General features: G+C 28.8%; 7 protein-coding genes across 10 annotated transcripts; 2 read left to right on the plus strand and 5 right to left on the minus strand.

Annotated features, from left to right (window-relative positions):
* Positions 1–14,932: 14,932 nt before the first annotated feature.
* LOC135930927 (metacaspase-2-like) lies at positions 14,933–18,997 on the plus strand. Its single transcript, XM_065467730.1, has 4 exons — positions 14,933–15,468; positions 15,568–16,999; positions 17,696–17,933; positions 18,360–18,997. The coding sequence occupies exons 1-4, from the start codon at positions 14,933–14,935 to the stop codon at positions 18,995–18,997; spliced, it is 2,844 nt and encodes a 947-aa protein (XP_065323802.1).
* A 1,714-nt stretch (positions 18,998–20,711) lies between these two features.
* Positions 20,712–56,927, minus strand: LOC135922853 (vacuolar protein sorting-associated protein 54-like). 4 transcript variants are annotated; one of them, XM_065457345.1, is made up of 21 exons: positions 56,689–56,927; positions 56,583–56,643; positions 56,234–56,394; positions 54,258–54,400; positions 42,942–43,041; positions 42,063–42,205; positions 41,099–41,507; positions 39,355–39,555; positions 38,477–38,619; positions 37,666–37,777; positions 34,936–35,666; positions 34,634–34,719; positions 33,436–33,474; positions 32,654–32,711; positions 31,183–31,288; positions 29,812–29,899; positions 28,561–28,685; positions 27,568–27,648; positions 21,704–21,811; positions 21,128–21,330; positions 20,712–20,921 (listed from the first exon to the last, which is right to left on the minus strand). In XM_065457345.1, the coding sequence occupies exons 1-20, from the start codon at positions 56,863–56,865 to the stop codon at positions 21,130–21,132; spliced, it is 3,273 nt and encodes a 1,090-aa protein (XP_065313417.1). In that variant the 5' UTR covers positions 56,866–56,927; the 3' UTR covers positions 20,712–20,921; positions 21,128–21,129. The 4 variants fall into 4 exon arrangements, 3 of the variants coding, with proteins under 3 accessions (XP_065313417.1, XP_065313418.1, XP_065313419.1); XM_065457346.1 differs by lacking the exon at positions 56,583–56,643 and having other exon boundaries at positions 20,715–20,921; positions 56,689–56,808; XR_010571053.1 differs by lacking the exons at positions 20,712–20,921; positions 21,128–21,330; positions 28,561–28,685.
* A 21,345-nt stretch (positions 56,928–78,272) lies between these two features.
* On the minus strand, positions 78,273–82,399 carry LOC135931983 (mediator of RNA polymerase II transcription subunit 7-B-like). Its single transcript, XM_065469302.1, has 2 exons — positions 81,919–82,399; positions 78,273–78,577 (listed from the first exon to the last, which is right to left on the minus strand). The coding sequence occupies exons 1-2, from the start codon at positions 82,393–82,395 to the stop codon at positions 78,329–78,331; spliced, it is 726 nt and encodes a 241-aa protein (XP_065325374.1). The 5' UTR covers positions 82,396–82,399; the 3' UTR covers positions 78,273–78,328.
* Positions 82,400–83,208: 809 nt separating this feature from the next.
* Positions 83,209–84,614, plus strand: LOC135932001 (uncharacterized). Its single transcript, XM_065469329.1, has 2 exons — positions 83,209–83,649; positions 84,075–84,614. Exons 1-2 carry the CDS (start codon positions 83,262–83,264, stop codon positions 84,479–84,481), a joined length of 795 nt encoding a protein of 264 aa, XP_065325401.1. The 5' UTR covers positions 83,209–83,261; the 3' UTR covers positions 84,482–84,614.
* Positions 84,615–89,448: 4,834 nt separating this feature from the next.
* Positions 89,449–90,493, minus strand: LOC135930928 (uncharacterized). Its single transcript, XM_065467731.1, has 3 exons — positions 89,999–90,493; positions 89,789–89,946; positions 89,449–89,470 (listed from the first exon to the last, which is right to left on the minus strand). The coding sequence occupies exons 1-3, from the start codon at positions 90,491–90,493 to the stop codon at positions 89,449–89,451; spliced, it is 675 nt and encodes a 224-aa protein (XP_065323803.1).
* Positions 90,494–95,749: 5,256 nt separating this feature from the next.
* Positions 95,750–113,133, minus strand: LOC135931042 (protein sly1 homolog). Its single transcript, XM_065467903.1, has 19 exons — positions 113,105–113,133; positions 112,990–113,057; positions 112,860–112,948; positions 112,728–112,818; positions 112,560–112,682; positions 112,384–112,510; positions 108,224–108,313; positions 107,698–107,875; positions 107,489–107,591; positions 106,824–106,957; positions 104,164–104,370; positions 102,526–102,670; positions 101,653–101,754; positions 101,020–101,144; positions 100,555–100,750; positions 99,612–99,805; positions 98,484–98,589; positions 97,939–98,007; positions 95,750–95,910 (listed from the first exon to the last, which is right to left on the minus strand). Exons 1-19 carry the CDS (start codon positions 113,130–113,132, stop codon positions 95,872–95,874), a joined length of 2,214 nt encoding a protein of 737 aa, XP_065323975.1. The 5' UTR covers position 113,133; the 3' UTR covers positions 95,750–95,871.
* Positions 113,134–116,722: 3,589 nt separating this feature from the next.
* LOC135930929 (uncharacterized) lies at positions 116,723–118,855 on the minus strand. Its single transcript, XM_065467732.1, has 3 exons — positions 118,751–118,855; positions 117,589–118,650; positions 116,723–117,544 (listed from the first exon to the last, which is right to left on the minus strand). Exons 1-3 carry the CDS (start codon positions 118,853–118,855, stop codon positions 116,723–116,725), a joined length of 1,989 nt encoding a protein of 662 aa, XP_065323804.1.
* Positions 118,856–144,179: the final 25,324 nt, after the last annotated feature.

Genomic DNA, 144,179 nt, shown 5'->3' on the forward strand with positions numbered 1-144,179 from the left:
ATTACTTATCATAATCTCCACAAGGGTTTATCAATCACAATATCAGGCAGGTGCTTTCTAATTTCACTCATAGGTAAATTTAAATTATCATATCTTTTCGATATCATCATATTTATACAAGCAGGAGAGGTACCTCATTAGTACTTGACTCCTCATTCCCACATTTTTTTAGTACTTGAATTTTTAAGTTCTATTAAAATCAAAGTTCAAACTAATTTTTTATATCATCAGATAAATCTAAAGACTCGGCAGATGTTGCCATAAATAATTACATCCACTGTAAAATTTGGATTATCACTCACTTCAGTATTTTTATACTACCTAACATCAGTCAACTATAAAGCAGCATAGCGATGTTTATAACCAAAAATATTCTAATTAATCTTCAAGTTGAGACTCATTATTTGAATTTTTTAGGCTTAAAGCTTGATTAGGCCACAATAGAGATGGTCAAAGTCACGTGATTTAACAACACTAACTCACTTTATGTATAAAATATTTTCTTCTTAATTTATTTTAACTAATTGTTGAATTGAAAAAAAAAAGGAAAATAATCTGAGTTTGTATTTTGAACTTAAAACAAATGGTGCAACATGGACCATAGGATTTTCTTATTCTGTGTTAAAAAAATTATTATAAAAAAAAATTTATTCTGTGACAAGGTTCACATCGTAAAAGAAATCTAGGACAGGGTTCCTAATAAATTATTCTAGTTTAGTATTTACAAATAAAAAAAAATTTTTTTTAAACACAATAATAATTAAAAATTTTGGTAAGAATTTTTGTGATAAAATTTTGTTCTAAGTACATAATATATTCTTAACCCTTTAACGTCTCATGATTTGTTTTGACATCATATAATATAATTATATATTTCAAATTTATAAAAGCCTATAGATTTAATTTAACATCATATGATATAAATATAATAAAAATACTTTCGTATTTTATTAAAATTATTACCGCATAATGTTTTATTTTTAAATTTCATCCAATCATATTTTCATGATTTTATTTTTACCATTTTATTGAATTTTATAATTTTATAACGACAATATAACGAATTCTGTGGATAATATTTAATAATTCTAAAATTTTTATTCATTATTAAAGGTAAGAGTATAATATTATAAAAAATTATTTTATTAAAAATGAATATGCTCTTTTTATATCATTTTATCTTTTTATTATGCCTTGAAGATATTCTATTATAATTTGATATTTTGAAAATTAAATTATAAGATAAAAAAAAACATATATATTCATTTTTTAGCATGATACCTATATGATAATCCGAATAGCGATGATATTTATAATTAATTCAATTATCCACTTTTAATATATATTAATTGATTATTTAACATTTTATATAAGAATAATATTATCGATAATATTCTTTTAATATTTTGATGAGATATATCCGTTAGATGGCGCTATATGTTTTTATGATGTAAAATAAAAAAATTGTTGGTATATTTTTAATTCAATGGAATCTAAAACTCCAGCTAGAAGTTATCCGCACATAGAACCGAATGCATTACCGATAGCTTTATTCGCGAAAAGAGTTCCATCGCCGTGTGGAACCATAGATGCTGAGTTGAACAGACTTTTTTAATGGAAACATATTAAGCAAAGTTGTTAAAGGATTAGATATAAAAATGTAGTATCTGTATCTAGATAGATTTTTGATTAAATAATCTGAATCTAGATATTATTTTAGACGTTGTATCTGTATCTAGATCCATTTAAAAAGTATCTTTTAACAACTCTGATATTAAGTAAAGATAAATTTTAAATTCTATGCTGCAAATTAAAGTAGCGCTTAAGACTATTAATAAAAATTAATATAGATATATATTTTTATCTATTTTCAATTTTATCACATATAAAAAAAATACATTAACATTTTTCGATTTTTTAAAAATTAATCAATAATAATAATTAATCATAATGATTTTTGGATACAATTATATCAATAAAAAAATATATAATTATAAATTGATAAAATAATATCCTAGTTGGCTTTTTGTTAAATAAAAAAATTGTTTGCCATCATTTTTATTCTAAAATCCTAACTAGAATTTATCAGCATAGCATTACCGATAGCTTTACTAGCAAAAAGAATTCCAATTCGCTACATCGAACCTTTCAAGCTGAATTGGACAGACTTTTAAAAGGAGGCGTTATCGAAGGATTCAGCGACACCTTCAATCACTTGGGTAACGCCAAAGGTTAATATTCTAAAGAAATAGTGTATCTTCTCGGATATCTTCGTTAAACAATCAACAAATATTTAGCGATAGCTAACGATTTACCATCAACTTTCGTCGACCTGACAAATAGAATCATGAGTGGTAAAATATTTTCAACGGTAGATTTAAGAGATGCATTTTTACAATTCGAAGTTAGTCCAGAATGTAGGGACCTTTTAGTAATTTCGACTCTTGTAGGTTATTACCGATACATAAAGAATCCCTTTTGGGTTGACTAGCGCTCCGATAATATTTTATTACAACTCTTTATGCAAAACCTATTAAAGAAATTCCTATGGTTAGTGTGTTATATTAGGGCGAGAATAACTCTGATGATGCAGTTAATCTAGATGTATTAAGAAGATTTGATAAGGCTGGACTGACAACGACGACTGATAAAATAATGGAAACAAAAATATTATAAAGATATGAACGTTGAGTCTCGTGAATTTGAAGAGAAGCAAGAGGTTTGGGTAGAAAATTGAGGCCTGGGGGGTGGCGTGAAGGGAGAGTGGTTCATTGAAGTATACGATATTTTATAGAGAAGTCTCAGGGCTGTAAAATAATAAGCATGCCGACCAACTGAGATGCTCGTACAAGCTAAGTAACAATAATTGAAGTGAGCGGTGGCCATTCTGTGTTTGGAACTTTTACGAAAGAAACATATAATAATTTCATAAATTTAATATATATTTTTTACTAATATTTATTCTATGTTTTACTAGATGAATAAAAAAATTTTTTTTTAGAGCAAGTAATTTATGGTTATACTGTTTTGATTTTTGCCTAATGAAAATCTCTAAGATTTATTTAAACTAATCAAGTTAAAATGAATATTTTTTTTATTTATATATTCAAAAACTTTATTTTCAAATACCTACATATATCTAGGAAATATAATTAATCAGAAATTAAAAATAGATATTAGGCAAAACCCAAACAGAACAGTACTTTTTCAAGGGCATAAATCATATTTTTTTATATTATTAGTTCATTATTTAAACATTTTATATAAATAAAATTAATAAAATAATATCCGCTAGTTGGCGTTATATATCATTATTCCATTTAACAATTTATTTATTGGAAATTTTACACATATCAGAATTAAAAAGAGGGGATTCACTTCCTCTCTCATTAAATCCGTCATTTCTATTTGGCCAATTTTATTTCGGATGTTATCCGCAATCATTTTTCGTTTGGCATTATTTAATATGAAATCACTATTTATTGTAAAAAATATTCCGATAATTGTTACGAGGGCCAAGTTTGGTAATCCAATCCCAAATCCATAATAGTTTCAACATTTTTTTTTCTACTAACCATAAATCAAGAACATATGTTCTATCACTGAGAACCAACTCACAATCTTGTTTTAACCCCACTCACAATTTTAGATCCATCAAAATTGTCTGACTCAAATAGATTCTTTTTCAAGTGCAACCTCAGGCCAGACATTATTGAAATACCTGGCCCAGTATCAAATAACATCTAAATATTTTGTCTATCAATTTTTTACATTAACGCGAGGGCATGATATCTGCCAATCATCCCTTTCAAGTCATTAGAATTTTGTGCATTCTAATCAGCTGAATTATATTTATTGTATTTGAATTAATTTCAATTTCAATATAATTAATATTCATGCCTAAACGTGTCCCTTAATTTAATGGCCTTCGAATATCAATAATTTATTTTTTAATATAATTTCCTCGTGGATATATTTCACCTTTCATATTTATTCAGATTATATTTCAATTTAAAATTTTTTTATTTCATCAAAATGACCATAAAAATTTCCAACAGAAATTCATTTTTTATCGAGTTAAAATTCGATTCACAATTTATCATTGCCTTTTTAAATATATTCAAAGTTTTTAACAACTCTATATATACTAAAACTATTGCTATCATAAATATATTAATTTTTCAATTTTAATATGACTTTTCTCGCGAAATAGTCATCGCAATCCACTCATAGATTGAGCACAATTCATAACAATAATACGACCCATTTCTTCACATTTGAAGTATATTCGAGCACTATCCATATTATACGTATCTTTTTTTACTTAGATTTAAAAACAATAGGATTTTTTTTATGTTACGAACCAACGGATTTATCAATACTTGGTGGTCTCTGGGGAAAACCATATTTAAAATTTATTTCCTTCACTATACAATTTCTTTTTACATGACCTGAGAAGCCACATTCTATGATAAATCGTATCATTTTTATCATTTATTTTTGCATTCACATTTTCATTAATTTTTGGATCACGCGAAAAACAATTTTTTTCCACTACGACCTTTTAGGCCACAAAATATTGCAATCTTCACTAAAATTTAATTAATTTTATTTCTAAGCAAGGTTTCTTTAAACTTTCTTTAATTTCCCTGATCTCACATAGAATCAAATACTCGTTTTCACTTTGCTCAATATTATTACTATAACTATTACTTTTCATAATCTCCACAAGGTTTATCAATCTCTAAGATATTTGCTTTCTAATTTTACTCACAAGTGAATTTAAATTATCATTTATATAATATCATCATATTTTTACAAACAAGAGAGGTACCTAATTAGTACTTGACTTTGCATTGCCAATTGGAATTATTTATTTTATTTTAGCACTTGATTTTTTAGGTTCTATTAAAATCGTTCAAACTAATTTTTTATATCTTCAGATAAATCTAAAGACTCAGCCGATGCTGCCATTATAAATTACATCTACTGTAAAATTTGGATTATCACTCACTTTAGTATTTTTATACTTCCTAACTTTAGTCAACTATAAAGCAGCGTGTCATGTTTATAACCAAAAATATTTGAATCAATCTTCAAGTTGAGACTCATTATTTGAATTTTTTAGGCTTAAAGCTTGACTAGGCCACAATAGAGATGGTCAAAGTCAGGTAATTTAACAACACTAACTCACTTTATTTATAAAATATTTTCTTCTTAATTTATTTTAACTAATTGTTGAATTGAAATAAAAAAGGAAAATAATCTGAGTTTGTATTTTGAACTTAAAACAAATGGTGCAACATGGACCATAGGATTTTCTTATTTCTGGGGTTAAAAAAAAAATTATTATAAAAAAAATTTATTCTGTGACAAGGATCACATCGCAGAAAAATTCTAGGATAGGGTTCCTATTAAATTATTCTTGTTTAGGATTTACAGGTTAATAAAAAAAAATTTTTTTTAAACACAACGCAATGTAATTTATTTTTATAATAATAATTAAAAATTTTGTTGTAATTACATATATATTCTTATATAAATTTGATATACTGAAAATTAAATTATAAGACAAAAAAAACCCCCATTAATTTTTTGATACTTATATGATAATCCGAATAGCCATAAAATTTATAATTAATTCATTTATCCATTTTTTTATATATTAATTGATGATTTAACATACCACATTTTCTCACCAATTTCACCGGAAAATTTTTCGATACAGGCAATTTTTCCCTCTCCAAATTTGAGTCTTTTATATATTTCATAACATTTTATATGATTATTCACCATCCTCGATTTCCTGAAAATTATCTTATTTTCTATTTCCAAATTAAAATTTTCATCATCAATTTTCCAAAATAATATAAACTTTCAGATCAACACCAAAATATGATCAATTTCCAAATCAATATTTTTTTTCAATTTCTGGATTTTTCGAAATCTTATCAACTTCCAAATCAACTGAAATATTATTAATTTTCCAAATCAATATTATTTTTTTAATTTTAATTTCAATATCAGATATTATACTTATGTCAATTTTATTATCCAATAATATCAAGTTTCTCCTGACCCATTTTATCAACTCATAATTTCTTCATTTTTCCGAAATTTCCTCAGAATTATTTAATACATTTATAATTTCACCACCTTTTTTCAAAAATTCATTTTCTCCTTTATCACAAATTTCTTGATTGTTATTTATTACCATATTCTCCTAAAATTTCATTTTTCATCAATTTATTTCCCAAGTTTTTAACGTCTACCTCTTTTACAGATTTTTTTTAATATCTCAATATTTTTATTATCATTTTTCCCTTGAAATATATTCAACAAAATATTTTTTTAATCCGAATTTTGATATCCAATTCCATCCCAAAACTGTATCAATTTCTTCTTTCAATATCCCAAAGATCCAAATTTATTTCATTATTTATTAATACAGGTAAATTTACTTTTCCTAATACCATAATTTCTGAACCATTCAATTGTTTCACTCATTTTATCTATAATTATGTGTATATTCGGTCATAATTTGTAAAATTTATCATGCCCCATTACAGATATTGTTGCCCCCTTGTATACAATAACATTAAAATTTCTTCATTTCCTACATTCACTTTTATTCTTGGACATTGATCAAAATTTTTATTATTATTCCAACTTTAAAATCGGTAAATTACTAATATGTTATATTCTTTCGTGTTACATTTTCTAGCATATTTTTTATAAATCTCTTAGATGTTATATCCATTTCCTTCATTTTTTCTTTCTATTTCATTATGATCATCTACCTTATTTTTATATATATTTCAATTGATCCCAAAGTCATATAAAAATTGTAAAATTCATATATTTATAATAGCAAATTTTTTAGTATATATTCAGAGTGTTGTTAAAAATTCGTCAGATATATTAAATAAAAAAAAGGAAAATGATAATTGTAAATCGAATTTTAATTCGAATATAATAGAGTTTCAGTGTTGGTAATTTTTATGGTCATTTTGATGAAATAAAAATTTTAAATTGAATTATAATCTGAAAAAAAAGAAGATTATTGTAATAAGAAAGGTGAGGAGACCTGATTTCTTTAAGATGTTAACCGTTGGCGTAGCCCAAGTAATTGAGGTTGTTGTTGGATCCACCTTTTCGATAACGCCTTCTTCTATTAGTCTGTCCAACTCAACTTCAACGGTTCGACACAGCGAAATAAAACTCTTTTCGCTAGTAAAGCTATCGGTAATGCGTTCGGTTGTATGCGGATAACTTCTAGTTAGAGTTCTAGATTCATTACATTATACAACTATATATAGCGCCATCTAACGGATATTATATCATCAAAATTTAAAATTATATTATGAATATCGCAATTTACGTTTCTTCTCTTTCCAATACCACTTATCAAAATTATCAAATTTTACAATTTTTCTTTTTACACATTATTTTTTTTAAAATTTACCTCACAATTTATTCAAATTTTTGTTTATTTATAAAAAATTTTATTAAAAATTTTATTATAACAATCTTTATAATTCTAAAAAAAAAAAATACGCTAACCCAATTATTGTTAACAAAATTGTTAGATAATATAATACATTAAATTTCAATAAGGAAAAATATTTTACCTTTGATTATGAATTTTTCCTATTCCTCCGTGATTGTATATTTTATAAGTACACTGCGTCCACTCTTCCCAGATATCTTCTCTGTTGGTTGAATAAAAAAATAAACGGCACCAACCGTTAGAAAAGGAATAGAATTTGTAGTGTTATTAAATCAGCTTCTTTTGAGCCGATTTTTAAAAACGGCTAGCTCAATAATTTAGCCAGATTAGTATTGCCTAAGCCTCAAGATTTCCACAATATATGTCTGCGTCTTTGTTCCTTCTATGAGCAAAATTTTCAGGCTTGTGTAATATTTGTTTGGATGAAGTATTGAGTTAGCCTTTTTTTAAAAATAATCTCAAAACGAGCCGTTTAACAACACTAAGAATTTGGTTCTATCAAGGAAGGATACGGTTGATTTAAAGAATAAATATAACAATTTATTTGATGAAAAATTGTTATAACCAAAAATTCGAATCAATCTTCAAGTTAGAGGCTTATTAGAGATGGCCAAAAGTTAGGTAATTTAACAAAACGAACTCACTTTATTTATAAAATATTTTCTTCTTAATTTTCTTTAACTAATTGTTAAAGAAAATAATCTGTGGGGTTAAAAAAAATTATTATAAAGAAAATTTAAACTGTTACAAGGTTACCATCGTAGAAAAATTCTAGGACAGGATTCCTAATAAATTATTCTAGTTTAGAATTTACAGGTTAATAAAAAAAAATTTTTTTATACACAACGCAATGTAATTAATTTTTAAAATAATTAAAAATTTTGGTAAGAATTTTTGTAATAAAATTTTGTTATAAGTACATATATAATCTTATATACATTTGATATGCTGAAAATTAAATTAGAAATAAAACATATATATTTTTAGCATGATACTTATATGATAATCCGAATAGCGATAAAATTTATAATTAATTCAATTTATCCATTTTTTTATATATTTTGATTATTTAACATTTTTTATATAAACAATATTATTAATAACCATTTTAAATTTTAACGAGATAATATCCGTTAGATGGCGCTACATATTTTAATATATGTAAAATAAAAAAATTGTTGGTAAATTTTTATTCAATGAAATCTAAACTCCGACTAGAAGTTATCCGCATACAACCGAACTCATTACCGATAGCTTTACTAGCAAAAAGAGTTTCATTTCTCTCTGTCGAACCGTTGTAGCTGAGTTGGATGGACTTTTAGAAGGCGTTATCGAAATTGTGGATGCAAACAACAACATCAATCACTTGGGCTACGCCAACGGTTAATATCTTAAGGAAATATTATGTCCTTGCGAATATGCGGAGATCTTCGTTTAACAATCAACAAATATTTAGATAATGATTCGGGTGGTAAAATATTTTCTACTATAGATTTAAGAGATACATTTTTACAATTCGAAGTTAGTCCAGAATGTAAGGATCTTTTAGTAATTTCGACTCATGTAGGTTATTACCGATACCTAAAGAATCCCTTTTGGGGTGATTAGCGCTCCGATAATATATCATTACAACTCTTTATGCAGAACCTATTAAAGGAAATTCCTATGGTCATTGTATTATTTTAGGGCGAGAATAACTCTGATGATGCAGTTAATCTAGATGTATTAAGAAGATTTGATAAGGCTTGACTGACAACGACGACTGATAAAATAATGGAAACAAAAATATTATAAAGATAGGAACGTTGAGCCTCGTTAATTTGAAGAGAAGCAAAAGGTTTGGATAGAAAAACGAGGCCTGCGAGATGGCTTGAAAGGAGAATGGTTCAATGTAAAAGTATTCGATATTTTATGGAGAAGTCTCAGGGCATTGTAAAAAAAAACAAGCATGCTGACCAACTGAGATGCTCATGTACAAGATAAGTAAATTTTAAGTGAGCGGTGGCCATTTTATTTTTTGTCGTTCGACGCAGCAAAATGGAATTCTTTTTGATAGTAAAGGTATCGGTAACTTCTAGTTGTTATTTTCGATTCCATCGCATAAAAATAATGACGACAATTTATTATTTTACATATATAAAAATATATAATGACAACTAACGGATATTATTTAATTAATTTATAATTATATTATGATTTAGTTCTTTTTTTAGTCATTCTTTTAAATAATTATTTTATTTAGTCATTTATGGTTAATAACTATTAATATATTTTTTTTTAAAAATCCCCTCTTTAATAAATAATTATTCTTATTTTGAGTAATTGCGATGTAATATTGGTTTAAATCATTGTGGATAAAAACTATGACGACTTTAATCATATCTTATTTAGCATTTAAGAATTTATTTTTTACAGAAAAAAACAACAATTACACAATTTACTTTAATTTTTTTTTTGTTTCCAATTATGATATAATAAATTTGATAAATAACATTAGAAGAAGTAAAAAAAATATTTTTATGGATGAAATAAAAATTTTATTTAATCAATCACAAATTATTATATATTTACAAACATAATTTCTTTTTATTATTTAATATATGACATGTTTATCAATATTTAAAATTCAATATGTATTTAAAATTAAAATAAAATCTTACTCTGTTTACCCTCTTTTAAGTATATACTGATCGGATTTGTTTATAAAATATAATAAATATACATTTAAAATAAAAGTAAAAGAAATATATAATTTATTTATTTATTAAATTTAAATTATTTATTTTTAAAATGGATAGATAAAAAAAATGTCATTAAAACTCGGGTAAAATTTTTAATATTATATTTTATAATTTTTTTTTTGTTCAAAAAAATATAAATTAATTTTGTGGGATCCAATATTTGTTTGAGCATCCTGGAGCTCTGTTTCATCCAGAAAAAATGCCGGCAATTAAATATTACTTTACAGTAGGAGAAGGTTCTAAGTAGTAAATCCCACTCAGGATTTGTATATTATTCACAATTCAGTTCTGATAAAAGCCTTAAAATTCCTAAAAAATGTATGTAAAATTTTAGCTAAATTTTTGCCCCTATCTCCCTCACTCCTAATTATCTACTATTCCTCTAGTCGACTCATGTATATAACTCGTATTGACTTAAGTTGGTAGTCCTAAGTAAAATATATACAGAACAAATGTTTTATTAATTTAATAACTAATTTGAAATACTCGTCCGCTACTCGACTCAAGTATATAATTCGTCGACTTAAGTTGGAAGTCCAAAGTATAAAAATGTAAATAACACGACAAATATCTTAATTAATAATAATTAATTTGAAATATTAGTCCTCTAGTATACTCAAGTTGACGACTCAAATTCATAAAAATATTCGTCGCGGACTTAAGTATATAGACTTGAGTTCACGGACCGAATACATAACTTAAGTCAATCTGAGTCGAATTTTTCGACCCGAAACTTGACTCGGTAGATTAACAACACTAGTGCCATGTTTTTTTTTATTGATATAATTGTATCGAAAAATTATTATGATTAATTATTATTATTGATTATTATAATATTTTTGAAAAATCGAAAATGTTAATGTATTTTATTTTTATCTGTGATAAAATTGAAAATAGATAAAAAAATATATATATATTAATTTTTTATTAATAAAATTAAAAATCATGGAAATAACTTTTCGAAACAATCATAAACGCTACGTTAATTTGCAGCATAGAATTTAAGAGTTAACATCTTTACTTGATATGTTTACAGTAATTTAAAAAGTCTGTTTAATTCAGCTTCGACTTTTCGACGCAGCGAAATAGAACTCTTTTTTCTAGTAAAGCTTCGGTAACGCATTGGGTTCTATGTGCGGATAACTTCAAGTTGGAGTTTAAAATTTCATTGAATAAAAATAATGCTAACAATTTTTTTTTATTATTTTACATTTTTAAAAATATATAGCGCCACCCAACGGATATTATCTCATCAAAGTTTATAATTATATTAACAGTAATTTTTATTTGGATAAAATGTTAATAATATTTTTAATTAGGTTATATGTAAAAATTAAATAAGATAATATACGTAATAAAGATATAATAGATACATTAAAAAAAAAAAATTACTATATAAAAAAATATCCGGATTATTATATAAGTATCAATCTAAAAATATATCACGACCAAAACCTCCAAACGAAATAAGTATAATGGCAAAATATACTGATGATAAGGAACTGAATAAATAAATAAATAGCGATGATATTGTGATAAGCGCTAAAAAAACAATTTTTATAATTATTATTGATTTTCTTAAAATATTAATTTTCTTGTATATTTTTTTGTGTTAAAAGAAATAAAAAATTACCGAATTGGAAGTAAGCGAAAAATAAATAAATTGAAAATAAGAAGAAGAAAAAGGTTTTTTTTTTAAAATATTTGTGTAACCTGTAAATCCTAAACTAGAATGATTTATTAGGAACCCTGTCCTAGATTTTATTCTACGATGTGAACCTTGTGACAGAATAAATTTTCTTTATAATAATTTTTTTTTTACCCCAGAATAAGAAAATTCTATGTTGCACCATTTGTTTGGGTTCAAAATTCAAGCTCAGATTATTTTCTTTTTCTTCAATTCAACAATTCAACATTTAGTTAAGATAGATTAAGAAAATAATATTTTATAAATAAAGCGAGTTAGTGTTCTTAAATTACCTTACTTTGACCATCTCTATTGTGGTCTAGTCAAGCTTTAAGCCTAAAAAATTCAAATAATAAGTCTCAACTCGAAGATTGTGATTCAAATATTTTTTATAAACATGGCTACGCTGCTTTATAGTTGACTAAAGTTAGGTAGTATAAAAATACTGAAGTGAGTGATAATCCAAATTTTAATGGCAACATCTGCTAAGTCTTTAGATTTATCATACAAAAAATTAGTTTGAACTTTAATTTTAATAGAACTTAAAAATTCTAATACTAAAAAAACATTTCCAAGTGGGAATGAGGAGTCAAGTACTAACGAGGTACCTCCTGTTTGTAAAAATATGATGATATCGAAAAGATATATATGATAATTTAAATTCACCTGTGAGTGAAATTAGAAAGCAAATATCTGAGATTATGATTTGATTAACCTTGTGGAGGTTGTGAAAAGTAATAGTAATAGTGTTACTAATAATGTTAAGCAAAGTGAAAACGATTGATTCTATGTGAGATCAGAAAGTTTAAAGAAACTTTGCTTAGAAATAAAAATAATAGTTTTAGTGAAGATATCAATTTTTGTGGCCTAAGAGGTCATAGTGAAAATTTTTTTTTTTTAGCGTGATCAAAAAATTAATGAAAATGTGAACACAAAAATATATGATAAAAATGATAAGATTTATCATAGAATGTGGCTTCTCAGGTTATGTAAAAAGAAATTGCATGGCCAAAGAAGTAAATTTTAAAGATAGTTTCCCAATGAGACCACCAGTATTGATAAATCTGGTGGTTCATAACATTATTTTCAAATCTAAGTGAAAAAGTTATGTATAATATGGATAGTACTCGAATTTACTTCAAATGTGAAGAAATGTGTCATATAACTACTAATCGTGCTCAATTTATGAGTGGATTGCGATGACTATATGATTCGCGAGAAAAGTCATATAAAAATTGAAAAATTCATATATTTATAATACCAAAATTTTTAGTATACATGTATATAGTGTTGTTAAAAATTCCTGGGATATATTTAATAAAAAAAGACAATGATAAATTGTTAATCAAATTAACTGGTCATTTTGATGAAATAAAAATTTTTTAATTTAATTATAATTTGAATAAAAGAGATCATTGTAATAAGATAGGTGAGAAATATCCATGGGGAATTTATAATAAAAAAAGAATTATTGATATTCGGATGCATTAAATTCAGGGACGCGTTTAGGTATGAATATTAATTATATTGAAAGTGAAAAATTCAAAATATAATAAATATAATTTCAGCTGATTAGAATGCATAAAATTGTAATGACTTGAAAGAGAGGATTGACAGTGTTCATGCTATCGTATTAATGTAAAAATTGATAGACAAAATATCGAGATGTTATTTGATACTGGGGCAAGTATTTCAGTAATGCCTGGCCTGAGGTTGCATTTGAAAAAGAATCTATGTGAGTGAGACAATTTTGAAGGATCTAAAATTGTGATTGGGATTACAACAAGATCGGGAGTTGGTTATCAGTGGAACATATGTTCTTGATTTATGGTTAGTAGAAAAAAAAATGTTGAAACTATTATGGGTTTGAGATTGGATTATCAAACTTAGTCCTCGTAACAATTATCGGAATATTTTTTACAATAAATAGTGATTTCATATTAAATAATGCCAAACGAAAAATGATTGCGGATAACATCCGAAATAAAATTGGCCAAATAGAAATGACGGATTTAATGAGAGAGGAAGTGAATCCCCTCTTTTTAATTCTGATATGTGTGAAATTTCCAATAAATAAATTGTTAAATGGGATAATAATATATAACGCCAACTAGCGGATATTATCTCATCAATTTTATTTTTATAAAATGTTACAATACTATATAAAAAAATGTGATTTATACCCTCGAAATTGAATTTTTTAGGCTAAAAGCTTAGGCAACAATAGAGATGTTGCGTTATTCCTTTATCTTATTTTTTGTTTTTTGCATTTGAACTTTTATTATTTTTGTTATAATCTAATTTTATTTTATAAACGGCGTAACCTTACTTTTTTATATATTATTTTACTTTTTTGTATTTCGTTTTATATTCTAATTTATATGTTAGAAAATGTATAAATACCTTAACAAAAGAAAAAGAAATTAGTTAATAAAAATATATTTTTTATTTAATAAAGTTAATAAAACTTATTTATTATTCACCGGCACATATTCATGTTATTCTACATGGTGCCTCCAGTTTTGGCAAAAGAAACTCGCCTTATGGAAAATTTTTTTAAAAATAAAATTTTTTTTCCTTTGTAAATATGGTTAATAAAAAAAATTATAAAATGGTACAAACAATTCTATATAAGATGGATAAAAAAAGGGTAAGTCATTTCAAAATTATTTTCATCAATTATGTTCGCCTTCAAACTACTTAATGTACCCCATCAAATCTCCATATACGATATTTTGTTTGAGTTAACCTATAATTCCGATGTCAACTTTTATAGGATAGACGGTACGGAGGACGTGTTGTTTGAATTTATGAACTTAAGAGATATGATTAATTGTTTCGAATTGTTAAATGGGAAACATTACATTTATGGTGACAATGATTTCATTGAATTAATCTGTATATTTACCAAAACATGAATAGCTATACCAAAAATTTGAATTGATAAAATAATAAATGTTATAATTGCTTATTTATGTGTCTTATTAATTAAATATGGAAATTAAACAAGAATTTACACATAAGATCCCTAAGTTAGTGGGTCCTCTTACTGAAATTTATTTAGACAGAATATTAAATTACTTTTCGACCAGTACATTATCGGACTCTATTAAAATTAATACTTTGCTTAATAATATATCAGACAAAGTTTTTGACGACATTAAGGCAATTTGTTCTGATACCGATATTTTAGATCTTAAAATTGTGATTAAAAAGTTAACCTATCTTTTACCAGCGCTAAATTTAAATACTTTAATTAATAAATTTAATCTTCTTCAACAAAACTCATCAGAGAGTTTTATGCTGTGGTACATTAGAGTATCGAAACTTCATAAGAAATGTAATTTTTTGGACGATAGTAGATTAAAAGAGAAATTACGGACATCTACTTTAAACGATAAAATTAAATACAAATTCTCCAAAAATTTGGACCTTACATTGAATCAGATGGTGGAATTAGGGGTGAAACTGGACTCTAGTAATATTAAGTCTGAGGATAATGATATAAGTTATATAAATAATGACAAAAAGTCCGATAAAGATAAAAATTTTTGCAGTAGAAATGATAATAATTTTAGAAATAATTATGATAATAGATATAGAAATGGGAATTACAATAATAATTTTAGATACAATTATGGTAATAATAATTCGCGATACCACGATAATTATAACAATTATAACTATAACAATTATCGCTATAATAATAATAATCAATCGAATTTTGGTAGAAATAATACATGGTATGATTATAATCAAAGAAAACAAATCCAATACGGTGACGGAAATCGTAACAATTACCAATCTTATTACAACAACTCAGATAATTATAGAGGTAATGATAAGTATCAGAGAAAGCAAATACAATATAACAACAACTCAAATAATTATAGAGGTAATGATAATATTCAGAGAAAGCAAATACAATATAATAACAACTCAAATAATTATAGAAGTGGCGACGAAAATAGAAAGCAAATACAATACAATAATGATTACAACATGAATATTGAAGAAATTATTGAAGAGAAAGTTGATTCTACAAAGAACAAAGATGATAATGATTTTAATGTCAACAATTTATCTGGTGACGTGATTAATGACAAAGATAACGCATTTATGACTACTGTAAAAGTGAACGATGTTGTTACTTGTATGCAAGTGGACACTGGATCCAAATACACTATCATACCTCATGGTCTGGCTAAAAAACTTGGTATTAGAGATCTTAAGAAATCCGAGCTACAACTCACTGCTTATGACGGGAATTTAATCAAAATCATAGGAATTACTCAAGTTAAAGTGACTTATGATGGTATGTCCAAATATTTACAAGCGGTAGTGGTTGAATCAAGTAAAAATGCTTTGTTGGGACGTATGTGGATCAATGCTTTCAAAAATATTTTAAATAAATTTATAGCAAATATTGACACTAATTACGAAGATGAAATAAAAAAATTGATTAAAGAGTGTGAATCGAAATTGACTAATGGGCCAATTAACAAAGCAAGTGTCAAGTTACATTTAAAAAATGATGCCCAACCTAAAATTATACCGCCTAGACGTATACCTTATTCAAAAATTGATCTTGTTAGTAAAGAACTCAAGAAATGGATACATGATAAAATAATTGAGCCGGTGAATGATGTCCGATGGGCAAGTCCTGTTACCGCTGTCTATAAAGAAGATGGGAGCATTAGGCTTTGCGCTGATTTTAAGGATACTGTAAACCCAGCTCTAGAAGACTTTAGATACCCTCTACCACGAATTAATGATCTAATTGCTAAACTTTCGGAAGGAAAGAAATTTACGAAGATTGACTTTAAAAATGCTTTCTTACAGATTCCAATTGATAAAAGTTGCAGAAATATTTTAACCATATCTACGCATAAGGGATATTACAAATTTACTAGACTTCCTTTTGGGCTTAAGACCTCATCTGCAATTTTTCAACAGATTATGGATCAAATCTTCGGGGACATGGATGACGTTATATTTTATATTGATGATTTACTTATAACTGGAAAAAACGATGAAGCCCACCTAAACAACATAAAAAAAGTGTTTGATAGAATATCATCGTTTGGGCTAATACCTAACTTTAATAAAAGTGTGTTCTTTAAAAACAAAGTGAGGTTCCTGGGTCATGATATTGACGCTAAGGGGATTCATGCTAATCACGACAAAATTGAAGCAATAATTAATATGCCAGAACCAAAATCAGCTGCTGAATTATCAACATTTCTGGGTATGGCTGGCTACTATAGAAAATTTTTGAACAATTTTGCGGAAATTGCCGATCCTCTTTATAAGATTGTCAATAAAGAAAAATGGGCTTGGAATCTAGAACACTCTAAAAGTTTTAATGATCTAAAGAAGTTAATTAGTCTTCCACCTGCTTTGACATATTTTAACCCTGAATTACCTATTGGGATAGCCACTGACGCATCAAAATGTGGTTTAGGAGCTGTTCTATTTCATATTGAAAAAGATGGTAAAGAAAAACCTATAGCTTTCGCGTCGAGAACTTTATTAAAATCTGAAATGAATTATACCAATATTGAGCGTGAAGCTCTCGCTATAATGTTCGCCATAAAGAGATTTCAGGAATATTTAATCGGCACAAAATTTACAATTATTACTGACCATAAGCCTCTAGTTCACATCTTCACCAAGGGTCTTAAGGATAATAGCACCATGTCATTAAGACTCCAGAAGTGGAATATTACATTAGGAGGATATGATTTTTATATAAAGTATAAAGCCGGTAAATATAATGTTGTTCCTGATTGCCTTTCAAGATTACCACAAGAATGTCGTGATGAAACTATTGAAAATGTAACTATTATAAATGAATATGAGGACTTACCTATTAACTTTGATCAAATCCGTGATGAAACTTTGAAAGATACGGAATTAAAACAAGTCATAAATGATATTAATAACAACAGACCTATAATGAATAATATTTATAAAAACATTGAATTGGAATTAAGTATAATTAAAGATTGTCTTTACAAAAGCAATAAAATTATAATTCCGTCTTCTATGAGAAAAACTATACTACAGTCATTACATGAAGGTCACTTGGGAGCAGGAAAAATCAAATCCTTAGCCAAAGATTACATGTGGTGGCCTGGCATAAATAATGATATTGTTATGGAAGTGAAAAGTTGTGACGATTGTAATATATATCACGATAATCCTATAAAGATACAAAAACCATGGGTTTCGGCAACTAAACCGTTTGAAAGGATACATATAGATTATGCGGGTCCGTTTTTCACAAAAAATTGGTTGATAATAGTCGATGCCTACAGCAAATTTCCAATTATTATTCCTGTTAAAAATATTACGACTAATGTTACTTTAAAAGAAATCTTTAAAACTATTTCGCTATACGGAATACCTGAAACTATAGTTACTGATAACGGTACTAACTTTACGAGTAATGATTTTGAAAAATTTTGCAACAATTTTGGTATTAAACATGTGCTTACATCTGCTTATCACCAGCAATCCAATGGCCAGGTTGAACGCATGGTTAGAACGTTCAAAACACATATGAAAAGGAATATTAAAATAGACCCAGATATCGCACTTAGCAAATTTTTACTTAATTACAGAAATACGCGTAATGATACTACAGGAGTTACACCATCACAGAGAATGTTTAATCGAGATATTAGAATTAAATGGGACTTATTAAAACCGATGGAGGAAAAGAAGAATAAAATAAACGTTACTTTACCACGAAATAGAACTTTTAACGTAGGAGATTTTGTTTGGTATAAAATACAAGGTAATGATAAATGGTGCAAAGGTATAATCACACATAAGGAAAGTGATATGATGTTCCAAATTAAGACTGAGAAAGGTATTTTGAGGAGACATTTAGATCAAATAAGAATTAGAAACTGTTTTAACACAATTATTAACTATGACTCTAAGGATTCTTTTAAGGAGGGAAGTATGGACAAAAATATAAAAATTACTGATAATAACGATATAACACCTATCTCTAGACCTGTGCGAATAAAAAAAAACCTGTTTATTTAAAAGACTATGTAACTTAAAATATAAAATAAATGTTAAATTGCATAAACTAAATTAAATATTAAAACGCTTATATTAAAACGCTAAAAATATAACAATCTTATTGATTTATCATTCTTCATTTATTCTTATGACGAACTATTATTTCTTATTGGCAACTTATTTATTATAATAACAATTTTGGAAAAATGATAATAACAATTGAGTACTATCAAACAAGCTATGATTAATGGAGACAATTTACGATATGGATATCAAGCTTGCGATTTAAACAAACCACCGTGCAAAATCGATTTATACAAACCAACGATTGGACAAGCCAACGTTATGATGATTTGTGATACAACTTGATTACCAAAATTATAAACCACTTGAACAACAAACTCTCTATGACTTCTCCGATGAAATTATCAGAAGAGGGAGAATGTTGCGTTATTCCTTTATCTTATTTTTTGTTTTTTGCATTTGAACTTTTATTATTTTTGTTATAATCTAATTTTATTTTATAAACGGCGTAACCTTACTTTTTTATATATTATTTTACTTTTTTGTATTTCGTTTTATATTCTAATTTATATGTTAGAAAATGTATAAATACCTTAACAAAAGAAAAAGAAATTAGTTAATAAAAATATATTTTTTATTTAATAAAGTTAATAAAACTTATTTATTATTCACCGGCACATATTCATGTTATTCTACAAGAGATGGCCAGGTAATTTAACAAAACTAACTCACTTTAAATAAAATGATAATATACAATGTTTAATCTAAAAAATTATTTTATTATTATGTTATTGATTTTTTATCTCAGTCAGCCAGAATTGAGCTAATAAGTCATTTATGCAATAGTAAGAGTAACACTATAGATAGCTGTTAAAAATAGAATTATTCTAACGTATAATTTAAATTAGGTAACATATATATTGATAAAAATGCTTGGCTATCAAAGTATTGGCTAATATCTAATTTTCAAGGATAATATTAGACACCTTCACTAATAACTTGTTTCATAAAATTTTAAATATAGTCATTATTGTAACTATTACTTTTAATATTGATGAGTATCCATTTTGAATTTTTAGATAATTATTTCCGTTATCCAAATAAAATAATTATAAAACGAATATTTATAAACGAGCGCTTTCGTAATTTTATTTATTTATTTACATAAAAATAAATATATGACGTATTTTTGCGTGCTTGTTAATTTATGAAAAACATGGAAAAAATAGTGCACGCTTACCGTGCATTAATTAGCCTAAATGTATTAGTATAAATATTTTAATTAAATAAATTCACAATTCTCAGAATCTACTTTATATTCTTTAACCTCCAGGTCACGCGTAATAATTACTCCCTTGTTTTAGCCTTCTTATAATTATTTCGAAACTTCAACATTTCTTCAAAAATTTTATTTTGAATTTAAATGATAAAATTCACATATACCCATTTTCTGTGATTTAAACAAATATACACCAATTTTTAACAGTTTTTTTTATTATAAAAATTTATATTGTGTAACGAATAAAACCATAATACTTAATCAGAATAAAAAATAGAACACGTTTTATTTTGTTGTATCTTATTATTATCATAAATTAAAAATTGTATTTTTAAAATAAAATTAATTTGACTAAATATATAAGAAATTTGCCGGCTTAAATCTGTTCGTAACTTAATAAAATTAAAAAAATGACTCCTTTTTTTTTATTAATTATAATAAAAATCGTTAAACTTTTTATAATTGACAAGATATGGGCAATATGGAATGTTATTTTCGACATATAGCAATTTATATATATTTAATAAATAATATTTTTTCGTCATAAATAACTATATATTATGAATTTTTGTCGCGGTTGTCGTTTATTTTCGAAATGGACAGACTAATATTTACGCTAACAAATTCGCTTGTCTTCCAATACTGTATTAATAAAAAAAAAATTAAGTTAGGAAATTGAAGCTTGAAAACGATTTAAACTGAACGAGACCGGGGCAACCATTAGCCCCCCCCCCCCGATACGTGTTTTTTAAATTTCGTGATTAGGTATTACTATTTTTTGTTTTGTTTTGTTTTAAAAAAAAAAATTCCCACGCAAAGAAGATAAACGTCGGTAAAAAAGAAATAACTGTCAATTCAACGAATCCCAAATCATATCGTAACTTTGCGCGTTATCAGCCGAGACGCCGAATTTTCTAAAGTTATTTTGATAATATAAGAGTTCGGATATAACGACCCCAGCCCGGGGACCCCCATCGTTTACGATGTTGAGGGAACTTATCTTGTATTTGATCAATCGCTTGAGTGACGTGTCAATCTTGATCATGATGATCTTATAAAGTTAATAGGGTTTATAATAAAAAAAATGTTAGGATTTAAAAAAGTAAAATAAATGAAGAAAAAAAATTAAATAAATATACGATCTTTAATGCTTTTGACCAAACCCCTTATATAAAAACTTGGAAGATTAACGATAAATCTTTTGGCAATTCGAACACCACGATTTTTTAAATTTGTTTTATGATTATCAGAGTTGTTAAAAGATACTTTTGAATTGGATCTAGATACAGATACATCGTCTAAAATAATATCTAGATACATAGATTTTAATCAAAAATCTATCTAGATACAGATACAGATATCACATTTTTATATCTAGATACTTTAACAACTCTGATGATTATATATATATATACATATTATACTTTTAAAGAATCGGACGGAACGATGGTATTGATGGTGGAGTAAAAAATTTCCAATTGTTTTATTATGCTAATGAAAACGGAAGACGGTGTCGGAGCTTTGACTTCCCACTTTGTGTGAGAGAGAGAGAATAATATTAAAATCGATATGTATAAATATGGTGAAAATCCGCGATAAATCACCACGGAGTTACAGACAGGACTCCCTCAAATTTTTTTCTTCTAGCGGCTGAGATACGGGTTCTCTAAAGGGGTCGAAAAACCTGGGCATTATGGGCTAATGTTCTCCCAATTTAATTTTTTCGATATAATTAAGCTTAGAAGTTAGTTTTGTTAAAAATTTGACGATTTTTTTTAAAAATAACTCAATATTTTATCCATAAAAATATTATGCGAGCCTAAAGATTTTGCGGCACATTTGCGAAATCTCGCGCTTAGGCAATATTCTCCTGGCTATAATGATGAGTTAGCCGTTTAAAATAACAACACTACTTAGAAGCGTCATTTAAATTTTTTTTAAAATATATAGTAGGACCTTTTAATTAAAAAAATGTTAAAGATTATTTAAAACAAAAAGAATCTAAATGTCAAAAAACCGGAGGATGCTGTCATCGTGTCTAAAACGCTGCGCATGTCTTGTTCAATTTATAATCTAAACTAAAAAAAAATGATTTTAATTTCTTAAAATCAAAATATATCGAAAATATTTTTTTTATATTTTTGATGGCGCTAGTAATGAAATATAAAAATTACAAAAATAATTTTTCATAATCTTTCTCCCAATCACTCGAGGTTGACATCGAATATAAAGGAGATCATACCTTGTGCCAGACAAATTTAAATAAAAATTAATTTTAAATTTATTGTCCTCTTTTCAATTATAAGATCTAAAAAATTTGCCTAGTGTAGTTAAATTTAGTGTTGTTAAACGGCTCGTTTTGAGCCGATTTTTAATAACGGCTAACTCAATACTTCATCTAGAATAATATTACCCCTGAAGATTTTGTTTGTAGATGGAACAAAAGTTTGGCCATCTATTAGAAAAATCTCGAGGCAGGCAATTATTTTTCCGGCTAAAATGTCGAGTTAGCGGTTTTTAAAAAATCAGCTCAAAACGAGCCGTTTAACGACACTAGTTAAATTATCTAACCTTGACCATGTGACCTAGTCAAACTTTTAGCCTGAAAAATTTTTTGGTTAAAAAGATGGCTACTAGGTAATTTAACAATACTAAATATGCCGATATATTCTATTATGTTGGTGTTCTGGATTACGTCGCCCATAGCCACCAGCTGACGATTAAGATTTTTTTTAAAAAAAAAATTTTCCTCTGGCCGTACCCAATAAAAGTGGAGACTGTTTTCGTAAAAAACATTTAATCGAATTTGATCGCTCGTAAATTTAAAATATTAAAGCTGAACCTTTCCAAAATGAACAAACCACTCCATCAGGACAAATTTAAAACGTAGCTAATAAAAAAATTAGCGTTTAGGATGTTGTTCAATCACAACGGAGATCGAGAAAACTTATCGATAAACAATTGTGATAGGCATATCACAGATGCGCCATTTATAATATTTTGTTCCGTTTTAAATGGCGATTTCCAGGGGGTAGCCATTTTCCCCATACTGATATTTTCTTCTCTATTTGACGATCATGAGCATCGTTCATTTTTCTCATATCCGCCGCTGTCAACCTTTATCCACGTCAATCTTAGACCTTCTTCGAAATCTTGATTTTTATCAAAGGTGCATCTCTGATATGCTTATCACAATGGTGTTTTTTGATAAATTTTCTAATAACGGTGTGATTGTAACATCCTAACGTTATTAATTTTATCAGATAAAATTTGATTTGCCGCTAATAGGGGTGGTTGTTCTTTTTCGATAAATGCAGCTTTCATATTTTATTATCTATTTTTTAAAAAATGGAAATAGATTGAAAATTGATTTAAATTTTAAATGAAAAAAATATCTTTCGAAACCTGAAACGTATTTCAGACATGTAAAAGTATCGTGCATTTATACTAATAACAAAGAAGAGAAGAGAGGAGAAGATCTCTTCTCTTCTCCCAGAATAATACATTTGAAAGAGTCGTTGAATGCAAATCAGCTGGACACGCCATTTTGGTAACTCATATACTAATTATTCTCATGTTAAAAAACTACTATTAAATTGAGAACTTGCTTCCTTAATTATCTCGATGATAGGGCAATTCTTTAATAAAGTTTGCGTCTGATATAGTTTAAAATTTTTAATAATGATTATGGGGTAATTAAAATGGCGTCCCCAGCTGTTTTTCATTGATGTACACTTTATGACCGCATCGTCATTCTAGGTATTATTGTCATATGTCAATTGGTTTATAACCACTCCTCATGGAAAATAAAATTTTAAAGTCTAATATTTCATAATCGCGAAAATTATTTAATTAAACACGCAAATTGTTTATAAAAATTAATATTTTTTGTTCTTCAAAAATAAAAAATAAATATATTATAATGCAAAATTGATTTGTATTTTTGTAGCTAATCAAATAAATCAATCATATTTCCCTAGTCTTATTAAAACGCCGCGAGTCGCAACCGCGACCCAAAGTTCGGGTCGTTTTATTCGATTCCGACTTTGGGGTCGTTTTTTGGACATCGACCCGAGTTCAAGCCGAAAAACGACCTCGGCTAAAAATACGGGTCGTTTTTATCGACTCAGACTTGAAGTTTGGGTCAACTCTGTTCGAGCCGACTCGACTAAGCCGATTAACAACACTAATAGCCCCCTAGCCTCACGATACTTTTTTTTCTCATCTTAAATAACTAACATTTTTTATTAAAACATAAAATATTTGATAGGCTAGGCTATATTGATTTATATTTATGACTAAAATGAATAATTTTTCAATGTGAGGATTAAAATGTCCTATATCCTAAACCTGTGCCTCGGGCCAACTTAAAAATTTTGCGTATTTATTAAACTATTCCTTATAAGATTAATCGTAAAAAGAAAAAAAAGCCGATGTGATTTTATGATCATTTCCGGTTTTCTATTTTCGGTTTTTGACATTTAGATTTTATTTTTAAAAAACAATCTTTAACATTATATAACTTTAAAGGTATTACCATTTTGGCTATGTAGAAAAAAAATATTTAAATGACGCCTCTTAGCTTAATTATATCCAAAATTAAGGGAAGAGCGTTGAGCGTTAGAGGGCCCGTATCTCAACAGCTGTTTAGAAATTAAGAGAAGTGGGGCTAAAGTTTTATTTTTTTTTGTTCTTAGATATAATATGAATTCGCCATTATATACGCGTCTTATTGGAATATGGAATCCATTGTGATTAGCAACCTCTCGGAAAATCAATCACTCGAAAGGGGAATTTTGAGATTTATTTTTTAAAAAAAAACATTTTTATTTAAACCGGAAATGTATTCCAAAAAGTATAGACAGAGCACCCACACTGCGAGTAAAATTTCGGATAATTTAATACCAAAAAATCCCCCCCCCCCCAATTTAAATTGAATAATAAAAACTGAGAGATTTAATAATCCCGATTGATTTCCATAATCCCAAAATAAGACATATATAAATACAGTGATGAAAGCGTAGTTGGTTTTTTTACTACTCAAGACTTTGTCTCTTGTTTTGAGTAAAAATGCACAGGGTACTGAGTCTTCGTTAGATTTAAAGAAGAAAAGAAAAGTTGTTCTCATTTCATCTGGCAACCGTTGCTGGAGCTAGTATTATTAAACGGCTCTGAGCCATTTTTAAAAATGGCTGACTCAATACTGCACCCAGAATAATATTACCTTAGCCTCGAGATTTGGATAAATTTATGTCTAGAACCTTTGTTCCTTCTATGGGCAAAATCTTGAGGGTTGTTATAATATTTTTCTGGTTGAAATATTGAGTTAGCCGTTAAAAAATCGGCTCAAAACCAGCCGTTTAACAACACTAGCTTAATCTGAAGTTAGGATAAAAAAGCGTTAGATTACTTTTTCTTCTACTTAACTCTTTTTTTTTGTTATGGTTGCTAGCAGGTGTAGAATATTTACTAGGGATGTACCGATATTTTTTATCGGATCGTATCGGGCCGATATTTCACCTATTATAAAATATCGGTTATCGGCCAATATTAAAAAAGTTACCGATCCGATCCGATATAAAATGGCGCGTCCTTAACAAAAATAAAATGTTATAAATTTTTTAAAAAACTTATATCGAAAATCATTTATTTTTATAAATAAAATTGAAATCCATATTTTTTTAATAATAATAATAATAATTAATTAATAAACATTCTGCCATATTGTTATTTTTTTGCCCATTCTGTTTATAAAAGTGTGCAATAATCTCTTTAGAATCTTTTTTAGTGAAGCTGGTGATATTGACAGTTACCATCGCCGCAGGCTGATTTCTGATAAATTGGAAATTTTGATAATTCTAAAAAGAAATCTTCGATATATTAATGTTAAATATTATTTTAAATATTTATTTAAATTTCATAATATATTTGTTTATTACTTATTATGTATATAGATTAATGTTGTTACTTATTATATAAAAGTGATTTATAATAAAAATATTTTATAAACTTTTAGGCAATAGAATTGAATATAAACTATAACTGATCATTATAATATATTTAAATGACATAAGTTATGGTATAATTAAATTATAGATGTTATACTAATAAAAAGTATATTACAAGTTAAAACCATTGGTATCTTTACAGAATACAAAATTATATATGATATCGGATCGGTTATCGGCCGATATCAATTTAGTATCTGGAATATCGGATCGGCCTCCAAAAAGTGGTAGGTACACCCCTAATATTTACCCTAAAAATATCAGCCAATTTCAGCCATAGACATTTTAAGTATTTTTTTTTAAAATTTATATGAAATATCCATATGAAAAATTAATATAAATTAGAAGTAGTTCAGTTCTAAAGTTCAAGGCAAAGTTGTTTGATATTTACAGTTTTGGATACTCTACACATGCTAGAATACATTTCTGGTTAAATCGGATTTTTAAATTTTTTTTAAATGGCCCCTCGATAAAAGATTTAAAATTGAGAGATTCCGAATCCCCATCAGTGTTGTTAAATTATCTAACTTTGACCATCTCGATTGTGACTTAGTATAAAGCTTTTTAGCCTAAAAAATCCAATCAAGCCTCTAAGTCGAGTCTCGACTTGAAGATTGATTGGATTTTTTTTGGTTAAAAACATGGCTAAGCTGTTTTGTAGTTGACTAAGGAAGGGAGTTTAACGATACTAATCCCCATACTACACACACGCATATATATATCAGCATTATTATATAAATTAAATGTTTATTTTTACTGTTCTGCGGCTATATACGTTATTATAGCATAATTATTTTTTTCTTTGTTATATAATAAGCAAACGAAAAGTTATAATACGTTATTATTATTCGCTTCGTTTTAACTTATAATTTAATTTAACCAAAAAATAAAAACAACTATTTCTTAATTCTGAGCTAAAATCCTTCACAAAAATTACAAATTTTTTTTTTTAAAAAATTTGAAATATATTTCAATTTTATGAACTTTCAAAAAGAAAATAAAATACGTTAAAATATTTTGTTTTATTAAAGTTAAATTCTAATGTTGTATAAAAATCAGAGATTTGCAGAGGTACAAAGTTTTTTTCGGCCCTGTCCGGGTATAGTTGAAAAATTAAAATATGACCCGGCACGCGTATCCGGGCCGGGCCTGCAGGTCTACGCTAAAAATAATATTAATAATAACAAAAAATGGCAATGGAAGCAACGCTCCCCCCCCCCTCTTGGCTTCTGATGGATGCTTCGACACTGATATATATATATTATAAATATTATTTGTACCTCGGAAATGTATTTCGATAAATTGTGTTCCATTATTTCCGCTATTTTGCTGACAGTTTCATCGACATGCATTGAATAATCCTAAAAAAAATAGAGATATGGCCAGTGTTCGTTAAAGGCGGCGATTAACCTTTGGCGCGATCGCGATTTAACAGCTGATTGATTTTTTTAAATCTGTTTTATGAGATCAATTATTCTTTATTAAAATCATTATTCCTTAGATTATTATTTAAATTTGAATTATTAACAAATAAAAATTGATCTCATAAACAGATTTTAAAAATCAATCAGCTGTTAAATCGCGATCGCAATCGCGCCACTATGAATTCAAGGTAACCCAATAATTTAGGCCAAAAAAAAATATTACGCAAGGCCTTGAGATTTTGCTCGTAGATGGCTGAAAAGCTTGGACATCTGTTAACCAAAAATTTCTAGAGCATGCGCAATATTAATTTGGCTAAAATTTAAAATCGACTAGATAGAGGAGCCGTTAAACAAAGCTAGATTTGACGTCACTTACCCTTTGCCCCTTTTATATATTCCAATCAGCTAAAAAAAACATGGTTTCTTAAAATGCACGTGACTTTAATTCCGAATGTTCATATTATTGGCGCCCGAAACCCGGCCCGGGGGTTTGTCGAAAAGTCACCTGATGAATCAGTGAACATTCAATTTAAAAAAAACATAAAACTTGGGGTAAAAAATTAACCTTTTTTAAACATCCAGGTAGGTCTGGAAAATGAAAAAATTTTTTAATATGGGAGGATGACGATTCATTCATTAAATCGCATTTTGACGCATCATTGAATACAAATCAGCTGGCGACACGCCATTTTGTTTTTACATATATGGAACTTAGGTATATGTTTATACGGGAAAACAAAATCGTCTGCCACTATCTAATTTGCATTGATATGAATGAATGAAATTTCCAGTCTACGTATTATCAAATATCACCTCTAAAGATTTTATATTATCGTAAAAATTATTTACTTTATATATGACGTCAAAATTTTTCGACAAATTTTTATGATTCGAAAAAAGCGTGTCTCGTGACCAACGATCAGCCATATTGTACACGAATCGAATTACGAATCTTAAATTTGCGAGTGAAAGTGCTAATAAAAAAAATGGAGGGATTCATTATCTAATAAATAAAACCTATATTTTTTCTTCTTTTCTTTCTTTCTTTTCTTCATTCTTTCTTTCCTATCTTATTTTAAAAGATGGAATATGAATATATGAAGGACTACGGTTTAAAATAATACTAAAAATAATGATGTTTATAGTTATCGAGAACTAACGCCGCGTTTATATTAAGCGCGATTCGCTCGAGCGATGCCAAATTTAATCGCTAGCGAAATATCAGCTGATCCATCGCGGCGATGATACATTTTGAAATGTACCTAAGCAGCTGTCGCGATTTCGTAATTTCGCTCTCAGTATCTACAAATCATACCTATTACTGGCTTGGTTCGGTAAATTACGCAGCGGAAAAATTTGCGTCGCTTAAGAATTACGTTTATTATAAATGCAGCCTAGAGCCTCATTTACAGTAAACGTGCTATGTCCAAACGTTGAGGTAAATTAACGCTATCGAAATCGCAGCTGATTCTTTGTAGCATTAATTATTGAAAAGATTACGTTCGCAACATATGTTTTCCAAATTTTATCGTAGCGTTATCATTATAAAGCTCTTATTTTTATAAATTATACTTATTTATTGACTAGATTTTGTGTTAAATAACGCAACGCTTGAAACATAACGCGTTTACTATGAACGCAGCGCAAGGTTATGTAAATTTCGGATCTCCAAAGAAAAAATATATTTATAACAAAAGGTTATAAAAAGCTATGAAAATTTATATAAAAACAAATTAAAAAACATTGTTTTTTTTTAAAAAAATAAAATTTATTTTAGGTGTATAAGTGTTAGTCCATTGAGCCGATTTTTAAAAACGGTTAACTCAATATTTTATCCAGAAAAATATTACTCAAGACTGAAGATTTTGCTCGTAGACAGGAACAAAGGTCTAGATATATAATTACCGAATTCTCAAGAAGACTTAGGCAATATTTTTTTCTGGGTAAAATATTGGGTTTAACAACAGTACTTTTAACCCATCACTACAATGACGGTAATTATTCCCATTAGAGTCTATATATAAAGTTACGTCTGTCGCAAGATCACAAGATCTAATTTCTATTCGTACTATTTATTATTATAATGTTATTGTTAAATACCTAGATGTTTTATAGTTATCGATTTCAAACCAGCTGATTTGATGGCCCCAGCGCCGAGTAGCAATTGATAGTTCTTAGAATTGTGTAACTTTATAGCAAAAAATATATATTAAAAAATAAAGAAATCGATAAAATGGAACATTCGAATCGTAAATCGCTAAATGCCCGCTAACGCTATTTGTTGATACTGGGTCCCGGTTCAACTTATTTTTTTGAGACTTTAGGCTAAAATATCTTTATGAACTCAGGGAACCCTATTTTTGGTTCGGTTTAATGTTTTTGATATTTTTTGGGCTTATATTTTGTTTTTTTTCGTGTTTTTTTTTGAGTTGTTTAGTTAATAAGCTTAACCAGGTGGGGGCAGAGCCTAATTACTGGTAACTTTTATCTTAAAATTTAACAAATGTCGAAACCAATGGAAAAAATAGAAAAAGAAATGAAAGTTGCAACATCATTCCACTTCGAATATTTACTTAATAAGGCTATTGTTCCTAAACCGGGTTTAAAAAAATTTACAAAAATTTTAAAAAAAAGTTTGAGAAGTTTTTTTAAATTTTAAAATTTAAGTTTAGGACAATCTTTTTTTATTTTTATATTAAAAATAGCCTATTTCTTCTTTCTTTTCTTTTCTTTTCGTTTAAAGTTTCAAAAGTTTACGAATTAATCATAATTTTTTATATTTAGGACAGAACCTAAAATTCAAAAATCCTATTTAAATAGCGCGCTTTTAATAATCGATAAAATATAAATATTCCTTCCGCAAGTTGTCGCGATTATGATTACGATTATTGGGTATCCAACATGATGAATCTTTTTTAAACAACCTAGAACTTATGATTTTGCGCGATACTATAAGCACCGTATCCGTTGTCGGGAAATTTAAAATTGTTTGGTTGGGCATTTCGAAAACTACGGAACAAATAGAGACCGGTTTAAGGACAACTCATTAAACCCGGGGTAAAATAGATGTGGGACAGGTTCGGACCCTTATTTTAAAATCGGTTTCGAATAAGTTCCAATTATCAAAATTCCCATTAAATGAAATTTAAATTTCTTGAACCTTGGTTCGGGTTCACATCCCTGGTTGGTAGGATTGGTTTGACAGGAAATTTAGGGGATGGAATTGGATTTAATCTTATTGGATTTATATTGACAAATGTCGAAACCAATTTTATTTTTAAAAAACTCTTTTTATTCAAAAAAAATCCTATTTAAATAAGCATACAATGAATAGCGTTTTCAGTGATAGATTAAATATAATAATTCCTTCCGCGAGTTGTCGCTATAATTAATAACGATTATTGAGAATCCAAAATAAATAAAAAAATCAAGGCAAATGATAATCAATTTTTGTAAAATTTTTTTAAAAACCTTTAATAGATGAAATATGGCGGAGGCGATAAATCTGGAAGCGAACGGAAAACGCTCAGCCAAACAGTTATACAAGAGCACGTACTTTAATAGGGCGAACGTTGAGCTAAAAAAAAATTTTTGTACAAAAAAGTTTTTTTTTTTTTAAATTTGAGGAGACATAATGTCGATCCCCAAAAATTTATTAATGGGCGAGTAGGAGGGGGGGGTGATGGGGCAGAAAATGCACTTTAGCAGTGCGAACAAAATGAGCGTTACAAACGCCGCGTTGCGCTCGCCAATAATGCCATTTCAAATGGCCTCGTGCAAAATTGGCAAAAATTACCGTTTGGCGTTAGCAACCATTTTGAAAAAAAAAACGCAAAACAGGTTTGCTTTTTCGTTACTTAATTTTATTTTTCGCGTTTATAAAAATGTAATTTAAATAACTTTACTTATAATCCTAAAAAAAAGGAATATTTAGAAAATTAAAGAAATAAGAAAGCAGACGATAAAATGTAATTTTTAAAGACACTAAATCCTGAAGAAGGAATATTTCGAAAATCAAAGAAATAAGAACGCAGACGATAAATATAATTTTCAAAGACAATAAATCCTGAAAAAGGAATATTTCGAAAATTAAAGAAATAAGAACGCAGACGATAAAATGTAATTTGACAATAAATCCTGAAAAAGGAATATTTCGAAAATCAAAGAAATAAGAACGCAGACGATAAAATGTAATTTTCAAAGACACTAAATCCTGAAGAAGGAATATTTCGAAAATCAAAGAAATAAGAACGCAGACGATAAATATAATTTTCAAAGACAATAAATCCTGAAAAAGGAATATTTCGAAAATCAAAGAAATAAGAACGCAGACGATAAAATGTAATTTTCAAAGACACTAAATCCTGAAAAAGGAATATTTCGAAAATTAAAGAAATAAGAAGGCAGACGATAAATATAATTTTCAAAGACAATAAATCCTGAAAAAGGAATATTTCGAAAATTAAAGAAATAAGAAGGCAGACGATAAATATAATTTTCAAAGACAACCTCAATTTAAACAAGGGACGGGTTACGTTTTTTTTTTTAAATTTAAAAAATTACGGTAAGAAGTAAATGTCCAATTTGTGGGAACTATGAATAAATCACTTCTTTTATTTTTTTGAGTTTATATATATATCCTTATTTTATAAAAAATAACAAATGGAATCTCTAAAATGGCGGCAAAACCGCTAACGCGTGCCTAGGCCCAGCTAGAAAATAATTTAGGCGCGCCTAAAATACACATACTTTAGCGGAAATGTGTTATTTTTCAAACCGGAAATGTTATTCCAAAATAACCTACCCTTATGAATTTTCAGACAAATTTTTTTGCTATTGAACTTTAGATGTTTAAATCTAAAACAATGGCGCTTAAAAAATTATTTAAAGTTTAAAAAAATTACACATTGGCGCTAAATAAAATATATATTAAAATTTTTACCAGCATAAGATATAAGATTCGTTTTTTATGAGCAAATTGTTGATAAGTTTATCACGACCTAAAAAAAAAAATTAAATAAGATTGATAGATTTATTTTTGACTTTAAACTGTCATAACTAAGAGTGACATCTCGAATTTCTAGGGAAAAAAAACGAGGGGAGGGTGAACAAATACAGAGTCTAGGATCACTGTGGGGTAGTGGTTGTTAAAGGGCTCGATTAGGGCCAATTTTAAATTAACATAATCAAGATTTCATTAATAGATTTCCAGACCTATCTGTCATCTATTAGCAGAATCTTTTAGAGATGCTCGCGTAATATTTTTTTTAGGCTAAAATATTGGGCTAGCCATTTTTAAAGAATCGATCCGTTTTAACAACACTATCCCTGGAAAATAAATTATAAGAAGGGATGAGAGAGGGGTAAACCCTACCCCCCCCCTTCCGCCTTCTTTACACGATAATTTCCATAGATTAAAATAAATGCTTTATTTTCGGATTTAAGCCTCGCGATGCACAGCGTCTCCGCCTCATTTCCCCGCTTACCATAAAATGAAACGAGGCCAGGTCTTTCAAATTAAATAAAATTATATTAAAAAAAAAGAGTCGTGTCCTAAATATCGAAAATCTAATCGGTAAACATTAGAAAACTTCAGCGAAAATAAAAAATAATTGTAAGATAAAAATTTAAAAAACTTCTGAAAGTTTTTTTTTATTTTTGCGAATTTTTAAACTGGATTTAGGACATATTCTAAAAAAATATATATAAATATATTATATATACTTTTAGTTTGAACGAAGTCTGTTATTAGTAAGTCGGAAGCTGTTAATAAAATATATATATATATAAATAAATAGGATAATTAAATAAGCAAGACTACTAACTCGCGTCTATGTCTAAAAAAATGCCAATAATGTCAATCAAATTTTTTTCTTTCTCTAGACATGTGTACAAACATATCTACCGGATCTAGTATAAATATGTGGGAAGATAAAACATTTTCGTAGTAAAAATTTGGTGCTTTAACCCCCTGTTTCACGAAAATTGATATTACGACAGGGGCTGGCAGGTCCATAGCTCTTAAAAGGCGAGGTATTTAAATAAATATACCAATTTCTACTAATATTTCATTTCTCAATAAATTACGCCAAAGAACTTTAAAAAAAATGATTAAAATATAAAAACCTCGAGATATTTAAAATTAAAGGGATCTGTCCAAACCTTTTATGCCATCTACAAATGACATATAATAATACCTAAACTGACGACGCGTACATAATAATGCATTTGAAAGCGCCGTTGAATGCAAATCAGCTGGAGCCGCCATTCTTGGTAACCCATATAGTAAATTATTCTCATGTTAAAAACTACTATATATTTTCTAATATTTTTTTAAAATTAAAAAACAAACAAATATATATTATCCTAATTTTATGAATAGGAATAAATTGGCTTCTCGTTTAAAATTTCTTAATAATGATACGGGTAACCAAAATGGCGTCGCCAGCTGTTTTTCATTGATGTACACTTTTAATGAATGCATTGTCGGTCTAAGGTATTATTATATGTCATTGGTCATCTATCAACAAACTTCAGGCATGCGCAGTTAATAAGGTATTATACACTAAATAAAAACGTAAAATTTTGGGGATATTAAAGAAGAGCCCATATCTTCGGGGGCGGAGTAATTTTTAGTTAGCGTGTACCTAATGGTGTTAAACGGTTCGATTTGAAGCCATTTTTAAAAATGACTAACAAAAAAAATATTACGCAAGCCTACGAAGTTTGTTAAATAAGATGGACGGGCATTATTGTGATGGACATCTATTAGCGAAATCTTTATTTCTGGCTAATAGGCCCAAATGAGCCGTTTAAAAAACGCTATTGTATTACCCTATCGTCATATACAAATTCAAGTTGAATCTCCATTTTGTTTCGTTATGGAACGCTACATTTATATATAAATTGTTTTATAATATACCGCTGTGCGTGATAAAATTTTCGAAAATGGAACCGAATCTCTTGGGGAAATCGAACGGCTTCCATTTCTCCGCCGATAATATTGATCTATATCAATCAAAAAAAAAAAAATTCGATCAAAAATTGAAAATACATCTATAAATTTTTACGATCAATTTACAACAAAAAAATATTTGGATCGGTTCTGATTATTAATTTTTTTTAAAAAAAAATCTATATCGATTATCGGATTTTTTAAAAATCAATCGATTATTCCGGCCCCTTCCCAAACAACCCCGGTTTGTATTGTATCACATTAATTACTGTAAATCGCGTTTGGCTCTTTGCGCGTAAAAATTTAGCGTTTGGGATACTAGTTTACGTAAAACGTTCAGAAAAATCTGGCCCTGTTCGTCCGATAAAGCGCTCTTCCGATATACTATGTCCTTTCCGTTGTTGAGGTACCCATTGAGAACCTTGCCGCCAACCCCTTTGCTATCATTGTCCTCTTCGCGAATGGCGTTATCGTAATTACTACCGTGACTTATGTCGCCGTTGAAGCAAGACGTGTCATTTATCGATAAAGAGGAAGCGGTTAGGGCGACGCCGCTTTCGTTTTCGATAACGTCATCCTCCGCTTCCTCGGGCCCATCGAAGGGATTTTTGTCGTCGGGATATAAGGAAGGATTAGAGGGAGGAATATCGGCGATAAATACGCGATCCTTCACGTCAATGTTCTCGCATTCGGGAAGCGGTATGCGATTAGGTATTCCACGCTTCCCGCGAACACCCAAGTTTTCTTCACTATGGTGTCCCTCACTTTCGGGACTCAACAAAGCGGGATTTTGTGAGACGAGTCGGGATAAATTGAAATCCGTGGTCCCGAAAAATTCGCGAGAAATTGTGTATAGGGTGTGAAAGGATTGAAATGCGTTCAGGAGCGCGTTCTCTTCTCCCAGCGCGCCGCGATTATGATTAGATAAATTTTCCTCGGGGCGTTTGATTTGATCCGCTTCGTCTTGGTCGTTAAATAGGTTGGTAATAAATACCGGATTCTGTAAAAAAAAGGTTTTAAATTTGGTTTAAAAATTGGCATAAATAAGTCATATTTAAAAAAAAAACGCAATTTATTATTAACTTTTCACGTTTGTTAATAAAATAAAATCTAATCAATGGTCTTAATTTTTGTAATTACCTGTTCTTTTCTTCTCCGTTTAATGGCGATTTCCAGGGTTTACCCGGGTTGGCCAGTTTTCCGCTCTTCTAAACAACCGGATGCCCATCCTGACATCAATCTCTTTAGGTGGTTTTTAAACACCGTCGAGGAGACGGTGACATTTTAGACCCTCCATTAGACGTTACCACTTACCGCCACGATTTTAATAAAGTTACAATTCTTTACATTCTTACTTGGCAACCAGTGCCATAATAAATACAATTTATAAACCTATTTTTTTTTGTTAGAATGTGTCCCTAAAATATCGAATTCACAAAACTTTCGAAAAATTTTTTAAACGAATAAATAGTTAGGCTATTTTAAATATAAAAAATTTTTTAAAAAACTTTTTAAAGTTTTAAAATTTTTCGAAAATGATTTAGGACATATCCCGAAGAAATAATATTTGTTTTTTTTTATATATTTAAAAAAAAAAATACCATTCGTGTATAAAACAAAATCAGCAGCATCGCTTATGATGATTCGATATTAAACATTTTTTTTTCTTTCTCTTTCAGATCCGACTTACCGTGTTAATGACTCCAACTAAACAAAAAATAGGGGAGAAGACCGAAGACCGACAATAAAATAAACTGACAGGACCAAAAACCCGATAACAAAAGTGGACAGATTGGTCTTTCATAATATCCATTAAGAGCCGGGATAAAAACTATCGAAATGTTTCATTTTACTTAACCTTTTTTTTTAAAATTTGATTTCCTCTTATTTTATTATTTTCTGTTTTTTTTTCTTCCTTCTTCCTTCTATAGATGCATTTGTAATATTTTTTTCTTACTTTTTTTTGGAATTCTTCTCCAGTAGTGTTGTTAAACGGTTTGTTTTGTGCCAATTTTTTAAAAACGGCTAACTCAATACTACATCCAGAAAAATATTACGTGAGACCTGAAGATTTTGCTCATAGAAGGAACAAAGGTTCTAGACATATATTACAGAAATCTCGAGGCTTAGGAAATATTTTTCTGGCTAAAAAAGCCGTTTAACAATACTATTCTCCAGATGCATCACTATTAAGTAACCACTTTTGTGGAGCTAATGTTTTGGTCAATGTCTTCTTCTTCTTCGTTTTTTGGCGATTTCTACCCAGGTAGGCCAGTTTTGCCTCTGATTTTTCTTTCCCATTTTTGACGGTCCTGAGCATCGATATTTGTAAGATTCACGCTTCTCGTATCCGCCGCTATGAAATTTGCCAAAGTCATCTTGGACCTTTCTCTAGGTCTTGATCCTCCTAATTCCATCAAGGCGCATCTCTTTACCCAGTCATTTTGGCACAATGTATTGTAAATTTTATAGGTTTATTTAATGGTAGAGCAAACGACAGGTTTAAAATCAAGATGATAATAAGGATACTTGGTCATTAAAAAAAAATTAACCAATCTCGATTCTGTATTTGACTGAAGGAATAATCACAAATAAGATACATTTTTTATTATGTTCCATTTTAAATCTAAATTTTATTAATAAAAAATTATTAAGCGATCGCCAAAAATATTTAATATTAAATTATGATTAATTATAAATATCACATTTAAATTTATATTCTACAAAATATAATCGCGGACAAGAATATTTATATAAAGGAAAATTGCTCAAAATTCTCAGAGATTATAAATTTATAAAAATATTTCGCATTTTGAAAATATTTATAACGGTCTTGACCGAATGCAAAGAACGGTTAAAATCGATCAGGTCCTACCCGTTTTCGGTCTGGACCGTTGACCTCTATCTAATTATCAATCTATCTATCTGTCTATCAATCTTTCTATCAATCTCTATTTATTTCTATCTAACATCATATTAAATGTTAATTTATATCGTACGAAAGAGAGGCTCCATTTCTCCAATAATTTAACGCTCTCGTCCTCCAAATATTTGTCGATATCCCTCAAAACGTTATTCAGTTTGTTGGAGGCTCTGTTAAAATCTTTTTGGCTACGGTTGGAGAGGGAATCGTTACGTAACGTTTTTGTTTTCCACCATTAGCGGGGCAACCGAAAGAGAGAGAGAGAGAAAGAATTAAAATTACGATTATTAACTAAATTACGATTTCGTGATGAATTAGAATATACGGAGATGATTTACCCTTTAAGGGGATCAAACCCAAATTATAATTATTTTTATTTCAATGGTTCAAGTTATTTCGGCACGAAGCTTGATTACTGGAATTATTTCTAATGAGCGTTGCTAAACTGCCCCATTTGGTCAATTTTAAATTTTAAGACGTAAGCCAAAATAATATTATGCACTAGATGTCGTTAAAGGATGACAAAACCTTTTTGCCATCTACGAATAAAATCTCCAGGGCTTGCGCAATATTTTTTTTGGCTAAAATATCGGGGCTAATCGAGCCGCTTAACGGCACTAAATTGTATCCACCAATGTTTTTCATTTTTAAAAGAAAAACGAATTTCCGTGGCCGTAGATCAAAGATCAAAATGGCGGGAGATTTAAATCTTGCCGATATACCTTTTCTATCCTAAGGGAAAACTCCGATATATCAAGCGACTGCCCATTGTTTTTAAGAGAACATTTCTATAATGAAAGGACTTTATATGTCCAAAAAAAAAATTTTTCTTTCTTTCTTTCTAATCTCATATTACACAAAAAAAAATGTATCATCATCTACATTACGAATATTTATGAAATATCAGGTTATGCCAATCGGTAAACGATTCGTTTATTTTGTCGCGAATCGTATTCCAGAAGACGTGTTGCGAGTTGGACGCGTTCGAGGAGGAGGCGAAGAGGAGAATCGATATCAAAAACGCGAATAGCTAAAAAAAATAATTTTATATAAATTTTTTACTTTCTTTAGGCTTGTGTGTCCTAAATGTTTTGAAAATAAAAACCTCAAAATTTATAAATTTTGGCAAATTAATAAAATTATGAAACATGAGATATATCTTCCATTATTATGTTTTACGTAATAAAACGAAAAAAATAAAGAAATAAAACGAAAACAAACAAAAAAAAACGAGAATAAAATACAAAAATTACTAGTTTTTTTCATAAAAATTATCCAAAATTAATAAATTTTTTGTAAAATGACGAAAAATGATTTAGACCACTATTTTATTTTTACACTAAAAATAGCTTATGTTATTTTTTTTCCTTCAAAATTAATAAAATTATTTATTCTATATTTTTTTTATATTTAGGACACAGCCTTAAAATAAAATTCTTAAATTTTTACGATTCTACAAAAGATTTTTTTTTGCTCAACATTTTGGGCAAATAAAAAAAAATCTTTTTTCTTTCAAACTCTAATAATTAATCGATATGCCGAGGATTTAGAAAATTCCCTTCAATGAGAGACCACTACATCATTTCTAAACAGGGTCCAGAACCGTGATGTATAACGGGTTACGGTTCGGTTAAACTCCGGCTATGGATTCAGTCGTTATAACGGTTCGCTCCGGTTTTAAATATATTTGATCCGGGTTTTCGTTCCGTCTTGTTCGGATACTCTAAAACCCGATTAAAAGTAATAAAAAAAATATGGGAGTAACCTTGACGTTCGAGATGTGTCGCGTTAATAGGCAAAATACGTTTCGGAAAAAAGTAACGAGCGCGTTTAATGTCAGGTTCGGAAAATTTTCGATAAGGGTGTGACCAGCGTTATCGTATTCGTAATTTGAATGATTTTGATTGAAGGATGAGTTATTAGTTGACGGTTTAGAAATGCAGTGGTGAATTGTAGATTTCAATTGCTTTTTTTTTAAAAATATAGTAAAAATTCCATCATAAATCGATTAAGTCAAACCCAACCCACTTCACATTATAACATTTTTGTAAGATGATAATATATTTTATTTATTATTAAAAAGTATCCCCCCTACACTCCCAGTTACTTATGGAAATGAGCTTTCTTTGAAGAAGAGAAAATGTATACGTAATTTATATATTTTTTTAAATATCTCGAGATAAGTAATATAAGGCTATAATGGATAGCGAAGGTCGGCAAATGGCAAAATTCTCTGGACCGGGCTGAGTGGGAATTTAGTGGTTGCCTGGCACACCCAGAAAATTTTTATGGCCCTATCCGGTATGGCTTCAATTACTTTTTTTTACTAAGGTTACTCAGCCAGACCCAGTATTTTATTAATTTTGGGGAGTGGTTATAATATCAAAAATCATATAAAGATGGCATTGAAATCTTTTTTTGCCCAACCCCGGCACATATAAGATAATTTCTAGATGTGGCCCGGCCCAGCTCAAAAAAACCCCAAAAAATAGAAAAATGATAAATATAGCCGCAAACGAATTTGCCATTATTTCATAGTTATAAACGTGTTTAAAGATTTAAGATATTTTCACATTTATAAAAAAAAACATGTATATTTATTTTGATATAGATGACGAATATTTACATTAAATTTTATGTTAAGAGAGTTTAAAAAAAATGATCCAAAGTGGTAAGAGTTATGAGAAAATCAATTTTAAAAAAAGGAATATCTAAACGTAGATAATTTTTTAACATATATATTTCAATAATATGAAGCTCCAATTATATACACATTTTAGGATTGTTAAAAGGCTCAATTCGATCTAATTTTTATAAAAAGGCTAACTCAATATTTTATCCAAAAGAATATTGTGCCAGCCTAAATATTTTGCTCATAGATAACACATAGGATCGAACATCTGTTGGCGAAATCCCGACGCTCAGGCAATGTTTTCCTGGCTATAATGTTGAGTCAGCCGTTTTTGAACATCTGCTCAAATCGAGCCGTTTAACAACACTCATACATTTAAAGGCCTTAATAATTTAATCATATTTTTTTTATAAGATTTATATTAAACCCATTCCAACTTATCTTATATTGCCCCCCGCCCCCCCCTCTCCCCTCTTCAGCTAATCTGGTATCCTATTTTATTAAAAAATAATTATTGGAAATCAAAATTTTGGGATCAAAAAAATGGATTAAATCAGTTTATGCCGAACTGGGCTAGTGTGGCACAATCTTTTGATCAATTAGCTCGATAGGAGAAAACATTTTCTCTCTTTTTGAATGGAGCCAGATACGCGAAAAATAAATGGGTCCAGATAAATTCTAATTATAACGATGATATCGGTCTACCAAAATCGTCTTCAATGCCTCCCCCTGGGTGCTCCTAAATGGAGAGTCTTTTGAGAAGGTAAATTTATTAACTTCCAAACAACCTTTTTTGTGATTATAATAATATCACATCTCAATGGGATCCAATTACCGGGTTGAGTAAGTTACATTAAAAATTTAAAGGAAAACTCACGCCAGCTATGATGTTATCGATATGGGAACAACTTTCTTCTTTGAGGTACTCGATGAAAGATAGGTTTCGGAGATACAACAATCCCAAAACTACAGAACTCAGCTCGACCAACAAATTTTCCCATTCTCCGACCTTCAAAACTTCTTCGAAACTTTGAAAGTTCTGCGTGATGTCTTTCGAGCGAGTCAGAGAGTAATTTTGATTCAAATCGAGAGACTTTGTGAGCAAGGAGGATAGTTTGTTCTCCATTTTGGCGGAAAAACCTTTGATCTGGTTAGGGTTGGTTGAGGGGTTTATATTCAAAGATTTATCTTTATCGCAGAAGTGACGGGTTATGATAGACGTGTAATCTGCCCACAGCATTCGAAATATTAGATTTTCGATCTCGAGCAGCTGAGCATCCAGATACCTATAAAAAAAATAAGAGAATTTTTAAAAGGATGGATGGATAAATTTTTAGACTTAAGATTGCTAAGATCAGTAGAACAATTAGTGAAGATATGGGTGGCTAAAGAGTTCAACCCGTGCTATCAATAATTATTATGATTAATATGAATAGGGAGAGAGGTAAGATAATAGACAAAAAAGTTCCACTGTAGTTATTAAATACTTATTTTTTAAAAAAAACCTACGATTGGATAGTGTGTCTCTATAAATAAAAAGTATTTTACATAACAACCAAATGGGAAACTCGGCAAAAATTTCTACTATAATAAACCCAGAAATGTACGTAGAGCAGAGACCTGCAAAGGTACCATTTGTACGGCCCGGCCCGGATTTTTACAGCTTAACCCGAGTTTTATATTTACAAACCCGGTCTAACCCGGGTTCTTTCTAATAAAAAAAATTTCAGGCCCGGCCCGAATATATTTAAAAAAAATTAAAATACGGCTCAGCCCGTGTACACCGGCAGGGCTTAGGGCCGTACCTGCAGGTCTCTGATATAAGGTAAAGCTTTCGTTACCTAAAACTTCTGACTCCTTTGAGTTCCTTGCTTAGCACGTCCCTCGATGACGACACCAGGTCGAAGGCGCTCACGTATTCGTTGTTCGCTAGCAAAATTTGAAGCGTAGGCTGAGATTGACATAATATGGCCATGATTTTTAACTTTTTTGAATTATGGTTAATAAGTAAATAAAAAAAATGTATGATTTTTTTTTTTTAAAAAGCATGCCCGATTCCTATTGGTCGACTATATATAGTGTCTATAACGTTGCCGCTTTCGGGCGCGTTTAAAACCCATTCTGATTTTCGAGTTCGTTTAACTGGTAGTGTCCATTTTCCCCTTTAAATCAAACGTTATCTAACCCTGCATTCACGGTTAGCACAAAATTCGCGGGTATAAAAGTTTAAGTTAGGGTTGCATTTATAGTAAACGCGTTATCTTCAAGCGTTGCGTTATTTAAAGCAACGTATTTTTTACAAAATTAAGTCTAGGTAAAAATTTATAAATATGGAAGCGTTATAATAATAACGCTACGATAAAATTTAAATAACACATGTCGCGACGCGTTGATACAAAAATATGCGTTTCCGATTATAAAAATAAATAGCGAATTCGATAAATAAACAATGGTAGTATGAATTTTTTCTTGAAATTAACTTTTTTTAAAAACTGAATCAGCTGTAAACAAGGCAACGTTCGAAACATAACGCGTTTACTAAAAATTTGGAGTAAGCATTTTTTTTAAAAATAATACTTCAGTACAGATATTCGTGCTAAATATGAATGCAGGGCCAAATCGCTAATCCCTAGAAATTCCTAAGCCAACAACGAGAACGAAAGATGAATAGGAAAAGAGAAATATAAAGACGCGAATTCGAATTCGAAAAACGCGAGTACCTTGTCGCGGATTTTGTGGTAATTAGATAGTTTGATTTGCAATCGCAACAATTTGGCAGTATTTATGGCGTGTTGGGAATTGTAGACGGATATGAAATGCCTTCGATATAATAATTTAAAAAAAATGGATATAACTTGATTTAAACGGATTTTTATCTGTGTATTCCAATGACATATAATAATACCTAGACCGAAGATACATTAATTAAAAGTGTACATCAATAAAAAAAACAGCTGTGGACGCCATTTTGGCTACCCATTCTTTTTTTAAAATGAACATATTTTCGAATAACATCAATCTGGATCATAAAAATTAGGATAATATGTATTTTGTTGTTTTAAATTTAAAAAAAAAAAATTAGAAAATATAATAATAGTTTCTATAACATGAGAATAATTACCATATGGGTTACCAAAATGGCAGTTTCAGCTGATTCGCATTTCAACGACGCTTTCAGGTGCATTATTACGAATGCATCGTCAGTCTAGGTATTATTACACATGTCATTGGTGTATTCATAATCACAAAATAATCCAAAAAATAATAAATTAAAAACCACTAACCACAAAAAAAAATATATAATAATAATAAATAAAAACTTGAATACGTAAAAACCTTTTTTTTTTTGGTCGATCGAAATATAAAGTCAACCCTTTCTTTTCCTATAATCTAAAAAACGCGAAAATCTCGAGACGCAGATTTGATTAGAGATCTGCAAAGTTAGGCCCGGCTCGAACGGGTTTCGGGCCGGGTTCGGGCCTAATTCCATTTAAAATAATCGGGTTCGGGTCGGGCCCGGGTCGGGTCGGACCTTGGAAATTTTATTAAATATATCTTAAATTTATCAATAATTTTGTATCGAATTTTTTTTTATGTAAAATAGAAAATTTTAGATTTAATTCATTCGAAACTAAACTCTACATAACATTATGTTTTCTATTTTATGTAATTATAAAAAAATTAATTTCCTATATTTAAATAAATATCGGGTTCGGGCTTGAAAAATTTGGCCCGATGCAGAGATGCAGATCACTAGATTTGATATCGTTCCTTATTTTGTCGAGATTTTCGAACAACGTCCATATCATAATAACAATGATAGTAGTTATAAACCCTAAATTCGCATATTGATATTTATAGTGCGAACAAATGGAGCGTTTCCGCGTTGCAAGCGCCAATAACGCCTTTTAAATGGCCTCGCGAAAAATTGGTAAAATTATCGTTTGGCGTTAGCAAAGGCTTTTCATTACTTTTGTTTATTCTTCGCTTTTTACTGAATATTATATATAATAAACAACTTTACTTGGAATCCTAGAAAAGGGAATATTTAGAAAATTGAAAGAAATAAGAACGCAGACGATAATATAATATTCGAAGACAAATCCTGTTTTATATGAACTTCATTTAAAATTTGGGTCATTCCATGACACAATCAACCACGATTCGGCGACCCCCCCCCCTTCGATATTTTTTAAAATTTGATAAGCAAGGAAAGGTCAGTGTAACTAAGAAACAGCCAAAATTTTAGCCTCCTAACATTTATATTTTTGAAGTTATTGGCATTCAAAGCGGCAAAAAATGACGTATTTTTTACCTTTATCTGCCTTGATTCAATTAATCATATCTTACAAAACTACATAATTGTAAATAAAATTTAATTTCAAAATTACCCACCATTTTATTTAAATATATAATGACTAAAAAAGATTTTTTTTGGAAATAATACGACCTTCAAATTTTTTTTTAAAAAAATTTAGTTGATATTACTAAACTCTTCCTTTGTATTTATAATAAAAAAAATTGGGCTGGGAAGTGGCCATATTTATTCTCAAAAATCGATAAAATGTTTAGAAAATAGATATTAATCAGTTTTTAATGGTTTTTTTGAACTCTTTGATATAATTTAAAGGATTATTCATCTTGTAACTAAAAATAACATATCACACTTGACCATATAACAGAATGGTTGAAGCCGATTACAAATTAATTAAGGGTAAAATATGTTTGTATGTTTTAAAGGGCAACATATCTTCTTTGATTTAATTGGGTAAATTTGATCTAATTGTTGTAGTTTTGTAGCTATGTATTTTTGTTATATCATTATATATGAAATGTCAATCAAAAGGGATCTTTTGAATTTGAGTTTTTTTTTTGAGGATTAATGTAAAGAAGAAGATCAGATGTTCTTTTGTTGATGGATTTTTGGATGTTGTTTGTATATGTATATCAGAGTTGTTAAAGGATCTAGATCCTGTATCTAGATAGATTTTTGATTAAATAATCTGTATCTAGATATTATTTTAGACGTTGTATCTGTATCTAGATCCACTTAAAAAGTATCTTTTAACAACTCTGATGTATATTAATACGTAAATATGTTATACATTTTGATTGGATAAATATGAACCAATGATAATAAATTGATTATGGAATCTTTAGATTTTAATATTAATATTTTAGGCTTAAATACCGATGATTATCAATTTAAAATTTTGGTGGTGGCTGCAAACACATATAATATGTGTACCACAACCTCCAACGAGTATGCAATTTTTTTTGGGCAAATGCTTGCAAATTTTGAAAAACCGATTTTAACATCAGGCCTCATTAGCTTGTCTTGCCATGTAATTTTGTTGTATTACTATTCATTCATTATTTTGGACACTGTCCAATTTTCTGGTAATATCGTCAAAATTTATATATTTAAAAGTTTTAGATAAGAGTGGTAATTTTTTAAAAAAAATATTGCTAAGAATATGCTCATCTTTATCGATAGTAACTGGCTCAATCTCATTTAGAGCTTTTTTTTTAAATTGTATATCTTTTTTTCTGTCAATCTTTTCTTTTTTTTATTGGAGATTCCCCCAATAGCCGGGTTCTCTTCGGTATGATGAATATCAGGGTCTATAAATGCGTCATTTGACTTATCAGCTGTTCCGACTTTTCTTCGAACATTTATCACATGTCTTATCATCCGTGAGTTGAAGTGACATCCAAGATTGTAACATTTTTCTAAGATTCGGAGTTACATTATTATGTTTCAGTATTCTAAAAGGGTTTCAGAATCTACTTTTTCGAATAAGATTTTTGTTTCATTTTAATCGAAAATTCTATATGATAAAAAAAAAAATTAATTTATAAAAATATCACTTATTCGGATATCTAATTACGGGTGTACCGATACCACCTTTAGGATGATAATCCGAAACGATATTGCGGATATTATATTCATATTCGGCCAAATAACCGATATCGCTAATCTAATTTTGCTCGCTTTACATATTCTATATTTTAATTAACCTAGTATTTTTAGGGCTATTTATTCGATTATATTCATATATGTAAAATTATATATAAATATATAGTACAAAATGTGGTATAAATCTAATTTTTTTTGTTCCAAAAACTTTATTTTGATGATAGAAAGTAGAAAGTATATCTATCCCATCTACTATCATGGTTGAAAAAATTATTAATTTAGTTTTTACAATGACATATACAATACCTAGACTGGCGATTCGTTCATTAAAAGTGTACATCAATGCAAATCAGCTGGAGACGCCATCTTGGTTACACTGATCATTATTAAAATTTTAAACGAGAGTCTAATTTATTCCTATATCTGATGCAAACTTTATTAAAGAATTACCGGATCATCGAGAGATAATAAGGAAGCAAGTTATAAATATAAATAGTAGTTTTTAACATGAAAATAATTACTATAGGTGTTACCAAAATGGCGGGTCCAGCTGATTTGCTTTTAACGACGCTTAAAAATGCATTTTAATGAATAAATCGTCAGTCTAGGTATTAATGTCATTGAGTTTTTAAGACCATAAATATCCTCTTATAATTAATACATTACTAATTAATTATACATTTAGTTTTTTTTTATATAAAATTTATCACTTCTCAAATTATATAAGAATATTCTTAATTTCAATAAATGCATTTTCTTAAATATCGAAAACTTAAATATATCGAAAAAAATAATAAATAAAATAGACCCGATCAGAACCGATCCAATGAAAAATATCGGTACATTCCTACTAGTGTTGTTAAACCACCTATCTTTAGTCAACTATAAAACAGAGCAGCCATATTTTTATCCAGAAATATTCTTGTCAATCTTCAAGTTTAGAATCAACTTAGAAGCTTAATTCAATATTTTTAGTCTAAAAACTTGACTAAGGGTAATTTTATTTGATATTATTTTGCATTTGTGCGTTATATCATCTACTTGCTTTTTAATCATTATGATTGTAGTCTATCATTTGAATAGTGTCAAAATTTTCAATGTTTGATTTTATTTGTTCATGTAATAATGGGGTCTCTTTGTTAGCGGGGACGTATAAGACATTTGTGAGAGAAGGTTAATAAGTCTTCCCATGATTTTAAACAATTTAAGTTATCATTAACTTTTGCGATAAGTTAAATAACAAAATTTGAAATTAGGTTTCTAGATTTATTTGGTAGATGTGTTAAAGTGGGTCCTTTTTCCCATTCAAAAAATATTTCAAGAAAATCTGTGTTAATAGCGGGAGGATGAGGCTCAATAATATTTAATAAGGGTAAGGGTATTGTTATAATTTCATTGGTTGGAGATTTTTGAGAGGAAGGACATGTTGACCCTTTATAACTATGTTTATATAAAAGATTGCCCTTTGTCACTTTAATTAGTTTAGCACATATGTTACAAATTGTTGACATTTTTATTTTATTTTATTATTTTTTAACATAAGAATATTTTTATTATAAAAATTAAAATTTCTTAGCAAAACTATGTATATAGGATTATGAATATTTAAATTGATGTTACAAAATTGCTTGTTACAAGTTTGAGGGTATGTGTGATGTGCGAGAAACCTATGTCTATCCATGAAACGAAAATATTAATTTTTTAATTTTAATTATTTTTATCATTCATAAAATTAATCCAATTACTTGCCGACAAACGCGAAAATCATTACGATCTCTTTGGCCCATCATTGCCTAGACGTGCAAGATCAAAATTACAAACATAACCTCTCATAGTTTTCTTGCACATTACACATACCCTCAAACTTGTAACAAGCAATTTTGTAACATCAATTTAAATATTTATAATCCTATATACATAGTTTTGCTAAGAAATTTAAATTTTTATAATAAAAATATTTTAATGTTAAAAAATAATAAAATAAAACAATGTCAACAATTTGTAACATCTGTGCTAAACTAATTAAAGTGACAAAGGGCAATCTTTTATACAAACATAGTTACAAAGGGTCAACATGTCCTTCCTCTCAAAAATCTCCAACCAACAATACTTAAACCATTATTAAATATTGTTGAGCCTCATCCTCCCCCTATTAACACAGATTTTCTTGAAAGATTTTTTGAATGGAAATAAGGACCCACTTTAACACATCTACCAAATAAATCTAGAAACCTAATTTCAAATTTTGTTATTAAACTTATCATAAAAGTTAATGATAACTTAAATTGTTTAAAATCATGGGAAGACTTATTAACCTTCTCTCACAAATGTCTATACGTCCCCGCTAACAAAGAGACCCCATTACATGAACAAATGAAATCAAACATTGAAAATTTTGACACTATTCAAATGATTAACTACAATCATAATGTTAAAAAGCAAGTAGGTGATATAACACACAAATGCAAAATAATATCAAATAAAATAGATCAAGGTGACCATAGGTGGTGCAATTAAACTTATATCCTAAGATAACCATCTTTCTCCTATCAATGAAGAAACATTACAACTATTGATACAATACATCCTGAAGCTTCTACAAATAATCAACCCATCTCTCCAATACCAGACTGTAATTTTTAGCAGTGATGAAATAGTCAATGCCATCAATTCTTTCAATAAAAACTCAGCAGGTGGTCTTGATGGTTTCAGACCCTCATATTTTCAATACTTAATTAATTCAAAAAATCCTTCCCATAGTTCTGTCATCAAGGTTTTAACAACTTTTTGTAATAACATAATAAATAATGATATTCCAATACAAACTCACCAAATCCTTTTTGGTGCACGTCTAATTGCCTTATCTAAGCCAGATGGTGGTACCCGTCCCATGCAGTAGGCTCTTTTTTCAGAAGATTAATAGCCAAAATCATAATAGAACACATCAAACATGATGCTTTTAACATTTTAAATTCTTATCAACTAGATTTTGGGATCAAGGGTGGCTGTGAAATAGCGGTTCATACCTTAAGAATTTAATTAGAAAACCCACCACCTGATTCTGTAATATGTAAACTAGATTTCAAAAATGCCTTCAATAGCCTACATCGTACCTCATTATTAAAATTCTTCTATGAATCTTTTCCCTGTTATTCTAAATTTATTGAATCCTCATATGGTTTTCAGACGCCTTTGACATATGGATCTTATCAGATTTTATCCCAAGAGGGCATCCAACAAGGGGATTCATTAGGACCTCTTTTTGTTTTGGAATCCATCACCTCATCTACCAAATTAAACAAAATTTCAACCCAAATCTTAATCTATGGTATTTAGACGATGGGACTATCTGTGGCCCCTTAGCTAATGTACTAAGCGCCTTAAAACACCTGGAAATCAATTCCCAAGCTATCGGTCTGATACTCAACATAAATAAAACAGATTTATGTTTCTTAAACAATAAGCCACAAAAGTTGGAAGGCTACAAAATCATTGCTCCTGACAGCTTAACCTTACTTGGGTCCCCATTAGCTAATGCGACCAAGTCGGAAGATTTTCTCAACAAGATTTTTAAAAGTTTTTAAAGTATGGAGCACATTCTAAGTCTCCTAACAGCTCATCAATCTTTATTTTTAATTCGCAAATGCCTGTACATACCTAAATTTATGCACATTTTCCGTTCATCATCCTTTTTTTCAAGAACAATGAAATTCATATCTAAAATTAAGGATAAATTTAAAATATTTCTGGAAAAATTAAACATAAATTTAAACTCATTCAATTGGTCACTTGCTCATCTACCTTCTAAACTAGGCGGTTTAGATTTTTTTCCGCTCAATCTTTTATCCTTATCATCATTCGTATCATCTAGATTATCTAACAATTCTATGATTTCTGGCTTCATATGCCCTACCGATCGTTTATTAGACGACGCTATTGACAAATGGAAGGCAAACACACCCATTAACACCGTATTACCATCAATCATCACACACAAAAAAATTTTCACATTTTTAATCTCGAAATACCGAACAGATATATCAGTCAATCCACCTTTAGATTGCATTCAACTCCTTCAATAATCAGACAGACTTGGTGATCAAGAATGGTTAGAATCACTCCCTAGTCGCAACCTTGGTAATCTCTTATCAAATAAACAACTGAGAGTAATCATTGGTTTACGTCTAGGTTGCGATATAGTACAGCCTCATGCCTGCATCAAATGCAAATCACCCGTTGATTCAAAGGGTAGACATGGCTTAAATTGTATTTTTAGTCAAGGGCGACAACAACGCCACTCAGCTGTAAACCATATAATGAATAGAAGCTTAACAGCTGCACACATTCCAAACAATCTTGAACCATCAAATTTATCTTAAGTAGATGGTTTAAGACCTGATGGTATGACAACCATACCTTGGGCCCTCGGCAAATCACTCATATGGGACTACACGTGTGTTTCATCATTCCCTTCAAACATAAATTTCAATTTAATATCACAGGCAGAAATTAAAAAGACAAACAAATACAAAAATTTTAAAAACTTCATATTCACTCCAGTAGTGACTTCTACTAACGGGCATTTTTCGCCTTCAACATTTATGTTTTTAAAAAATCTGGGTAATAAAATTCGGCTTTTCACAAATGAACCCAGAGAATTCCTTTTTATTCGACAAAAAATTCAAATAGAAATTTTTAGACACAATTATGGTTCCTTTTTGGGGACTCAATTATAGAATTTTATTTTTAATTATATAATTATAAATTTATAAATTATAATTTTTTTAATTAGGTTTTATGTAAATTTAAAAATAAATAGAGTACGTTTGCAAAAAAAAAAATCCTACTAATAATTTTTTTTTACCTTTGATATTATAAAGAATAATAAGAATTTATTATAGTTTTTTTTTTAAAAATACCAAAGAAATTATAGTTATAAAATGAATTAATATAGTGAGCATGAGGTTATTGAATGATTAATCAATTTATAAATTTTTTTATTTATTTTATTGATTTTGAAACACTCATTTTATAAGTAAGGCTAATTTTGAAAAATCCGATCCAATATTTATATTGTTTGGGGTTATCTTAATGATGATAATACTTTTCAATTTGTTATATAATTTCATAATAATAATATAATTAATTATTTGTAATATTTTATAAATATCAAATTGTTTTGAAAAAATTGAGTAGCGAAAATTTTGATATTATTTTTGGCGTCATATATCAAATGCACAAGATTTCATTGGTTGAACATATTTTATTAATATTCATTAAATATATGTTATATGGGCAAATTTATAATAAATTATAAATAATGTAATGAATTGAATTTCTATTATCGGTAAATAATTTCTATAATTGAATTAAAGCCCCATTTATTGTTATCTTCATTTTACGAGATGAATAATCCTTCTGGGACGCGGCCATCTTAATTCTCAAACTCGATAAAAATGTTTAGAAAAGTGTATAAATAATCTCCCGAAAGGGGGCGTCTCAGTTTTAAAATGGTTTTTCTAGAATTATTCGATATAATATAAAGGATAAATAAATAAAAAAGCTAAGAATCCGATTCCTATTATTCGGAGCCTGGCAAAACCTTCCGCATTAAAATTTTAAATTTAATTTCCGGTTTTAAATATAATTTAAGATGGTTCCAGAATCAGGTTTTATATTTTACACGCAGACTTTGGAATGCTCTTCAAAACAGAAGATCTTACAGAGAGTCTAAAGTTGAAATTTTTACACAATAAAAGAATCTTTCTTGATTGTAATCACGTCAAAAGATTTTTTATAAGACATCTAGGAATAATTGCGACGAAATGTTATTCCGAGGTCCACAAAACAGGGTACAAAAAATTTTTAGAATTGAATTTCCGATCTAAATGAATGCCCAACCTGCCAGATTTTTGGATTCGCAAGATATTCAGTTGTAAATATAGGGGCGACCTTTAAACAACGCGGTAACCTAAAATTAGATTTGCGGTGGGGAGACGTTTTTTTTTATTGACGAATAAGATTAAGTCACCTCTTTTAAAGCCCCAGGGTTACGATAACATTTCATGGCTCGGTTGAACAAAATCTTATAAAAAATGTGATGAATCATGATTAAAACCATCGCATTTTATAAAAATCTTTTAAAAATTTGAATAAACAAATAATAAATGGGAAAATCTAAATATTATGAAAAGCTGGATAATAAATTCAAATACGAGGAAGTTGAATTAATAAGAATCATTTTAATTATTAAAAAGATATAAGAATTAGATGAAATTATTTCAAGGAATTCGTTGCTTTAATAATAAATTCAAATACGAGGAAGTTGAATTAATAAGAATAATTTTAATTATTAAAAAGATATAAGAATTAGATGAAATTATTTCAAGGAATTCGTTGCTTTAAATTAGAAAAATAATAATAAGTTATAGCTGATGAATTAGATGGATGTAAGGGGTATCTCTGAGAGAGAGAGAAAAACTAGCAAGGAATTGCGAGCAAAATTGGGAGATAGAAATGATTGGAGTGGCAATGTGACGAAAAATAGGCTAAGATGGTTTGGGCATCCGGAACATGACAAAAGATGAATGAAGAGATGCATCTTGATGGTAAGCAGGGGGATCGAGACCTTAGAGGAAGGCCCCTGATGACGTGGAGAAATGTGAAAGCGGCGTATATGAGATACAAGAATAGCTTACAAATATTGTTGCTCAGGACCGTCAAAAATGAAAAAGAAAAATTAAAGGGAAAACTGGCCAACCTGGAAATGGCCATAAAAGGGAGAAGAAGAATGTTGGGCCCATTTTTTTTCTTCAAAGAATATTTGCGCTAAATACGCAATATTATATTTTCGTTAACCACATTTCTAACGCTGATTCGTGGCGCGTATTTAGTTTGAATGAAAAGTTTCTGGGGCCGAGAAAGATTTGTAATCGGTTATTCTTTATCTGCTTTGGAAGGAGGAATTTAATGATCAAGATTTTAAGGAATATGTAACAAAAATTAAAAATCTTCTGGAAAAAAAAAATGATACTATACGACCTTCCTTTATATTAGTGTTGCGCTTGGATATGTTAGTGTTGTTAAACGGCTCGTTTTGAGCTGAATTTTAAAAACTAGCTAGCTCAATATTTTAGCCAGAAAAAATATCGTCCAAGCCTCGAGATTTCGCTAATAGAGTGTCTAGACCGTAATGCCATCTATGACGCGAACTCTTAGGGCTTGTGCGATATTATTCCGTGATAAAATATTGAGTTAGCCATTTTGAAAAAAAAAACGACTTAAATTGAGCTGTTTAACAACGCTAACGCGCATAAATTGAACGCAAATAATGCATTTTAAATGTATTTCTTTTAAATTGGACACCATTTTTCTTTTTGGGTTTTGAATTTAGACGTTTCATTCATATCAAAAAAATTAAAAACAATTAACCTTGAATTCATAGTGGCGCGATTGCGATCGCGATTTAACAGCTGATTGATTTTTAAAATCTGTTTATGAGATCATACATTCTTTATTAAAATCATTATTTCTTAGATTATTATTAAAATTTGAATTAAAGATAAAATTAATATTAATAAATAAAAATTGATCTCATAAACAGATTTTAAAAATCAATCAGCTGTTAAATCGCGATCGCAATCGCCAAGGTAAGGGGTTCAAATTTACGTTTTGAAACGCTGCGTTGAAACGTTCAATGTGTGCGCACTATAAGATATATTCATTTAAAATAAAGAAATAATCACCCGGAAATTTGGATTATGGTTTAAATTCTCCCGCCTTTTTGGTTTGAATGAACCTGGCGACCCCTGGCTTGCCAGTGAAAGATTATTATTCTCGTTTATCTTATTTTATTTTGAAGAACTATTTAATTAAACTCTGCCTTTTTAATTTAGGTCTCATAATTATAATAGAATTCCGGAAATATTAGGCGGTTCTGATCAGGTTCTCAGATTCTAATCATGTTCTGAGATTTCAAAGAGCTTTTGTATCATGACATAACAAAGGTAGGCAGAACGAATCTAGAGGAAATAAACTTTTCTATCGTAAAATATCTAGTAGTTGTATAATTTTTTTTTAAAACAAATAAACGCCAAACCGATTTATAAAATTTCACCTCGTTTCTTGAATGGAATAACGTATGTCGGTAAGCGTGTCGCGCAAATGGGAAACGTACGATAAAGCGTGGATGAAATTCCCAGATTTCCGGGACACGTTTAGGGCTATTTTGCTTTCGATGCCATCCAAATACCGACTAAGCTATAATTTTATGAATCGTTTTTTTTTAAAAAATGCTATAATATTTATTTAAGTAATTTCATAAATAATTAGTTACTCTGGGACTGCATAAATGTATCGCGTTACTCAATAACGATACTCGATAAAATAAAATATCGCATCAATCGGCTTCCAAAAAATACCGATCCTACACCGGATCTTTATAATTTTAAAAATATGATAATTACTTTATAACCTATTTTTTTTAAATAAATTTTCTCGACAAACGAGAAATTTGAAATAATTGAAAGGGTGATAAATATATAAATTTTAAAAAAAAAACTAGAAGCATTTGTAAAATCATGTATCTTGTGGTGGGACGAGATAGCAAATCTCCAAAAATGAAAAAAATATCCCAAGGAGTAACATACCCCTGGCATTTCAGAGTTAGCGTGAATTAGCTACGAAGTAAAACAAAATGCGAAGAGGGTAGGTTCCGCGCCACTTGCATTTTCAAAATTAATTTATATATAATTTTTTTATATTGTGCTTGATTGTATTTGGTCAAAAGGGTGCCAAACCATTCTGCTATAACCTCGCATTGGTGATATTTTATTAGCCACGTTTTAGACAAAGTTAATTGACAGATTAGGTTAGATGACCTAAAATGATTAATGGAAATACCTAATTCCGTATTTTATTTTTTATTCTTTCAATCAAGGCATAAATCAATAAACTTAAATAAAAAGTATACAGGCCATGTCCCAGGTTCAACTTTTTTGAACAGCTGTTTAGTCTACTAAGGCACCCTATTTTGGTTTGCTGTTTGATTATTTTGAACTTTTTTTTAAAAAAAAATCTTCAATTTTGTGATCTTCGAAGATTTTTAGTTATAAATTTTGGGTTGAACCATTGTAACTTTTCAGATATCGACCAATGCCATTCAATACTGATTATTTTTCAAATATTCTATAGTGTTTATTAAAGATTAAAAATATTTATTTCTTTAACTACATCGGTCGATATTCCTAACAAGAAAGAATCACGATAATATACCACCCAATTAAAATTAATTTAATAATGTCAGCATCAGCCAGTACTATCAGTAAAAAAATATATAACATAGGCTTGATACAGACATCAATTATCAGTGTATATATAATTGTAAAAAAAACCAAAATAGTAATACAAAAAAAGAAGAATTCCTTTTTTAAATGTAGATATATTATTCTTAAAAGAAAATATAACATATAAGCATTTGTGTCATAGGAGGGTCACCTTTAAAAATTAACTAATTATTTATATATGTTAATTAGTGTTAACTGTCTCGATTTGAATCAATTTTAAAAAATGGCTAATTCAATATTTTATCTAGAAGAATATTATACAATTCTGAAGATTTGGTCATAGATGGCATATATTCTTCTATTAGCCTTAGGCAATATTTTTCCTGCTAAAATATTGAACTAGGCATTTTTTTTAGAATTAACTCATGTGCCATTTCCCAGCACTTCATATAATATAAATTTGCGGTGAGAAAAAAAAATATCACAAATATATTATTTTTGTAAAAAAAACATCGAGCTTAGCCAATTTTAATTTTTTACCTTGGTGCAAGGCTTGCTAATCTCAAAACAAGAGTTAAATTTTACCTCAACAATCACATATATATATCTTGTGAGTTGCTCAATATTGTCTCTTACCTTTCATAAAATATTTTATAAATAATTTGCATTTTGGATAGATGGTAGGGGTTAACCATTCCTCTTAGCCCACCTGTTCCCACTAGCTACCAAAATTGGTTAGCTATATAATTTTATTATAAAATCCCTTTTAATAGTTTAAATATATGGAACAAATATTTGGTTAGTGCACCTTCTCGTGACTTGCATTTGCTGGTCCTAACCAATCATTCAACCTTTGTGTACTACTAGGTATTAATAATTTATGGACAACAGGATTAAGGAAAGAAAAATTGGGCTTGTAAAAATAATCTGGCATATCAGCCTCCATGTAAGAGATTTCATCTGGAGATCCTAATTTATATAATTCAAAGGAATATACTTAACATAAAAAAAAACTGATAATTAGGCCTAACATTAAATTATTAATAAATAAAATTTATTATCAAATAAATTTCAAAGAACATTCAAAATTTAATATAATTTCCCTATCCACAATAAATAGTGTAATAATTATTGTCAAAAAAATTATTGAGTATTACTATTTTTTTCCAATTTTAAATTAGAAAATTCATTGATGTGCGAACATTTAAACCCGTTTATCTTTTGAATCAATATATATAATCTATTATAAATAAAATATTTCACTTTATTTATTAATTTTAAATATTCAGTAAAATCTTCTTTTGTTATATTGTCCTTAGTAGGAATATAAGGATTATTTTCAAAATACTCCCCATATCTCTTGCTAAAAATGTCACTCCTCTTCCCTAAGAGGGGATCGTTTAATGCTGCAGGAATATTTGGTGAATTGATCTCTTCCATCCCATCTAAAGTCGTAAAGGTGTAAATAAACTAAGAATTGTCCGATAAAGTGTAAACTGACATATAAAGTGTGAACTGACAGATAAAGTGATAATTGACAGATAAAAATTAATTAAATTATTTTATTATAAAACATTAATATAAAAGAAAAGAAAATTAGTCCATTTAATATTTAATAAATAGGTCATTATATAAAAATATTTATATATTAGTTTATTAAATTAAATAATTTTTGTTAAATGGCATATTTATTAATATTTTTATTTTATATTCCACATAAATACTCATACATAATTTTCAAGTGAAAAATTTTGAATTTAATTAATTTTTTTTTTAAGTTAGGTATATTTATTTATATCTTGTACTTTTATAATTGTATAATTTATAAAATGAAAAATATTTAATTAGTATAATTATTAAACGATTACGGAAAAAAAAAATCATAATAACTGTAATAAATTAGTAAAATATTATTTATAGATATTATATATAAAAAAAATATAGAATATTCGAAAATTAATTAATATAAATTTGATGTTAAAAATAAATTGAAATAACAGAGTTAAACCCTTCTCGGTAGGTAGAATTACAGTGTCAATTTCTATATGTATTTTCTCATTTGTTTTGTCCCATAATATTCTTAGACTTTTTCCATACACCTTTTCTATTACTTCAAGAACTTTAAACATTTTTATACTATCAATTTCTCTTTTTACGATTTCAATTAGTTTTTTCTTTAAAAATATATCTTTATGATCTTTAATTCCTTTAGGATCCCCAATTTTTTTGTCTCCCTTTCTATTCCTGATTGAACTTATTTCTTTATTAATCCGCCCTCTAACTTTGTCCTTACGTCTGTCTGCTAATATTACAAGAGGACACATTCTTATACATTTATGTATAAGAATATTCTCCATAAAACCTTTTATAATATTAATCCCTAGAGTCCTATTAAATCTATTAGAATTAATAGTATCCTTTATTCAAGCATACGTGTATATATCCCTTATTTCATTATATATTAGAGAATCTTCTAATTCCTAAATATATAATCTCATGATAAAAAATCCTTTATATATTATTAACCCCTCATTTTGGCCATTACTAGGCTCACTCTCGGCACTAGGAGCAATAGCAGCTTTATTGGGTGTAATATGAAAAACTTCTAATAATATTATTTTTGTCATATTTGCAGTTGTAACTATAACAATAACTTTTTATATATGGGGAAAGGACCTACAACGTGAGTCCTCTATATCGGGGGAAATATTATCAACGATTTCTAAAAGTTTAGGATTCTCTTTTATTTTATTTATTGTCTCAGAGATTATATTCTTTGCCTCTTTTTTTTGGGCCTACTTTCACTTTAGACTTTGCCCTGATTCAGAGATCGGAAATAACTGGCCTCCTATAGGAGTAATACCTATCCCCTTTTTTGAGACCTCGCTGTTAAATACTATTATTTTATTAATAAGAGGAATTTCAATCACTTGAGCTCATCACTCATTTTTTGCAGTAAAAAAATCTAGCTCAGTGTTATATCTCACTGCCATCACAGTAATTTTAGGTTTATACTTTACATATCTTCAAGTTGAGGAGTATTTCCAATCATCTTTTTCAATTAATGACTCTTGCTTTGGGAGAGTTTTTTTCGTGGCAACAGGATTTCACGGGTTTCATATTATTATCGGATCCCTTTTTCTTATATCCGTAACCCCTCGAATCATAATTGGGTTAATCTCAATACTAGTATGCTTCATTTTGAATTAGCAGCCTGATATTGATATTTTGTTGATGTTGTGTGACTATTTTTATACTTGTGTTTGTACTGATGGGGGGATTAACTACCCCTGCCAATGCGCGTAAAGTTTTATGCACCTAACTACTATTTTAGTATAAATTAAGTACATCTAATTTCCAATTAGAAAGAAATTAAAATAGTATACTACGATGCTTCATTCTACTATTTTAATTTCTTTATCCTTACTAATCTCTTACTTTCTGCTCAATTTATATAAAATTTTATTTACACCCACGAAATTAAAAATTAACTCCTTTAGATCATCTTTTGAGTGCGGAATTGACACTTTTGGTATATCCCGAATACCTTACTCCTTAAAATTTATATACATTACAATTTTATTTATTATTTTTGATCTTGAGATCGCCATCATCGTATTATTACCCCTAATAAAATCTTTTAATGAGATCAATTTTTCAGTTTTAATACTTTTAGTATTAACTGTAGGTATCACTATGGAGTGAATTTATAACAATATTAATTGATACAAGTAAACATATTGTTAAAAACTGGGGTATCCTATAATACTTTGCATGTATTGTTTTAGAAAAATTTCTAATACTCCAAAATTCTAAGATCTAAGATTTCAACTCTTTTATAGACAACATTTAACATGTCCTTAGTTTTAGGTAATTTAAAATCAGAATACTTAATTGTTACTTAAGATGTGATTACTCTCCCTAAAAGAATAATATTAGAATAATTATCCTATAAATTGCTAATTAATATCTATAGAAAATTTTCTATATTATTCTATTCAATGATATACTTCGTACATAATTAGATTAATCACAGGACTAATCATAATTAAAATTTTAATAAGCTTCCCTTTAGTTATTAAAATACTTCTATTTATAGAAATATTATCAATTATAGGTATTTTAATAGTATTTAATAACTATATAGGAACTTCTTTATCTATTATTTTTCTTTTATTTATTTTAATTATAATAATTATCGAGGCTACCATATCTCTTACTATACTTATTAACTTATCAAAAAGTTCCACTTTTTTCATAGTGTCTTCATCCTTTCTATAGTATACTATAGAAAGGATGAAGACACTATAAATGATAGTATCCCTCCTCTTAATAACCCCATTTATCGGATTTCTGTCACACTTACCTATTTTAACAATAATAACAGGGATATTACTAGTAATATCCATGTCATTAAACTTTGGCTCTTTGTCAAACATAAACTTATGGTCCAACACGATAATAAATTTAGATTCATTAAATATTTTATTTACTTTAATATTTATTAGTATTTCTATCGTAGTTATTATTTTCATTTTATCCTTAGAATCTGAGATATTTAAACTTCTAATTATAAAAATTATCCTAGGTATAACTATAGTTATACTTCTAGTATCTCTAATTAATAAAAATTTTTATTTTTTATTTTTTTTGAGATATCCCTAATTCCGATCATGATGATAATTTGAGGTTGAGGTTCAGGGACAATAAAAGTAAAAGCAGCGGCGTTCTTGAATTAGGGATATCTGATAATTTGAGAGGTTGAGGTTCAGGGACAATATTCCTTATTATTCTGGCATTTTTAGTAAAATTACCTATTTACATTTTTCATCTCTGACTCCCTAAGGCTCATGAGCCGAATACTCCTAATTTTAATAGGGACCCCGCTAGTAGTATGGATCCTGATGTCGACGCTTCTATGAGGAATAATTATATCTAGAATCGGGATATCATTTAGCAATGACGGAAAAATCATAATTGCTTACTCTAGTGTATCTCATATAACTTTTCTTGCCCTTAGAATACTTCTAATATCTTTCATTTCACTAGAGGGGTCCATCTCAATAAGTATATCCCACGGATTTATCAGACCATCCATATTCCTTATTTTCTATTTAATATATAATAAAATATCTACCCGTAATATAATTTTAGTTAAATCTCAAATAAATATAAAATCTTTATATATCACATTAATTCTATTTATAATTTTAATATTCAACATTGGGTGCCCGCCGTCCTTTAATCTATTCCCAGAAATTATTATTATTTATAATTTAATAAATTTTTCTTATTTTTTTATGTATCCTATTATTCTTAATACAATTATCTTAATTTTAATTTCTAGTTTTATTTTTACCCGAATTTCTATAGGGGTAAAATGGACAGATGTGTCTTCATCCTTTTTACAGAGATCTTTTACCCCCCTTTTTATTTTTTTATTCATATCCTTAATCATATGGCAGGGGGCTGACTATATTATTTGTGAGTTAAATTTAAACTGTGACTTTAATAAAGATATTTTTATATAAATATCAACTCACAATGAATAATAAAAAAATAAAAAGGGGGGTATTCAAGAATAAATTGTTGGTTTGTATAGTTATAATATTTATATTTATAACTATACAAATCAACATTATAACTAGACTGTCAACAAAATTATCGTATAATTTAATTATACTAAAAAATATAAGATTTGAATTTGATTTTTTATTCGACCCTTTCTCTGTATCCTTTATCTTTATTCTTACATTAATCTCATTAAATGTATTAGTATATAGATTTTATTACATACTAGAAGATGTAAATAAACTTTTTTATTATATAATATTTAACCTATTTATTGTCTCTATAATTTTTATAGTAATCACCCCAAGAATAGTTATCCTCATCTTGGGGTGAGATGGTTTAGGTCTTACCTCTTTTCTTCTAATTATATTTTACCAAAATCATTCTTCAATAATAAAAGCTACCATAACCCTAAGAATTAATCGAATTGGAGATGTAATAATTATTTTATCTATATTTTTCTTAAGACCCAACAATATTGATATAATCTCTAATATATCTACTGCTCTAAATCCTATTCTTATTATAGCATTTAACACAACTCTACTAGCAGCTTTTATTAAATCTGCACAACTGCCCTGAAGAGGCTGGCTGCTAGCAGCCATGGCTGCGCCGACCCCTATCTCCTCATTAGTTCACTCCAGAACCCTAGTATGTGCAGGAGTAATCCTTACGTTACGGGTTCTGGAGTGAACTAATGAGGAGATAGGGGTCGGCGCAGCCATATGGCTGCTAGCAGCCAGCCTCTTCATTAGTTCACTCTCAGCTTGAAAAGAAAAAGATATTAAAAAAATTATTGCTCTTAGAACTATAAATCAAATAAGACTTCTATTAATTCTTGCTGTAAATAAACTTTTTTATCTATGCTTAACTCATTTAATGTCTCATGCCATTTTTAAAAGTAATTTATTTATAAGAGCAGGAAGAGTATTTCATTCTAACATAAATTCTCAAGAAACTCGAATGAACCCTATTAATTCTAGTAAATTAACTTCACAATCTTCCTTTTTATCTTCCTGATCATTAATAGCTTTTCCTTGCTCTATAGGATTTTTCTCTAAGGAGCACTCGTTAATAGAATCCAGTAGAAGATTCTATCATAGTAGTCATTTTCTTATATGAGCAATAATTTTTTTATCTATATTTTTAACAGTTGGATATTCCTTTCGAATTTTAAAGTCTATAAATTTTGAGGAAAGTAGACCACTCTCAAAATTTATAGACACTCATTATAACTGGAACTTATCAATCCCTTTAATAATTTTGGGGGTAGGAAATTATATTTAATCTTATTAACATCTTCTCTTCTTCTTGAGAGATATTTATATGAAATCCAATATCCAACTAATTTGTCATTTTTGCTCCTATGATTTCAGGATTTCTATCTGCAAAAATTTTTTGAAAATAAGAATGTAGAAAAAGAGAAATCATCGTTATTACATAATTTTTATAAAATCGTTAAATCAATGTATATTTCTTTTCAGCTACAAGCCAAATTCTCATTGTTATTTTCATAGAAGGCAGGTAAAGTAAAACCAAAAAATATATTTGAAATCTTTTATTTAATTCATCTTTTATTTTTATTACTATTACTACTACTGAAGATATTGAAAATTTTACAACTATATATATTATTATTTTAATACTATTTTCATATATACAATTTAAGGTTAATTTTTAAAAAATTCGTCCTTAAATTAACATTTACGAAAATTAGGAAAATATAAAAGGTCATTAAATAGATTTAAGAGAAAGAATTTTACAAAAAGGTCATTAATTACAAAGTAAAAAATATTCAAAATTTATATATTAACACTCATCGTAATTAAATATATTTATACGTGTCATTTTTCAAATAAAATCATTTTATATTTCAATTTTGTGTACAAATAACTTAAATATTCGTTCTATAGTATTAAAAAAATTTTTATCAACTCCCCCCTCCAAAATTTTTATCTGCCCCCTTCCCCCTAATGATCGAAGCTAGAACCGGGCTTGCACCCTTTCCTATTCCAACTGTATCATAAGAATACTAGAAGTCTGCTTATCTAAAGATCAAGAAAGCCAATAAGAAGATGATTGATATATTTTTTAAAAAATATATAAGAATTTTTTTTAAGTGCCAAGTTTATCAGAGTTGTTATATATATAATATGGTTGATCCTGGTATATTTAGCATATTAGACAAAGTAACCTACATTCTATTTAGGATCAATATCAAAATATATAGGAGCGCTAAGGCAGATAGAATGAAATAGAGATCTGCGTTTCACGACCGGTTTTATATTTTTAAATTAGTTTTAGTTCGCGCCGGGTCGGATCTAATATTTTATAAAAAGTTTCGGGCCGGGCCGGGTCGAGCTTAAAATTTTAAATATGATGTCATTTACATTTTGTCAAATAAATCGACATATTTTTAAAATTCTAGCAAGAAACAAGGCGGCTTATGCAGGGTGGATAAATGATTTTATTTCGGGCTGGGCTTGAAAAATTAGGTCCAACGCAGATCACTACCATGGAAGGATTAAAGATACCCCGGGGTTTTTCATAATTCTTAAAATATTTCTATTTTTTTAAATAAAAAAAAAAATTATATTAATAAAGTTATAATAAAATATATTTTTCTTAAATATTAATTAAATTTTTTACTGTAGAAAATATATGTAAAGAATAAAAACTACGCTTAAATATTTTGGAAAAAATTTGCATCATCTATTTTCTATTAGAAATTCAATTTTTTAATGGACAATATAACCCCGGTCTACTTTACTGCTCCACTTTTTTTTTATTTCTAGCATAAATGAGATTAAAAAAAATAATATTATAGGTTATATCTAAGGGCGATTTGCTTGCTTCAAAAGTTACAAATTTTCCATGTGAAATCAAATACAATATAATATATATTTCTTTGTTATTCCATAACTTTCGTTGATCCAGCTACGCAGTTATGAGAGGACATTAATCATACAGGAGTTCCATAGACGTATTCAGGATTTTGCTTAGGGGCGGGGGGGGGGATGGTGGAGTGAAAGCATAAAAATGGCTGACACGATTTGAGTACCCAATTAAGATCAAAACCAAAACGATATCGTCTAAGTTCTGGTAATTTTTCTCGTGGATGACAGAAAGGTTAGGGCTTCTACCTTGTCAAATCTTAAGGCTCACGCCATATTACTTTGGCTAGAATTAGAGATCCGCAAAAGTAAGCCCGACCCGTACCCGGCCCGAACCCGGCCCGAAAAAACGGGCTCGGGCTGGGTCGGGCCTTAGAAATTTTTTTAAAATATATATCTTAAATTTATCAATTTTGTGTTGAATTTTTTTTATGCAAAATAAAAATATTTAATTTTATTTATAGAAACTAGACGCCATACAACATATATCGTTTTTTTTTTTTGAATTATTTATATAAATTGATTTCTTATATTTATAATAAATTCGGGCCGGGCCTGTAAATTTTTTTCAAAAATTATTTCGTTAGCTAAAATCTTAATCTAGCCCTTCTTAAAAATGGACCCAAACCGCGCTTTTTAACAACAATACTAGATTTGAGTCTTGAAACGCTTGCGTTTGAAAAGGTTCAGTAGACACTTATTAAAGGTTATTAACTTTTTACTAATTTTTCTTTAACGCTTCCCTATAGTGTTTATATTGTTAAAACATTTTAATGGTGAGAGAGAGAGAGAAGGGTTTGTAAGCAGGATAATAGGGTAGTTGGGTATTTTTTTTTTCCCATTAGCTTTAAAAATTATATTTAAGCCAAATTTGCGGTTGGAGGGAGGGAATCTATAATACAGGTTCCACCAGTTTGTCAATAACACTATCATATCTCAATACTTGATCCAGAAAACTTTCTTTCTTTCTTTCTTTCTTTCTTTCTTTCTTTCTTTCTTTCTTTCTTTCTTTCTTTCTTTCTTTCTTTCTTTCTTTCTTTCTTTCTTTCTTTCTTTCTTTCTTTCTTTCTTTCTTTCTTTCTTTCTTTCTTTCTTTCTTTCTTTCTTTCTTTCTTTCTTTCTTTCTTTCTTTCTTTCTTTCTTTCTTTCTTTCTTTCTTTCTTTCTTTCTTTCTTTCTTTCTTTCTCTATCTTCTTTCTTTCTTTCTTTCTTTCTTTCTCTCTTTCTTTCTTTCTTTATCGTGCACGTCTTAAGATTTTGCTCATATGTTGGCACAAAGGTTTGAAGTAGTGTTGTTAAACTACCTAACTTTAGTCAACTATAAAACTGCGTAGCTATGTTTTTATCCAAAAATATTCGAATCAAATCTTCAAAGTTGAGACTCACTCAACTTAAAGGCTTAATTCAATTTTTTTTTTATGCTAAAGGCTCGAGTAAGCCACAATAGAGAGGGCCAAAGTTAAGGAATTTAATAACACTAGTTTGAACATCTATTAATGTGAAGAGTTGCTGATAATATATATGTCGTAATTTTTAAAAGGAATCAAAACTATCCGGATCTTCACGGGTTTTAAAGGGATCAGATCTATCCGGGATCATCACGGGTTTTTAAGGGATCAGAACTATCCTGGATCATCACGTGTTTTAAAAGGGGTAACTAAAAAAATTAGGGTTTTAAGTTAAGGAATGATAATAATATAGAGGCTTAGACCAATATTTTTCTGGCAAAAATACTGAGTTAGCCATTTTTAAAAATCGACTCAAATCGTAAACAATAATTAACCATATGTTTGGTTGGGAATTTTTCGTACATCACAATCATTTTTTGAAACTAGCTTTCAATTTGTTTAAATTCGAGTTTATTTTAAGGCTATGGTCCAAAATCTATTTTTTTAAAAAAAATATTTTGCAAGAATTCAAAATTTTTCCACAAATTTTTAATGAAAAATAATAAATATGTTAATTTTGGACACGTTTTTTATTTATATAATTTAAAATAGCTTAATTTATTTATTTTCCATTAAAGTTTCCTAAGTTTGTGAATTTAATTTTTTTTTTGATATTTTGGACACAGATTCAAAAAATATAATAATTAAGAACGTATTCTGGTTAGGATCTACCTATTTTGGTTTGGTATTACTATTTTTCGTATTTTTTTTTGTCTCTTACATTTTAGGATGTTAAAGTGTGACGAAACCAATGACATATTTGATACCTAGACTGACGATTCATGCATTAAAATGCATTTATAAGCGTCGTTAAAAGCCAATCAACTGGACACGCCATTTTGGCAACACATATAAGTAATTATTCTCATGTTAAAAACTACTATTAAATTGATAACTTGCTTCCTCATTATCTCTCGATGATCCGGTAATTCTTTAATAAAGTTTGCATCGGATATAGGAATAAATTAGGCTCCTCGTTTAAAATTTTTAATAATGATTAGTATAACCAAGATGGCGTCTCCAGCTGATTCGCATTGATGTACACTTTTAATGAATGAATCGTCAGTCTAGGTATTATATATGTCATTGGTCAAAACTAAATAACCGGCTAAACGTTAATTTAAAATTTAAATTATATGCGTAGTGTTGTTAAACGGCTAAATTTAAGCCGATTTTTAAAAACAGCTGACTCAACATTTTAGCCAGAAAAATATTGTCTAAACCCTCCAGATTTGGGCAAACCTTTGTGCCTACCTATGAGAAAAATCTTTAAAAGGCTTGCATAATATTTTTCCTAAAAAAAAATTATCGAGTGACGTTTAACAACACTAGATATGCGTATTAAAAATTTTTGTAAAATGATATTTTTTAAAGGGTCTAAAACAGTTTTTTTAAAAAAAATTTTTTTTTTGCAACTTCTAATTCAATCCATTTCATCCTTATTTTTATTTTATAAATTTCAAAAAAATAGGGTAAAGCTATACTATATAAATTTAACCTAGGCACATGGCATTTAATGATATATTGATTTTATTTTATACTATAATATAATATAATGTTAAAATTTTGAAATGATAGGTATATATTTTATTCAAAAAAAAATAAAATAGGATATTATATTATTTACTACCTGCATTAATTAAATTTATTAATTATTTATTGCATTTTCGTAATTTTTATATTGATTTATATAAAAATTTATAAAAATAATATTAAAAAAAAATTAAATGGATAATAATAAAATTTGATATTGATTATTAATAAAATATTAAAAATTAATATTAAGGTACACAGTTTGGGAAAATGACAAAACGCTACAATAAAAAAAATAATTAATCCTTTTCGCAGGTGATGGCATAAGAAAGAGGTAACAATTTTTATATATAACCATTCATAATAATTCCGTAATTGATATAAGAAAATGAGAAAAATTTTTTTTATCACGGTAAATAAATAATATATAATGGAAAAAGTGGGGGATCATTTTTTGATATTAATTATCTCATCTCAATATTTATTACTTGTTTATTATTATAATATATAATTTTTTTTGTTATAAATAATAAGGTTAAAAAAAATAAATGTGAGATTAATAATATATTTTATATATATATATCCCTTTTAAAAATTTTTTAAAAGGCTCAGGTTAATTAATTTTTATAATATTTTTTGATTTTTTTCTTTTTCTTACCCCGTTAAAATATATATAAAAAATATTTGGTTTACTGGCATATTTTTTAAAGAAATATTATGCCTAAGTAAATATAAAATATATATATACCGTTTTTTTATATATGTAAAAGTTATCGAGAAATGAGGAAATTGTTCTTAAAATAAATGATTATTATTATTATGATAATATTATTGTATCGGAAAAAGATATGGAAAATTACGAGTACATGAATCTGTACCATTATTTTGCCTCCTTATCCCAATTTTACGACAAAAGTAACGATAAAAATACTCCAATTTCGATGTACCCAACCATGGTATCTGACGGGGAAAAATTTGTTTCGAACAACCTCCTTCAAAACATGATGCACGACAGGATGGCACTGGAGACCAATTATTACATGAATTACATGGCCGCGGTTTACTGGAAGTATTTGGCGGATCAGAACCAATACGGTAATGGTCTACTACAACAGAGAAGCAAAGAACCCGCGGCGGATGCTGATAAGAAATTCGAAAATTACGCGCGGGATTGCTGGAATTCCATTTACGGCCAATCTCGATCGTCACCTCCAACTGCTGATGAGAGTGATCGTTGTCAAGGAGATCTGCTCAAGGAATCGCTCCTCGAGAAGAATTCCGACAACCAGAAAAGCGACTTATTCAAAGAAAACTATACCTTCAAGGCGAGCGATAAATTCGAGTTTAGCGATTGCAGCGACAAAGCGCTCGATAATAATGACGATAATAATAATAATAGTATTAAAGGGCCCTCGAAAAGCGTTCAGATAACGAACAATAGTTCGCCTTCTAAGAGGAAGAAAAAGAGGAGATATGTTAGCGAGCCATCTACTAATCGCACGCCGGATAAGGGCAATAAATTTCATTTCATAGACATCACTCCGGAATCTATCGAGGAATTGGGGAAGATCGAAAATCTCATAGGAGATTACACATGCAAATTGTGCCAGGAAACGTTCGAGAACGCTTTCTTGCTAGCGCAGCACAAATGCCAGGGAATACGGGACGATTTATACGTTTGCGATACTTGCGACAAGGTGTTTCAAAGTTCGGCTAATTTAGCTTCCCATAAAAGATGGCACACTTCCGCGAAAACCCACAAAGCCTTCGGTAATGTTCGCGACCTGGCGACGACGGGAAATAAGTCGAATCCTAAGGTTAAAAATAAAGGCAAGATTAAAATGGAAGTAGATACGGAAGTAGTTACCTCGACGGCATCGGTATCGTTCTTGCAAAGAACGGCGGATGAATATTGTCATTACTTTGACGGAAGAACCGACGAGATATCACAGGAGTTGGATATTTCTAACCCTGGGTCGTGTGAGACAAATATAGGAACCCAAAGCAATGTTTTAAGGGACGAATCAGATGACATGACAAAATTTATGGCTAACTATGACCATCGCAAGAGTGACGTTTCCCCCAAGGATATCGATGGTAAGGGGGAAAAGATTGTTTTCGGAGGTTCCAAGAATATTGGAAGAAGGAAAAGGACACCCAAGAAAAATGTCATCTATAAAGCCCTCAAAGAGGTTTCCTCCAGTGATTCCGATTTAGTATCTAATAGCAATCACCCGTCACGCCTAGATATTACAAAGGAAATGATTAGAAACTTAAATGACCCAGATGATTACGAGTTCAACGAGCTAGCTAACGATTCCGTAAAATTTAAGAATATCAAAATGGATACCGAACTTGTTGACGGCGAGGTTAATAGAAGCAAACAAGGCCAAGGGGAGTTTAATGTTTCTAGAATAATTAGGTCACCTTCACAAAGCGAGGACGAGATAGTTAGCAGCCTATTAGATTTATATGAGAGTTTCAAACACACTTAACTTAATTTTTCTTTTTTTTAAAAAATATAAGATACTTTTTCGATACATTTATATTTTATATATTCAGGGAAAATCCTAAAAAAGTTAGAAATATCGTATATTTTTTTTTAGTCTTAATTTTTTAATCAATAATAGTAATAATTTATATATATATATTTTTTTCTAGGCAATCAAAAAAAAACTTTATATATTAGGAAATAAAATAATAAATCTATTATAGGTTCACTTTCTTTAAACGCTCCTTTAAAACTGTTGCAAAGTCGTTTTTTTTTCTTTCTTAACATTAAAAGCGTTTTAAACGCAGCATTAAGGGACTGCACCATAAGCTTAAGGCCAATATTCCAATTTAACCCTAAATTAATGATGATTCCATTTTACAGCATAAAAATCTATTTTTTTTTAAAAACAACTTATGCCCATTCATTAAAATACTCCGGTAGAAATGTTACGAAGTGTAGGATTTATCATGCAAGCCTAACATGGTTAAAAACTCTAAAGAAAAAAAATATATTTTGTTTTAACCATAGGCGTGTTTTTTTTTGTAAATGAATTTTTATAATAAAATTTATATTTATTATATTGCAAAACCGCAAACTATTTTAATGATAACAATTAAATCGTATATAATATCAAATGTTACGTCCATGTATATTATTTTCTAATTATTTTAAAACATTCCCCCCCAAAAAAACATTAGCATCATATATACTAAAATCAATGCAATAGTTTTATTATACATTTAAGAATATATATATATACAAATATTATATAAAAAAAAAATTTTTAGATTTAAATGTGCAATAAATAATAAAATTGAAATTAAAAAAATAATAAATAATAAATAGATGAAACCTGATTGATTTTTTTAATGACTTATAGTGCCGGACAAATTGAACATTTCAACGCTTGCGTTTCAAAACGCAAATAATGCATTTTAAATGCCTTCGTTTAAATTGAGCATGTTTGCGTTTTGTATTTTAAATTATTTTATATGCGTTTTGACGCTGTGCGTAGAAACGTTCGATTTGTGCGCACTATTATCGTCGCAAGATTTACATTGACAAAATGTTGTATGCAAGCATAAGTTCTTTATCCTATGTGTCACATAATTTAGTTATTTAGACTGGACGAATTAATGGGTTATTTCTAAGAGTTGGTTGAATACAGATTAGCCGTAGAAACGCCATTTTTTCTATAAATTTTTTTTTGGTAAGTTTTGGTCGTGGGATTAGTGGTTGTTAAAACGCCCGATAACGGTCCGATTAAGATTTTGGAACCAAAATAATTTTGTGTGAGCCTCACGATTTGGCGAGTAGAATTGTAGACCGTCCTGCCCCATCTATGAGTTCAGATGGCCCAGGCTTTACACAATATTATTTTTAGGGTTACAATCTTAATCGGGCCGTTTATAAGAATCGACCCTCGGACTTTTTAACAATACTAGTCGTGATCAGCAAAATTTCACGGGCGATGAAGGGGTGAGGGGGGGGTGAGTGAAAATGTAAGTAGTCCTTTAAAACTATTTAGTACACAGAATATGTATATTAGTTTAGCATAATCATAATCAATTTTTTTTTGAATATGAATTAAGGTAATATATGTACCCAGTATTTACATGAACGGGAGTAAGGGGATAGGAGATCAGGAGGGTAAATTATTAAGTGAATAGGAAGCAAGAATTTTGAGATGAAAATTGGAAGTAGGAGAGAGGGGGGGAGTAAAATTGTGGGTCTATTTCCCACAAAACATTTTCATGACGGTGTTGTATTCATTATATATAAAACAAGATAAAGTAAAATTGTTTTAAATGGCGCCAATTTATATATATCTATAATTTGAATTCATTTTCTAATTAAAAAATTTAATTTCAATCGTATGTTTTTTTTTATCTCAAATGATTGATATAAAATTATTTTTGAGTTGACAAACAACCGCCCCCCCCCTCCTCCTCCCATTCCCATCTTCCAACGTAAATATCGACTTCGTTAGAACTCACAAATTTGTAACCGACGATGGAGCCTCTCTTTCGTACGATATATAATTGACATTTAATATGAAGTTAGATAGATAGAAATAAATAGAGATTGATTGATTAGATAGATAGACAGTTTGTTAGATTGAGTTAGATATATATAGGTAAGGTCAAGGGTTCATTTCAAATGCAAAAAAAATTTTGGGTTTAAAATTTTCAAAAACAAAAATAATCATAAAATAAAAGTGTTCTAATTTGTTAAATTTAGACGTTTTTTTTTTAGCATTTTTATTAAACCTAATTTATGAATGACGTAATTTTGAGGGCTAATCCCTATAATCTACGGATCTGCATCGGGCCTAATTTTAATAGCCCGGTCCGGCCCGAACCCGGAATTTTTTTAAAAAAACCGGCCCGGCCCGGCCCGAATTTATTTAAATATAGATATTAATTTTTATAATTACTTAAAATAAAAGACATATGTTATATAGCGTTTAGTTTCAATTAAATTAAATCAAAATTTTTTTTATTTAAATTTAGATTAATTGAAAAAAATTTCCGAGGTCCGACCCGACCCGGCCCGAACCCGAATATTTTAAATAGAATCCGGCCCGAAGCCCGTTCGGGCCGGGCCGGATTCAGGCCGGGTACGGGCCGGGCCTAACTTTGCAGATCTCTAATCTACGATCATCCTATTAAAAACTAATCTCATTCCAATTTCTCGATAAATTAAAAAAAACTAACCATTTACCCTCTTTTTCCAGGAATTCAAAATTTGACTCCGTGTCTCTTCCGTAAGCAATATTTCGAGTAATACCGTTTACTATAACTTCTGGAAAGCCTTGGTCAATAAACCGTCACACCACCCGACTGCTCCCCCCCCCCCTTACACCTAAAAAATGTTTATGTGAACTGACAATCTTTGATATATACTACCTAATAAATATAATTCTCCCAAGTAAATAAAGGATTTCTTTTAAACATTAAAAATCCTTCGTAAGACCATAACAAGAAAAAAAATGCATCATTGCTTAGCCATGCCTCTTAATCAAATATGGACGACTTACTGAAAATTTAAAACGCATTTACTCTCAAAGGAAAGTAGAATTTTGAACTCAAAGAACAAATAGAGGAGAAGTACCTGATAATGACTATAAATTACCATCTCAAAAGATTAACCAAATATTTATGTTTCCTAGGAAAGCCATCATTCGGCTCCAATCTCGGTATGACTTTTCTCGATATTCTACCAAACTCTTTTAAAAAAGGTTGAGAGAAGGGGGCTTAGGTTGCTATCATCTATCCATATTTCTCTCTTTTTTAAAAAAATAAAAAAATTAATAACGGGTAAGACCGCAGCCGATAAATTTTTTAATTGAATGTGCTATCCTGCCCTCCTCTTCGTTTATTAGTTTCTTATTTTAAAGTAACTATCACGTGGCCTTAATAAGGCCGTGGGTCCTTCTATAGAAGATTAAATATGTTGCTAACAAACTTAGAATGAGGCTTTAATATATTTAGTTCTTATGCATGAAATTTTTCAGTTAAAGGGATTGTCATTGTGGCGACAATAAAAACGAATATTCGTAATTCGAATAGTTGCAGCGGCCTTTATCAGGCGATGGCTCCTTCTTTATAAGATTAGCGGCTAAATGTGTTACAAACAGACTTAAAAACCGGCTTATTTAAGAATTTATCTAAGGAGTGGGTGGGGGGGGAGCGATCAATGTCATATAATAATACCTAGACTGACGATTCATTCATTAAAATGCATTTTTAAGCGTCGTTAAAAGCAAATCAGCTGGACCCGCCATTTTGGTAACCTTTATAATAATTATTTTTATGTTAAAAACTAATATTAAATTGATAACTTACTTTCTTATTATCTCGATGATCAGGCAATTCTTTAATAAAGTTTGCATCAGATATAATATAAAATTAGGCTCTCGTTTAAAATTTTAATATTTATTACAGTAACCAAGATGGCGTCTCTAGCTGATTTGTATTGATGTACACTTTTAATGAATGAATCGTCAGTCTAGGTATTATTATATGTCATTGGGAGCGATAGTATATATTTTTGGAGCTCGCCCTCAAACCCCGTTTTGGGTCCCTTCTATAAAAAAAAATATTATTGATTTATCGGCGCTGGCTAAACAATTTGAAGTATACTAATTCTAAAATATGATGATTTGAACTTTATTAATATCTTAATTTAACTAGTATAGTAGACAGCTTAAATGGAAAAATTATTAATAACAAAATTTTGGCCCATACTACAATTAAAGTGATTGAAAGGATAATTCTTAAAATTTTTCTCAATTGTAAATTAGATTAATACGTTTGGTAGACACTAGAACAAAAAAAAAATAGGCATTATGCTAGAATGGAAAATAAATAAATAAAAAACTATATATCTGTCGTACGCTAATATTCAGTTGCCTGACTAGTACTTCCTCAGTCAAATATAGAACCACAAAAACAGAAACTATATGGGGGGGGGGTTGAACCCCAAACTAACCCACCCCCTTGTCAGCGTCACTGCTTAAAATAAGGGCTTCAAATAATATTTACTTCTTTTTGCATATATGTTTTGCAGTTAAAGGGATTGTGATTGAAAGACGAATAAATGTTAAATTATTCGAATTCATTATCCCTTCCTTTCTCCTCATACATTGCCTATTGCAGTGGCGTCACTAGAGGAATACTTTCTCCTCATACATTGCCCATTCCAGTAGCGTCACTAGTGGGAGGTGCGCCTGGTCTCGAGCCCCCTGAAAAAAAAACACTCTAAGATTGTAAAGACTAATGACGCCCCTGAACCTCTTCATTCTTAATTGCCACAGGAATAAATCATTTTTGTTAAAAATTCTATCCTCGTTATAATAAAAAGCCTCGAAATGATTCAAACAAAGATGATCCCATTTAATTTGAGCTTCGATGATTAGCAACCCGATGAATCAAATTATTTATCATTATATTCCCCTCCAGAGTTCCAAAAGCCAATACATCGATAGAGAAATTATTTTAATTTTTTTAAAAAAAATAATATATATAACCCAAATGACATGTAATACTACCTAGAATGAGGATGTATTCATAATGTTGCATATGAAAGCGTGGGTTGAATAATTCTGTTGGACCCGTCATTTTGGTAGCCCATATGGTAATAATTCTCACGTTAAAAACTACTATTAAATTGATTACTTGCTTCCTCATTATCTCGGTGAATCAGGCAATTCTTTAATAAAGTTTGCGTCAGACATAGGAATAAATTGGCTTCCCGTTTAAAATTTTTAACGATATGGGTAATCAAAATGGCGTCCCCAGCTGTTTTTATCGATGTACACCTTTTAATGGATGCATCGTCAGTCTGTGTATTATTATATGTCGTTGATATAACCCCGCTCAAAGAATCGCAAAAAGTGCACACTATCCTAATAATGGGTCCGTGTCCCACCCTATGCGCAAAATGGCGATTTTAAGTTTGAAATGATATATAACGAGGTAGAATGCGATATAATACTTATTATTAGAGGATTTATAACCGGCCAAAAATTTTTGGACAGGGGTTCGAGGCCCCCGTTCTGTAATAATTATGAAGGTGAAAATAGATAAAAACTGCAAGCCAGCAGTGTGTCGAAACGGCGGGGGCTAACATTGTATTAAACGGCCCGTTTTGAGCCGATTTTTAAAAACGGCTAACTCACTATTTTATCCATAAAAAAAAATATAACGTAAGCCCGAATATTTCTCCCATGCACAAAGGTTTAGACATCTAAAAATTTTTTTTGATTATATGAAATCTCGCCCTAATTTTTGTTCTTGAATCTTAAGAATTCTAATCAGGATAGCAGCCCTGGGATAAGATTTTTGTTTTAATTATATTTTTTTGACATCAAGCGCCGAAAATGCTTAAAGATAGGTTTAAAGATGGAATTTATTCCTTATTTTTGTGCTACTTGTCAAAGACGTTTATATTGTAAGAAAAGTTATTTATAATTTTAACAACACACATAAAAGACGATTAATTTGTTAATCAAAATTGTAAAATCATATTAAATGACAATTATATGAAATGTATTATTGTATTGATAGTATGTAAATTTTAGCGTTTAGAGTTCGCATAAATAAGTGAGATCAAGAATGTAATAATGGAAGAAAAGGGTTATAAAAAGATTTATAATTTTTTTTTACTTTAGTTTTATTTAATTTAATTTTATATTTGAGTAACTATATATTTTAATAAATTAATTTTCTATCTTCAATTCTCGATCTGAATAATTTGTAATTAAATTTTAAAATGGGAAAGAATTTCTCTCTCGTTCAAAACTTCGTATTTTACAAATATATGAATTGAACCTTGTTCCAAAGACCGATCGCCACGGTTCAACCCAAACTATGGTCAAACCCGAGGAACAGCTGAGCTTTGCTAGATTAGTTAATCTTTACCTTTTTTGGAAAGGTTAGGAAAGAATATTTTATATTTATTGATTTTACTTTATAAGTAGAGATCTGCGAATCACGGCCCAAAGACCGATCGCCACGGTTCAACCCAAACTATGGTCAAACCCGAGGAACAGCTGAGCTTCGCTAGATTAGTTAATCTTTACTTTTTTGGAAAGGTTAGGAAAGATTATTTTATATTTATTGATTTTACTTTATAAGTAAAGATCTGCGGATCACGGCCGGTTAGGGTCTATTTTTAAAAAATAATTTCGGGCCGGGTCGGACTTATTTTTAAATATGATATCATTATATTTTGTCAAATAAATTTTTCTGTAATTTAAATAAATTCCGACCGGGCCGTCAAATAATTTTTATTCTGGATCGGCTCGGGCTTTTCTGGACAAATGTCCGGGTTGGGCCGGGCTCGAAAAATTAGCCCCGATTGGAAAGCGCTCATTTTATAGTTTTATTTATTTTCGATACACTTTTTTTTTAAAAATAAAAGTATCCCGATCCCTATAACAACTTTCTGGTGTATACCCTATAAAATTTAAGCCCCGTTTGCGAGCATGCCTAACTGCGCAAAGTCACTAGTATACCTAATATATGGTATTATCGATAGTATAATATATTAATATAAAACCCGGCCGAAGGCCCTCAAAAATAGGAGATATATGAGGCTTCTCCCCTCCCCACCCCCCCCCCCCCTCAATTTTTTTTATTTGAGCCAGTCCCCTAAGATTGTAAAGGTTAGTGAGGCCCCTGAGTGACATTTACATGGTAATTTGGTTTGTGGATCTATAATAAATTTAGCCATTGGGGAAAAGGTTACTGATAAAAGAATCTGGCTAACTTGGCTATTGGAAAAAAAGGTTATTTATAAAAGAATTAATATCAATGTATAACTATATATTTTTATGTTAAGGATTTTGCCACAGCCCAGCCAAAAACTTAACACTCACCAAAAAAAAAATGCTTCTTTTTGAAAAAAAAAAAAACCTTACACGAAAAAGGTGCTATCATCAAATTTTTTTTTTTTTACCCATTTAAAATGATACAAGCTTGGAAGAACACTATATATGTTTTGATTACTTTATATTACTAAAAATGGTAGGTGGCATTATACTAAAAGTTAGCACAGCCCATCTCGGTCCAGACCCCCACAACTTATTGAATAAATTTAGTCTTTTTTCCTTTATAAAAAAAAATATTACGCCCTTCGCAACTGCATGAGCCCATTTAAGGCCACACCAACCTTTATATTAAAATTTACTCTATAATTTGTAGGGATGTACCGATACCACTTTTTGAAAACCGAACCGATATTAAATTGATATAGGCCGTTAACCGATCCGATATTATATCCGATTTTTATATTCCGTAAACATACTAATCGTTTTAATTTTTAATGCATGCATCTAGTGTTTCAAAATAGCTCAACGGTTGACTCTGTATTTTATCCAGAGAAGATGGTTGCACAAGACTGAAGATTTTGCTCATAGAGGCACAAATATTTGGACATCTGTTAGAGAAATCTCGAGGCATAGGACAATATTTTTTTCTGCTCAAATGGAGTTATTTGGCATCATACATTCATCTTACTCATCTCATACACTTTTTTAATAGTGTAACACCCATAATTTAACTCTACCATAACATAATTCATTAAAATATATTATAATAATCAGTTATGGTCGCTTTTCTATTATAAAAATATGTATATTCATGAATCTTAAAAAAAAATACTTTTTAAATTAAATAAATTCACTTATTTATAAAACAATAACAATAATTTGATCTATTTACATTAATAAGTTCAGTAAGCATGATTGAGGTAAGAATTGGAGAATAGATTGAATTAGAAAGAACTGGAAAAAAATATATAATCGGAATATATATATATAAACACATAAATAAAATAATTTTGCCATCACCCTTATTTACATGTTAATTATGAAATAATGAGACATAAAAAAATTAAAAAGGCAAAAGGGTTAAAACTAAATTATAATTAAGAAAAATATACTTTCTCAAAAAACTGGAAAGTGTTATAATATTTACAAAATCTCAATTATATAACCTTTCTTTAATAATAATCATTTACATGATAGGTAATATTAAATAAGTATCATGATAATTCTTATTAAGACGCCATTTTATCGATTCCGATGGATCGGAAATTTTTTTTATAGTATCGACCGATATTTTAAAAAGAGTGAAATGTGGGCCCGACCCGGTCCGTTATTAAATACCGGTACATGCCTAATAATATTGCATTTCTCTCTCTCTCGTTGTTAAGCTCAAATTCGCTACAATTGTATTTTTAACGTAATAAAGCAGGAACCGCAAACCGATATTGAACATTATATACAAAACTCTAGACTGTCGTAAGAAGAAAGAAAGAAAGAAAGAAAGAAAGAAAAAGTGTTAAAAATTATTTTCAAGTCATCATTTTATTTTTTTATTTTTTAAAAAAATGCAATAATTTATCGGTACAAATTAATATATTAAAGAAATTTAGTTTTTTTTCCCTCCTTAAAATCACGTCAGATCTAAACTGGCCTTATATAATATGAGGTCTTTAGTATTATATAGTTCCATATTATCGACGCATTTGTCGTCGAGGGGTATTTCGGCAACGGCGCTGGAATTCCTCTCCGAAGCTTGACTCTCCTTTTTTCTCCGCGCCGCCTTTTCGTTCTTTTCCGTAGGCGGAAACGTGGCCGTGACGCTTTTAATGATATCGTCGTTGGGCAAAAGAAATTTCATGGCGTGAATCACATTTTTGGTCTTCGCGAAAAGAAAATTTATTTATATATATATATTTAGAAATTATTAGGGGTATCAAATATCGTGTAAATCACAATAGAATAGAATAGATAGCTTATTTGTATATTTCTTTACAAATGAATACATAATCTTATTATTATACAAAACATGTTGGAGTTGGTAATCAATGAGAATAAAATTTAAACGTGTTCAAGTTTATTTAGGGAAGGAATTAGGGCTGCGCCGATATTATAGTGCGCACAAATTGAACGTTTCAAAGGCTGCGTTGCAAGCGGAAATAAATGCATTTCAAATGGCCTCATGCGAATTTGGTAAAATTGCCGTTTGGCATTGGCAACCATTTTTAAAAAAAAACGGAAATAGGTTAGCGTTTTCATAACTTATTTTAATTCTTCGCTTTGTAATATTTTATAAAAATGTAATGTAAATAACTTACTTGTATAGTATCCTAAAAAGAATATTTCGAAATTAAAGAAATAAGAAGGCAGACGATAATATAATTTTCGAAGACAAATCCTTATTTTTTAGAACCCTTATTTAAAATTTTGAATCGACTGATATTAATAAAAAAAGGACAACCTCGATTTAAACAAGGGAAGCGTTACGTTTTTTATTTATTTAAGAAACACGGCAAAACGTAAACGCTCAATTTGTATGCACTATAAAAATGATATGGTTATAAATGTGCCAATTTCGAAATTGCCACATGAGTAAGGGCAGTAAATTTTTAATGTACAACAGCTTAGAATGTTAAATAGGCTTTAAAAATAATAATTTATCCAAGCAAAAAAAATATGTTAAGAAGAGACAGCATCGGGTAAATGAAGTAAGCATATAAAATAGCTGTCAATCTATTGCCAATTCTAAGATGTACACATTTCAAAAAAGAAAGGTCATTCTAATATCGGCACTGGTGTTGTTTAAAAAGCCCGATTAAGATTTTAGCCAAAATCAAATAGATGCTCCAAGCATTTCTGTCAGCTATGAGCAAAATCTTCAGGCCTACATAATGTTATTTTGTGTTATAATCTTAATCGGGCCGTTATGGACCTGAATCAGGCTTTTTAACACTAATCCGCGCAGCCCTAGAAGGAATTCTTAAATGAAACATGTTTTAAGAGCACCACGGAGAATGTTGCTTTATTTATTAAACGTTAACATCAAATCACGTGCATTATGAATCTGCAAAGACCGAGATTTTAACCCAACTATTTCTCCCGCCAATCAATAGTCGCCCCCAGACTACTTCCCTTTGGGTGGGCCTTCAGCCCGGGTTTCCTTAGTCCATATATAGTTAATAAAATATGTTTACAAGATAGGAGATTAATTTAAAAGTAAAAAATTGGTTAAGAGATTGTATCAAAAAAATAAGTCTGGAACAAATAGGAAATATATTTTTTATTAGTTTATATAAAATATAATAAATTCAAAATATAAATATACATTAATGCAGAAAACGTGGTAATGATTTATAATGTTAAATTTAATTTTCTTTTGAGAATTTGATAGTTCACTTTCCCGTTGAATATTTATAAGAGAGCTAAACCATTTAATCTATTTTGCGAGGTAGTATTTTAGCGAATGTTGAGAAAGTTCTTTCGTTAGTATATGTCGTAATAGGGAGGCATGTTTAATTTTGAAAGAATTTTGTAATGTTCGGAAAGTCCATTAGTGCATGTTTACAATTATATTGAGTGCATTTAGTGCATTATCAGGCTTAATGTCCATTCTTTTTAATGTCGCAAACCAATATTTAAATTTAGTAATTACTTCCAAGTCGATCACTACAATATATTACAAATAAAACGTATATAAATAGTGAATTTTATCTAGTATTTCATCCGAGATGCTCACTGATGGATTTGAGGTTAATAAAAATTTTAAATCAATTAAGCAACAGTTTATGGTTCAATAAGCGTTCTCCAATTTGTGTCAAAAATGAATCCATAAGTGGTAAAACAGTCGTAATTTAGTAATACACCTCAACTGATTGTGTGGAAATATTATTCCTATGTACTTGACTCTTCACAATTCTTGCATGTTTATTGCGATATTACTGCTTTTTTTAAACCATGTTAAAAATCTTTCCAAATTCATAATCAGCATTTTTTCTTATTTGTACAATAGCATCACATGCATTCTCTGCTAAGATTAATGCTTGAACCACATCTTGATTCCCATTTTCAAGGTTCTACATAAAATATTGTGTGACAGAAGAGTGTTAAACAAGATCTTGAATTGCTTTCAATATTCCATTAAGTTCTGCTACAACTGACATATCTGTTCATTTTAGTATTATAGACTTTCCGAACATTACAAAATTCTTTCAAATTTAAGCATGCCTCCCAATTATGACATGTACTAATGAAAGAACTTTCTCAAATTTATGAAGGCTAAAAACATATTTGCGAAATACAACCTAGCAAAATAGATTAAATGATTTAGCGCTCTTAAATATTCATCGAAAATAACTAATTCTGAAATAATTAATGAATTATCAAATTCTAAAAAAATTAGATCTAGCATGAAAAATTATTACCAAGTTATATATATATATATATGTGGAATTTACTATATTTTATATAAACATAAATAAAATATATTTCCCATTTGTTCAGGCCTTATTTTTTGATATAATCTCTAAATTAATTTCAAACATTTAAAAAAAAAATTTTTTTTATAAAAAATAAACTCCTATCTTGTAAATATATTTTATAACTATATATAGAATAAAACCTAAAAGTGCACCAAAGGCTTACCATAAGTGGTTTACCACTCAGAAATTTATTAATCCTCCTCACTCCCCCTTTAGAAAAATCATGGACATGCCTAAGCTATCATAATATATTGAATTCACTTGCCTTCCCTATTTAAAAATATTTTCCACCCACACATATCTGCCCTTGATTTAAATTTCTTAGCCAATTCAAGTCCACCCTTAGTATAAGTAAATAGGGTGATAGATAGACCTTTAACATGCATCTACAAATAATGACATTTATATATAAATGTGAAATAAAATAAAAAAAAACTATCTAAGAATATATATTAGTCATATCAAAACTTATAAATATCATTTTCATTTTTTGAATTTAATAAATAGTAAATAAGATTCAGAAATAAAGAGCACTTTATAACTTACAAATAATTTCAACAAAATATAACTGGACTTCTATAAAAAATATATTAATGTAACTGATATCATAAAAATATTTATGCTATTATTTTCATGTAAAATTATAAATAACTTAAAATTAATTAGCTAAAGTAAAAATTGTCAATACTATTTATTCATTTAATATGGAAAATAATTATAAACTTATGAATAAATTTTCTTATACTTTTTCTAAATTTTCTTTAAGATCATTGATAATGAGTTTTCTTTCAGACAACTGTTTTTCCATCAATCCATTCAAAAAATATTTAGCTTGAAGAGGACGATATTCATTTATTAAATGACTAATGTGTATATACAGAAGATTTATATCCTCCAGCTTCTCTATTCTTTCAACAGAATCAGGATTGTTAACTAATATATCAATCAAATCAAAATAATTGGTTATTATTGATTTTAAAATTTTTTCCAATTCAAATTTGCGATTATATTTTATAGGATATAAACGTTTAATTCCGTGATATTCTAGGGACATCATTGGAATTTCATTGACATCATAGATATTTCCAAAAGAAACGTACTTATCCGTAGGTGGTAAAGGAGGTTCAAGTTTGAGTGATTTATCATTACTACGAAGATTTTCAGTGGTGTATTTATTAATGTATATGTAAGGTGGTAAAGGGAAAGAACTTATTGCATCCATTCGATTGACAAAAAAATTGTAAGTACTAAATCCCGAAAAGCATATGTTCCTTTAATTTTTTTTAAAAAATTTGTCAAAATAGAATTTTATATATAAGGTGAAAAAAATGATATTTCAATTAATATAGCTTTGTAGGATAACTCTTGTCAATAATTTTTAATTAATACCTTTAGATTTGTCAATCTTTACAAGAATTTTATCTCAAATATAATAATCAAAACATTAAAAAAATGCATTAAGTGTAAAAAGATATTTAAGGAAAATGATATCTAATAAAATATTTATAATCATATGACTTAAACAAATTTTCCTTTGTTATTTATACAAATTTGATAGAATTAAAATAATTTGCCACAAAAGATAATTATGTATATTATTCGCAATGAACCATAATGTCTTCTATAAAATTATTTATAAAAATAATAAAACGATGGAAATGGATATACACAGTTTTCTTTGGTAAAACTCATAATGAAGAAATGAATAAAACGAATAAATTAAACCTTTTAATGTTCGTTTTCATGATTTTGACTTTATTTTTTTTTAAATAATGCACAGTATTAGTAAAAAATGTGACGAATTGAAAAAACAATATGATCAATGCTTTAATACATGGTTCTCTGAAAAATTCTTAAAAGGTCAAACCGAAGATACCTGTGCTTCAATTTTTAAAGAATATAAAGTAATTAGACATAATTATTATGAGGTATATATATATTTATATTTAGAAATGTTTAGATGAAGAAATAATAAAGAAGGGAATTGACCTTAAAGAACTCAATATACTAACAACTACTAATGAAGATGAATAAATAATAAAAAAACAAATATTTTTAATTAACCTCAAATTAATTATAATATACAAAATGGTATTAACAAAATTATTGCTCCTCAAACCTTTTGTCTTGTTTAGAAGAAGAGCATTTTATTCTACTACAGAATTGTTTAATAACAAAGCAAATAATGTATTATTGTATTCATTGAAACATCCTTACCTCAAAAAGATGTATAGAACAGTAGTGTTCTCACAACTAGGGATAATTACTATTTTATTATATTGTAAATATAAAGATCCGTTGAAAGACATTGATTTTGATACTCTTTACAATGATGATGTCAAAACAGAAGAAATCCTACCACAGCCAACATCAATCTTAAATAAATTCAATATTTTATCCAAAATAGGCAAAAAATTTCATTTTTCTGGTGATCATGTATATTGGAATAGATTTGACTACTTTTTGTTTTCATTTGGTAATATTAAATATTATATTAAATTCAATATATTTTAGGAATCTACAAATTTCAGGCTGGGTTGGATTTAAATTTTTAAATATGATGTCATTACATTTTGTCAAATATATTGATATATTTTTAAATTTTTGCTAGAAACAAACACTGATATTTTTTATCTATAGTATATTTTTTTTTACTATTATAAAAAACATTACTCAGATGAGGTTGAGTAGACAATTATAATTTTTATTTGGGCTTTTTAGTACAAATAAATATTTATTTTGTTACAGTTTGGGCCAGGCAGGATATTGAGCTGGGCTTGGAATATTAGGCCTGATGCATATTTATTAATATTTTAATTAATTATCTTCAATAATTTTTTCTAATCTAACAAAATTATAGGGATCATTATACAAATATTTTTATTTAAAAAAATAATAAAGCTGTCGTAACTACGAGTGCAGCTTTTCTTACAAGCAGAAAAATGGTCTTAAACATGTGGTCAGATCCAAATAAAAAACAATTTATCATAGAAACATTAGGATTATTCAAGCAAAATCAAATTACACATCATCCTTCCAAAAATTTTATATATCATAATAACTTGAGTCAAGTCAAATTCAAAAGCAATTACCTAGTTAACTCGAATCGATTTCAAATTGTGGAAGACCTCAAGGCCCATAATTATACCATGAAATTGGTGTTCAATGATACAGATCCATCATCATCAGAAAATGATTCAAGAAGACACTTTTGGAGCAGCAAAAAGCGCAATTACGTTTTATCCAAGAGGGGAAATGTTTACAATGCCAAATATTGGGATTACTTGTTTGGTGTCAGATGCATTTAGACACAAAATAAATGTATAAAACCTTATAAAGAATTATTGTGTATGACCTAAAATTTAAATATTTTTTTTTTAATATCTGTGAAGAATTTTATATTTGTATATATATATACTGAAGCTTAATGTTATTAAAGAAAAATCATGATGTAGACAATTAGATTACTTTTAATCTTTGTTCAATGATTTTTTTTTAAATATTTCACATGACCTTGTTATTTACCTAGTATCATACTTTTTAATATTCTTCACTATCGTATCCTTTGCCATTAATGCAGCTTGATTCGTATAAAGAAGAAACTAAGGTAATTTCAATTCGTTATAGTAGGTTTGACCATGTCAAAAAAATTAGGAAAAGGACAGTCAGTGGTTAAACCTCCATTTTGAGTCTATTTTTAATAACGGCTAACTCAATATTTTATCTTGAAAAATAATTAAGCAAGCCTGATGATTTTGCTCACAGCTGGAACTAGATTTGGATATCTATTGGCGAAATCTCAAGGCTTAGGCAAAATGTTTCTGGACCAAAAATATTGAGTTAGCAGCTGTCTAACTAGACAAGTCAGTGGCATTACTCTGATACCTGATCAAAGTGGATCATTTTTATAATTATGGAATATGTAAATACAAAATGTGACACAGGTCGATTAAGTGGTTCTGTGGTTAATCTTAGGATCTACAAATAGTTATAGGATAATTTAATAGTCCTTCCATGGTTAATCTTTGGACTTACAAAGACAATACTCATACAAGGTGATACAATAGTAAGAAAAATTCTCCCGAATAAAAAAGATCATATTTTTTTTACACCCTTTAGTAAATTATATATGATTTTTTTTTTAAAACTAATAGTGTATAGGTTAAATTAGTGGGGTACAAAAATCGTTATATTATATACAATATGGTAATATTTTTAAAGCTCGTTAACAGTAAAACATGTTCAATATTAAACTAATATCGATTATTTTGTTAATAATCTTTTTTTTGTTAAAGTAACTATTACAAAAACTATCAGTTTTTCAATAAATTTGCTTTGCTGCAGCCGATATAGCTGATAAAAAAATGATAATTTAGTGGAAGCGTGCTGTGACTATCCTCAAAATTTTAATTATGAAAGTAAGTTGCTCCTACCCCGTATCTTTTGACCCCGGTAGATTGCAATATATTATTTTAGCTAAGAAAATTATTATATCTTGTACTACAGTTATTATTGTCGAACGAGATATATTATTATCGGTGACCTCTACAGGCACCATTTATGCAGCCCGGTTTATAGTTTGTTTTTTAAAAAAAAATCTGTTTTGACTGGCCCGGGTTATATGATTTTAGCCCCGGTCATAATTTTTTTTTAAAAATTTATTACATTTGTTTTTAATTTTATAGTTAATAAAGGCGATTTAGAATATATCTGACTTGGCCTAAATATTTTTTTTTAAAGTGTACCCGTGGCTTAGGGCTGGGCCTGCACGTCACATGATTATTATATATATAAAAAATTTATAATATTTAATCGAAACCTAAAAATTTTTTTTTGAACTTGTTCAATATTTGGGCTTGACACTTCTTGGATGTTCGGTAAATATAAACACAAGTTGTTGTTATTTTCTAAAGATTTTACCATGGGAGATCATTATTATTCTGAATTTTTTTTATATTCCTTATTCTGGGTTCATTTTGCTTTTGTAACAAAAAAAAGAGAAAATTATAACTTTGGAGGCTAATATTATCTTAGTAATCAATAATTTTTTAAATATTACCATAATCCTGATCCATTTCAGTAAAACACAAAAAAAAAATATTCTTTTTAATCCAAGAGGTGGCCCTACATCTGGATTTCTTCTCTATAATCCCCTCTTCACCATCTAGCCTTCCGGCCTTGTTCCCTGATCCGATCTTGACGATCAATTGTAGCGACCTGATTGCCTCTAACTGGAGAAACTAATTCTGTACTTTTTGAGCACAGTATTTATCTTAGGGTTAGAGAGCAAAAAATTAATTTATTTTTACTTAAATTGATTTTGATATAAAAAAGTAAAAAAAATTTTAAAAACAAATTCTAATACAACTATTAATTTTTTACCTAAAATTGCGTTAATTTTCCCCTTAGTAGTGTTGATCAATTAAATTTATAAATGGAGCCAAAATTAGATTTAAATTATCTTAAAAATAAGCCCGTTCTGTTAACCCTTCCTTCTAAAAAAATAAGTATTTCTAATTAAGTAAAGTATCTCTGAACCGTGTTCAGGGCAATGACATATGATAATACCTAGAGTGAGGATACATTTATTAAAGGTGTACATCAATCAAAAACAGCTGGGGACGCCATTTTGGTTTATCCTTTCTTTTTAAAAATAACGTATATTCGAATAACATCAATCTGGATCATAAAATAAGGAAACGTATATATTTTTTATGATTTAATATTTCAAAAAAAAAATTAGAAAATATATGGTAGTTTTTAACATGAGAACAATTACTATACGGGTTACAAAAATAGCGGGCCCTGCTGATTTGCATTCAACGACGCTTTCAAAAATTTAGTAAAATAAACCCCGAGAAACCTCCATTTTTTTTAAATAAAATATATTTTAGGGGAAACCGGGGTAAAGCGATTGACGGGGTAAGAAAGTTAACGCGAATAACTTTTTAATGCTTGAGAACACGAAGTTTTTAAATTTGGTGTGAAGACGTATTTTTATATCTAATTTCTTACCTATGTTCATCTTTTAAAAAACTTACCTGGTTTTATATATTTTGTCAAAAAACTGTTTTTTACACAAAAATTATAAAAATCATTCTCTAGTATATTATGCTTGTAAATGTACATATCCTCAGGATTCAAAATTTGGCACACATGTTCCTCAATGTATTAGCTATAAAATAAAATTTATCTGACATCTATAGCTGTAATAGAAGTCACGCAGTAACAATATTTATAATATATGTCACCTTGGGGTAAAGCTGTTGTAGGGTAAAGCGGTTAAAATATGTAATTATTCACATTAAATTTTTCTTTCTTTCATTCATTATAATTTTTATTGTATCAATCAAATAATGAGAAATTATAAAAGAAAAACCATATTCAGAGATGTGAGTATATTAGAATGAAGCCATAAAATATAAAATAACAATAACACTTCATTGAATTTGTCTGCTAAAAAATATAAAATACCTTATACAACATTGAGAAGAAGATATAAAATGGTATTTAAAGTTCAGATCATAAATAAATATTTACAAATGAAGAAGAATCTAGATAGTGTGATTACATACTAGAAGCATAGGTCATTTATGGGATTAACGCCTAAACATAATTAAATTACATTGTTTGTATTTGAATTGAGTATTAATTAATAAATATATTATGTATTTCAATTGAGCATTACTAATAAAGTTACCAAATTAATATTGAAATTTGAAATTATTTATTCAGAGAAGAAAAAAGATATCAAAAATAGAATTGTTTATGAGTTATTTGCAATAAAAACTATAAAAATAGTCGCGAGGGCGATGAATGGTTAAAATGTACAATGTGCCTTGAATGGGCGCATTCTAAATGTGATAATTGTGATAAATACTTTACATGTCCTTATTGTATTGATTAGTTTGTAAATAAAAATCATAACTATATCTTAAATTTGTAATATTTGTTAAATAAAAAGATAAATATATGTCAAATATATATTTTAACCACTTTACCCCAGTGCTTATCCACTTTACCAGGTATCTAGGGTAAAATGGCGAAAATGAGTAGTTTGACATAACTAATCATAGCTCCTAAAATATTATAGGTAGAGGGCTACACTTTTTTATCTTGTAGATGAGGGATGGGCTATACATTGATTTATAATTTGTTGTGTTTGACTCTTGTTAAAATTTTTTAGGTAAATATGCAAAATGTCTATCGTTTTACCCCGGTCTCCCCTACTACAATTTTAGCAATTACCATAAAAATAATTTGTCATTAAAAGTATTATTCTTAATGTTTTTCAACATAATTTTATAAGGGAAATATCGTGATATTTTTCGAAAATCGAGATGTTAATATTAAAGTATTCAATTTTTTATCCCTTAACATAGACAGCGCATCACATAATAATGAATTTTCCTTTGTGATTTTATCTTTAGTCTTGCTTTTAATTTAATAATTTCTAATAAACAATAGATTCCTGTATAAATGAACATTATATAATTTATAGGTTATCTTTATATTTAAATTTTTAATACAGTTTTATATATTTTATTTTAAATATATATTTATTAAAATAAATAAAAGTTTAATATTTTAAAAAAAAATATAAGAAATCAATTGAACATTGAACCAAAATTTTAAGAAGAGTTCTGGTTTTGAGGGTTTGGTAAAATATCCAAGGATTCGGGTTTTCATTCAGAACCGTGAAAGTATACCTATATTTCATTATTAACTAAAATAAAAAAATCTATGGAGAATCTTTTAAATGATGAAAATAAAGATGTCCTGTATATACTTTTAAACAAAACATGAAGAGAAATTACAAAAAATAAACAATCGACATTTTCAACTGTCTCATTTTATACTTTCCCACAATGGGGAATTCGAAGTTATTTTTTTTAAAATTTCAATAATCCAATTCTAACTTTTCCGGAAGTATAGAATTCGTAGAAAACCTTATAAAAGATAGAAAGAAACAAAGAACTTGAGAATCTATTTTATACCTGTTAAAATTTTAAAATAGAAAAATTTGAACTAAATTATTGGCTAATTAAATACAATATTTTTTTCTAATATAAATAATTATATTAAGAATTTGGAAAATAAAAATTACAGAAAATATATAATGTTGAAATCATATAATATATAATGGTATAATAAATTATCTTGGTTAATTATTAAATAAACATTTAGAAAATAGATGGCGTTAATACTATGCTCTCTTATTTTATTTTTTAAATATTAATCAACATTGTATAAAAGTAATTTAAATATATATTTATCATAAATCATCATAGTCGTATCTATTTTATATTCACAAATATAGAAAAATTATGATTAAAATTAAAAAGATATACATATAATATAATATATACTGTTTAATATGTGGAGACACCCAATTCAATAACTAAATTAATTTCTATATAACCAAATTCAATAACTAATTTTAATTTCTATATTATAATAAAAGACTACAACTTTTTAGTCATTTTTTTATTTCAAAATAATCATATCGAATTTATTAATTAATTTTCGAATGTTTCATTCTAATTTTTTTTATATATAATATCTATAAATAATATTTTATTAATTTATTACATAGTTTGATTTCCTCAATAAACCTCTTTGTAGGTTTACGGTTTCTTGAAGAACAACGTAATGTGGTATTTGTATTTGCTTCATTCACTGGCACAACCGTTTCTGTAACTTCCGAAGAACTTTCATGGTTTGGAATAACTAAACGATTTTTTAGCTGATCTGCATGCCTTCGCAATGTATTCTCGGAAGTTTCAACATTATAAAAAATAAAGTCCTATTCTTTCTTTAATTACTCTCTCTCTCTCTCTCCAACCATTGGTATTTTCATTATTTAACCACACAGGTTGTGAGATTTCGAATTCTCTTTCTTTTGAATGTAAATTATGAAGATGGCTTTGTCTATAATTGGCCTTTACTATTTCGTGTTCAGCATTTGGTCGGAGCCTACCAAGCATAATTTTGGCAGGAGATCTCCCTGTGGAGCTACGCTCTCCCAGTCGGTAGGTTGTTAAAACCTGTGTCATAACTTCTTCGAGATCGCTAATTGAATCTCTCGTTGCATAATACCGACCTTTCAAAGTTCGTACTGTACTTTCAACTAATCCATTAGTTTTTAGAAGATAGGGTGCCGAACTTATATGACGTATGTTATTTAAATCACAATACCTACGGAATTCCCCAGATAAAAATTGTGGTCTATTGTTTGACACAATGTACTTAGATATTCCAAACCTAGCAAACCATTTTTTTAATCGTTTTATCATAGCATCAGCAGAGGCATTCTGCATTAGATCAACTTCTAACTATTTGGAGTAGGAATCGTCACCAATTAGCCAATATCGCGAATCTACTGGTCCAGCAAAATTAATATGAATTCGCTCCCAAACGCGTTTTCTCTCCAAATAATCACTCTAATGGTTTATGATTAGTTCGAAGTAAAAATATTTTCTACCATAAATCCATGAATGAAATTTTTAAATGCCAAATAAAAGTGCTCGAGCTTCTTTATCAATCGGAGAGCGCACTGTTTCTCTGATTCTAATAGAGTACGTGATGTGAACGAAATAGGTTTTGTCCTTCTATCTACTATTTGATGTAACAGCACAGCCCCTAATCCTGAATCAGATGCGTCGCATTCCAAAATTATAGGCAACTGCGCGTTATAAGGAATTAATGTTTCCTCGGAAGACATTCATCTTTCGTCCACCGCCAAGGTACTTTTACGCTCGTTAATCTTGCGATAGCGCCGCTTTACAATCTAGATTTACGAATAAAACGTTCATGTTAACTCACGGGTCTTAGAAAAGATCTAAGTTGTTGTATATTTTTAGGTTTTGGTAGCATTTAGGATAGCTTTCAATCTATTCTAGATTTGGATTTATACCAAATTTATCAATAATTACACCTAAGAATTAAACCGATTTTTGTTATAAAAATTTTTTACTATCCAAAATTTCGCCATAGAGACCTGCCGTCTCTGCAAATCAGTCTAACACGATTCTCAAATTATTTAAGTGCTCATCATCGTAATGACCAGAAATAATTATGTCGTCTGAGTAGACACCTGTCACTTGACAATTTTTTTAACAACTAATCCATACATCTCTGGATAGGTGCACTTGCCAATCCAAAAGTCAATCGTCGGTAGCGGAAATACAAAAAAAAATGATTCCACGAAAAAAATGATCAAAAAATGTTTTTTTTTAAATTGAAAAAAAAAACAATTGTTTTAAATGAAAAAACCATTGTTTTAAATAGGAAACTTTTATAAATAAAAATCGTAAATTAACATGTCTTTTTATATTAAATTATTTTTAACGTATAATTTAAGGTATCACGTGAATTCGGCGCGGAAAATTCGGCGCAGAAAACTTGGCGCGGCGTCAATTCGGCGCATCGTCAATTCAGCGCGGCGACAACTCGGCGCAACGTCAATTCAGCGCGGCGACATCTCGGCGCAACGTCAATTCGGCGCAACATCAATTCAGCGCAACGTCAATTCGGCGCGGCGTCAATTCGGCGCGTATCTAATACAGTTGCAATTTATTATAAATTTATTAGTATAAAAAAAGGATGATTAAATAGAAATGATTTTGAATGTTGGTCATATTAATTATTTCTTCGTATTTTTTTTTACAAAAATCTCAATTTTATTTACTAAACGTGTAATATCAATAAAAAAAATTAACAACCAATATTTATACCGATTTCCTTGCTGGACCAATTTACCACATTATAAGGTAGAGGAGACTGGGGTTAGGTACCGGGGCTTGGCAAACCACTTAATCTCATCTTAAAATTAAATACACCAGAAGGTTAAAATTTTATCATAATATAGTTTTTATTAGTTTACGTCTATAGACAAAAAATCTTTTGAAATAATTATTAAAAATTTTATTTAAGAAATAAAATATTGATGAAGTTTTTATAATTTGGGAAAGTTTTATGAGTATTTATTATATCCAGAAATTTAGAGTTAGCAGGGCTTGCTAAACCATACACGTCAATTATGGCAGTTAATAATGAAAAAAATACAAAATGTTTATTTAATTAACCAAAATTAAGTTTCAATTTTTATATATAACTTGCCTTAATTTACCCGCTATTGGGGTGTTGGACAAAATTGTTCTTTTACAAAAAGTAAAATTCAAAAAAAAAATGATAATATTCTTAAAATTTTTTATAAGGAACCTTTATAGAGTATAGTTTTAGGTATCTAATCATATATATTTTTATATTATCTAAAAAACCAGGAACTATAGCCAATTTTATAAAAATCGGTCCGACTAACCCCAGTCTCCCCTACCTTATAATGTGGTAAATTGGTCCAGCAAGGAAATCGGTATAAATATTGGTTGTTAATCTATTTTATTGATATTATAGTGCGCACAAATTGAGCGTTTCAAACGCTGCGTTGCAAAGGCAACATTTTAAATAAGTTCTTTAAAAAAAGGATTTGTCTTTTGAAAATTATATTGTCGTCTGCGTTCTTATTTCTTTAATTTCTAAATATTCCTTTTTAGGATTATAAGTAAAGATATTTATATTAAATTTTATATAATATTACACAGCGAATAATACTAAAAAGTAATGAAAAAGCAAACCTATTTGCGTTTTTTAAAATGGTTGCTAACGCCAAACTGTAATTTTACCAATTTGCACGAGGTCATTCGAAATGCATTATTTGCGTTTGAAACGCTCAATTTGTGCGCAGTATTACACATTTAGTAAATAAAATTTAAATTTTTGTAAAAAAAAATACGAAGAAATAATTAATATGACCAACATTCAAAATCATTTCTATTTAATCATCCTTTTTTTTATGCTAATAAATTTATATTAAATTGCAACTGTATTAGATACGCGCCGAATTGACGTTGCGCTGAATTGACATTGCGCCGAGTTGTCGCCGCGCTGAATTGACGCCGCGCCGAATTGACGTTGCGCCGAGATGTCGCCGCGCTGAATTGACGATGCGCCGAAGTGACGCCGCGCCGAGTTTTCTGCGCCGAATTGATGTGGAACCATAATTTAAAATAAAAATGAAAGTTTACTGGAACCCTAAATTTTAAAAAAGGGTTTTGGCTCAGCAAAATATTGAGGTTTCGGATTTTCGTGCCTGGTTTGAAATACACTTTTATTATTTTCTTTTCTTAATTATTAATCATCTGTTGATAACTAATTGACAATTTGACAATCCATTATTGAAATTATTTAAAAAATATAAATTCTATCTAATCAAGTTATATTCAAATATATCATAAATATATAAATAAAATAAAATTATAATTTTAATAATATTTTTTGGTAGTCCGAGGCAATTTTATATCCTATTCTAATTTTCCCAGTTATCGATATATTGTCATTGTGTTCGATTTGCGTGATTATAGTACATTTCTAATAATGATATGTTATTCTGTACATATATATTTAACTTATTTAAACTGTTAAAAAATATAGCATTTTATGTTCAAAACAATTGTTATGTTTCATTTTACTTTAAAAGGTCATTCTAATCTAAATTGAAGTTTTTTTTTTATATTACCTTTCAAAAACATTTTATTCTTAATTACAATTATTTTGTATGTAAGAAACGTGTTTTTTTCTGTATTAGATTACATTTTTGATCATTGCGATTTGATTTATCTTTATTTTACCAAAAATGCTTGTTGTGGTCAAGAATATTCTCGTGAATTTTAAAGTGCTTCTTCATCAAAAACATTATTGTCTAACAAATTCTCATCCAAACATTCTGTGTCCCAGAATACAACAAAAACATTTAATTCCTCTTAATTTTTTCAAACGCTATTTTCATAAAAATATTCCATCTAATTAGCATGCTAAAAATGACTCAGGTGTGAGCTAGTTATAAACAGACTTCTAAAACGTTATTATGGAAAGACATTCTTTAAATTTTTTTAAAATTATATACCAGGTGAACGACGCATTTTGAAATCTTTATATATCGTTGCAAATAAAAATGAATTTCCACAATAATGATATTAGGTTTGACTCTGAATCTGATATAATTTATAAGATAAAACAAATATTCCAATGAGATCCTACCATTCCATATGCAAGGATTTAAGTTTATTAGTGATTGTACTAAACAATTAATAGGTAACTAACTGTCAACCTGAAAATATATTACACTCTAATCTGGCTAAATTTATTTCAATTTACAATGCAAAACCTCCAAATATAAACAATATAATTTCTGTGAATAATCTTACCTATTGCTCCCTCATAACATCATTTAATATAGTGAATAGAATTAAAAAGTTAATGTAGATATTTAAATAAAACATTTAAAATTATGAATAATTTCACTGTTAGATCATGGCGCAGTCAACTTGCCTTAGAGAAATTTAATGAAAAAAAAAATTGGGACATCAATATTTACTTATCGCATATGTAAAATTATTAGCTCAAGTGAACGTTTGGCCTAATATTAAACGAAGACATCGTATTACATGGTATAAGAATTGTGAATTAATATATAACCTTAATAGTGAAACGACATAGGGAAATGACTCCAGGCAAATAAGCTATGGGGATGAATTCACTTAAATTTTACCGAACCTATTTATCAAAGATAGATATATTTAATAAAAATAGATTGTTTTAGCAAATGACCTGAAATACAAAATTTTTTGACAAATAAGTATTAAATACCCCAATACTATTGTTCCCTAATTAAAGTAGTTACCCCTTATCTTCCACCATAAAATGGAGAGGAGGAAAGCTTAGTACAACCTTAATAATAGTTTATTTTTTTTAAAAAAACATTACGATTATGATAGAAACAAAATTTTCTTTATCGAAAATATCCACAAATAACCATTAAAACAATCCTCAAGTTCAATTATGCTTAAATTTGAACCATATAGGATAACTACAGTTTGTATAAACAAAAAAGTGGGGTTTTCAGGTTTTATAGTTAAAATAAAAGAATAGGACCAACAAAATAGCAAACAAAAAATAGCTTTATGGAGAAGACATTTTTAACCATTAGAACATGTAAGTTCGACGATTTCCGATAAATTTCGATACTATTAACCTTTTTCATTCTATTACATTATATTTTCTACTTCTCATCTCTCCATCTTAAATGGGGTAATGTTTTCTTATCACGTTTTTGGATATCTTCTACTTCCGTTTTCCAATGAAGGTTAATTCATAATATCGATTTCTGTTTTTTCCCATTTGTGGAGTTTTGCGATGTGCCTTTAGGTATCGAGGTTTGTATCTGGATAATTTCGTCTGAATCAATTGGTGGTATAGTATACCCCTTATCTATTTCTGCTTGTATCTTTTCCCTTTCTTCTTTCCTCGTATAATTTAAAAAAAATTTAACAACGTTTTCTATCTCTTTCTTTGTGTTTAAGAACGAACGTTTCATTCCTGAATTTTTTTTTACGCAAACGCCTTCCATTTTGTATCACAATTCTCAAACATATCAATAAAACATTTAGGTTTAATAAATATTCAAAAAAAAATACCCCCCTTTTTTTATATATTTATAATCATATAAATAAAATTAAAAAAATAATTATAAATAACGGTTATTTCATTGCAAACATAATAAACGACGTAAGCCAATTCATTTAAAATAGCGGCGCGAATAAAATATATTTTTCGGGTTTAATAAATTCGACCAAAAATGTTAACCAATATTTCCGGGTTCTTGGGCCAACGATATAATCTGTTTTTAGAGGTTTAAAAGATATATAAATATATTGTAAAACGATTTAAGGCTTAAAAAATTGGAAAAAAATAGTATATAAACAATTCTTTCCTACTTTCTTTTCTTTTTCTTTCATTCATTTTTTTTCCTTTCTTTCTTTCATTTATTCATTCATTCATTTTATCTAATCTATCTATCTATCTATCTATCTATCTATCTATCTATCTATCTATCTATCTATCTATCTATCTATCTATCTATCTATCTATCTATCTATCTATCTATCTATCTATCTATCTATCTATCTATCTACCATTCTTTCAACAAATGGAGACTTTTAAGACAATCGATATCCACCCTTACTAGGTCTCAGAGTTAAGAATACATATATTTATGAACAAATAATTATATAAATTTTAAACGGATTTTTTTTTATGAGTATAAAAATTTGTAATTAGCATTTTTTTTTATTAAGTATTATACCATTTTTAACCCTTGAGTGAGCGATAAAGTGGGGGAAAAAACAAATATGGTTGGGGTTTGGATACCTAGCTCTAATCCCATTCCAATATTTTCCGGAAATGGATTTCACCGTGTTTGGAATACTCTTACTCTACTACGAATTTCGGACAATTTTGCCACGAACCCTTAAACTTTATATAAATTATATATTAATTTTTTTACGTAAATTATAAATGACGCAAAAGTTAAAAGGCAAATATGCCTATAATTCATAAGATAGGAATATTCTAAACATGCTATAATGCATTTCCGGAAAAATCAGAATTTTTTTAGAATTTAAAAAAAAAACAGGCTCAAAAATATGATTTAAAGTTGTAACAAAAAATAGCACGTTATCGCTAACATATACAGATATTAAAAAAAATACAAAATATGCTTTCATGATGGAATAATTTTTTATGCCGATTTTTCCTTCAAAAGGAATCATAATTGTATTTTTTAAAAGTTTTTCAGACTTACGATTTTTTTGGTGGAGGAATAAAAAAATTTTTTCTTGGTACATTTCGTCGGTAATAATTAGGGGAAAAGTGGAAATGGATGTTAAGTATCGAGAACGTATTGTTGGATTGGAATAGTTGACGTTGGAATTGAGGACTGGCCACTAGTTAATACAGACGCCTATCAATAATCTGCCAAATCGATTGGCTTCTTCTTTCTGCCAGTGTCTGATCACTCTTTTTTTCCAGGGAAAGCCTTTTCTCTCTGTAATTCCATGCGGATTTAGGCGGAAGAAGGGACAGCACGCGATCAACTATTTCTTTACTCCCTTTTATATCAGTAAATTTGCACTTTGTCGCGAGTTGGCACTAGTCTTTCCGCCCAGCTTTGTTTTTTGTTTCTGTGTGTTATATCCCTTAATGGGAACGACAATGTAAGAATCGTCTGATGCCACGATTTCTGAGATGTTTAGGAATCTCTTAAAGATGGTCTTTAGTTTGAGAGTATCTACGAAAGCGTGTTTTCCTATGCCCTTTATCTCTAATCATCGTGATAAAAATTAAGTTCTGTAATAAATGCTTCAATCTCTGCCTCTTCCTAGATTGGGAGCTTTGGGCATCCTACGCGAGTCTTGAAAGCGTGCAAGGATACATGTGATGATAGTATTGGTAGCGACGTTTTGTAGTAATACATTTGCTGCCCATTAGTGAGACGATAAGCATGAGGCGATAAAAATTTTCAACCAAGCCACACAGAAACAAGAATTAAGGGTAAACAACGCAATCAGATGAGAATTTGATCATACCAAGAAAGTGAACCACCAAAATCCGTATGGACTTATAAGGAGTCCCCAGAAAAGGCGATAGACATTGGCGGAATGAGGAAAAAATCAATATGGCTAGCTTACCGATGAATGCTGTAACTGATACGTCAGCTATTACAAATGGTCAGTTCACATGATAGTTATCATCTTCCAGTATGTCTTCAATGCCAACGTCAGCCATTTCATCAAGACTTCCAACAACAAGTTTGATAACATCTAACAGATGAAAGAGGATGACAAAGGAATACAAGTATATAAATAACTTGTTGAACGAATTGATTTGGACTGCATAAATCTGTCGATATGTAGCATACGCGTTTATTCGGCTTGGACTAAAAAAATATAATAAATTGTTCTATCTACATATATAATTAAAAAAATTATCTTTACAGTAGATATGAGAGATCTGCAATGACTGGCCCTTCGCAAGTTACCCAACCCAGCCCGCAAATATTATAAGGTAGGGGATAGTCAGTTATAATTTTAATTTTCTGAATGTCAATCGAGTCTTATATCTCTTCCCTATGGCTATTTTTTTTTACTAAAACATAAATCAACGTCATTAGACGGCTCTTAAAAAAATACAAAGAAATTAAGCACATTATAATTGATTTTTTTTTCAAACGGTATTTAAATACCGGGGCTTTTGCGAGTCCCATATCTAATTTTTTAACTGTCATAAATTACTCGGCCCTGCCCGTCAAATTTTTTTCTGTACTAGCCTCACTCGCCGTCATAAAGGGGGGGGGGGGGTAAGGACCTTTACGATCTCTTAGAGGTAGAATGGTTTAATTATTCTATAATATACTTTGGCGTAATCCATCAGATTTTGAAACTCCATCATATTACCTCCTCCTATGACGCATACGTAGACGTTTGAATAGGCGTTATTCCTAGCAGCATTGCCGGAATTGCTTTTTGGTGATGGGGGTGGGAGGGGAAATAAAGACAGAAAGCGGTATTATATAAATTCAAGATTGTATCGAACTTAATTACGCGGAAAATCTGATTTATTTTATTATTAGTTTTCCGATTTTAAATTTTGATTGGATAGTTTTTATCATTAGAAAATGGGTAGCTTAAAATATAATTATTGCTATCTCAGTTTTATAGAAGAAGAGAAAAAAATTATTTTTTAAGGATCTAATATTCATTGACATAAAATAATACCTAAACAGACGACGCATTCATAATAATGCAGTTGAAAGCGTCGTTGAATGCAAATCAGCTGGACCCGCCATTTTGGTAACCCATATGGTAATTATTCTCATGATAAAAACTACTATTAAATTGATAACTCGTTTGCTTATTATCTCGATGAATCAAGCAATTCTTTAATAAAGTTTGCGTCAGACAATAGGAATAAATTGGGCTCTCGTTCATATTTTTTTTATAATGATAATGAGTAACCAAAATGGCGTCTCCAGCTGTTTTTCATTTGATGCACACTTGTAAAAGAATGCGTCGTCAGTCTAGTTATTATTATATGTCATTACTGTCGTAATATTCAATTTCGTAATATTAGTCGGTAACTTAATTGTAGTAATACTTAAGTCATCTTGATAAATATAGATATAATAATATATATAACAAACATTTATGATTGATTGACAATCTTCCGTCAACCACAACAAATGCCTCATATTATAAACTAACCCTTTTCTTTCTTACTTAAAAATATGAATATTATACCGCGCCAAATATTCAACTGCGAAAAAAACTGGGACTTTGGGATGAAAATAATACAAATAAAAACTGTATAATTAATCGATTACCTATATTATAATTAATATAATAAAATTTTAACCAAAGGAGAAGACAAAATTTTTGGCGGGAATATTTCCTACGTGTCAATCAATTTTATTTATAAAAATTTTAAGCGATATCTTGTTCCTCTAAAAAAAAATTTTTTTTAATTTAAAAAAAAATGAAAAACTCTGATCCAGAGTATCCTAGATTGGCTTTTAGGATCTTGGGATCATTGCACACGAACGAATCGTAAGCGGCACTGTCGTTCGCATTTGATTGGATATTGCAGGAGGCGCTGAAATTGGAAAGGTTCAATGGTAGAGCGTTGGAGGAAGCGTTTTTTTCGGTTAATTTATCGACTAACCTGGTTAGCGGTAATTTCTAAAAAAAATTATAACGATTTTTTTTAGCTCTTTTACAACTAGTGTAGAGCAATGAACGTATAATAATACCTAGACTGACGATGCGTTCGTTACAAGTGTACATCAATGAAAAACAGCTGGGGACGCCATTTTGGTTACCCCTATCATTATAAAAAAAATTTAAACTAGAGCCCTAATTTATTCCTAGAATTGCCTGATCATCGAGATAACAAGGAAGCAAGTTATCAATATAATAGTAGTTTTTAACATGAGAATAATTACTATGTGGGTTACCAAAATGGCGGGTCCAGCTGATTTGCATTCAACGACCCTTTTAAAATGCATTATCATGAATACATCGTCAGTCTAGGCATCATTATATGCCATTAACTCGAGTACAAAGAACTGGCAGTCTCTTATTTTCGAACCCGAGACGATTCAAATGTATGGGTGCCAGTCCTGCTTTCAGAATGCATCGTCAGTCTAGGTATCATTATATGTCACTGGATTGGACACGTAACTGGCAGTATGGTTTGGAACATCTGTTTGCCCAAAATCTCGAGGCTTACATAATATTATTATAACTAAAATCTTACGGGTCGTTTTCAAAAATCGACCTACATCGGCTTTTTAACAATAAATATAACTTTTAAAATATGAGGAATGTGTCTAGTTTGCATTATTGTTTAAAAAGACATTTAAAATCATGTTAGCATAACTCGACCCCGAACCCCGATTATCATCAAATTTTGAAAGAAAAAAAATTACATGCTGTTTAACCACGAAATTCTGTACACCCTCCATGACAAACTGTGAGCCCTGGCTCATGAGTTTGGAGAACATGCCGATCTTTTTGGCAAAACCCTGATTAGAATCGGTCGAAGTATCCTTGCCTCCGTAATTAGTCCTACCGTAATCGCTAGAATTCGAGATTTGGTTGGATGGATTTATGTTGGATAGGTTCCTTTAAAATATGGTTACGAATGATTATACCGATTAGGGGTCTGCCAATAGGCGGAATTACCAGTGGCTATTTCATTCAGAAAATTACACAAAAAAAAATTAAAGATTGTTCTTAAATATTCAAAATAATAAATTGAAGTCAAATATTGATGTTATATTTATTGTTGACCACTTTTCCTTGATGTTAATGAACCTTAACCACCATTCTTGATTGGTCATCATATTTATTGATAAAATTGATGAGTATATACGCAAAATTTCTTTTCTCACTTTAATTTGTCGAGATAACCCAAGCAAGCTTGAGCGTATGTCCGAGCTGAGCACTGCTTATTACCGGCACTAGAGAATTCCAATGTAGATTCGTTGAAGATGTTCAAATACTTTTCCATGTCGGACTATATATGAATAAAAAAAGTGATTTAAATAAAGCATTTCCGGTTAGTGAAGATCGAAGCCAGACAGTTCGTAAAATCGATGGAGTTCGTGTTCGGTTATTTGATTGGATAAAAAAATAATGCATTATTTTCTTGTAAGGTTTTGATTGGACCGTTCTGGAAATCAATAGGATCTAGTCGGATCCGATCCGCCCGGCCAGAACCGTTGATATTCGCCTATTTCCGGTCAATAAAATATTTCTTATCATTCCAAAAAAACCCATTTTTTTTAAGCAGAAGTTTTAAGAGGTATTTATAAAGATACAAGACAAATCATTTTAAGGATACTACCTTCAGAAATTAGCACTGTAATTATAATTGAGATGGATGTATGCCAGTTGTACTATATCTTAGACCGACATTTTATAAGATTCTTATATATAAAATCATTGGTCCTGATCATTTATCGCATTTTCCTTATTTAAAAACATATGCAATATATTTGTTTTACACGAATTGATTTCTTTACCTGAGGAATGTATTGGCACAGATAAGCTATAAGGAACAGCCTAATTTTGTCCCACGCGTTTCCGTTGGCGGAATCACTCAGGAATTCGAACAAGCTTGGATCCTGTATACAACAACAAAATTAAGTCATTTATCGTATGATTTTCCATTTCCATTCCCCTTCTCTTTTTAATTCACTTTAATTTTGTTAGGTTTAAACCTTAGGTTAAATTAAGGAGAATATGGATCCGGAGGCGCTATTAAAAAAAAAATAATTGCAGATTACCATTTACTAGGAATTGAGGTAAATTTTTAGGGAAATGTGGCATAATGTCAAAACCTCATTTGACAGCCAAGTCCAGTTGGTGAGAGCGACCAATAATTAGCCTCGCTTTACCCCTATTATGAGAGATTCTTGGGGTTTATTCTTCTTTCCCCAGAGATCGTTTTTTTTCGGGCTTTTCTTTTCGATTCTGATTCGTTTACAATATCGAAAGAAATTAAATTCCTTGATTCAAGTTCCCCCACCCCCACCCCCCCCCCTTAATAGGTAGTTTCCATCTTTTCCTTCCCAGAAGCTATCCTTTAACAAAAAAACAATGGAACATATGACTTCGTCCGAGGACGCGGTTGATCTTCAATCTTATGAACGGCTTCTCGATCATTCTCGGTATTTCGCCTAGTCTTTTGCTCTAAAATAGAGCGAAATTCATGGGTAACTATACATGTGGTAGAATATAACTGATTTACATATCGAAGTTTCCACTATACCCCGATCTCTATCACCCCGTTCGATATGCACGCAACGTTACAAATTTGAAAAGGGATAAAAACATACAGTTTTTTTCAAAGATAAAAAACATATTATAAAATGTGTTTTTTTTAAAAAAAAAACCAAATAAGAGGCCTTGGCCAGAATCTTTTCCTCGATCTCGAAAAATTGGTCTAATTTGCGACTCTTCACCCTAGCGAGTATGTCGGTGGCGATATTCGTGTGCATGTCCAAATATTTCTTGGTTTCGAGTAACTGCGGCAGAGAACTGAATCCGATAGTAAATAAAATATTTTTTTTTTAAGTTTCAAAAAATGATCTTAAAAATTTTTTTTAGGCGGCCCAAGTCAAGACCAATGGTCCGTTATACCCCATGGTCCGATTACTCATCCACGTGATCATAAATAAAATAATTCTATTTCCTCGTCTTCTCTAGTCAAGGGTTCAGCGATTACGACTTTATTTATTAATATTCTTTAATATGCTTATTTCGGGATTTTTATTTTTTTGTATATAACGCTATCTATTATATTACAAAAATTTATATATTCATTCAAAAATCATATTCCTTGAGGATAAAAAAAAATATTGTTTAGAATCATCCAATCGATAAGTAAATAAATTACGTCATCTCCCAAAAAATAACAATAAGGGGAGTTTTTTTATTTGTTATTATTATTAAAGTGAAGAAATAGAATGCCTTAATAGAGACAAAGATAGCAAAAAGGTAAGGAGCCATGTTTTTAGAGATGACAAAGATGATTCATTTAGATGTGTGTCAATCGAAATATCAGCTGATGACAAACAATTTTGGTTTCCCGTATAAATAATTTACACTTTATATTTTACGAAACTTTTTTACAAAAAAAAATCAGTTTTATTTAAGCGGTGTCCTAAATATATTGATAAAAAAAACTTCCAAATTTATAAATTTTCGCAAATTAATAAAATTATAAAACATGTTCGAACTCTTTCATTTTAAGTTTTGTAAAAAATCGAAATAAAGAAAAACGAAAAAAAAACAAAAGAAAAAAAACACAACCAAAAAAACAAGAATAAAATACGAAAAATAAAAAAACATCAAACGCTTTAATATTACTTACTAGCAATTATATGTAATAATACCTAGATACACTCATTAAAGGTCAAATGAAAACGGCTGGGGATGCCATTTTGATTACCCATATCATTATTTAAAAATTATTAAACGAGTGGTCAATTTATTGCTATATTTGACGCAAACTTTATTAAAAGAATTGCCTGATTATTGAGGATAATAAGGAAGCAAGTTAATCAATTTAATAGTGATTTTTCAGCAAGAGAATGATTACCATATGGGTTATCAAAATGGCGGGCCCAGCTGATTTGCATTCAACCGACGCTCTCAAAATGCATTATTATGAATGCGTCGACAGTCTAGGTATTATTATTATATGCAATTGCTTACTACATAAATTTTTTTGTAAATGAGGAAAAATGTTTTATAAACACTATTCTATTTTTAAATTAAAAATAGCTTACGTTTTTTTTATATACTAGAAACCAAAAATGGCGTGTAACCAGCTGATTTGTAACGCTTCAAAATGGGTTTTAAATTTGAATGAAATGGTCAGGTTAGGTGAGTATTACAATGTCATTGGACACGTCAAATAAAATAAATTCTAAAAACAGTTCGAATTTTTTTTTTTGGATTTATTTCTCTCCACCAATAGAAACATGACAATATTTCAGATACAAAGTCGCCATATTTTTAAAATTTACTTCACGACGTTAGAGAGAGCGCTCGTGTTCCCGGATAGAATGTCCATCAACACTTCCTCATTTTGGTGCTCACTTGGATCTTGCCCATTTTGGTCGGGGCTAGATTGACCATCGGACGTCATGTGCTTTAACCTCCTGATCTCCCCTTCTTTGCTCTTGTAATTTTCTAGCTCCGTCTGAATCGCTTCGGCCACCGCCGGAAATGGACTAATTTTTAAAAAAAAGCAATAATAAATTTAAATATATTCAAAAAAAATTATTCCTAAAAAAAAAGGCGCGAGATTCAGACAAATACAAAAGTATCGAAAATAAGTAAATCGAAAAAAAATATTCTATCCCAAATCCAATCTCCACCCCATATTGACCCCGCTTGAATCACGTGCTCATTTTATATTTCCAAATTGTCCGAGTTTCGGATTAAATAAAAAATCAATAATAAATTTGAATATATTCAAAAAAAATTATCCCCAAAATAAGGGCGCGAGATTTAATAAATACAAAAGTATCGAAAATACGTAAATCGAAAAGAAAAAAAATTCTAACCCAATCCAATCCCCACCCCATATTTATCTCCGATTGAATCACGTGCTTATTTTAAATTTACAAATTTTCAGAGTTTAGGATCAAATATAAAAAAAACAATAATTTTCCCGGTTGATTTTTGGTTTGCTACATATCTCTAAAAAATAGTAGAGTAATCCTAATCAATCTAAATATTGATAGCCAAAGATATTTGTGATGCGCGCGGGCTGGCCCAGAATTAAATTCGAACCAAACCAATCACAGATTGGCTAGAAAACAGATTATTTGTTCTTAATGTTTTAAATTATCTTGCGATTCTATTGGGTGGTTTTAGCCAATAACCAGGGTTACGGAATAGACCTGCCATATTCAAAAAGAGTTTGCGTGGAACTTTAAAAAAGGCGGGATAAAGTGGGACAAATGCGATCACATGTTTATATAAGTAACGGTAAATTTACTAATATATCGATCTCCATTTGAATAATACGCATATTTTACGAATTCAAATTATATACATGAAATAAATAAAAATTTTCTACATATTTATCGAAAGGAGTCATTTTATTTTAAAAGGAATATTGCTTGATTAGAGTTTTAAAAAAATTGCGTCCATTTGTTTTGTCAAGATAAACCCTGATCAAATCTCCATTTAAGATCAGAATAAATTCTCCAAAAACATATGATCGATATTTACATTGTTTAAATTTAAAGCTATCTACAATTCATTTAAAAATTTTTCGAACTTGATTTGTAATCGTTCAAAGGTCATAACTTAAAAATTTTCTGAAGCTCTTTATATTTCTTACTTTCTTTCTTTCTTTCTTTCTTTCTTGCTTTCTTTCTTTCTGGGGTTCTCTTTACTTTCAAAAATAATGATAAATAAATTAAGAAAGAAAGAAAGAAAGTCGACATTTGTCCATATCAGAACACTTGTTTAATGAAGAAGATTTTAAAAATTGAACCATAAATTCCTCCATGCTGATATTGAGGCTCTATTATGGAAATCGTATTTTTCCATAATTAAATTATAAATCGATCATTTATAAACTTCATTTAGAATCAATCATTTACATTATTTTATCTAAATGGGCCGCATACAGTTAAAGATCAAGCCGAGATAGGCTTTTTTGCTAATCCTTCTCCGAAAAAAATAATTTTTGTTTTTTAAAGGTTCTAAAATGTTTATCAAGTCTTTCTAGCCGGAAACGAGAAAAAGCCATCTTGTGGTGACGTATTTCACGAGATTTACCCATTCAAATTAGAGATCTGAAAAAGTAGGCCCGGGCCGGGCCTAATATTTTTTTAAGAAAATTCGGGCCGGGCCGGGTCGGGCCTTAAAAATTTTTTAAAATATATCTTAAATTTATCAATTTTACGATAAATTTTTTATGTAAAATAAAAATATGCGATTTTATTTATAGAAAGTAGACGCCATATAAACATATATCGTTTATTTCGAGTAATTATAAGAATTAATTTCTATATTTAAATAAATGGCTAATTCAAATATCATATGCATTCGTAATTTATTTAATACCTTATTTGTTCGATCTATTAAATTCCTTTATAAAACTTCGCCTTTATTGATGCGTGACACTTGGCTACTCGAACTTATTTTTATCATCATCTAAATGTACGATTCGATCCTAACATTTTTATGCTCATATCAAAATTTAACAAAAAAAACAACAACAACAGATATTTTAATAAAATGCGAATGAAATATATAACTGTTTTTTTCGGGGATTATTTAATTTTCTTAAAATTCGCTGGATATTTTGGTCGGGTTACTTTTTCGCGGGACAGAAAATCATTTAGGTAGAACTGTGCAACAAGCAAAGCGGGACGTATGGCGGGTCTAGTCGCGAATCCAAATCAGGGTTCAAAAATTTGTTTGATTCGGGCTTTTTAAGGCCTACTGACCAAACAGAGATCGATTTTATGGGCAACCCATAGAGCCCGGGGTATCATGGACCCGGGGCGGGTGGTTCAGATATCTTTCAGAAAATCGGTTTAGATTAAGTTTATGTTATCAAATTTCTTGCTAAAATAGAGTTAATTCCTGAACCATATTCGGGCACTCGAGATGAAAAAAAAATAGAGATTTTATATTCAAAGCATATATTTTTTTTGAAAACCTTCCTTTGTGTTCCCTCCAGAATTTATCTTTGCCAAAATACAAATCGTAGACTTTGGCGGTGGGATTATCTCGCTTACCCTTCACGACGTTAGCGGCTTCGTCATCGATGACAATCTTATTTAGATCGTATTCCTGCCAATAAAAAAAAAAGAGAAGAAATACATAACCAATCACGGTATACAAGTCAATCAAATTTAGCGTTTTTATCGAGAGAGTAACGTAGTACTACATCTCGAAAACTTCATTTAAGGAGTCATATCTTATAATTATGGTTAAATAAAGTCTCCTGTCGTTTTTCCTGAAAATCGAAAGATTTTATCCTTGGTCCTTATCCATTCATTAGCATTGTAAGTGTGTAATCTTCTCCCTGGACGCGTATAACTCCACGGTTAAAGGGGAATTATATGAAGTGTTTTACCTCGTAGAAGTGAATGGAAGGTTAACCTCTTCGCAACTCTAGCCAAAGTCTGACTACTCAAATGAGCATCTAGAAATAAATAATACATGTGCTCCCAAGAGCCCATTATAGGATCAAATAGTGACCGCTTAGCGTGATAGCAAGTCACATTTCTCCAATTATTTAAATTTAACACTTACCTAATCATGTATAAATGAGTACAATAGAAATGACCAATTTTTTTTCAAATCAAATTTTCGTATTACGAATATATCCTGAATCAAGGCTTGATAAGTCCAGGTATGAGCGAACGGGGTAACTAGGTCCATGCATCTATCCACGATTAACAAGCAACACCTCGAGGAAAAACTTAAAAAATTTTTTTTTTCAAAATAACATATTAGTTGTTAATTAGGAGTATATATATATTCTCTATAAGTTAGGTTACCTAAAAAAAAATATATATATTTTTCACTTTTGGGCCATAGCGAATGAGTTAATGTCGCCTCCCATGTGGGAACCCAGGTTCCCGCTGGCCGTGAACAGATTATTTTTCGTGTCCTTGAGGTTGTCCTGAATCTTTTTGTGCAGCCTTTCACCCACGAATCGAGCCGCGTTGTTTAGCTTGGGGTAATATATGACCGGTACTTGCACTTTTGTAAGGGGGAAAAAAATTGTTGTCGTTTTATAAAGGGTGATTGAAATGCGATAATTATTCGATAATTTTAACCACCCCATAGCCCGGGGTCGGGCTGGGGGGGAGTGAATCGGGTGGGGTTAGGGGTAGCGCGAGAAATATGGTGGGATTCGTAGGAAAATTAAGGTGTGTTAAATTTATAAAAAAAAAATATCGCAAATTTCTTTTTTCTTTCTTTCTTTCTTTCGTTCCTTGGGCGATCGATACATAATACCAATAGGAGGGGGGAGGGTTTGAATTTGAGAAAAAAATGAACGATGAACACGTGACTTAAAAATTTAAACAAAATAAGTATTCATTTAACCTAAGGATGTAAAAACGCAAAATAGATTGTCGACGTATTTATTCACGATGCCCTCCATCTCGGCATCATCGGCCATCTGATAATTCAAATCTACAAGTATAGTAAAAAAAAAAAAGAAGAAATTATATTCCCTCATCATTAAATATCGTGGCTCGAGAATTAGAATATTCTATCTCCAACTTTTTGTAATTTTAAAATTTTCATAAATCCCCAAGCAAGCAGAGTTGTTAAAGTAGCGCGCTATCTTTTTTGGTAGCTATAGCTAATAGCCGCTACTTTTTTTTTGATTATTTAATTTTTTAGCGCGCTACTTCGCTACTTTTAAAAAATATAATGAATGTAAGTATAAACATGAAAATTTAAATATAATATCATAATTAATTATAATTTTTATAATTTATTATTTAATTTTGAAATTTAAATATATTTTCAATTTTTAATTTATATTTTCAATCTGTGTTAATAATCTAAAATGGCATCGCCCATGGATATCCAAATCCTTGAAAGTGATTCAGACATGGAAGATTCAATGGAAGAAAATGTACTTAATAGCTCTAATAACGATTTCCCATTCCCTAGATTTGAAAAAAATTTTAAAATAAATATTAAAACAAAATCTGGATTCAAATTCCTGTGCTTAAAATGTAAAAAAATATATCATCAAATCAATCGAGTAGCTATAACCTGAAGAAACACCTAAAGGTAAATTGTTATTTTTACATTATAATATTATTTATTTTATTACTGTTCACGCCAATTGCTATAAGGAAATAGAGAAACATACAAAAAATTTTGGTATAGGAGAATCTTTATTCATAAAGGCAATACTATCCAAACCAAATTTACTGATAATAAACATGCCAATATTTCACAAAAATTGTCTGATAAAGTAACTGTTGATTTTATTGCCAATATTTCACAAAAATTGGCTGATAAAGTAATTGTTGATTTTATTATTGACACAGTTCAGCCATTGTCCTTGGTTGATAATCCATCATTTACTATGATGATTAAAACTTTATCCCCTGGCACAACAGTTTTATGTCGCCAGACACTTATGAATAAAATAGCCAACAACTTCAAAGTGATGAAAGATGCTCTAATAGTAGAGTTATCAGATATATTTTATGTATGTACCACGGCAGATAGTTGGACACATAACAGAAGGTAAAAACTTATTTATACTTATAAATTGATCTGATTAAATATTTTTAGAGCTTATTTGGGAATCACAGGCCATTGGTTAGACCCTAGGACTTTAAAAAGAAGATATTTTAGTAATATTATGATTATCATAATTTATATCAAATTATAAATAAAATTAGTGAAATTAACTAATAAAATATAAAACAGAGGTGGATTATTTCATTAATTTTTATTGTACAGTGTCATTGAGCTAATCTAACATTTAATAAGATATGGTTATTGAATATTTCATGGATGATTAAATTTTTGCTATATTTATTTCTTATTGATTAATTGCCATCAATTTATATACAGTACAGGGAATTCATTCAATGTATTCATTTGATAAAATATTTTTGCTTAGTTACATTATAATTCCTGAGGTTCAAAATTTAGAATACTAAGAAATAATTTTTCCACGCCATTTTTGATAAATATTACTAGACATTTTTATTAAAACTGGATGAATAATTTAATTTGTCCTACTTAATATGAATATAGAATATTTGGTGAGGATAATGCTGAAGATGAGATATAGAATGATAGTCAACATGTATTGGAAGAGGAGGAAATAGGTGTTGATGCCAATGATATTAATGAGATCTTAGAAGAGTTTCCCTTGAAATTTTGGAAGGTGAGGATAATATGGAGATGGGGTATTATGTTCTCACTTTAAGTATCCTAAATACCAAATTAAAGAGATTGAATAATCTAATCTTATGCCAGCCCCTAGTAGACTCTCTGTTAAAAGGCATTGAGAGAAGGTATATAAAATTTATATTGTTAAGATTTTGACTGAAGATTTATTCTAACTTAATGTTTAAAGCTAAAAAATTTATAAAATTTTATGATTAAGATATATTTAAAATACCCTATTTTTGTAACTTTTAGATTCCCAAACTTATACAATGATGACAATGTCTTAGCGGCAATGTTTCATCCAAAGTTTAAACTAAACTGGCCATATATAAATTCCGATGATGCCAAACATCAACGCAATAGGCTAATGGCGAAGCTGAATAATCTTACACAAACATAGATTGTCGAGTATCTACCACGAAGACATCCTCAAATAATTTTTTTGAAATTAAAGATGATTTAATAGAAAATCCAATTGATCTTTTTTTTCAATCAAAAAATATTGAAATGAATATTTTTGATAATTTTTCATATATTAAAAATTTATATATAAAATTAAATACCCCCTTGCCCTCAAGTGCTAGTGTCGAGAGATTATTTAGTAAAGCAAAGCTTATACTTTCTGATCATCGCTCTAGACTTGGGGATGATAATATTGAAATGATATTATTATTAAAATGCAACAAATTAAAATAAATATTTATTTATATTGCTTATTTTTTTATAATCTAAACTAACTATATTTTTATATTTATAAATGTTGATTTTTATATATTATTTATTATACATTTACATTATAAGCAAAAAAAAAATAAAAAAAAATTGTTCCATTGTTTCTAAAAATTTTTTTTATAAAAAGTAGCTTAAGCTACTTTTGAAAAAATGTAGCTAATAGCACGCTACTTTTTTGTAGCACGCTACTTTTAAAAATAGCGTTTAACAACTCTGCAAGCAAGTGAGAAACGTCATATGTTTATTTTTTATATTAAATAATGAAAAAATAAATTGTCCTATATCGCCGTGTGGCCTAATTGGCGAGTGCGTTGGTCACGTATACGATAGATCCGGGTTCGAATCCAGCAAGGGACACGTTTTCTTTTCTGATGCCAACTTGGTGGTTCCATACTTGAGGGGGGGGGGGGGGTGATATTATGGTAGATTGGATTCGATCACGTGATTCCGTTAATATAGAAAATCAGCCATATTATATTTTGACAAAATTTGGTCACTGTTTAGTGAATAGTTTGGTGGTGCATTATCACCAGCCAAATTAATTTTAAAAAAATTTTTTTTTTCATAACAAATCAGGCGAAAGATTTTTTTTATGCAAATCAGATGGAAAAATTTGAGCAAAATATATGGAAGGCCTAAATTTTTATAAATTTATTTTTAAATTTTGGCATTTTTTTCTATATAAAACTAATTAGGGGTTGGGAAGGCCTAAAAAAACCCTTTCCAAAAATCTCCACAATGGTTCAGTCCATGTTAGTATTGAGTCATAGTCAGGAAAATGACTATGTATACTAAGGGATACAGCTCACTGAAATTTAAAGAAATAACCTAGAGTCAGTCAGTGTTGTTAAATGGCTCGATAAGAGTTCATTTTTGAAAATGGCAACTCAATGTTTTATTCAAAAAATATTATGCTGGCCTAAGATTTTGCTCATAGATGACACAAAGGTTTGGACATCTATTAATGATATCTCGAGGCTTAGGCAATATTATTCTGGCTAAAATATTGAGTTAGCTATTTTTAAAAATCGACTGAAATCTAGCCGTTTAACAACACTAGTTATAGTCATTTTTTTGTCTATTTAAGCAATAGCTTAGTCGAGAGTAAACCATTCCTCATCCTATATCTCTTAGTATATTAAAAGAAATCTACATACCATTTAAATTAATCTATATTAGAGGTCAGTGGAGATTACCCATAGGTTTTTTGGTTTGATAAAAAAAAATTGCCTAACCCAAGCCTATTAAATAATTTAAGGAATATAAAATAGTTTGGTAGAAGTTTCCCAGCTCAACCTGGAGTAATTTTTTATTATGGAAAGATAGGTAAATTTGTATAACGCTAAGATTTATAAAAATGTGAGAATTTTGTAATTTCCTTCCCACAAAATATTTTGTACATTAGTTCCAAAATAACAAAAATGATTTCATCCCAGATTTGTCAGCTTGGCCCAAAATCTTTCTCTCAAGCCAAACTGTAATCAATGTAGTATAATATTATATACAATACACTTTCTCATTTAATATATTTTTATACAAATATCAGAGGTAAAATTTAAATTGATTTTTTGGTTGAACTTTATTTGATTATTATATTAACTTACTATAAAAGGATGTAGGAGTAATCAAGGTATTCTTTGCATTGGATTTTCTTAATTCAGGATTTTTATTATTCTCTAGAATAACTAAATTATCTTCTAATGCAATAAAATTTAGATATTGATCATATACCTTATGATTTTTAAAAAAAATTAGGTAAATCTAAGTTTATCGTATTTACTTTAACAATAATATCAGTACAGCTATTTTTAACACATATAGCAGCTAATATATCCATATTGTGACGTGTTAGAGGTGAAATAAAATTCAGATAAAATTTTTCATATAAATACTCAGCACAATCCTTTAAAAAAATTACACAAATGATATAAAAGAAATAATAATGCACTTTGCCAATTCTTTCAATATTTTCTAAAGATGGATATACAAAATATATTGCTGGGGCATCTGGTACAGATTCTCTAAGTGAGTTTATATGTCTACATTTGTATGTAATGTAATTGATAATAAAATTAATTACAAATGTAAAGTTATTCCATATTCTCTCAGCTCTTTAATGGTAAAATGTGGAGATATGATATCATGTCCAATTTGGTCATAAACTAAAACCTATGCAGAATAATGTAAGAGTAGATTTTAGAGAATTTTACTTTCCAGCTAGTTTCATTCTTGTTATTAATGAATGGAACGTTAAAATTAAACATAGTTTTAAGGGCATCTTAATATGTAAAATGATATATGGAATCAAGATATAAAATAGCTAACCTATTTGCTTTTGTCTTATATTAGACATGCTCTAAATGATTTTCTGCGTAGAATTTAAACGCAGATGATTTGTTAGTGTCAAAAAGTAGAAATATTTTCCTTAATTTTTAAACATTATTTTTATTATAAAAAATTAATACTGGATAAATTTATTATTTCATAATGTACAATTTTAAATCCTTAAAATAAATACTTTTTAATTCATTATTACATGCCCCTAGATCAAGGATATTAATGGGGTATTGCTTAAAAACTTGGCAGTAATAGGAGGGGGGCTAAGATTATATGTTAAAATAAGATATATCGTCTTTACCATTCCAACAAAGCCTCGTAAGCATTATATTAAAATTGTATAGGAAAGATTAAAAAAAAACTATTTTACTGCTATTATAATTATTAAATATAATACTTAGTGATGTGCGAGGATTATGCTAATTTGATGTTGTACTAATATTATGCTTAACCATGATTTTATAATGTTAATTTTATGTTGTATTTAATTTGAGTTTAACAATGTGTTGATTATTCTAATTTTATGGTTTTGTTTTATTCATAATTTTGGAGAATATTATTAAGTGTTATGTTTCGTATAATTTGGTTGACTATGCAAATGTTGATAAAAAGATTACAATATATAATTTATTATATTAAAATAATTACTATACCTTTCAATTTTTGAAAAGAACTCTTATGTATTTTTTAACTTTAATTTTTTATAATTTTTACTATATTCTTTTAAAATGTTAATTTAGTATATTTTAAATTTATAATTTATTATTTTATAATTAATGGAGATGATTAAAGTAAAAAATAAATTTGGTTATTTTTTTCCAATTTTCATATCCTTCATTATTCAATCATTATTTATTTTTTATTTGATTCAGTTTTATCTTCTAAAATGGTGCTCAAAACCTCTCAATCTCATTAGAATGATTGTTAGAGAAAAATATTTACATATAAGACCTCCATACCTTTACGAGTTTTTTAAATAATGTGCATTTCTGATCAGTTACGTGATTATGATAATGTTAAAAATGTGATTCAAATTTTTTTTTTTTAAATGCAAGCAAATATTAGTGTGGTTAAATTGTTGATTGGGTCAGATTAGAATGATTTTTGGTTAGGTCTCTAATCGATAAAATCAACCAAAGCCAACTCGACCAAATGATGGGTCAATCTGGTCGACCAAATATATGGACCCGAACATTGACCTGAACATCTACCTGAGAACAACCAACACCAACTCAAACACCGGTCCAAGCACCGAGAGCATCCACCCAAGCATTAACCCGAATACCAATCCGAAACCAACTTAAAAATAAAATATTTATAATATTTTTTTAATATAAAATATTGGCTTATTTTCAAGCTGAAGAAAAAAAAAATTTTTTTTTTATTTTTTTTACTTATTGCCTTCTAACTGGCACCCAAATAGAATTTAATAATTAAAATACTAATAAAGAAATTATTTTATTTTAAGATTCTTATAAAAATTTGTTTTAACACTAATTTCATTTTTTAAGACAATACTACGAGTTGGTGAACAATTGAAATATATATAATTGAAATTGCTAAACAATTAATTTTTAATTTAGAAGAATCAAATAAAATTTCAGAAAAATCAAATTAGAATTTGGTACATAGATCTGCTCAATTTTTTTAAATATTTCTAATTATCTTTATAAAAATTTGTCAAGTGATAAGATAATTTTTTTTATTTATTTTTAATTTAATGGTTCGTAAAAATTTGATCAAAACTATCAAGATTCATAAGATTCTAAAAAGATATAATATTCCTATATGGATAGGATTACAATGTAATACCTAATAATAAATTTATGTTTTTAAATATAAAATACTTTTAAATTTTTTTATATCGTTTTACACATTGATCGGAGAATTTATTTATATAGATTTAATCCAATAAATAGATATTTTCTGAAATTTTTATTATTTATTGACATTCTGTAGTTCTTTATTAGTTTCAAACAAAAATTATAATAGTTGCCGAAATCCGAGTCCATATGAAATAAAAAAAAATTTAAATTAGGGAAATTGAAATATGTCTGTCCCACCTTTTTTGATGATGGCATTTCCTTAACTTTGTAGCAATTTTATTAAAATTATTTTGTTTATTCTAACACAATATACATATATACTTATTCATAAATATGAATAACGGATTCAATTCAAAATCATACAAAAAATAAAAATAAATATCAAAACTCAAAACTCAAAAGATAACATGGTTTAACAAATTTTTATGAAACAAATATTGTCTAAAGGTACATTTATTTAATCAAGTTCGTAATGGGGTTAGTTAATCGTAGTGTACTGAAGGATCTTTCTATCGATACTTGCGAGCAAGGATCAGTTAGAACTATTCGATAGAGGGTATTTGAAATTTTTTTTGGATAGCCAATATTGCAAAATATTATGATTGGAAGAATTAGTCTCATTTTTTGGATGATATATGAATTATAAATATCTAAGAATCGATAAATTCCTATGAATTTTTCCCGGTCTTAAAAGATAATTATTTCGAATTCAATGTTAATTATTTAATTAATATGGAATTGAAATATTCGTCCTCTATTTTTTAAATTAGGTTATCGATCCACCCACTCGAGTTTGCGACTCGATTTACTAGTGTAAAAATAAAAATTTTATAATAGTTTTATCTCAAGATAAGAACGTTTTCATGATATAAGAGCTTTGATTGCAAAGATGGTTCCATAATGGGGTATTTGATTTATATCATTAGCAACAGCATCATTGTATTGTGGGATTTGTGATGGAGAGGGAGAAATACTGATGGTGAGTGGAAACAGAGTGCGTATACTTGAACATCTAGATGCATTAGAGCAGTATAGTATGCCTCAAGGAAGGCAAAGGCCCTTATTTAGCATATGAGTTTGTAATCATTTTGGGTGATTTTGTAATTTTGGACCTTAAATTTATTTGATTGAAATGATTTTTAAGAATATGATATTATATTAAAGTGAATATAATTTTACTTTAAAAGATTTGTAACTGATTTATAATATGTTATGAGCTTAATATTAGCTTTAATACAAAAAAAAACAGCTGTAAGATAGATAATATTTATATTATTATTGTTTATATTAAAATAATTTAAATATTAATTACATAATTTATTTTAAAATAGTAAAATCTGTCTAATCTGTGAAAGTTGCATCTTTTAATATTTTTAAATCTCTCGCATCAAACTTATAGTGGCCATTTTGACACCCATTTTAGTTTATTTGCTTTTTAAAAATTTTATAATAGTAGTAATTGCGGACCAATGGTTAAAAAAGATTTTAGCCAATCAAATATTACCTCTAAATTTATTGATTTTGCCACAAGAGGGTCAAATTTTCCTGAAAAGTTTTGGCCACTTCTCGAGGAATAAGTAATAATGTTTGACTAAATTCCTGGCTCGGCCATTTTTTTTAGAAATTATTTAAATTGAAATTATTTTTAAATGGAATACATCAGTTTAATTTTTTTTAAGAATCGCGAACCAATTAAACACATTTTTTTAAAAAATTTGAATTTTACTTAAATTATATATAATCTAATATCATTCCAAGATAATTTTCTTAAGAAACATCCTTAAGATCTACAGCGACAATATTTTTTTAATTCTACAATTTGCATGCAAGCCGAATTGGTCTCGTAATAATCCAACGTCAATATCTCTGGGTCTTCGAAAATTCTGGATACATTTTGCTTGTCAAAAACTAATGTCGTTTCAAATACAGCTTCATTAACAAGTACTTTGAATACCAGTATGAACCCTTTTAACAAACCGAATATTTTGGATAGTAGAACTTTAGTGATTCTCGCATTTCCCGTTTTAGTAATATTGGTGTTTACATTTAACGTTGAGAGCATTTGAAAATCCTGAACATTAATTTTGTCATTTGCCACCAAAATTGTATTCATTATAGTATGCTGATTCAATTCATCTATTAAACAAATACTACTATAATTTGATAAGTCATCTTTCATCTTCTTAAGCACTAAATCGACACCGTATAAAATGAGCTTAGATATACCTATAGCAAGTTGGTCTACATCCGAAGAAACGTTTTTGAGCATTTGTGAAGGATTCAGCTTTATCCAATTGCACGGACAATAGTGATAAGGTATATTAGCCGATTCACATGTACGATCCTTTGGTATGGGTTGTAGCAAACTTATACCCCTGGTATTACCTATATCACTAGGGTATAATGTGTCTCCGGGATCATCTGTTACGGCCAATGGAACTTGTTCAATGTTTGATATCTCAAGCAAATCGAGCATTGTTTTATGGAAATCGAAGGGCGCTAATAGGCTACGCGTGTTGGCTTCGAATATGGTTTCATCTTGGTTATATTTGGCAAAGAAATTATCGGGAGAAATTGCTAGCAGGAAAGGCTTCCAACATTCCTGTTAACGATATTGGATAAATAAGGTAATAATAAAACAAGCACTATTTTAAAATCGTAAATTAACATAATATGAAAAGCATATAAACCATTCAATGTCTTTCTAAATGACCCAAACCTTAAACCGTGATCGCCGAATAGGAAGATAAAAGTATTCTTTAAGCGATGGCTCCCTAGATCCTTAAAATAATCAAATAAAAGGTTATCCACGTCATCTATTCCCCGTAGTTGTGGGTGAGTGTACCGAGTTAGAAAGTTAAGATTAAAATAGGGCTGGTTTGATCGTTCCATTTCCTTGATCAATTCCTTCGAATAATCCAACAACATTTCAACCTCATTTTTACCGTACACACAACAATAATCTTCCGACGATAGTTTGCTCATCGTATCTCTCAGTTCCAGCGTAAATGGTCTAAAATAAAAATGAGCAGGCGATTTATAAAATCCGTATTTGATATAATTCAAAGTCGACATAAAGGGTTCGTCTTCTAAGTAAATGCTAGAATAACCATGTTTTTCGTATTCGTACCATATCAAACTGATATTATCGAGATAGCTTCGCTCATCATTAGGAAATTCCCACGTATATTTTCCGGTTAGCAGCGCGTTCAAATTTGGATACGTATTTTCTCCTATCTTGACGTAGCCTTTGTAAGTGAAAAGTTTTTTTCCTCTTATACCACTTAAGTATTTATAGGTTTTAACCAAACCTCTCTCGAAATTCTTATTCGATGTCGAATCTATCCCCACGAGCAACACATTAAACTTGGGCGTTGCTGATTTATCATATTTATTCGATGATTGGGACATGACGTAATTTGACACCGATTCCCGGACAACTATGTGCACATTTCGATAAATTACCGACTTGTTATTAAAACATCTGACCCGTATGAATATGTCGAAATTCTGATTGGCATCATCGCGTTTTCGAAAATGAGTAGAATTTATATGTACCGTAACATCGAATTTAAACTTGACAGGTTTGGTATAAGTAATACTGTCATCCGGATTACCCGAATTTATGTCCCTCAAGATTCTTTCGTATTTGCAACACTCCAAATTATTATCACCGCCATAATGTAGTCGTAAGGCGGTTGAATTAACCTAGTAACGCGTTTTTTCTTTTCGAATTTTTCTCCCGCTTCATACCCAAGTCAATATAAGTCAAAGGAGATGTCTTGTCTGCCAGGCAGTCTAATCGCACTTTTTGCGAATAAGTCTCCGAATTATCGATATCCTTTTTAGAAACATTTAATTTTAGTATTTTGCAATTCGGTAGAACTAGATCGTAATCGGTAAATTCCTTCATCACAGAATATTGGTGAGTTGAAATATTTGGCGTATTCGTCCTTGAGCCATTATTTATACGAAGAAATGGGATAGGTTTTTCATATTTCAGATACGAAGTGCAATAATAATAAAGGTAATTAAAATGAAAGGTGAATATTGTCATGATTAAAATTATCCACATTTTTAGGGGTAAAGTTAGATATTTTTGGTGCATCATAAAATGGAATAAAGGAATGGGTCATAAAATGATTATATTATAAGAACTAATTGACTTCTTTTCTTTATAACGCGTTTATTGGGGTGGGTAATTTTTAATTTCTTAGTAAATTGAGCTTTGTATGCTTATAATAAAATTACAAAATTCATTATTACCCTCCTCCCTCCCTCTCTTCCTGAAAATACCCGATTTCATTTCATATTTTATTTGTGTTTTGTTTACATTTCATTTTATTTTATTTTTTCAACATTCGTATTTTCAAATTTTTTGAGCATATCTCAGCATAATTTTTTTTTTTTTATTTACAAATAATAATAAATTTAAAACAAAAAAAAATTTTTGGGAGCCAAATTTGAAAAACAAATCGGTTAATATAAATTTAATTTTAAAATGGCGAAACAAAAAGGGGTAATAATTAATAATATGCAACATTATTTCAGCAAAAAATGATTAAAACCGCAAAGGTACCATTTTCACGGCCATGGGCGGCACTTTTATTGAAATAAATCCGGGCCAGAAAAAATTAGGGCCGAATTGGACCTAAAAACATATGATCCGGACGGGATCGAAATATAATTTATAAGAAAAACTACCGGCCGGGCCGAAGATATTTTATTTAAAATACCCGGGCAGGGCCGTATATTTTAAAACCAAAATTACCTTAGATAGCTTGTTTTTTTAATTTCCTTTCCTTTCCTTTCCTTTCCTTTCCTTTCCTTTCCTTTCCTTTCCTTTCCTTTCCTTTCCTTTCCTTTCCTTTCCTTTCCTTTCCTTTCCTTTCCTTTCCTTTCCTTTCCTTTCCTTTCCTTTCCTTTCCTTTCCTTTCCTTTCCTTTCCTTTCCTTTCCTTTCCTTTCCTTTCCTTTCCTTTCCTTTCCTTTCCTTTCCTTTCCTTTCCTTTCCTTTCCTTTCCTCTTTCTTTCTTTCTTTCTTTCTTTCTTTCTTTCTTTCTTTCTTTCTTTCTTTCTTTCTTTCTTTCTTTCTTTCTTTCTTTCTTTCTTTCTTTCTTTCTTTCTTTCTTTCTTTCTTTCTTTCTTTCTTTCTTTCTTTCTTTCTTTTTTTCTTTCTTTCTTTCTTTCTTTTTTTCTTTCTTTCTTTCTTCGATTCTTATTAAATTTTTTACAATTTACACGCATATTTTTATTTAGCTTTCCTTATATATATATATACATTATTTTAATTATTAATTCTTTTTTTTATTTGAAACCTCTCATATTAAGCATCTTTCTCGCTCGTTGCTCGATTTTTCTGACATACATATTCATCATTCCTTCGCTATTTTTGCACATCAATCAACAGACCTTTCACAGGCGCTTTTGCTCTATTATTGGCAGCATTTTTTTTTTACACCTATGGCCATCCCCCATGAACGCAAAATCTGCCCATAATGCCTGAAACCAATACATTTAACAAATGATGGAGAATTTTTTGTTCATGGACAAATCTCTAACAGGTGTCCGCATTCAAAACACAAGCCTCTTTCTCAGATCACTTACTCGCTTCCCCTTCCTCTCATAGATCCCCCCCCTAAACCAAGTAATCGGTGCCTCATTCTCAGATATTTTTCTTAACTCCACAAAACCAAATATCATAACGAGAATACCCAAAGGAGCGAGAATTCAAGTAGCTAAATCTCTCAGCAACTGCATATCTTCTCTTTTGCAAAATTTTAACAATGAAGAAGAATGGTTAAAATTTCTAAACTTTGGGTACAATACTTTCAAAATACCTGACATATCACTCCAAAAATCCTTAACTCAACAAATAAAAGATGCCTGTTTAAACATCAACACTCATCTTCATGAGTCCCAAATCTCCAGACATCCCAAAAACAAAAACAAAATAACCCCACTTCAACAAAAAGCCTCATAGATTTCGAAGAAAATTGACAGTCTTAATATCAAAGGGGCCCTCAAACTCATTTCAACCAATGACACTCTGGCGGAATCCAATTTAGAAACCTTAATTAAGCTTCGATCAAAGCATCCCACAACAACATTTATGCCAATATTGCCCCAACCCTACTCCCATTGTGCAGCAGACTTCACACAGGAAGAAGTAAGGAAAGCAATCCTATCTTTTCATCGGGATTCGGCTCATGGTCTAGGTGGGATAAAACCAATTTTTTTACAGGACATTACCTCTCCTGTGATCTGTACACAGGTTTCAATTCTCACGAAAATCACAAACTTAGTCAACAAAATCCTAAATGGAGACGTACATAGCTTTATTACCCCCTTACTCTTCGGTGCCAGACTCATCGCACTCCAAAAACCAAACAAGGACATTCGGCCCATCGCCATTGGTTCAACCTACCGTAGATTGGTCGCTAAATTAATCGCATTTAGAATCAAACACGATGCCGCACACATTCTAAGCCCCTACCAACTTGGTGTAGGGATACCTGGTGGGTGTGAAGCTGCTGTGCACTTAACAAGAATTCATCTTGAAAATAACTCAAAAAACGAATCCCTAGTAAAAATTGACTTCTCTAACGCCTACAACACTCTTTCGCGCCACACGTTCCTACATTCAACTTGCTTCCATTTCCCCGCTTACACCAAATTTCTTTTCTCTTGCTACCAATCACCAACAATCTTATAATTCAACAAAGAAAAGATACTTTCTGTCGAGGGTATCAAACAGGGTGACCCTCTCGGATCCCTTCTCTTTAGTCTAGGAATCAATGACATGATAAAATCAATAAACTCTTCATGTACTCTATCGCTCCACGCTTGGTATATTGATGATGGAATCTTGAGTGGTCCCTGTAGTGAAATTACCAAAGCAGTCAACATAATTAAAGAAATGGGCACAGCCATTGGACTTTCGCTTAACCAGAGCAAATCTGAATTCTCACATTTAAATTCTAATGCTCCCAACACTCACGATTTCAATCACATCAAGCGTTGAATTAACACATCTAGGATCGCCAGTAGGAGGACACGAGGCAATAAGCATCTTTCTTCATTCCACACTTGACATACTCCTTAAACTCGAGGACATCTTTATACTCTTTTATTACACAAGTCCTTTTTTTGCTAAAAAATTTCTTTTTTATACCAAGTTTTTATACCAAGGATTCTTTACGCAACTGCGGTCAACACCAATTTTTAAATATCCTATTCCTCTCCAAACTTACGAAAAAGGAAAAAAGGACTTAACCGAATAAATAGTAAATATCAGATTCAACGAAACCGCTTGGGCCCAAGCAACTCTTCCAACCAAATTTGGTGGTCTCGGCATCAGATCTCCACTTGACTTAGCAACAACTACTTTCATATCGAGTAGTCTCTTGACAAAGCCAATAACCACCGCCCATAATTCAAAAGAAGACCTTTCCTTAATCGTGGCTATGGATATTTGGAAAACAAGGATCAATGCTGCTTCTCATCCCCCCACAACCCATAGACAGAAAGACTGGGATGCACCAGTGGTTGCTCGCTGCGTTGAAACTCTCCTATATAGCATGCAATCTACCGACCGCACCCTATTCTCTTCCCTGCTCAATGGTTAGGGACATGAGTTTCTTGAGGCCATCCCATCCACCAATCTTCAGCTTCAACTATCCAACAATGAATTTACCCACGCCATTGGCATTCGTCTAAATTGTTCCATCACTTTCCCTCACATCTGCTCAGGGTGCAACTCGCCAGTTGACTCGAAGGGTAGACATAGTTTACATTGTCGCTCCTGCAATGGACGATTCATCAGACACAAGCAATGTAATACAATCATCCAACATGCACTGAAATCCTCCCAAATTCTTTCCACTCTAGAACCACAGAGTCTTTTTAGATCTGACGGTAAACGTTTTGACGGGATCTCTCAAATCCCATGGAGGAGAGGCCAACTTTTGGTATGGGACTATTCCTGTATTAACCCCTTGGCCCCATCTAACCACGCCATCAATATCCTTGACCAGAAGGAACAACTTAAAACTTCTAAATACACAGAAATAATGAACGATCATTGCTTCATCCCAATCATATCAACCACTCTTGGCACCTTCGGCAAACTCGCCTTAGCATTTTTCAAAAACTTAGGATCACAAATCAGCAAACTCTCAGAAGAACCTCGAGAGGGTTTTTTTCTTCGCCACGAATCCTGCGATTCTCAAAGCTAATTATATCAGTTTCAATGGTAGTCTTCTAGCCAAAGAGATTTTTGTTTCCCTGCGTCACACCATCTCCGTTCTTTTTTTTTTACAGTATTATTTTATATTTTTCAAACATTTTTAAATATATTAAAACATAAAATATTATATTTTCGTTTTTTTTAATACATTATTATATTATTTATTATTTGAAAATTGAAAATAAAGGAGTATTACTGATATATACATATATATATTGATTTTTTTTTAAAAATTTTTAGATTTTATATCTATTCTTTGGGGATCGTACTTTTTTTTAAGCCTACCAATTGGTTCTAGTGTTGTTAAACGGCTCGTAACGGCTAATTCAATATTTTAGCCAGAAAAATACTGCCTAAGCCTCAAAATTTTGGTAATATATGTCTAGATCTCTCTTCCTTCTATGAGAAAAATCTCCAGATTTAGGTAATATTTTTCTGGAGGAAGCATCGAATTAGTCGTTTTTAGAAATCGGCTCAAAACCGTTTAACAACACTAGTCGTTTCTCCCAGAACAATATCCGCTTCTATTTCGTAATTCATATTCTGATTATTTGTCATAAACTAGACGAAATGAACAATAAATAGTATACGCCATTTTTCATTATTTTTAATAAGTTTCTACAGTAAATTCTTGAAGAATTCTTACTTCTTCTTCTTTTTTTTTGAAATTTACCAATTTCGTTCTCCCCTAATCAATATTAGCCACTATTGGAATTGGCGATTATTTTGCATATTTTATTATTTAGAATTTTATATCTATTTCTTAGGATCCTATCATATATTATACGTCATTTTTCATTATTTTTAATAAGTTTCTACAGTAAATTCTTAAGGATTTCTAATTCTTCTTTTTTTTTTTGAAATTTACCAATTTCGTTCTCCCCTAATCAATATTAGCCACCATTGGAATTGGCGATTATTTTGCATATTTTATTATTTAGAATTTTATATCTATTTCTTAGGATCCTATCATCTACAAACGTGAGAAATTGCCCCCCCCCCCCCGAACAATATGCGTTGTCTATCCGTGACATATTTATCATTTTAAAATAGTATTAGTTTGATTAAAATGGATATAATCATTAATTTCTTTATATTTTTCCCGGCTTTTTAGTTCTACTAACTGAAAAAAAAAAGAAAGAAGCTGATATGCCGTAATATCGATAACATTATTTTATTAATGCCAAATTATATTTTTCCCTGATTTATGATCCGCTATTTGTTATTCGACACTATTCGCTATTCCTTTGCTCTATGCGGCTCCCGGGCTTCACCCAACCCGGTCAAAGCCGGGCTCTTAAAAAAATAAAACCTTACAAATATCTACCAGTCAATCAGTGATTGCCCTATTTTTAGTTGTTTTGTTTAAATTTCTAGACTAAAAATAACTAAAACTTAGCTTTTAGCTGAGATCACTTCCCGGTTAGCTTATTATTGAAGAGAGGCATTACTTAACGGCCCACCTTCTTTTATAAAATAATTTATATATATATATATATTATCCAAAAATATTAGCCTTACAATTATAATTTTTTTCAAAATTTTAAATATGAAAAAATCTACAGGCACTTGCAAAAATAAAAAAATATTCTTTTATTGAGGAAAATTCATTTGCGCTTTCTTTGAAATGGCGATATAATCATCATACTAATAAAAATATCGAAAATGGAAGAAATTATAATTTTTTTTCAAAATTTTAAATATGAAAAAATCTACAGGCACTTGCAAAAATAAAAAAATATTCTTTTATTGAGGAAAATTCATTTGCGCTTTCTTTGAAATGGCGATATAATCATCATACTAATAAAAATATCGAAAATGGAAGAAATTATAATTTTTTTTCAAAATTTTAAATATGAAAAAATCTACAGGCACTTGCAAAAATAAAAAAATATTCTTTTATTGAGGAAAATTCATTTGCGCTTTCTTTGAAATGGCGATATAATCATCATACTAATAAAAATATCGAAAATGGAAGAAAGATTATTTTTTTTGGCTTAAATTTAGCCCTCTTTATAATAAAAATTATTGAAATTGAAAAATTATTCAACCAAAACCGATAATATATTTTTAAAAAAAAATTTACAGGGCTTATGGAAGAAATAAAATGCCGTTTATCTCGAATATTACACTGCCATGCCATATCACAATCTTAAATAACCATAATAAGAATCAGAGATGTGCAGGTACCATTTATATGGCCTGGCCCTGACCGGATTTTTTTTTCGAAAATTTTTTCCGGCTCGGGTAATTAAAAAAAAATTAATATACGGCCCGGCCCGGGTATCTGGACCGGGCTTAGAAATGGGCCTGCAAGTCTCTGATGAATTATAACTTGAAATAATATGAGTAATATTTCTTTATTTATGATCGATAAATGAATTTTTTAAGTCCCCCCCCCCCCCCCCAATAAGATTAATGTAAAAGTGTTATAATATTACAAATCAAATTATTGTTTAATTAAACAATCTGAAATCATTAAAATATCAAAATTATAACAATTTATTCTTTTGTTGTTAGTTTTTAGTCTACTATGGTACATGAATAGCGAGATCACCATTATCCATTCGATACGAATATATTCTTGAACCTTGTATTATAATATATAACTATTTATATAAAGTTTAAATTCTATTCCTTCCTACTGATTTTCGCTAATTAAAATCGTAATAACATATATTATATCTTAATGAATCTCAAATACAATCAATGTGTAGCGTTTCTAGCGATTAAAATTTAAACGTGATAAAAAATTAATTCTCTCATTAAAATGTATAAGTGATTTTTTTGGCACCTAAAAATATAGATTTCCCTCGTGGACTAATATACAATGATAATCATATTTGTTATTATAGTATATACCATTATATTGCAGGGTGTATGGGTCTGCGATAAATATTTTTTAATTTCATGACATATTAGATATAATAGTGTGAAGAAACGAAGATAAAGAAAACAAAAATCAACGTTATATTAGAACCTCCATAAGATGTAATCGTGACTGCCCCTATAACTAAAAAATTATTATAATGGAATTAATGTATTTAGGATATTTTATGAAACCTGGTGAACTAAAAACTCTGCTTCCTAAGAGAAAATAATATTATTTTTGACATGACATTTTATGTGGCATTATATATACATTATCTTCTAACTTTGCAACCTTTCTACTTTTATGAGGAATTGTTTGCGTGAGAATGAATTCAATGGATATATGGACTAAATTTAATATTTTCAGGACGTAAATAACTGAGCAACCCTTGTTTTACAAATGTTATTGTTTGGTGCAGGGAAGGAGAAGTTGTAAGTCAATAACATGATAGTCGTTGTAGGCTAAATGGGAATGATAACAAGTATAGTAGTATAAAAGAAAAGAAGATGGAGATCAAATGAATAGGTAAAGACGTGTAACTATAGAAAAATAAAGTTATAAAAAGAGAGAAAGTAAGGAAGGAAGGAAGGAAGGAAGGAAGGAAGGAAGGAAGGAAGGAAGGGAAGGAAGGAAGGAAGGAAGGAAGGAAGGAAGGAAGGAAGGAAGGAAGGAAGGAAGGAAGGAAGGAAGGAAGGAAGGAAGGAAGGAAGGAAGGAAGGAAGGAAGGAACAGAAGTTTTAAAAAAAAGAAGAAAAAAATGTTAGCCAACATTCATGGTTAACGCGAATTGGCTGCAAAGTATATGAAAATACACGAAAATACTTCATATTTTGTAAACTTCATCATAAATTAGTGATAGCTATGCATGAAAGGGTAATCCCTAATTATCATTTAGCGCCAATTTGAGGGAGAATACAATAATTTAGTGTATTTTTTTTTTATAATTTTCTCTGAATCTTCGCCACTTTGAATGAGGGTTTAGAAACGAACAAGCATGAACGAGAATTTTAGGATAAGAAGGCTCGAAACAAAATGGTTAAAGATATGACAAATAAGAATGATATTGTTGATTTGGTTTAGATAGAGAGTAACATGTTGGGAATGAATCATAAATATGATAAATTTTTAGGGAACGCATATGTAAAGATCTAATTATAGAATTAACATGTGTGACGAAGATTAAAGCAGAGTGAATAATTGTAGAGAAATTGTTGCGAAGAAGAATGACAGCGATAAAAGAATGTGAAACCTAGTAAAAAAAAGACCATAAAGTCATCTAGACCCAAGCTAGCCAGGTATAACATGCTAAATAAATGAATGCTTTAAAAGAATGATGTAATTTATCATTTACAATAGAACCATTTAAAATATAACCACTATTAAATATCTAAAACTAGGTAGTAAAAACGATACTTCCGAAAACCAGTATAAGATGGGATCTAGAATCTTTAGGATATGGCCTTAAAAATTTTGACCCTTTTATATTAAGGATATTAGAAAGAGCTTATATAAATTAACAATATTTATTTAATTGATTGACTCACTTTTTGTCATATATTTTATGATAATAACATAATAATATTACCTATAGATATTATTAAGGTACCATTTACTCCCACTAGATAATTAAATTATAACACAATTAATATCTTAATTTTATAATATGCATGTAGAAGATAATAGAGGCCTTCAAAAAGTGAAATAACAGTGAACCTGTACCTAAAAAATGAAAATACTAAAAATAGGTTGAAAATTATATTTTAATCATTTTTAAACCTATTTTTAATTTATTTTTTCTCCCTCAAAGTATTGAATGATATTTTCACTTTATAAAATAAATATTTTCGGTAGCAGTAATTGGTATGCCAACTTGTTGATACCCAGAACACTCTTAATGCAACCAGAGGTATATCTCCCATCGAGATAATGTTTGTCGGCACTTAGGACGACATTAATCAGTAGATATTATTCAAGAGAGGAAGAATTGAAAACTACTTGTGAGAACAAATATATTACAATGACCGGAAAGTCATAGTTTTGGCTTGAGATCTAGAGATCTAAAGGACTTAAGGAACAGCAGGAAATTACACTTGTTCAAGGTGGAAATGATATTTTGTATGAGGTTTTATCCGATAGAGTTGGCAATGCAAAATAATTAACTGAGGGAATCTCATACTTGTCATTACACCACTCAAGATTTTCTTATTAGGTGTTATTGACCACCTAATTTAATATACAATAATTATGGAAGGTCACAATTTTTTTTTGACCTATCATATTTTAACTAATATTCATGTCAATTATATATTCTTATACAAAGTACAATCTAAAACTATAAATTCATATCCCCCTTATATTTTACTTCGTGCTATTTCTACTAAAATTATAAAAATAACAAATTTATTTTTATAATGGCAATTACATATCGAAAAGAACTAAATGAATGAAAAACATAAAATGCGTCTAAATAAATAAATTTGGAAAAAAAGTGGGGGGGGGGGGAGTGCCAATTAATAAGGATTTGGTCATCTGGAAGATTTATCATTTCCTCAATCGATCATTATTTAATTATTATTTCACGAGGAAAAAAGAAATTTATTTTATTCAACTTGTTATATTTTTTATTTTTTAAAAAAAGGAGGAATTTTAGAATAGGGAATAAGTAATTTTGACCTCTAAGAAAAAATTGAATTTTTTTTTTACTTAACTGTACTTTAAATGGCATTTCCCATCCGCATGTCTTACTGGCTGTCTTACCCCTCCTATATTAGGTGCAAATAAGACGAGGTTAAATTAGTGTTGTTAAATGTCTATTCAATATTTTATCCAGAAAAATATTACTCAAGCCTGAAGATTTTTGCTCATAGAAGAGGAACAAAGGTTCTAGAACATCTATTATCGAAATCTCGAGGCTTAGACAATATATTTTCTGGCTAAAATATTGAGTTAGCCGGTTTAAAAAATTGGCTCAAAATGAGCCTTTTAATAATGTTAAAATGAGGGATTTAAAAATATATCTTGCAAAAAAAAGGAAAAAGAAATAGAAATAGAACTGGGAGTTGGGAATTTGAAATCGAATAATTTTTCTGGCTTTGTGATCTCCAATCTTTCAGCAGAAAATATAGATTTCTGCCTCTTTCGATGAGGGAAACAAAAGGAGTGTAAGAAGCTATTAAGTAAAGATTCATCTAAAACAGTGTTTACGTAGCGATTTTACAATTAACTGGATTTAATAATAGATTATACCGCTGAAGAAAAAGATGCGGGAAATACTGTTCAGGTATATTATTGATGATAACTTTCACTATTATCTTTCTTTCTTTCTCTCTCTATTTCTTTCTTTCTTTCTTTCTTTCTTTCTTTCTTTCTTTCTTTCTTTCTTTCTTTCTTTCTTTCTTTCTTTCTTTCTTTCTTTCTTTCTTTCTTTCTTTCTTTCTTTCTTTCTTTCTTTCTTTCTTTCTTTCTTTCTTTCTTTCTTTCTTTCTTTCTTTCTTTCTTTCTTTCTTTCTTTCTTTCTTTCTTTCTTTCTTTCTTTCTTTCTTTCTTTTTTCTTTCTTTCTTTCTTTCTTTCTTTCTTTCTTTCTTTCTTTCTTTCTTTCTTTCTTTCTTTCTTTCTTTCTTTCTTTCTTTCTTTCTTTCTTTCTTTCTTTCTTTCTTTCTTTCTTTCTTTCTTTCTTTCTTTCTTTCTTTCTTTCTTTCTTTCTTTCTTTCTTTCTTTCTTTCTTTCTTTCTTTCTTTCTTTCTTTCTTTCTTTCTTTCTTTCTTTTTTTTATGAATTTGATATGGTTACTCGACTAATAATTTATTGGAACCATAATAAAGATTATATTTAGAGTTTCCTTTATATGAGTCAATTTAATGCTTATTCATGTTTATACTCATATTTAATGATCCGTATTTTGTGGTAGGTGAGGGAGGGAGAGGGAATAGGCTTGTTTGATTGGGCAGGAGTACCTTGATTTACAGCATCAATTAAAAATAGAGGTTCCAATTAGGATTATCCTTTAGTAGGAGCAAATAAATCATCACATGATATTACCGAATGAGTGGGGATCAGTTACTTATTTAGATCTTTTTGGATCATTTATTTTTTATCGAAACCCTCGATGATACGTAGTTGTCATGTCATTTATAATAAGGATAACCGTTAAAAAATATTTATACCTTTTGGGTGCCCGTCTATATATATAACGCGAATTACATTTTACTATCACTTATCATAAAATTTTAATAATTTACTTATCGACACATTTGAACATTCGATTGACACTTATATTTAAAAAAAAAATTAAGGTATTTAATAATCGTATGCATGATTTTATGGATGTCAAAATGATGAGCTAATTGTCCCAAATTTATGTCATTTTTTAGTATTATTATAGAGCAGCAGTCAATCAACAGTTACAGTTATAAGAGAATTGGAAAAGTTAAAAATAATTAATTTATCAATTTTAAATAGAAATGGATTAATTGTTTTGGAACCTTTGCTTAAGCATTTAACATAAAATATATCTTAAAATCATTTTTTTTTAAAATTTGTTTAATTTTTTTTGGCATGTGTTCAGAAAACAGGTCAAGCTGAATTAGATTTACCCCGTAAAATATCTTAGCCCGACCTGGCCCGCTCAGCTGATTTTTAATATTGTGAAACATTAAATTTAATTATAATTGCAAAATATATTTCCATTTTTTTTAATTACCACTTGGTCTATTTTCTTGTACTATTTATATATTTGATTTTTTTAAAATTAAAATAAATTTATATTTATAATTTTTTTAAAATGTTTACATACCCAGGTTGACAGTGAGGTTTTCCGATACCAATTCTTATTGGCATTCCAAATTGTTAGATAATAAGAATATAGTAAAAATATCTATGTGGGGATTTATAAAATTTTAGGATTATGCATCTAAGGTCAGGTTTATAACAAATTTTGAACACTTAAAAATCATCTATAGCATGCGGTTTTTTGTTTAAATTCTGAAAGATTCTAATCATACAGGAAATCGTATTCCATAATGTATAGAATTACCTCTGTAAACTTAAGCTTCCTTTCCTTCCTTCTTTCATGAAAGAAAGAAAGAAAGAAAGAAAGAAAGAAAGAAAGAAAGAAAGAAAGAAAGAAAGAAAGAAAGAAAGAAAGAAAGAAAGAAAGTTAATCATAAATTTCTGTTAATTAAAGAATTCAAATAAATAAGACATGTCTGTTATTATCGAATTGGTACTCTATACATGTTGGAGTTTGATTCTGAAGAAAGCAAGTTTTAAGGTTTTAATTTAAATTTTATTTCTACTTTAAAAATATAAAATAATAATAATAATGTATAATAATCGACTGGTATATATACTAAAACATTTCAATCAAAACATTTAAATTAATACTCAATAAATTATTTTACAAATTTGAATAAACACAATATGTAACAAAACATTTAAATTACTACTCAATTACAAATTTGAATAAAAGCAATATGTAACAAAACATTTAATTGAATAAACGCAATATGTAACAAAACATTTAAATTTTAATCAATTAATTGTTTTACAAAAACAACACTATTAACAGATTCCTATAAAGTCGGGCCTTTCCACATTAAAAAAACGAGTTAGAAGAAATGATTTAAGGTTTAAAGATTGTAAAATCCCTCTAGATGTTTAACATATACAGATATAATGTGTTTTTTTTAAATTTTACTTAGTCCAATCCATAAATTAGAATCTTGAGGATGGTATATATATTATATATTTAAAAGATAATAAATTCTTATAAAAATATATAGAAGTTAGTGGGGGGGGGGGCTGGGTGGCCAAAGCAAAACATAGTATAATACCTATAGCTTCAATGAAATAGTTTGAGTAATTTATGTAGCCTTTAATAAAAAATTAGGAATATACAGATATATAAGTTAAAGTATTGTAATGGTTCCTACCTTTAATAACGTCTTCCACATATTCTGTTTTATTATTTAAATTAATATAATCATTTTAATTTAATAAATTAAAATATTAAAATTAAAATGAAACGAAACCCGTTATAGTATAAACAATAGTGCCATCTAGAATGAATATTATTATCAAATAGTTTTAAAAATTTATACTATAATATATTTTAATTTTAAAAATTTACTTTCTTTCACGCAAGTCATATTGACTTGAAGAAGAAAAAAAAATTGATTTTGAGTATTAATATTTAAAAAAAAATAGCTTACTCGGTATAGGCCTGCAAAAGATCATTTTACCTTAACAAAGTTTTTTTTATATGATCCTTAATATTTATATGTATTAATTCTAATCTAATATTTAAAATAGTATTCATTTAATAAAATTTTAGACAGTAAAAAAAAAAAAAAAAAATTAACATATTGAGGTTATTTTTGATTTTTACCTTGCATAACCTCCTGTATTCTCATGTTACCCCGAATTTGGGAACGTAATATACAAAAAAATACAGCATATTTTTTGTATATTTCGCCAACAAATTCTAACGTAGTGGGTAATATAGATTAATTTTTAAAAAAAAAAAACAATTACATATTTGTATAATATACAATATTTAATCGCATTATAGGGGTAAATATATAGTCATATTATAATCTGGGACCCGAACAGTTATTTATAACGGTTCAGTTTGGTTCAGTTAATCATGAAGGTTTATAAGGGTTCAACACGGTTAGACATTTTTTTTTTATTGAAGCAACACCATCTTCTAATTTATTTTTATTATAAGCGTCTATGAATTATATATAAAAAAAAAATATAAGATTCAAAATAACTCATTTTTTAAATATATTATCTGAACCTATCTAATATAAATAGATTTTTTTTTGTTCGTTGTGACGTTAAACACAAATTTTAGCACTGAAAAAGCCTTTACTACAGAAACTTGGGTTTCGGGAACCGCCAGTACTATAAGAGCAAGTTTATATAATTCTGGATAATCAAATTATTTCCATCTCTAAAATATAAAACTTCTTAACCGATTTGAGCTGGTTTAAACCGGTTTAACCGTTTTTCTATAAAGGTTCTTTTTACTCCTTCAAAAAATAATTATATCGGTTCGGTTACGGTTATGGTTCTTATATTTATAACGGTTTATAATGGTTTAACGTTTCGTTTGGTCCTCGATTTAAATAAAGTTTATCTCGCAGAGGATTAATTTTAGTTTAATCAAATTGATTCAATGGTGTCCTCCATTTTGAAATTTTAATTTTTACAAAATAATAATAAAAAAAAAAGGCCAAAATTATATATAAAAAAAAGAGATCAAAATTTGAAACATATTTTTTAATAACCTTACTGAGGTAGAAAATGAAGGGTGATTGACGGGTGTGGGGCTAGGGGGGTTATATAAGGGTCGGTCGGGAATTTAAGGTTATAACTGTAGGATGACCTATGAACTGTAACGGGAATAAAAATAATAATTTTTAGGGTGTTTCATGCTCAACAAGTTTACGAATTTTCCGATTTGGGTCGATTTTTGGAAATGGTGTGCAAGGATGGAGATTTGACGATTAATTCATTAAAATGCATTTTTTAAGCGTCGGTTAGAAGCAAATCAGCTGGACCCGCCATTTTGGAAAAAAACACATATAAGTAATTATTCTCATGTTAAAAAAAGTACTTTTAAATTGATAACTTGCTTCCTTATTATCTCGATGATCCGATAATTCTTTAATCAGATATAGGAATAAATTAGGCTCTCGTTTAAAATGTTAATAATGATTAGTATAACATGGCGTCTCCAGCTGATTTGCATTGATGTACACTTTTGATGAATGAATCGTCAGTCTAGGTATCATATATGTCATTTGTCATAGATGGGCAAAATCTCGCGGTTTTGCATATTATCCGAAAATTTCAATCGAGTTGTTTTTAAAAATTGATCCTAATCTTTCTTTCTTTCTTTCTTTCTTTCTTTCTTTCTTTCTTTCTTTCTTTCTTTCTTTTCTTTTCTTTCTTTCTTTCTTTCTTTCTTTCTTTCTTTCTTTCTTTCGGCTTTTTAAACAACACTTTAATTAACCAAGTAAAAATATCATTATGTTCTTACTATATTAGATATATATATATATATATACTTGAAGATTCCACAACTGATGTAACGAATTAAAAGAATAGAGAATATTTTAGTACAAGTATAAACAAAGGGTGCATTAGAAAGATATTTAACGAATTACTTTTAATTCTATAGCTAAGTCCTATAATCAAAGCTGATAAAAATGTCATTAAATTTTTATTCATATTTTTATTAAAGATAAATTTTTTTTTAAATATTTTGTTTACGAAAAAAAAATTAATAAAAATTTTCGTATTTCAGGAATTTTATTTGTAACTAGGGAGGGGTTAAAGTTTTTTTTTGGAAAGTTTGAATTATTTATATTATATTATATCTTAGCTAAAACCCAATAATAATATTATTTGTTTAGATTATCTAAAATGATAGGTAAAAGGTTTAGGTATTTTTTTTTATCACTAATATTTTTAACTAATTTTTTAACGCAGTAACAAAACTAAGTTAATTATTAAAATTATGTTTAGCTGGCTTTATATAGTTAATCTATAATATATAATTTTTACCTTATAATTTAAATTTGTTATTTTTTAAAACATATTAGCTTCCAGGGGAGGCTAGAGTTTATGGAGAACTTATAATAATATTTTTTAATTTTTTTTTTTTAAAAATTTTAAAAAGTGGTTAATTTGGGGATTTCATAATGAATCCTACATAGGATTATGTAATAAAATATTTCACATTAGACATCTTAGGAAATAAAATTTTTTTAAGCCTGGCCTGAAATTTAATTTTCCATTCTTCATCCCATTCCTTTTCAAGTTCATCCCTGATTTAAAAATTTTTTTTTAACTTATTTTTTATTTCAACCCTACCACAAGTGTATTTTTTTAAAATATTTTAATGCTAGCCAGTAAATTATTTAAATAATTTTTAATCTAATTTATATATGATTTTCCAACTCTTACTGATATAACTTAAATTTCTTTTGGAAAATTCTTACGGGATAGGGTTTTCAAAAAAAAAATGATTTAAGCACAAGATTTAAGATGATTCCATTTCACGGTTACTTCCTATTTGATTACTATACTGGTTAGGAAACTCTCATAGACACCAATAAAACGAGAAAGAACTTCTGCATAATATTTTAGAAATTAGTATATATTATCCTTATTGTTCATCCAACTTTAACGGGGATGATATAAAGATGTTGAATATATTTTTAGATAGCAAAATAAAAATAGCCACTCACCCATAAAATCGTGAATATTTAATAATAATGATTTTTTTTGAAGGCGAAATTCAGGTGAATACCTAACAAATAAGAGCTGAGGGGGGGGGGCATAAACCCCAAAATTTTTAAATACCCTTCCCAACCCTGGAAAAATCTTGGCCTTGCTATTCGCTATATTTATATTTTACTTTTAATATGACAGAATGAATCCTGATTTCGATATCCTAAACAAGAATGTATAATAGAGATCTGTAAAATACTGTCTGACCCATGCACAGCCCGAACAAGTTTTGGGGTCTATTTTAAAAAAAATCGTTTGTCAGGCCTAATATTTTTTCAAAAAAAAATTCGGGCCGGGTCGGATTTAAAAGCTAGGCCCTATACTCGCCAATACGTGTTGTGTTAATAGAAATTAATTAATATATAGAAAGTGATTTTTATAAGACTAAGAGTTATAAGAATAAATAAACTCTTTATGTATATTTTAAAGTTGTTGTAGAATAGAATAGAATAAGAATAGAATAAGAATAGAATAAGAATAGAATAAGAATAGAATAAGAATAGAATAAGAATAGAATAAGAATAGAATAAGAATAGAATAAGAATAGAATAAGAATAGAATAAGAATAGAATAAGAATAGAATAAGAATAGAATAAGAATAGAATAAGAATAGAATAAGAATAGAATAAGAATAGAATAAGAATAGAATAAGAATAGAATAAGAATAGAATAAGAATAGAATAAGAATAGAATAAGAATAGAATAAGAATAGAATAAGAATAGAATAAGAATAGAATAAGAATAGAATAAGAATAGAATAAGAATAGAATAAGAATAGAATAAGAATAGAATAAGAATAGAATAAGAATAGAATAAGAATAGAATAAGAATAGAATAAGAATAGAATAAGAATAGAATAAGAATAGAATAAGAATAGAATAAGAATAGAATAAGAATAGAATAAGAATAGAATAAGAATAGAATAAGAATAGAATAAGAATAGAATAAGAATAGAATAAGAATAGAATAAGAATAGAATAAGAATAGAATAAGAATAGAATAAGAATAGAATAAGAATAGAATAAGAATAGAATAAGAATAGAATAAGAATAGAATAAGAATAGAATAAGAATAGAATAAGAATAGAATAAGAATAGAATAAGAATAGAATAGAATAGAATATAATAGAATATAATAGAATAGAATAGAATAGAATAGAATAGAATAGAATAGAATAGAATAGAATAGAATAGAATAGAATAGAATAGAATAGAATAGAATAGAATAGAATAGAATAGAATAGAATAGAATATTATTTCTTTCGAATCAAATAGTTTTATTTTTGAATAATACAAATAATTCTAAAAATAGGAATAATTTTGAATAATTTGATAAAATAAGAAATAAAAAATAAAACGATTATAGTGTAGTGAAAAACAATATAATAAAAATTTTAAAAAAAAACAGGAAAAAAAAACAACAATTTTTGCTTGTTTTTTACTCCTTAAAAAAACTATTTTATTGCTCAAAAAATTTAATTCATTGTCAAAAAATAAATTGATAAAAATTTGAAAAAAAAATATAAATAATAAAATAGATGGCGCTAATAATTTAGTATCTTTGACATCAATCAACATCAAGCAAACCATTTTTTTTTGAAAATTCTCATTATAAATCAATATTTATCTCTAATTTAAAATAGTAAGCAAATTATTAATATTTAAATTGGTAACAAAATAAGTTAAATATATAAATTCATCTTATAGAGATCCCATAATCCACAACTAATTTTTTGGGCATAAATAACCGTTCAAATTTAACTATATTTTAACTCAAATTCTTCCGGGAATTAGTAATCCTTATCATCATTAGTACGAATTTTTTCCCTCCTTTTATTCCCAATTGGCAAATTTTCGCGCCAAAAAAAAATATATAAAAATAATTTAAAAAAATGTTAGATAGGAAATTATTATTATCTTATGATGATTAAAATATTTCACAATTTCTATAAATGATTAGAAATTATGATATAAATTATTATAACATTTTTCTTTCTTTCTTTCTTTCTTTCTTTCTTTCTTTCTTTCTTTCTTTCTTTCTTTCTTTCTTTCTTTCTTTCTTTCTTTCTTTCTTTCTTTTTCTTTCTTTCTTTCTTTCTTTCTTTCTTTCTTTTCCATAGTAAATATCATAAAATCATAATATGAAACAATTTCCATCCAACCCTCAAAAACTCTTTCGTAAATACTTTACTAATGCCAAATTAATAAAAAATGCGATTTGTCACGTGTTTATAGTGATCGGTTATCTTGAGAATTACGTCTTTTTTTTCTTCCATTCTAATCCCAAGAAGGAAGATGTTAGCATTTTTGGCCCATTTTATTCCTTTTGACTTGCATAATAATCTTTATATACTTTACTTAAATTCCAAGAAGGATGATGTGAGCATTTTTGGGCCATTTTGTTATTTTTGAGCCGTATTACTAGCCTTATCAACTCCATTTCTAATCCCAAAGAAGGAAGATTTGAGGATTTTTGATCCATTTTGCTCATTCAATTTGGGAAAGTTTAAGTTTAATCAACAACTTAATATTATAACTTTAAGGTAGTTGTTCAAGCTATAATTGAAAAATTCAGGGGGTTAAGCACAGCATTATAAAGTAAAACATCAGGGTAGGTTTATATTTATTTAACAAGGTCGGGAAAAATCTTACTTTTATTCTCTCTAGCTCCATTCTTATACCTTTTTTAAAATAAATATTAAATAAATAATATTCATTTACAAAAATTTTTGTTATTAAAATTTTTGGACACTTCAAGAGAAATTTTGTATTAAAATTTTGGACACTTCAAGAGAAATTTTTGTTATTAAAATTTTTGGACACTTCAAGAGAAATTTTTGTTATTAAAATTTTTGGACACTTCAAGAGAAATTTTTGTTATTAAAATTTTTGGACACTTAAAGAGAATTAGAGAATAAATATAAAACTGAATTTTTATTAATATCACTCTTTTCAATATTTACCCAAAGCCATTATCAATTATAAAACAATTGATAATCTATTAATCACTATACCTGTATCATCGTCGAACTTTTAAATAGGTTTTTATTTTATTCTTTAAGTCTTGGAAGGTTTCTTTCTGCAAAGGGTACTTGAAAAAAATATATATTTTAAAAAAAACCGAAATTTCGTCTCCAAGCCCCAATAACCAAGGTCAGCATGGAGGAAAGTGCGTCGAAATGACATAGTGGTATATCTCATGGTGATGTATCACTTCCTCAGAGCATTAATTTGAGTAGTAAGCTATGTCACTTCTTTTAACTCTTCATTTCACTCTTTTAACTCGTCAAATTTTGGCTTCCTAAAACTTTCTTGCCTCCCTCTTACAAATGCCCCTTTCAGAAACCATGCCGAAGGCCCGCATAAATTTTCTCCTGCAATTTTAATATTTCTCCCGCAATTTAAAAACTTTGATCTGGCAATCTTGTGCTTAAATCCGAAAAGGTTCGAACCGGTTATTAAAGCTTCAAATCGAACCTAAACCTTTATTTTAATCTGAACCTTAACCGATCCGATATTCGTTTACTGAATTAAATGGTATTTTATTCAAGAACATCCTTATTATATTGAACATTATGCATATTTTTTAATTCATTTTTAAACCTGATTTATTAGGGTTAGGGTTTTGTTTGCTTTATTTTATATATAATTCGTTATTTGCGATAATTTTGACTAAATTTATATTTTATAAACACTATAAAAAAACTCTACGATTAATGATATTTGCAAATAATAAGTATAATTTTTATGATATGGTAACTATAATAAATATAAGTATTTATTATGCTTATAATTTGTAGTATTACCTCAGATAAAATAGATTAACTAAGAAAATTTTCGATATACGATGATACCATAATTATATTCATACTTTTTTTAAGCCAAATCGTGGTTCCAATGTTGTAAATAGTGCTGTAATATCGCCTAACTTTAGTCAACTATAAAACAGTGTAGCCATGTTTTTGTTCAAAAATATTAAAATCAATCTTCAAGTTGACCCTCAATTTAGAGGCTTAATTCAATTTTTTAGGCTAAAGTTTGACTAAGCCGCAATAGTGATGGTTGAAGTTAGGTAATTAATTTAACAACACTAGTTGTAAGATTAATCAATTTAGTTTGAAATTAAGTTTTATTTATTGGAATGTTGCCAGATATTATTAAATCTTTCTTGAAAACTTTGGATGTAGAATTTCTAATTTGTAAAATGGTAGGTAAAGATTTTAATTGTTTTAGGTTGAAGCTGATATTTTATTCATCCATCTAAATTAATCACATACCTGAAAAAAAATAATTAAGTTTTGCAAATTTATTATTTCTTCTGATATTATTTTTTAAATTTGATAAATAAATATTTTAAAAATGCAGATATTTAAATAATTTTAATTTAATTATAATAAAACAGAAAGATCATATTTCAATTATTAAAAACTTATCACGAAATTAATAATACAATTCAGATCTGAAACGCATTATGATATAACCATAAAAAAAATAATTTTAAAAACATTTCTAATTCAGGATAATGATGATTAAATAACCAATATGGCGAGGTTAAGATTATCCCCCCTAAAAAAATGACTTAAACGTCTAAGTTTAGCTTCAACTTAATAATAGAGACTATTTTTTTTGAATAAAAACTTGGCTTAGGCCCTTTTAGAGCTGTCCAAATGGGGTAGATGGTTTAACATCACTAATTCAAGAACTAAATCATTTTATAATATAATTTACTAACTATAAAAATAGGCTAATTAGGATTAATCTACACACTGGAACTGCCAAAAAAAAATTCGTTTATTGAGGTAAATATGCTTTCTTTAAAAGGCCATAATCATCATAATAATAATAAAAATTGGGGATAGGAAGAAAGTTTTTGGCTTAAATTTAACCCTAAAATGGTTATAATGGAATAATTATTCAACCATAACCAATAATGATTTAAAAAAAATATATATAGAAGTTAAGATACACAGATTATTAAGATATTTATTAAAATATGGAAGAAATAAAATTCTGTTTTTATTTTGAGTATTACAATGTCGCATGTAAAACAATTTTAAATATTAGAATTTATAACTTGAAATAACAATAATATTCTTTATTTAATAAAAATAATAATATATGATTGACTTCGAAATATCCCAATAAGATTAACGTAAAAGTTATATATAAAACAAATTATTGTTTAAACAATCTTGAAATCATTAAAATATCAAAATTTATTTTTTTTGTTAGTTTATAGTCATTTACCCCCAAAAACTATGTTACTACATGAATAGAGGTGATAAATGAATTCGAAATATCCCAATAATATTAACGTAAAAGTTATATATAAAACAAATTATTGTTTAAACAATCTTGGAATCATTAAAATATCAAAAAAAATTTTTTTTTGTTAGTTTATAGTCATTTACTCCCAAAATTATGTTACTACATGAATAGAGGGAACACCATTATTAATCTGATAAGAATACATTTCTGAACCTTGTAATATAATATATAATTTATAATATATATATATATATTTATATGTCGTTTAAACTCTATCCCTTCTTCTTGATTGCGCTAATTAAAATCTTAATAACATATATAATATTTTAACGAATCACAATACAATCAATGGGTAGCGTTTCTAGCTATTAAAATTATGTGCTAAAAAAAAGGTTTTCTCATAAAAATGTTATGAGTGATTTGTTTACATCTAAAAATATGAGTTTCCCTCGTGGATCAATATAAAACGAAAACTATATTTGCATCATAAGTATATACCATTATGTTGCATGGTGTATGAATCTGCGGTATTTTTAATTTAATGACATATTATTAAATATAAACTATAGAAACGAAGTTAAAATAAAACCAAAAAAAAAATAATTTTATTAAAACCTAGATAAGACGTAATTTTGACATCCCCTATGACTATAAAGTATTATTATTATAAAATTAATATATTTTGGATATTTTATGAAACCTGGTAAACTTGCAAATCTGCTTCCTTAAGAGAAAATAATATTATTTTTCGATATGATATTTAATATAGCATCATATGTATATATATATACATAATCTTTTACGAGGAGTTTTCGAAGAGAATGAAGGGGATATATAGACTAATTTTAGAAAATGAAGAGACATGTATGAAGTCCCAAATTAAGGATTTACCCTAAAGATATGGTTACAGAAAGTTAAACAAGAAGGAAAAATTGTTACCCAGCATTTATATTGGTGGGCAAAGTATATAAAAAATACAAAATACTACATTGTTTTGTAAACCTCACCACGAATTAGTGATTATGATAACTGTGTATGCAGGGATTTGCGGAGGAGAATACTATAATATAGCGTATTTTTTTATCTGAATCTGCCCACTGAGGGTTTTGACGCCCAAGCATGAATGAGAAATGTATAGGATAAGAAGCCCAAGATATGACAAATCAGAATTGATAAGATTGATTTGAACTAGATAGGATAGTAATATATTAGGAAATGAATGAATAAATATGATAAATTTTATAGGGATTGCGTACTTAAAGATCTAGGGATCGAATTAACACACGTGACGAAGATTAAAACATAGGTAAATAATTATAGATAAATTGTTAGTATGCGAAGAAGAGTGAGATGGATAAAAGTATGTGGAACTTAGTAAAAAAAAGACTATAAATTCATCTAGACTCGGGTTAGCTAGATATACATGCTAAAATAAATGAATGCTTAAAAGAATGATAATATGATAAAATAAAAGTCTCATTTACTATCGTGCAATTAGAACTTTAACTGCTAGTAATTTTTTTAAACCTGTAAGTACCTTTAAAAAAAAGAAGATTTTATAAAATCTTTTAGGATACGGGCCTAAAAATTTTGACCCGTTTATAAGTAAGATACTAGAAAGCTTATATAAATCCAGAATATTTAATTAATTGACTGACTGACTTTTATGATATATTTTAATTTAAAATTATTGACACAATAAAATTATTACCTATAGATATTATCATTGAGCCATTTACTCCTCCTAGATATTGATTATAAGACAACTAATATCAGAAATTATAATATACATGTAATAGTAGAATAAAAAGTGGCCTTCAAAGATTAAAATACCAGTGAACCTGGAACCTAAAAATAAAATTACTAAAATAGGTTGAAAATTAATTTTTTTTATCATTTTAAAACCTATTTTTATTTTATTTTTTTCTTTCAAGTATTGAATGATCATTTTTGATCTGCCCCACACAGCCTAAAGTCGATGAGGTTGGATGAGCTGTATATTTGCATAATCAAAAATGTCTTTTTATGCAGGGAGGAAAACATGTTTTCAATTCGGCTCAAATTAGCCAACTTGTGGATAACTCACCCGATGACTCTCTATACGACCAGAGTATATCTCCTGCAGAGAAAATAATAATGTTTAGCAGACCGCTCAAGGCGACGGTCGATCAGTAGAAATTATCCAAGAGAGGAAGAACTGAAAACTATTTGTGGGGACAAATATATTACAATGACCGGAACGTTATAATCCACGAAAACTTGAGGGTTCCTATAAAATTTTGGCTTGAGATCTAAAGGATTTAAGGATGGCTAGAGAATACCGTAGTTCAATGTAGAAATGATATTTTGAACGAGGTTGAATCCCATGGAACTGCTTCATAATGAACATGCAAATATTTAACCGAGAGAAGCTCATATGTCACTCAATATTTTGATATAGGTATTACCATAAAATTTAATATAGGATAATCATAGAAAGTAATAATCTAATAATTTATGTCAATTATATAAACTTTATTATACAAAATATAAATCGAAACTTAATGAATTCAATATAAACTTTGATATATATACTTAGTGTTATTTCTCCTAAAATTTGAAAATAATAAATTTATTTAATATATCGATTATTTATTTTAAATTAATAATTGAGTCAAATTACCTATTGAAAATGGGATTTCGAAATTTTTTTTATAAAATGCGTCTTTAAAAATTAATTTATAAAAAAAAATGAGGGAAATTAAGATAACCGGAAGGAGAATGGCCGATTAATTAGGATTTGGTCATCTAGAAGAGCTATTTCATTCCTCAATCGTTGAATTTATTTAATTCAACTATGGAATAGGGATTTTTTTTACTTAACTGGACCTAAAAATGGCGTTTCCCATTCGCATCGTTGCAGTAAATTTGCGATTAGGTTTAATGGGCGTACGTATGACCCCGCGTATGTTATGAAGTAAATAAGATGAGTTTAAAATATAAATGTTGAAAAACAGAGATTTAAAAAATATATATCTTACAAAAAAAAAGAAATACAACTGGGGGTGGAAATTTTGCAATAGAATAATATTTCTGGCTTAGTAAACTTTAAAACTTTCACTAGAAAATATCTTAGTGATTAATAGTGTTGTTAAATTACTTATCTTTGACCATCTCTCGTGTCGCCTAGTCAATCTTTTAGCCCTAAAAAATTGTATTAAGACTCTAAGTTGAATCTCAGCTTGAAGATTGATTATGAATATTAAACATGGCTACCCTGCTTTGTAGTTGACTAAAGTTAGGTAATTTAACAACACTAGCTATTAATGATTTCTGCCTTTCTTGATGAGATTCCTTTAAACAGGTGCTTACTTGATTATTAATTAATATTCATTTTATGAATATATTAAATATAAGTAGGAAAAAGAACTGAGGAATACGGTTAGGGTAGTATTGTTAAACGGCAACAATTTGAGCAGATTTTTTTTAAAAAACGGCTGACTCAATATTTTATCCAGAAAAAATATTGTGCCAGCCCAAGCATTTTGCTCATAGTTGGCACATAAGA

The sequence above is a fragment of the Gordionus sp. m RMFG-2023 genome, chromosome 1 (assembly GCF_954871325.1).
Source record: "Gordionus sp. m RMFG-2023 chromosome 1, tfGorSpeb1-WG-v2, whole genome shotgun sequence".
NCBI classification, from domain to species: Eukaryota; Metazoa; Nematomorpha; class Gordioida; order Chordodea; family Parachordodidae; genus Gordionus; species Gordionus sp. m RMFG-2023.

Bases quoted from the DNA above. Each gene is read 5' to 3' on its own strand.
- LOC135930927 (XM_065467730.1), top strand. From the start codon at position 14,933: ATGGAAATTAAACAAGAATTTACACATAAGATCCCTAAGTTAGTGGGT. The intron at 15,469-15,567 runs GTCCGATAAAGA...TAATAATTTTAG, and splicing joins TATATAAATAATGACAAAAA to ATACAATTATGGTAATAATA. The intron at 17,934-18,359 runs GTATAATTAAAG...CTGAAACTATAG, and splicing joins AAACATTGAATTGGAATTAA to TTACTGATAACGGTACTAAC.
- LOC135922853 (XM_065457345.1), bottom strand. From the start codon at position 56,865: ATGGAAGAGATCAATTCACCAAATATTCCTGCAGCATTAAACGATCCC. The intron at 34,720-34,935 runs GTAATTAATGTG...TGATTGATATAG, and splicing joins AGAGCCAAACGCGATTTACA to ATCAATATTATCGGCGGAGA. The intron at 21,812-27,567 runs GTACAAATAATA...TCTCACACAAAG, and splicing joins TATCGAAATACATTTCCGAG to TGGGAAGTCAAAGCTCCGAC.
- LOC135931983 (XM_065469302.1), bottom strand. From the start codon at position 82,395: ATGGATGCAATAAGTTCTTTCCCTTTACCACCTTACATATACATTAAT. The intron at 78,578-81,918 runs GTATAAGAAAAT...CTTTTCGCGAAG, and splicing joins TTAAAGAAAATTTAGAAAAA to ACCAAAAATGTGATTCACGC.
- LOC135932001 (XM_065469329.1), top strand. From the start codon at position 83,262: ATGGTATTAACAAAATTATTGCTCCTCAAACCTTTTGTCTTGTTTAGA. The intron at 83,650-84,074 runs GTAATATTAAAT...AAAATAATAAAG, and splicing joins CTACTTTTTGTTTTCATTTG to CTGTCGTAACTACGAGTGCA.
- LOC135930928 (XM_065467731.1), bottom strand. From the start codon at position 90,493: ATGCAGAATGCCTCTGCTGATGCTATGATAAAACGATTAAAAAAATGG. The intron at 89,947-89,998 runs GTAATTAAAGAA...GAAACTTCCGAG, and splicing joins GTTGGAGAGAGAGAGAGAGA to AATACATTGCGAAGGCATGC. The intron at 89,471-89,788 runs GTTTATTGAGGA...AATATAAAATAG, and splicing joins AACCGTAAACCTACAAAGAG to ATACGACTATGATGATTTAT.
- LOC135931042 (XM_065467903.1), bottom strand. From the start codon at position 113,132: ATGTCTAATATAAGACAAAAGCAAATAG. The intron at 112,949-112,989 runs GTAAAATTCTCT...TATTCTGCATAG, and splicing joins AGAATGAAACTAGCTGGAAA to GTTTTAGTTTATGACCAAAT. The intron at 104,371-106,823 runs GTTTTCAAAAAA...TTTAAAAATTAG, and splicing joins TGGAGGGAACACAAAGGAAG to TCCATTTCCGGCGGTGGCCG.
- LOC135930929 (XM_065467732.1), bottom strand. From the start codon at position 118,855: ATGAAGGAATTTACCGATTACGATCTAGTTCTACCGAATTGCAAAATA. The intron at 118,651-118,750 runs GTGCGATTAGAC...ACGCGTTACTAG, and splicing joins CGGAGACTTATTCGCAAAAA to GTTAATTCAACCGCCTTACG. The intron at 117,545-117,588 runs GTGCTTGTTTTA...TATCGTTAACAG, and splicing joins TAATTTACGATTTTAAAATA to GAATGTTGGAAGCCTTTCCT.